The following is a 144179-nucleotide window of genomic DNA, read 5'->3' as shown; positions in this document are numbered from 1 at the left end:
ATCGTCTCCAGTCAGCCAGGCAGCGGTGCACCAATCCTCCTCCTTTCCCTACCTCAATAAGCCCGTCAGCAAGGTGCACAACATAAGGACACTCATGGCTTGTCAGTACCTCCAGCTGAACTTTGTCTTTTTGTGTATTTTCCCCCTAGCCGTCAGTCTGTGGTTTTGTATTGCCATGTGCTCTTATTTGTTTTCATGCCCCACGTGCTCCTGTCCCCACTCCTGCTCGACTCCAGCCCCTGTATTACTGAGTACTCCGTCTCTCACCTGTTTCTCATTATTACCTGTTTTGCTGCCACTTCTGTCTCATTGTGCTCCACCTATCATCGGCCTCTCTGTTTATCGCTCAGTGTATTTAAGTCCTGTGTTTGCACCTGCTTGTTGCCAGATTGTGCTAGTATTGTGCTGAGCCTTTCCAGCATTTGTACCTGTACTTTGTCCATCTGAATATCAAACTCTGCCTGTTTCCCGTTTCTGATTTATGGAATTCTCTATATGTTTTGATCTCTGCCTGAACTTTGATGCGGACTTGGTTTGCACCTTGGGATTTGTTACTCAATTAGTATCACTGTGTGCATAGTACTGCGATTGGATCCCTACTCCAGCATCCTGACATGGCTGCAAAAAAGACACCAGGACTGTGTTTTTACCACACTCACCTTGGTATGGACGCAAGGAAGTACAGCACGTTTGACCGTAAGCTTCTCATCTGGCTGTCTGCCATTTTTGTTTTCTTCTAGTGGATTGCCATTTCACAGCATTCATTGACCACAACCCCTCATGCATGTAATGGCCAAAATATCAGACCCTCAGTCTGCATGGCAGCAATGCCACCCGGCCTACATATTAAGCTCACAATGGATATACGACATATCAAGGGGAAAAATAATGCTGTGGCTGATGGCCTCTCATAGCCAGCCATCAAAGGCCATACACATAGGACTGCAGGTGATACGTCATTGACACGGTCAAACCATCGTTCAAGGATCTCAACCGATCGGCCTCGCCCCATCATGCCCGCAAACTGGAGACTGACTGCTTTCAACTCTATACATGGCCTCTCGTATCTGGGCCAGAAGGCCTCACAGAAACTGATTGCACTAAAGTTTTGTTTGGCACGGCCTCAGAAAGGACATGCGTGGTTTGACTGCCGCCTGTGTGGAGCGTTTAAGAGGTTGGTCTGATGTGATAGCATTGTTGCATAAAGACTCTTAGCACACTTTTGTGTTTAGGTTTTTGAGTTCAATAAAATAAGTTACAGGGTTCATTAAACATATAACACCTCACTTCATTTTATTTGCAAAAATCTACATGTGCTTGTGGAGAATGACTTGCCTTGTGGTGTTGCTCAGAGCTCCGATACTCAGTTGGCGCTCCTACGTCTAACCTTTTGTTTCCATCTCTACATAGGGATTCTGCTTTTCGTCCGCTCCTGGGTCGAGTTGTTGTTGGGGCTCACTGACAGTCTGCCATCCTTTGCACTTGGGTTGAGTCGGTGCCAGTGGCCACTGTGACCGGAAGAGTCTGCCCTTCCTCCAGTCCTGTGAGCGCACAATGTGACACTGCAGTTCTATTCAATTGGCTCTGTTGACCAGGCTATACCTGACCCCTGAAGCATGCTTCCTATTCCAATCTCTGTCATGGGCATACAGGAACCTACCATCGGCAGCATCTGCATGCAGCATTGCCTCAGGAAGGTGGCATCTGTTATTAAGGATCCCTGCCATCTGGGTTGCACCATCTTCCTGCCACCATCAGGTGGAAAGTAGAGGAACCTAAAGTCCCACACAACCATCAGACTATTGACACAGCCTGCACAAACCTAAACCTACCTCAGCCATGGAACATTTTGCGCTACACTGGATTTGTCTCTAATTGAATTTCTTTTTGCATTATTGTCTTGTTTTGAAGTTTTTTCTTCACTATAAATTACGTTTTGTGGATGTTACCTCCACCTATGTGCCCGAGATGCTGCTACAAACAATTGAATCTTTACTTTGCCACAATTGTACGTACGACAATAAACTTGTCAGAGAAAGTGATTCAAAGACATGATTGACATTTCCTTGGGAAAAAAAAAATTGCAACATCCTCACTATTACTTGGGAATCCCTGACAGATGACTGTTCAAAGTAGAAAATGAGCATTTGGAATGGTTTTGGGAAGTTGGAGTCCATGCATGGGGAGCACACAGAAGCTTCACATAAATGGCAGAAGGGACCCATTGTTTCACAAAAAATTCAGAACATAGAATATACAGCATACTACAAGCTCTTTGGCCAACCTTATAACCTACTCTAAGGTCAATCTAACGCATCCCTCCTACATAGTCCTCCTTTTTTTCTATGTTCCATGTGCCTAAGAGGGGTGGTGGTAGAGGCAGGTCTTAAAAGATTCCCGAATGCGAATTCTTCCTTCCATTATATGAAATGCTTTTGTGTTTTGGTATGTGCATCTATTTGACTCATTATCTTTAATTCACTTTAATAACAGGAGATGAACAATGTGCTGAGATAATTAAAGTTCATCATTAATCTTGGAACACATATGAAAGTTCAGAAATAATAGCATGTGCTTCCACAGAATGCTGTGTTACGATGTTTATAATTGTACACCGCTTGAGAGGGGAAAAACGTTATTTTAAAAGCTGAAGGACAACAATTTCAAGAATTACCCATTTGAGATATTTTGTTTATTGAATCAGAGTCGGGTTTAACATCACTGGTACAGTGGCATGCAAAAGTTGGGGCACCCCGGTCAAAATTTCTGTTACTGTGAATAGCGAAGCAAGTAAAAGATGAACTGATTTCAAAAAGGCATAAAGTTAAAGATGACACATCTTTTTAATATTTTAAGAAAACTTTTTTTATTTCCATCTTTTACAGTTTCAAAATAACAAAAAAGGAAAAGGGCCCAAAGCAAAAGTTTGGGCACCCTGCATGGTCAGTACTTAGTAACACCCCCTTTGGCAAGTATCACAGCTTGTAAACGCTTTCTGTAGCCAGCTAAGAGTCTTTCAATTCTTGTTTGGGGGATTTTCACCCATTCTTCCTCGCAAAAGGCTTCTAGTTCTGTGAGATTCTTGGGCCAGCTTGCATGCACTGCTCTTGTGAGGTCTATCCACAGATTCTCGATGATGTAGATTTTGAGGTGTGTTTAGGATCATTATCCTGTTGTAGAAGCCATCCTCTTTTCATCTTCAGCTTTTTTACAGATGAAAAACGCTAGGAAGATGTCTGGCCATGGTAAAACTGGAGGAAAAGGACGCGCAAAAACTAAGAGCCGTTCCTCACAGGCTGGCTTGCAGTTTCCAGTTGGTCGAATCCGTCAGCATTTATGGAGGGGTCACTATGCAGAGCGTATTGATGCGGCTGCTCCTGTCTATTTAGCGGCAGTATTGGAGTATTTAACGGCTGAGATCTTGGAACTGGCTGGCAATGCAGATGTTAGATGTATTAATATGTTAGACATATTAGATGTTTGCTTCCAGAATTTGCTGGTATTTAATTGAATTCATTTTTCCCTCTACCAGTAAATTTTCCCCATGCCACTGGCTGCAACACAAGCCCAAAGCATGATCGATCGACACTGTGCTTAACAGTTGGAGAGGGGTTCTTTTCACCCTTTTTTTCTCCAAACATACCTTTGCTCATTGCGGCCAGAAAGTTCTATTTTAACTTCATCAGTCCACAGGACTTGTTTCCAAAATGCATCAGGCTTGTTTAGATGTTCCTTTGAACCTTTTGAATGGAACTTGATAATGATAATGATAATGAATGGCACTTGATAATGATCCTAAACACACCTCAAAATCCACAATGGACTACCTCAAGAGGCACAAGCTGAAGGTTTTGCCATGGCCTTCACAGTTCCCGACCTAAACATCATCGAGAATCTGTGGATAGACCTCAAAAGAGCAGTACATGCAAGACGGCCCAAGAATCTCACAGAACTAGAAGCCTTTTGCGAGGAAGAATGGGTGAAATCCCCCAAACAAGAATTGAAAGACTCTTAGCTGGCTACAGAAAGTATTTACAAGCTGTGATACTTGCCAAAGGGGTTGTTACTAAGTACTGCCGTGCAGGGTGCCCAAACTTTTGCTTCCGGCCCTTTTCCTTTTTTGTTATTTTGAAACTGTAAAAGATGGAAATAAAAAAAGATTTCTTAAAATATGAAAAATGTGTCATCTTTAACTTTATGCCTTTTGGAAATCATTTCATCTTTTAATCGCTTAGCTATTCACAGTAACAGAAATTTTGACAAGGGGTGGCCAAAATTTTGCATGCCACTGTATATGTCATGAAATTTGTTGTTTTGTGGCAGCAGTACATTGCATAACAATACTATAAACTACAGTAAAAGTATATATAATTAAATTAGTGCAAAAAGAGAAGAAAAATGGGGAGGTAGTGTTCATGGGTTCGTTGTCTACTTAGAAATCTAATGGAGGGGAAGAAGCTGTCCCTGAAACATTGAGTGTGCATCTTATGGCTCCTGTGCCTCCTCTTTGATAGTAGCAATGAAAAGAATTTAGAAATTAGAATTTATTTAAATCTTACATCCATCCCACAACGTGAGGGAGTAAAAATCTTTGCGTTATGACTCCGTCGCAATGTACAGACATGTGAACTTATAAGTCCAATGGCTTGTAGAAAGACGCTGTCCCATAGCCTGTTGGTCCTGGCTTTAATATTGTGGTATTATTTGCCAGACGGAAGCGGCTGAAACAGTTATGGCTGGGGTGACTGGTGTCCCTGATGATCTTCCAGGCCTTCTTTCTGCACCTGAGGCTATAAGTGTCCTCAATGGAGGAAGTTCACGTCCACAGATGTGCTGGGCTGTCCGTACCACTCTCTGAAGTGTCCAGCCATTAAGGGAGGTACAGTTCCCGTACCAGACAGTGATACAGCCAGTCGGTATGCTCTCAATGGTGCCCCTGTAGAAGGTCTTCTTCAATCGCCTGAGGTGGAAGAGACGCCGATGTGCTTTATTTTTGCCACAAAGCCAGTGTGAGCCACTGAGCCTGTCTCCATTCCTCCTGTAATCCACAATCAGCTCTTTTGTTTTTTGGACATTGAGGGAGAAGTTGTTATCTTGGCTCCACTGTGTCAGGGTGTCAACCTCTCCTCTGTAGCCTGTCTCATTACCGCTAGAAATAAGGCCGAACAAAGTGTGTCATCTGCGATTCAAAGTTATGTCATCAGCATGTCCTGGGTGAGGGGGTCCTTAATGATGGATGCCACCTTTTGAAGATGCCCTCAATGCCGGGGAGGCTAGTACCCATGATGGAGCTGGCTGAGTTTGCAACCGTCTGCAGCCTTTTCCCATCCTGTGCAGTGGCCCCTCCATATCAGATGGTGATACAACCAGTTAGAATGCTCTCCACAGTACTTCTGTAGAAATCTCCCTGAAAGCCTCTGAAACCATAAATAGGCCAAAGATTGTAATATAACTCTCTGCAGGACACAATCTCATTAATTCCATGCTTTATGCAAGGCAAGGTTTATTTTAAACTCGTATCTTACAGAGTAAATTCATAGGAACAGGATGTTGGGGCACAGAGTGATCTCAGGTGCAGACTTGAAACGAATGTTAATAAACTTCCACTCACATTATACATCACTGGCGTTTCCAAAAATAGATAAATTAGGCCACTGAGCCCTCAGTTGTCCCTTTGTAAACAAGCAAATTCTTTATCTGAGTGCCCGCTACAAGACAGCACATCTGTTCCAGCAAATTTAACACAAACAATGTACACGTGGAGTATTTGGTTACATGGTATATTCTTCAAGGGATAGACAATAAATATGAAGTACTAAAGAAAACAGAGGGCATCCAGAATAAGTGCTCAGTCTCTGTGTACTTTCTTTGTCACAAACCCTGCTCGATACCAGGAACAACGTGTTATCCTTCCGGGTCAGTCCTCTCAGATTCCTGAGCTCCGATGTCTTTCCCCTCTCACCTTTACTCTATGCCCCTTATTTTTAGACTCCATTACTCTGGGAAAATAACAGTGACTATTCACCTTATCTTTGCCCCTCATGACTCTGTTTAACTCTATACAGTCATCTCTCACACTCCAGGGAAAAAAAAGTCCCCAGCCTATCCAGTCTCTCCTGATAACACAAACCCTCCAGTTCCTGTAACGCATATACGAGGAAATCTGCAGATGCTGGAATTTCAAGCAACACACATCAAAGTTGCTGGTGAACGCAGCAGGCCAGGCAGCATCTCTAGGAAGAGGTACAGTCGACGTTTCGGGCCGAGAACCTTCGTCAGGACTAACTGAAGGAAGAGTTAGTAAGAGATTTGAAAGTGGGAGGGGGAGGGGGAGATCTGAAATGATAGGAGAAGACAGGAGGGGGAGGGATGGAGCCAAGAGCTGGACAGGTGATTGGCAAAAGGGATATGAGAGGATCATGGGACAGGAGGCCCAGGGAGAAGGAAAAGGGGGAGGGGGGGAAAACCCAGAGGATGGGCAAGGGGTATAGTGAGGGGGACAGAGGGAGAAAAAGGAGAGTGAGAAAAAGAATGTGTGTATATAAATAAATAATGAATGGAGTACGAGGGGGAGGTGGGGCATTAGCGGAAATTTGAGAAGTCAATGTTCCAGTAGCACCCTTGTGAAGTCTGTGCCTGACTTCTTTTAACTGACTTCAGTTACCATCCCACAGATTTTTCTCACTTCTGCTCTCAGCAGAAGGGTCCTAATATATCCACTCATTAGTCTCTCTTCATTCCTTGAGCTAGGTATCTGGGACGTTTGAGTAGGGGGCTGACTGTGAAGATATAGTCTTCAGTTGATCCTTAGTCACGTTGACAGAGATCTCTTTTTCCAGTCCTCTGTGGGAAATGAGATGCTGACGTTCATACAGACAGTCCTTAAAGTGGCACAGTAGTGTAGAAGTGAGCGTAACACGATTACAGCGTGAGCAACCCAGATTCAATTCTTGCCACCGATTGTAAAGGATTTGGTATGTTCACTCCATGACCACATGAGTTTCCTCTGGCTGCTCTGGTTTCCCCCCACATTCGAAAGACATTCAAGTTAGTATGTTAATAGGTAACATGGGTGGCACAGGCATATTGGGCTGGAAGGGTCTGTCATCATGCTATATCTCTAAATAAAACAAAAAATAAAACTAAAGAACCTCAGAGTTACCTGCTGTGCACTGTGGCCCCTTTTTCCCATGATCAACCCCTCAGAGGTGCCATATTTGACAAAATACTAGTGAACGAGTGATGAGTCAAAGCTTTTCTTTTTTTTAAGAAGTCTGTGATACAAAAAGCATCAATCCACTACCTTCAGATACTCCTTCCCCTTGGAGTGAAACATATCTAACCCAGTTTTGGGCTGGGACTAGAGAGTTAACACTCTCTTTTTTCTAGTTTTCTTTGGTCCCTCCAGAACTCTGGTGGGTACACCGTCTGGTCCAGGTGACTTATTTACCTTCAGACCCTTCAGTTTCCCAAGAACCTTCTCTCTAGTTATGGTAACTTCACACACTTCATGACCCCTGACACCTGGAACCTCCACCACACTGCTAGTGTCTTCCACAGTAAAGACTGATGCAAAATACTTATTCAGTTCGTCTGCTGTTTCATTGTCCCTCATTACTACCTCTCCAGCATCATTTTCCTGCGGTCTGATATATTCTCGCCTCTCTTTTACACTTTATGTATCTGAAGAAGCTTTTGGTGTCCGCTTCAATATTATTGTCTAGCTTACTTTCGTATTCCATCTTCACCTTTTTCAGTTGCCTTCTGTTGGTTTTTAAAAGTTTCCCAATCCTCTAACTTTCCATTAATTTTTGCTCTATTATATGCCCTCGCTTTGGCTTTTATGTTGGCTTTGTCTAATTTTGTTAGCTACGGTTGTGTCATCCCACCTTTAGAATACTTCTTGTTAGGATGTATATATCCTGTGCCTTCCGAAGTGCTTCCAGAAACTCCAACCATTGCTGCTCTGCCATTATCCCTGCCAGTGTTCTTTTCCAATCATTTCTGGCCACCTCCCCCTCCTGTAATTAGATTAGATTATTAGATTAGATTTGATTAGATTAGATAATTAGATTATGAGGACACTCAGTCCTCGTTTATTGTCATTTAGAAATGCACGCATTAAGCAATGATACAATGTTCCTCCAGAGTGATATCACAAAATAAAACAGGACAAACCAAAGACTAACACTGACAGAACCGCATAATTATAACATATAGTTACAGCAGTGCAAAGCAATACCATAATTTGATAAAGAACAGACCATGGGCACGGTAAAAAAAAAGTTTCAGAGTTCCGATCGACTCCCGATAGTCCCGATAGCAGGCGGTAAAATGGAGAAACTCTCCCTGCCATAAACCTCCAGGCACCGACAACTGCTGATACATTGGAAGCACCCGACCACAGCCGACTCTGAGTCCGTCCGAAAACTTCAAGCCTCCGACCAGCCCTCCGACACTGAGCACCGAGCACCATCTCTGCCAAGCGCTTCAACCCCACCCCGGCCGCCAAGCAACAAGCAAAGCCGAGGACTCGGAGCCTTCTCCTCCGGAGATTCTGGATCACACAGTAGCAGCGGCAGCGAAGAAGGCATTTCAGAAGTTTCTCCAGATCTTCCTCCATTCTCTCACGTCTGTCTCCATCAAATCTGGATTGTGCACGGCACCTTACTTGACAGAAAACAGATATCATTCACCAGAGTGGCCGCTGCGCGCTGCGTCGTGCCGCCATCTTCTCCTCCTCCTTTGCATTCCAGCACCAACCTGATTTTCACAATCTACCTGCATATTGAAATCCCCATGACTATTGTAACATTGCCTTTTTGGCATGCATTATCTATCTCCCATTGTAATTTGTAGGCCACATCCTTACTACTGTTTGGGGGTCTGTATACAACTCCCATCAGGGTCTTTTTACTCTTGCATTTCCTTAGCTCTACCTACAATGATTAAACGCCATTCGACCATATGTCATCTCTCTAATGATTTAACTTCATTTTTTACCAGCTGAGCAATGTTGCCCCCTCTGCCTTCCTGTCTGTCCTTTTGATACAATGTGCATCCTTGGACATGAAGCTCCCAGCTATAATCTTCTTTCAGCCATGATTCAGTGATGCCTACAACATCATTCCTGCCAATCTGCTCCACTTATACAGGTCCTTCCTATTGGCTGTTTCTCTTGTTTAAAAAAAAGTAATTCCATGTATTTTGTGTTAGTCATTTAATCCATTAGATTATGCATTAGTCTGGGAAACTACTGGTACCAATGGAAACTACTGTAATATAGAAGCGCTATCTGTCATCTTGTTTCCAAGATATGGATGTTGTTGGCAGGACCAGTATTCGTTGCCCATCTCTAAATGTTTCTTGGACTGAAAAAGCTGCTGGGCCACTTTCAGAGTGATTAAGAGCTAGTTAGTGGGTCAACTCTGCCATAGCCAAATACAAGCCCAGCTGCAAAAGGAGGAGGGTTAGACATGGGGCTAGCAAACCCATGCTGCAGAAACGACAACAGAAGTTCTAAAGACCTCATCCCTGGGAGAGGAAGGATACACCAAGAAGATGGGCTACACCTGGAGACAACATGAAAGACAGAGGACACTGGAGAGCAGTCTATGCCCCAGCAGGGGTGATGGGGATTAAGTAAGTAAGTTACTTCAACCAGATTTGCAGAATTCCTCCTCATAAATTTTGGAGAAATTGAATATAATGGAATATAATGGAATTGATATATTTTTTAAATGTTTGGAGATTATAGTGTAATGTATTCACTTTAAGGATTGATCCTTGAGACGAACTACTCTCTGTGGACATGTTGCATTGTTAGTGTTGATTGGACTAGAACTGTCTGGTAGTAAGTACATAGGAAAATAAATTCTTTCACTCTTATGTTTGTTGTGTCAGTACGTTCTCTAATAAAGCACATTGTTAGTTTAATGTCTATTTTTCAGCATTAATTAACTGGATGGATTTTTAATAATTCACTGTTTCATGGACACCATTGCCAACACTGTGATGAGATTTAGAGTTGTGTTTGCATTTTGAAATCCAAGCTTCTGAATACTACTCTGGTAATTCAGCCGCAATGTTACTGTATCCCATTTGCCATTTCTAGATTCGATTCAAGTCAAATCACTTTTTATTGTCATTTCAACCATAACTGCTGGTACAGTACACAGTAAAAACGAGACAACGTTTTTCAGGACCATGGTGCTACATGAAACAATACAAAAACTACACTGAACTACGTAAAACAACACAAAAACTACACTAGACTACAGACCTATCCAGGACTGCATAAAGTGCACAAAACAGTGCAGGTATTACAATAAACAATAAACAAGACAATATGCACAGTAGAGGGCAGTAGGCTGGTGTCAGTTCAGGCTCTGGGTATTCAATACTTGTACGTTCTAGTTCTGACACCACACTGGGGTATTTTTAAATAGGTCTTCTGTCCCCTTCCACTCTTCAATCACCATGCTCCAGATCCACCACTATCTCTGGGTTAAAATATTCAACGCTCAAGATGCAAGCTTATTTGTCCCATGTGCAGTGAAATACATTGTTTGTGTTCACGACCAACATACCTAAGGATGTGCTGTGGGCGGCTCAAAAAGGTCACCAAACATTCTGGTGCCATGATACTCAGCTGAACAACACAAAACTCAACAACTCAGAACACAACAAGCAACAAAACAACAACAGTAGAACAAGCCCCTTTCCCCCCTTCCACCACACACGATATTCCCTGTGCTTCCACTGTTTTTGCATGGAACCAGCCTAGCGAATTATTGTAATTTTCAGCAAATAGGGAGAGTAATCCCTAATTTCAGGCAGCACTTAAAATGGGAAGAATGAAAACAATCCTAATTCTTGCCTTTAAACACATTTCTTTGGAATTTTGGTCTGCCTTATGAAGGGGGTGTGAGTGGGTTTGAGCGAAGAAAAGAAGGCAATGGTAAAAAAAAAATTAAAACTTAAATAAATGTTTATTTAATGTGGAAACTCAATAAGTTTTGGGTTACTAGAGATGACACAAAAATCTACATTTGCATTAGAATTTAATTAAAAGATACCTTTTTGGAAAAAAATTATGATTGCTCTTGGTTTATGTAATTCATATTAATAAATGTCTAAACTCCAGAGAATCATTTTCACAACTCCAGATAACATACACTCGGAACCCAAGTACAACAGGGAAATTAAACAAAAATATCACCTCCCCTGTGCTTGCTGTTTTCTAAAATGTGCAGATATTTAATATCTTGTAAATCATAATCTGGTGACTAGGGGTGTGCTGTGGGGGTCGGTGCTATGTCTGTCATTGTTTATTATCTATGCTAATAATCTAGATGATAATGTGGTAAACCACACCAGCAAATTTGCAGATGACATCAGGAGAGGGGGCATAATGAACAGTGAGGATGACTATCAAAACCTGCAGCAGGATCAGGATCTACTGGGAAAATGGGCTGAAAAATGGCAAATGGAACTTAATGCATGCAAGTGTGAGCTGTTGCATTTTGAGAGGACAAATTAGGGTAAGACCTACACAGTGAATGGTAGGGCTCTGAGGAGTGCAGTAGAACAAAGGGACTTGAGGGTTAGGGTCCATAATTACTTCAAAGCTGCATCCCAGGTAGGTAGTGTCGTAAAAAGACCATAAGACAAAGGAGCAGAAGTCGGCCATTCGGCCCATCGAGTCTGCTTTGCCATTTTTTAAAGAGTTTTTAACTCCTTGACCTTCATAAATCAAGGCTTTGTGTACAAAGAAATGAGGTGTAACGTTGAAATTGTACAAGACGTTGATAAGGACAAATCTAGAGTATTGTTTTGCAGTTCTGGTCACCTACCTACAGGAAATATATTAATAAGCTTGAAAGAGTGCAGAAAAGGATGTTGCCAGGACTTGAGGACCTGAGTTATGTGGAAAGGCTGGGTAGATTCGGACTTTACTCCCTGGAGCGCAGGAGAATGAGGGGAGATCTTATAGAGGTATACAAAATTGTGAGGCGTATAGATAGGGTGAATGCATACAGCCTTCTCCCCCCTCCCCCCTGCAGGCTGGGTGAGAGGACATAGGTTTAAGGTGAAAATTATAATATTTAAGAGGAGTCTGAGGGGAAACCTCACTCAGTGGGTGGGTCGAAATTCGGTAGATGTGATTCAATTGTAATATCTAAGAGAAGTTTGGATAGGTACATGGATGAGAGAGGTCTGAAGGGCTATGATCCAGGTGAAGATAAATGAGCTAGGTGGAAAATCAGGCCGACATGGACTAGATGGTCTAAAGCGGATGTTACCATGCTGTTGTACTCCATGATTCTGTGACTCTATGCACAAATCTTTATTGTCCACCACACACCAGTTGTGACTTTTCTATTTTAATTTTTTTTCCTTTAATTGGCAGATATCATAAATTGGAAGATATCTTTTCATTGAGGTTCTAACAACTCAGGAGCTGATGGATAATGGGGACACGTTCTCCTGGTGGCAGGGTCTGGGACAATGGGAATTAACATTAAGAAACAAAGAATGCAGAGGCAGGATTGGAAACACTCCTTTATATGAAGGCTATTAGAAGGGTTCAGTAAGCTCAGTGAAAAAGCAATAGGTATCAGTTATTAATGGACCATGTCAGTTAATGTTGTATGATATGAATGTCAATAATAGACCAGAATTCATTAATCGAGTTGTGAGTGGGCAGACTAATCTCCTCCACTGAAATCATCACCTACACTCCAACCATATCCATAAGCTCAAGCTCCGGGGACAGAAGGCCACTATTAGTGGCCTTCAGAGAATAGGCCTCCAGTGATGTGACTGGCTGGACAGCAGAGCTATCTCCAACCTCCAACGACACAGCTTCCATCTCTGGTGCTATCTACGTGGAGGTTATACATTCTCCCTGTGATCCCCTGGGGCTCTGGATTTCACCCATATCCTAAAGATGTGTTGCTGGCAGTTTGACTAGCTCTTTTAAATTACTCCCTGGTAAGTAGATGGTGGGAGAATCAGCGGGGTGATAATGGGCATGTGAGAGAGAATAGGTCCTGGGAAGTAAGTGGAGAGATGGGACTGATGGGCTTTCTCTGAGATCCAGCATAGAACGCCCTCCTATCTCATTGTCTACAGAGGCCCAAACCCATAATGCCTTTGACATCAGTGAAAGTGAGACTGAGATTTTACCCAGTTGTAAAACGATAAGTGATTTTAGCATCTTTGATATCCAGGGATATTTGAACATTTAAATGGATGACATAAAATCATTAAAGTAAAGCAATGTACAGTATCTTACCATTAACTTTTCTCCCTAAACGTTTGAGTTATAATACCCTTTCTTCAATTACCAGGATCTCAGACCATGTACCATGTCTTAACTGTGATGGTATTTAAGAGGGGATGCACCATCTCCACGGAGACATTAGCAGCAGAACAAGCCAAATCTGTTAGTGGGTTCTGCAACTTGCTTATTTGACAACATGTGAAAAGAAATCCAGGATTTATTGTCATTTGATTTTAAACCGAGACAAAGGACTTCTACAAAAGATGAGCAAGGCAAGAATGGCAGATAGAGGTAAGAATCAGAATCAGAATCAGAATCAGGTTTATTATCACTGGCATGTGTCATGAAATGTTAACTTAGCAGCAGCAGTTCAATGCAATACATAATATAGAAGAAAAATTTTTTTTTTAATAATAAATAAATAAATATATATGTATATTGAATAGATTACAATCATGCAAAAAACAGAAATAATTGTATAATAAGAAAGTGAGGTAATGTTCATAGGTTCAATGTCCATTTAGGAATCGGATGGCAGAGGGGAAGAAGCTGTTCCTGAATCACTGAGTGTGTGCCTTCAGGCTTCTGTACCTCCTTCCTGATGGTAACAGTGAGAAAAGGGCATGCCCTGGGTGCTGGAGGTCCTTAATAATGGATGCTGCCTTTCTGAAACACCGCTCCCTGAAGATGTCGTGGGTACTTTGAAGGCTAGTACCCAAGATGGAGCTAACTAGATTTATAACCCTCTTTCAGTCCTGTGCAGTAGCACCCCCCCACCCCCCCGCATACCAGAGAATAATGCAGCCTGTCAGAATGCTCTCCACGGTACATCTATCAAAGTTTTTGAGTGTATTTGTTGACATACCAAATCTCTTCAAACTCCTAATGAAGTATAGTCGCTGTCTTGCCCTCTTTATAACTGCATCGATATGTTGGAACCAGGTTAGAACCTCAGAGACCTTGACACCCAGGAACTTGAAACTGCTCACTCTCTCCATTTCTGATCCCTCTATGAGGATTGGTATGTGTTCCTTCATCTTACCCTTCCTGAAGTCCACAATCAGCTCTTTTGTCTTACTGACGTTGAGCGCCAGGTTGTTGCTGCGACACCACTCCACTAGTTGGCATATCTCACTCCTGTACACCCTCTTGTCACCACCTGAGATTCTACCAACAATGGTTGTATCATCAGCAAATTTATAGATGGTATTTGAGCTATGCCTGGCTACACAGTCATGGGTATATATAGAGAGTAGAGCAGTGGGCTAAGCACACACCCGTGAGGTTGTTGATTGTCAACAAGGGGGAGATTTTATCACCAATCTGCACAGATTATGGTCTTCCAGTTCAGAAGTCAAGGATTCAATTGCAGAGGGAGGTACAGAGGCCCAGGTTCTGTAACTTCTCAATCAGGATTGTGGGAATGATGGTGTTAAATACTGAGCTATAGTTGATTAACAGCATCCTGACATAAGTGTTTGTGTTGTCCAGGTGATCAAAGGCCGTGTGGAAAGCCATTGAGATTGCATCTGCCGTTGACCTATTGTGGTGACAGGCAAATTGCAATGGGTCCAGGTCTTTGCTGAGGCAGGAGTTCAGTCTAGTCATGACCAGCCTCTCAAAGCATTTCATCACTGTCGATGGGAGTGCTACCAGGTGATAGTCATTCAGGCATTATGTACGTATCAAGCAACACACATCAAAGTTGCTGGTGAACGCAGCAGACCTTTCGTCAGGGTCTCGGCCTGAAACGTCGACTACACCTCTTCCTACAGATGCTGCTTGGCCTGCTGCGTTCACCAGCAACTTTGATGTGTGTTGCTTGAATTTCCAGCATCTGCAGAATTCCTGTTGTTTGCATTTAAATTATGTACATATCAGCCATAATATCTTTGAATGAAATAAGCCCAAGCAATTGGAGCATCTCCGATCCTAACACAGGCTGGAAAAGATGAAAACTTTGAATTATCCAGTGAATCATTGGTTTCTTGGAAGAACCTTATTGTACATTAGCAACAACACTTCATTAAGCAAGGTTTCAAGCCTTTGCCACCCATAATGTAAAATATCAATAACATCCACATTTGACCTCAGTATTGCCAAAGTCACGATGTTAAAAGTCCATTGGAGACTCTGTCCCTGTGTTGCTATCTCCAACAGCTAAAGGCTGGACTGCCTAAGGTTGAGCAATCTGCTGTGACCAGTCTAAATAACTTCAAGAGTGTGAGTTCCAATCCAATTACTTTTGAACTTGAATACTTTTAAAAATATATTAAATAGAATGTTGGTATCAGGAAAGGTTCCATGAAAAAAGAAGTCAAAACCAATAGGTTTGCCAATGACCTGTAGGGAAAGAACCCATCATCCTGCCCATGTGACTCTAAGTCCACACCAATATAGTTGATATTTAATCTCCAAATCATGGTAACAAGCTGTTGCATCACCCCCTATCATGGGCATTAGCTTCCCCACCATCGAGGACATCTTCAATAAGCAATACACTACCTCAAAAGGCAGAATCTATCATTAAGGACCCCCACCACCCAGGACACACACACACTCTCTTCTTATTGCTTCCTATGGGGGGGGGGGGGAAGAGGAAGGGACAGGAGCCTGAAGACACACACTCAATGCTTTAGGAATGGCTTCTTCCCCTCCACCATCTGATTTCTGTACACTACCTCGGTATTTTTGCTCTCTTTTTGCACTACTTATTTAACAATATTAATATTGCAATTCTATATTTGTGTGTGTATATATGAAATTATAGTATATATACATACTGTATACAGTGGACTCTGGTTAATTGGGGCACATTGGGACCAGTATATTTTGGCCCAATTAAGCGGCTGGCCCAATTAAGCGGCTGTCCCAATTATCCAAAATCTCATGAAAATAGTTAAAAACTATAAAAAAGACAAACTATCATTTAACTAAATAAAAAATTATATATTTCAATGAAATACAGAACAAATTAGGGCAGTATCATTACTACTATGGTACAATAAAACTGTGTATTAGTTCCTAATAGTTACTGACAGAGGAATTAATCTACTGTACACTGTCATGTTCTTTTGATTGACTGTAAATGAACAAAATCATTCCAGACACCTAGTGTAGATAATGGACTGCCTTCAAGCAGTTTTTGATAATTGCATCCTTCAAATCTTCATTTTCATTGTAGCACTCAAGATGATTGTCAATACCTTCAAATTCTTTGTAGCCCCTTGTTGAAATAGTTTCATTTTTACTCATGACCGTTATGGCATCTCCAAGTGTGAAAGCTTGAAACTGCAGTGAGCAAAACGGTTCTAAATTGTCTTGCTGCTTATTTCGCACCAACTCCCAGTGGCAAAAATCACTGCTTTTTGAACACAAACACACGCAAATGACTCTATTTAAATCTTAGCTCTAGGCATGGTATAGTGTCTAACAGCCACACAAGTGCACGTGACTGACACTAGTTAGAAACTGTCTGCAACAGTCTCCGGCCCCAATTAAGTGGCACATAGAGACAATAAATGAAGGGAATCCTCGCTATTTACTCAATTAGTATTTGTTCTTTAAGAGTTGGCCCAAATAAGCGACTTCCTTGATTAATGGATAGCTCAATTAACCGAAATCCACTGTGTGTACATATGTGTTTTTAATTTGTAGTATTTTTTGTATATTGTACACATTTCACGACATATGTCAGTGATAATAAGCCTGATTCTGATTCTGAACCCCTTCAGAACACATAGCACTTTTGGACTGTGAGCAGGGAGTGTTTATTTCAGTCCAGGCTGTAGGATCTCACCGCAATATTTCTCCACAAAAAGATGCTACAAATTCCCATCTGTGTTCTGGTACATTACACATTAGCACATTTAGAAGGAGAAGAGAAAACAACCAAACTGTTGAACCTTTTTTCTCAATTGCTGATAAGTGCTTCAATGGGCTTCATGTCACATTTATAGAGTTGCCTGACATGACTCTTGGTGTGTAAATATCACACTGCAAACATTGGAGAGGCTTCCAGAATTTAGTTATCCAGTTAACCATTCAACAATCATGAAATGTATTCTATTGGAATGGTAGAACCAGTGAACAGTGTAGAGGTGACAGATCTGCATAAAGTATGCAGAAAGTATAAAAAAATAATGACCGGTCCTCATTGAAGAGTCAGCAGAGGAAAGGCTGGGCCTTTCTGGATCAAGTTCCTGGATGCCAACATGTTTGAAGTCCAACAAATTGATGCATTTACAAAAAAGCACGCCTGTGGCCATATTTCATTTGGAGTTCGAGGAGACTTGGTATGTCATGAAAGATTCTGGCCAATTTCTACAATGCACTGGAGAGCATTCTAACAGGTTCCACTAGTATCTATTATGGAGGGGCCACTGCACAAGATCAAAAACAGCTGCGGAAGTTTGCAAACTCAGCCACCTCCATCATGGGCACTAGCTAGCAAACATTGAGGACATCTTCTATAGGCAATGCCTCAAAAAGGTGGCTTTTATCATTAAGGACCCCCATCACCTAGAACAAGCCCTGTTCTTATTGATACCTTCAGAGAGGAGGTACAGGAACCTGAAGACACACACTCAATGTTTCAGGAACAGCTTCTTCCCCTCCACCATCAGATTTCTGAATGGACATTGAACCCATGAACACTATCTCACTATTTTTGCTCTCTTTTGCACAACTAATTTAATTTAATTTCATTGCACACTGGCAGACTCAGGGCTTCAGCCATTGTTCCTTGACTTCCAGACTTGCCTTTGACTTCAGTCTTCAACCCAGGACGCACCAATGACATGATCCCAAACTCTAGGCCTTGAACACCAGGCTCACTGATGACAGGACCCTGAGTTCCAGGCCTCGAACATCAGACTTACTGACATGCTGACCTAGGGGTCACTGGCCCTCTTGCCTCCTGCTTGCACAGACCTCCCATCTCCCCAGCCAATTACTCCTCCATTCAGGCAGTTCTCCTTAGACAGGACGTTCTCATCAAGCCAGTCCCGGAGAAGTGTAACACAGTAATGCAGTAAATTAGCAGAATGATAGGGGCAGAGCATGTGAGTTTTCTGTTGGTGCAATGAGGAGTGAATTTTAGATTGCAGAGTGAGGTACACTGTAGCATGCAGGACACAGAATTTTTGAGTCACATATATTAATGGAAAATTCAACTGACTTTGTTTCATGGCACAGAAGAATAGATTCAGTCAATGATGTCCATGCTGGCTAAAAATACATCTCTCTCCATCCCCCGCCCCCTCCCCACAAAAGAGAATAAAAGGAATTTCGCAGCATAGTATGGAGTGGACACATTAGACAAATCACCTTCCAGTACACAGTGCACAATCTGTGCCATGGAGTAAGAAATAAACTGAGGAGTGGAGAACAGGCGAGAAAATAAATTCATAACATTTGGCAAAATGTGGAAAATCTCTCACTTGCCAGAGCATGCAGAAAATATTTCAAGAGTTATCTCCATGTGCAAGTAATGGTATAACTGAAAATAAATCAAAACTCAAATTGCTGCCCGTTCAGCGATGTAGGTGTGTAAACATCATTAAAACCTCAAGACAGTGAAACATGCTCATTTGGTTTATGTCCTCTCATCCTGTAATTGTTTGAGGCATTGATAATGAAACGTTGTTAATTATAAACCATCAATCTCTCTGAATTATTCCACAACAGACCCAGAGATGGCATATAGAAAGCCAAGTTGTCAACACTCATGTAAAACAAGGTTTTAACATGCAGGGGTTAATTTCACTCATTATTAATATCATTTATATTTATTACAATCAAAGAAAATTCATGTGCAAGAAGGACGAGAGCATTTTATAATTCGTTTAAGAGTTCTTTGAAGTAATTAAAAAGGCAGATGATGGTAGGGTAATGGATGGTGTCTATGTGGACTTTGGCAAGGCCTTCGACAAAGTCCTGCATGGAAGACTGATCTTGAGGGCAATCTTGGATGCAGGAAGAGTTCCATCTGCATTCAATCTTGAAGAGTTTTTAGGTGGATTCAAAACTGGCTCAGATGTAGGAAGCAAAGGGTGGTGATTGATGGCTTTTGTCCCTCTAGAACGGAGGCCAGTGACTGGTGATGTGCCACAGGAGTCAGTATTAGGATCCTTGTTATTCAATATTCATATAAACAATTTGGATGTGAACGCACATTGCTCAATAAAAAGTTTGTGGATGACGGGAAATTGTGAGGCATTGTTGATAATAAAGAAGGCTATTGTAGATTTAAGATAAGTGTGAGGTGGAGCATTTTGGGAAATCAAACTAGCAGAGGATTTATTCTATGAGTGGTAAGGCACTAGGGAGTGTTATAGAATAAAGGGACTTGGGAGTCCAAGTGCACACATTGTTGACAGCGATATCACAGGTAGACAGGGTGGTGAAAAAGGCATTTAGTGTGGCACTGAGTATAATAACTGAGATATTGCAGCTGCATGAGGCTGCACCTGGAGTACTGTGTGCACTTTTGTTTACCCTGTAGAAAAGATGTGGGAGATGGCGAGGGAGAGAGGGAAACGGAGAAGGGGATTGGGAGAAGGAAAGGGAGGGGGAGGGGAGGAGTGAGAGGGAGGGGGAGAAGGAGGTTGTGAGGGTGAGGGAGAGATTGTATAGACCACATGTACATCGAAATATACAGTGAGATGCATCACTCTGTGTTGATGACCAACACAATTTCGCAAGTTTTGCCATTGCTCCAGTGCCAACATAACATGCCCACAACTTACTAACCCTAACCTGTATAGTTTTGGAACCAGTTGTAGCATATGACCCGGTGGGAGACCCATTTGTTCGAGATGGATTGCGAGCGACGTTCGGAAGGTGGCGCTTTCTTTCACGTTGACCGAGGGCCCAGCGCGTGAGTGACAGAAAAGTTCAAGATGAGCTCCAGCTTGTGCACATTGGACAGTTTAATTAGAATGGGCCCTTCTCTTTTGTTATTCTTTACTAACCCTTTAGTTAAGATTCATAAATATAATTCCTTTAATCGTATGCAGTGTAGTGTCCGTTACTTTGTGGCATTAATTTGTAACAGGCTGACAGTGACACAGCATTCACACAAACCGAGGTTTGGGGTGGGATCGAGCGCGTCTCAATCTCACGAGGTTGGTGGGGCCGGAGGTCGTCTTCCCCAGACTTACGCAGCTGAGGAAACCAGGGTGGTTCACATGTATATGGAATAAGCTGCCAGAGGAAGTGAACCAAAATAACTTTTGAAAGGCGGTTGGATAGGTACATGGATAGGAAAGGTCTGGGCACAACATGGGCAAATGGGACTTTCTTGGATGGGTATCTTGGTTAGTATGGGCCAATTGGGTCACAGACCTATTTCTGTGTTATGACTCTATATTCTTACACTACAAGCATGATTACACATCAGAAGTACTTCCTTAATTGTAAAGTACTTTGCAACTTACAGGATTGCCAATGTATGTACAATATAAGTGCATGTCTGCTTGCATTCATTTTTCTGCCTGATGTATCCTGCATGTTGCCTCAACATGACAGACTGCAAGTGTGACGATTCGGATGCAATGAGTGTGGCACTTGCATGGTGTAGGCTGTAGGGCCTTGCCTTGTCAGGAGGCAAAGCTAGTTTTAACCACCAAACAATGAATTAGTCATACAGCTGCTAGAAGACGACAAATTATATGTCAGGTAGAGATCATTACACGCACTGTTTCACCTGCAGGGCTTGTGAAAAACTGCCTGGAAATCTAACTGCAGGAGCAAGCAGATACATAATATACGTTCTGTGAGTATGGGGCAAGTCAATTGATTTATTAGGACACCATGTTTCAGTGAAGTGTTCAGAGGTCGCACTGAAATAATTGATGATTGCAGCCTCACAGAGCTGCTAAAACGAAGCAATGATTAGCTCAAACACGAGGAAATCTGCAGATGCTGGAAATTCTGACGAAGGGTCTCGGCCCGAAACGTCGACTGTACTTCTTCCTATAGATGCTACCTGGCCTGCTCCGTTCCATCAGCATTTTGTGTGGGAATCATTAGCTCAAGTTATTCAATACATTGTTAAGGAAGGCTCACAAGCAGCAAACTTTTTGCTGTGTTTTCTTCGCTGCTGCGCTCTAGGAACTGAATCACAGAAGTACACACACACACACACACACACACAAAGGAGACCATTTGAACTTTGGTGCCTGTACTGGCTTATTAAAGGAGCCAATTAGATCTTGCTCTTTCCCAAGCAGCCCTGCAATTTGTAACATTTCCTCCTTCAAATACTCACTCATTTCTCACTTGGAAGATGCGATTACACCTGCTTCCACAACTATTTCAGACTCTATATTCTGGACTGTAACACACCATTAGGTAAATAAAAACCTTTGTTAAATGGTTGGAAAAAAAGAAATGTTGACCTGCAGGAATTGTAATTATGCCATCGAACATCATCAAGGGCTTTACTGGTTCCTTGTAATCCTTGTTCCTCTCCTTTATTGTCGTTCCATCAGTGGACACCAGCTGCCCTAACAATGAACCATACTGAATGTAAAACAGTCAGCCCACTTCCAACATTAATAACACTGCTGTGTTGCCAGTGGTGATACATAAATACTCAATTAACTCTGTTTAATATAACTCGAGCAAAGGTTACAGAGTCAGCGCAGCAAAGGAACTTCATTATAGTTTTCCTTCAATATGGCTAAAAAATAGGAAATGGCCTGAGGGCATTTAGTCAACAGATGAGATGAGGCCTCTGTCGGTCAGGGTCGACCGTGGACGTTGCATCCTAGCTGTTGACATACACAAGCCTGGGCAGTACATTATGGAGAGCAAACGTGGCCCATGTAGCAAGGTCCCCCTCTCCACACATCTGATGAACCCAAAGGAACTGCAGAGACTGATGTAGTTTGGTACCAGCAGCATCTCAGGGGTTACCAGTCAGCTTTGAACTCAATGTAGGACTGCCTTAAGGACTCCGGCTCTGGATTTTTCCCTCGGGGTTTACTCCCGAAGCCTTCACTGTGAGTGGGTATAGCTGCAAGACAGTGGAAATTTGAGATCAGAGTTTTCCTTCTCCTGGATGAGCTGACAGCCACGGCTGACAAGCCCCATCTGCCTGAAGCGACTGGTTTAAAGGCGCCAGTGACCCGCCTTCTCCTGTCAGTAGAAACAGTTACGCCAGGCACGCACGTGAAGGCCAGGAGCTGGACATGGTTGTCAGAGGCTATTTGAGGTGCATGCCATTGGGAGCATTTACTCCCCATGACTACCCTGGCTATAACAGTCTTAAGGAACAAATAGTCAACAACTTGTGTTCATAAAGCAGCTTAAATTTAGTAAAACCTCACCATATTTCACAGGTGCACAATCAGACAAAAGCATTAGCAAAACCAACAACAGACATGTTATTGACAGAATACTGCAGTCTTGGATCTGCTGTCTTCCTCTTAGACACTACATCACGAGGTCAAAATTCTGGAACTCATTACTGAGCAGTGTTATTGAATTGCAATTACCAGGTAGATGGAATCAAAATAGTGGTGGTTCTCCCAGAGTACCACTAGGTAATCAATTCAAGAAATAAGCTCATTGCTGTCTTCTCAGGGGAAGCTGAAGGTGGGCAATCAACATTCACCTTTCCAGGAAGAAACGTATTAGCTATACAACCTTCCACTAAGCTGGCAACACATGCTCACAATTGTTCCGAGCGGTCAACTCATTTTCAAATGGAGAGACGAGAGAACTCAGATGCTGGAATCTGTAGCAACACACGAGATGTGGAGGAATTCATCAAGTAGCAACTGTGGAGGGAAATGGGACAAGCCTCTTTGTGTGGGCTGAAATATAGAGGGGAGATAGTTATTTGTCCCCTCCAATTATTACTTCCTAACCTCTGTCACTACTTTCTCTCTCCCCTCCTCCATCTGCCTACCATCCTTCCTTACCTGAATATAACTATCACTTGCTAGCTCTTGCAAGTTCACCTTTTTATACTGGCTGTCTCCCCTATGTCTTTCAATCCAGATGAAGGGTCTGAACTTAAGATGTTGACTGTCTATTTCCCTCCACAGATTCTGCCTGACCCATTGATTTCCTCCTGCATCTTGCTTTCAAAATCCAACAATAATTCAGAGTCTGGGTTCAAAGTTCAAAGTAAAATTTATTATCAGAGTACATACATGTCACCACATACAAACCAAATCTACAGAATAGTAACGGTAAACAGGATTTGTAAACTGTAAACATCATGAATTGTGAACTGTAAACAAACTGCATATGCAGATAATAAATAAATAGCAATAAATACTGAGCATGAAATAACAAGATAACAGTCCTCACAGTAAATGAGTGTAGTTATTCCCTTTTTTACAAGAGCCTGATGGTTGAGGGGTAATAATTGTTCTAAAACCTGGTGGTGTGAGTCCTGAGACACCTGTATCTTCAATCTGATGGCAGCAGTGAGAAGGGAGCATGGCCTGGGTGGTGAGGATCTTTGATGATGGATGATGTTTTTCTATGGCAACGTTTCATGTAGATGCACTCATTGGTTGGGAGGGTTTTACCTGTGATGTACTGAGCCGAATCCACTCACAAGCAAGAGAAAATCTGCAGATGCTGGATATCTGAGCAACACACACAGAATGCTGGAGGAACTCAGCAGGCCAGGCAGCATCTAGGAAAAGAGTGCAGCTGACGTTTCGGGTCAAAACCCTTCGGCAGGACTGGAGAAAAAACGCTGAGGAGTCGATTTAAAAGGTGGAGGGGAGAGGGAAACACAAGGTGAGAGGTGAAACCTGAAAGGGGAGGATGAAGTAAAGAGCTGGGAAGTAAATTGGTGAATGGGACAGAAGGCAATGCAAAAAGGAAAAGGTCAGAGGAGCACCAGAAGGAGGCAATGGGCAGGCAAGGAGATGAGGTGAGAGAGGGAGAAGGGGATGGGAAATGGTGAAGGAGAGGAGGGTGGAGGGGCATTATTGGATGTTTGAGAAATCGATGTTCATGCCATCAGAGGCCACCCAAATGGAATACAAGGTGTTGTTCCTCCAATCTAAGTGTGGCCTTGGTGGAGGAGGCCACGGATAGACATATCAGAATGGGAATGGGAAGTGGAATCAAAATGGCTGGCCACTGGAAGATCCCACTTTTTCTAGTGGATGAAGTGTAGGTGCTTGGCAAGGTGATCTCCCAATCTACATCGTGTCTCACCGATATACAGGAGGCCACACCGGGAGCACCGGACACAGTATATGACCCAACAGACTCACAGGTGAAGAGTCGCCTCACCTGGAAGGACTGTTTAGGGCCCTGAATGGCAGTGCGGGAGGAGGTGTAGGGGCAGGTGTAGCACTTGTTCGACTTGCAAGGATGAGCTCCAGGAGGGAGATCAGTGGGGAGGGACGAATGGACAAGGGACTTGCGTAGGGAGTGATCCCTGCGGAAAGCAGGAAGGGGAAGATGTGTTTGGTGGTGGGATCCAATTGGAGATGGTGGAAGTTTCAGAGAATTAGGTGCTGGACATGGAGGCTGGTGTTGGAGCTGTACGTAGCCACACAATCACAGGTGTAAAGTGAGTAGAGCGGGGGCTCAGTACACATCCCTGTGGTGCTCCTGTGCTGATGGAGATTGTGGGGGAGATGTTTTTGCCAATCAGACTGATTGGGGTCTACAAGTGAAAAAATCCAGGATCCATTTGGTATTGAAGCCCAGGTCATGAGGGGATGATGGTGTTAAATACCGAGCTGTAGTCTATAAAGAGCATCCTGATGTATGCTTCTTTGCTGTCCAGATGTTCCAGGGTTGTGTGAAGAGCCAACAAGGTAGCATCTGCTGTAGACCTTTCGCTTCGGTAGGTGAACTGGAGTGGATCCTAGTCTCCACTCAGACAGGAGCTGATATGCTTCAACACCAGCCACTCAAAATACTTCATCACTGTGGGTGTAAGTGCCACTGGGCGATAGTCATTGAGACTGGTTACCATGCTCTTCTTGGGCACCGGTACGATTGAAGCCTGCGTGAAGCAGGTGGGTGCCACACACTGCCAGAGCAAGAGTTTGAAGATATCCGTGAATACACCAGGCAGTTGGTTGGCACAGGTTTTCAGCACTTGGCCAGGTACTCGTCTGGACCAGATGCTTTCCTTGGATTCACTGTTGAAGGCAGCCTGCACGTCATCTTCAGATACTGAGATCATCGGGAGACATGGGGTGCACAATGGTTCCTCCCTGTTCTTGTGTCAAAACAAGCATAGAAGGCATTCAGCTCATCTGGAAGCAAAGCTCTGCTGTCCCCCATATCGCAAGTTTTAGCTTTATAGGAGGTTATGGCGATCAAACCCCGCCACAGCTGTCGAGCATCCTTCGTTGATTCCAGTCTAGTCCGGAATCTCCACTTTGCCCAAGAGATGGCTTTCCGGAGATCATACCTGCACCTCTTGTAACATTCTTGATCTCCAAACTTGAAAGCTTCTGATCTGGCTCTCAACAAATTCCAGATTTCACTATTCATCCAGGGCTTCTGATTGGGGAAAACCCTGAACGATTTTGTCTCTACTCATCCGCAGCCGTTTTAATAAAGTCTGTAACAACCCTGGTGGAATCATACAGGACCTAAGATGAGGTCTTGAACACGGCCCAGTCCACTGACTCACTGTTACTGTTCCTTGGCCTCCCGCGACCACCTTTTAGTTGTCTGATCTCTGGAGCTTTGCTCATTAGGCTCTGTCTGGATGCAGGTAGTAGGAGTACAGCCAAATGATCCAACTTGCCAAAATGTGGTCTCGGGAAGGAACGATAGGCATTCCTCATCATAGTGTAGCGGTGGTCTAGTGTGTTGGGACCTCTGATGCAATAGGTTATGTGCTGGTGATAAAGGGTTTTTTCCAAACTGACCTGGTTAAAGTCACTGACTATAATTTGAAATGCATTGGGATGGGCTGTTTCTTATTTACAGACAGCATCACGTAGTTTTGCGAGTGCTTGCTTGTAGTCGGCTGCTGATTCAAGTTCTATCTAAACACATTGGAAGGGACAAATTAAAATGCATTGAAAACAGATAATCGCCAAACCAAGGGTCCTCTTGACAACTGGAGACTTGCCAGTATAAAACTGTGACATGGTATAAGCTGCTGAGTAGCTGAATGTATGGAACGTGTTGTTACCAAGGGATCTGAGGCAAACAGTACAGTGTAAACAAAGGCGTTGCTAAATTGCAGCATTTTACAGATAAATTTCTGATTAATTAGAAGTAATACTGGAGTTTAGCCACAAGGAGACTAGCAAAAATAAATATCTCCAAGGTTAAATATTAAACCTGCATGAGGTCAGGTAATATCACTAGCAAAGAACTTGTGGATTTTATAAATGCCCTTCACAATCTTTAGCAGTCCAATTACATGTAGGTCAATCTAAATCAAAAGTATACATGCCTGCAGATGGTGACTCCACTGCCAAATGATGGTGTGAGTCGCAAATGTAAGGCTTCAATCACAATCTACTTCGTCTTTGTGGACATATCAGCCGTCTGCATGCCGGAGTGGATGAGATCTTTGGGGAGACAGACCAGATCAGGTCAACATTGTAAGTCATCCTATCTTTCTTTGTGCTAGAGTAACTCATTGTCTTCTTTAACACTGCTTTGACTAGAAACAGCTATTGTTTCTAAATAACAGCGGTATCAAAAAATTAGACAGTGAATGAAGCATTATAAATGTTGTTGTTGCTGGCGTGTTCTGTGGACATGCTAGGTTGGTGCCAGAATATGCACGCCACTTGCAGATCTGTGCTGGCCTCAGCTCTTCTGTGCCAGTTCCCCATACCTCTCAATGACTTGATCTTCAAAATATTTATCTACATCTCCCTTAAAGTTGAAAAAGTTCAAAGTAAATTTTATTATCAAAGTACATTTATGTCACCATATACAACCTTGAGATTCAGTTTCCTGTGGGCATTCTCAGCAAATCTGTAGAATTGTAACTATAACAGGATCAATGAAAGATCAATCAAAGTGCAGAAGACAACAAACTGTGCAATTGCAAATATAGATAAATAGCAATAAGTAACGAGAACATGAAATAGGAAGATAAAGAGTCCTTAAAGTGAGGCGACTGGTTGCGGAAACATCTCAATTGAAGGATAAGTGAGTGTAGTTCAAGATACCACCACGTTGGAGCTGCAGCAGGATCTACCTATGAAGCACACACTTTGCCTTAGTCGAGTCAGCAGTTCGAATTATCTGATTTCAATGTTATGTTATGAATTGCTAGCATGTAGTAATAGACCAGCTTTCTCAAAACTATTTTGAGCTTTTGCACGTGTCAAGGAAAACATCTGCATCCTTACTAAATGCGAAAGCAAATTGCAAACGCTGGAAATCTAAAATTAAAATTGAAACACTCAGCAGGTCAGGCAGAATGTGCGGAAAGAGAAACAGAGCTAATATTTCAGTAGGAAGACCCTTCATAGTAGAATGTCTGACAAAGGGTTCAGACAAGATATTAATTCCATTTCTCTTTCCACAGATACTGTCTAACCTGCTGAGTGTTTCCATTATTTTCCATTTTTCCATGCATCGTTATGAGTCTGCTAATTTATTGAAAATAAGGAAAGATACACAAATTATTATTAGGTCTTTAAAACAATGCAGTAATTGGTTTTAGGGTCTCTGATGTTGGAAAAAATAGCCAACTTCACCACTGTGACCTCTCTACTTGCATTTTCCCTTTTACCAGTTCCAGTATTCACAACAGAAAAAGAAAATATATACAAGTGAATGTTGTTAACAGGAATGGGAGGTTGTAACTGCCTGAGAAAACCAAGGCTTTCTTCTCCAGAAAATATAAAAAAGCATAAAAATAGATATAAAACGATTTTAACAGCATGCAACTGTAAGCAAGGATGAAGAGAAATTCCTTTGAGAAAGTTTTCACTCAAAAAGTTAGAAGTTCAAAGTAAATTTATTGTCAAAGTATGTCTATGTCACCATTTTCAACCCCGAGATTCATTTTCTTGCAGGCATTCACAGTAGAGCAGAGAATTATAACAGAATCAAAGAAAAACTACACACAAGCAAGACTGACAAGCAATCAATGCGCAAAAGCAGACAAAATGCAAATACAAAAAAGATACTAATAATAAATAATACTGAAAACATGAGTTGTAGAGTCCTTTAAAGTGAGTCCATAGGTTGTGGAATCAGTTCAGGTTGAGGTGAGTGAAGTTATTCACACTAGTTCAGGAGCCCAATGGTTGAAGGGTCATAACTGTTCCTAAACCTGATGGTGTGGGACCTACTACTGTACCTCCTACCTGATAGCAGTGAGAAGAGAGCATAGCCTGGATGGTGGTGGTCCTTGATGATGGATGCCACTTGCCTGAGGCAGTACTGTGACGAGCTGGGCTGTATCCACTTTCTGCAGGCTTTTCAATTCTTAGGCAATAGTGTTTTCACACCAGGCTGCGATGCAGTCAGTCAGGATACTCTGCACTACACATCTAGAGAATATCAGGATGTAAATTCAGGACACTCTATAATAGGAAGCTTCATTTCCCAGAAAGCAGGTAGAATGTGGAATTTGCATTGTGTGAAATAATAGCAGAAGTAGATGGATGTCTTTAAATCAAAGTAGAGATATGAATAGGATTACTGATGGACTTTGATGGTAAGAAGACGTTTACGTGGCATGTAAACACCAGGTGGACTGAATTGGTCAGAAGGCATCTCCGTGCTGCAGAGAAGTTGATGTTTTCTCTGACTATAGAATTTTAAGCTTATTAGCCAGAGCCTTCATGAAAAATGATGTAGACATGTTAATATTTTGAGTTAGCTTTGTAAAAAGCACAAAGTTAATTAATTCATAGTTCAAAGAGGGGAAGCTGCAGCCTGCCTAGGGGACATTGGCCATTCGTTGAGCTAATGCAATTAACTCTGTATTGTGCCTGATGATTGGATGAGCATAACCACAATCAACTGTTCTTTTCTGATGTTTTCATGCCAATGAATTATCTGTCATGACTTATGACACTAGACGTGTTGACCAAAGAAACAGATTATAGTCAAGGGAGTCCGCACAGGGTAGAATTCTGTTTAACTGAGAATCACTTCAACATTTAAAATTTAATCAATTTTTCAAACATATATTTGGGTGTCTGGAGAGTAATACTAATTTCTACAAACAATGCCCTACAAGATCTGAAACCTCCAACATGAATAGGTAACAACTTGAAGTACAGTAAATGGAATTTAGATATGCAAACATTGTGTCTCTTGTTACCTACATAACAAATTAAGCATTGTCTGGATGTTGCTGAGGCTTTCAATGTAAATAGTTTGGTTTATTGTGTCTATATGAGATTATGAGATATGAGATGTATGAGACATATGAGATATGAGATTCTGTCTAGATGAGATTTCTAAAGATCTAAGTTTCATATCCAGGTCTAAAGTTTAAGTATGTCAGTATCACAGTTATTTTCAATTAATGATAAGATTTGGGCAATTAACAAAGGTTTTTAGGCTCCAGTCTCTGTACCAATTGTACAGTGTATCTGTGAAAAGTAACTGAAAATTTTCTTTCTGATCTCTTCCGAACACTACCACATTCAGTTATTAAACTGCAAAATAAATAACAGACTAAAATTGGTGGAAATACTCAATATCTGAGTTGGCATCCATGGAGAGAGAAAATAAGGTAATGCTTCAAGTCAACAAACTACCATCTTCTAGTTAGAAGTAAAGTTTTAAGGAGAGAAGGTAGTAAATGGCAATACTGGCAGTTTTGTGAAGGGAAAATAAGTAATGGTTCTAGAAAAGAATTAACTGCCAATGTTGAATTTAATTTTTACATCAGAAGACAAATGGGCTTGTCAAATGATGCTTTACCATGAGTGAGATTGTGTGGAAGGCTTAGGATAGAAAAATCACAGTATAACTGTAATACAGAATTAAAATTAAAATGGTAGAAATCAGATACACTAGGAATCTCTATTTGCCGTGATTTTTAGAATATTAAAGGTAGCCTAGAATCACAGGATCACAATAATGAAGGCTCTCCTATAGTTTGCTATGTCATTCCAGTGTTTTGACGCAGTATTGATGGAATGGTTGCCAAGCATTGAAGGTGGGATAGAGAATATTTTAGAACAGTACAGCACAGGAACAAGCCGTTTGGCCCACAATGTTGTGCTGAACCAAATAATTTAATAATCAAATGGACATCTAAACTAATCCCTTCTGCCTACACTTGAAGCAAACTCCTGACAAAGGGATCTCTGGCTTCCTTCCATATAAACAATTTCTGCATTTGTAGAGTCAGCAGAACACCACATTTATCACCATTATAATCCATCAAAACTAAGTATTTGCACCAAAGACAAAAATAGATGCTTCAATCATTCCTGAGGGGAAATATTAACTTATCCCACTAGGATTTAGATAGCTTTGCTCTCATTTCATTCCCTTTGTAAATTGTATAGCCAGTTGTCAATCTTGCTTAAGAACTGCATTTTTCCAAAATCCAAAGCAAGCATTCTTCATAGGAAGATTAGAAAGGTCTCTCTTCAGTCATTGCTCAGTACTCCCATACTTGCAAACAGTACTGTCACAATGTAATAGTAACACGCAGAAATGCTGGAGGAATTCAGCAGGTAAAACCTGCCCATAGCGAGGATATCTGTAGATAACTATATCAGATAGAGCTTAAAATCTCCAAAGGTGGCATTGAGTTCACTGTCCGCAAATCCCTAACTCAAAAGGAGATTTTAAGCCTTATGTGATATAGGTATCTATAGGTATTTTCACTATAGGGAGATTATACTGTATCAACTCACCCTTCAAAGACTAGCTTATTTCCCTGTCTAGAGTCAGTGGCAAGGTCTAATGCTACACCCTGTATTTGACTAATGTGTTCCCCCTCCTCACTAAGGAGGAGATACTTCCAGCTAATGAAATAGGTTAAACACAATTTTATTTTAATGATAAATGTTTAAATTTAGACAAATAGTGTTTTATACATATTTAAATCTCACAGAGGACTTCTGATCTATAAAAGATTTCCAAATTACAGAAGATTTATAAACTACAAAGGATTTCCTAACACAGACACAATTCTTGTGAATTAAAAGAACATACCAACGAATTGCAGACGGACAAGTTATCCATCACAGAAACCGAAGGTTGAGGAATGGATTCCAGTTCTTCTTTCTGTCGCCCTGTTCTTTCTGTCATTCTCCTTGTCATTCCTAACAATCCCCAATGCTTTCTAACATTTATACTGCCCTACTAATTGTTGACACCATCTGTATGTGATGTTTTCCGGATACTATTGCTGGGACAAAGTAATTCACACAGATGGTCTAAAAGCTTCAGGGGACAGAAATCCCAAACACCCAAAGTTAATGTTGATTATCTGAGTACATAGATATCACAATTATTAATTGATCTAGTATACCTCTGAACATTTTTGATATGCTAAGTGACAGAATAAGCCTGGACTGCAAGCTTCCTTGAATTCAATCACAATGGCACAAATAGTTTAGCTAATGTTGTCTGGTTTGATGCAGGCCAATTAACTCAACCCCATTGTCTTTCATTGATTAAACATGGGCCTACAAGAGCTCACTGTTTACTTGTTTACAACAAGAAGGGTAGCAAAGGAATTTTGGAAAGATCATACTGTGGTGCCAATAATCCTCTTGTGCCCTGGGAAGTGAATATCCAGCACACGATAAATGGAAAAATAAGTTTGACACTGATAGAAAGAAATATTCACACATAAATCAAACGTTGATGGCAATGATGTGGCAGTATCTTCCACATCTGTGACAATGCCTGCCGCAAATGACAAGAGTAGCAAGAGTTTCAAATTATGTGCCATCCCGATTCAGGCATACATCAACCACTTCAAACCTCGATCAGAATCCTGGAACTGCCTTTCCAATGAGACTTGGACAAATAAATGCAGGTCTACAGGGATCAGATCATTTGATGGGTAATAAATAGCGGCCTTCTTAGTGAAACCAAAAAAAAAAAACAGCAAATTATGTATAGAAAATATCACAAGGCTATTTTCCCAATGGTTTTCAATGCTTATCTCAATCTATTACAATTTTAGCAACCCATCTGGAGAATTATTCTTTTAAGAGGAAATTAGGCAGAAATAATTAAAGCACTATTGATTGCAAATAATAGTATATGGCATTGCAGAATCCATCATACTACGTTCAGCAAATACAACATCTTTTCAATCAAGAGGGGTCACCTCAAAACAGGCAAGGCTGTAAGGAAATAGGCCTATTGTGTCTGTGTTGGTGCAAGAAAGCTTTCCCAACTCAATCCCACCTCCTTGCACTTGGTTCTAGTCTGAAGATCACAGTTGGTTTAAACTTGACAAGTTCTGTCAGTATCACTCTTTCCGGCAGTGACTTCAAGACCCCGACGACCCTCTGGGTGAAAAGACATTTACTCTTCCTTTGACTCATCTGCCTATCAATTACATTACTTCTGCCATTTAGTTTTTGATCCATTGTTGAAAGAAACAGGCTTAACTTTTTTTTCTGTATCTCTTCTTCTCCCAATCTTATACACCTCAAGTTAGTCACCACTCAGTTGCCACTATCCCAGAGACACTCTAACTTATCCAATCTTTCCTCGTATCAATTCACCTGGAAAGATCCCAAGGGTCCTCTCTGACCAAAGTAAGATGACAATTTTAAAAGGGTCTGTAGGGTAAGCTTACTCAAAGGGTTCATCAAATGGCCTTCTCACAATGCTTTACTTCTTCCAACAATTACAAAATAGATTCAATTTTACGTGATTGGATAATTCATAAATTGAGTCCAGGGACCTTTTCTCCCTAGCTATCTGCAATATAGTTCTAAATAAAGAAGCAAAAAAGAAAAAGGCACTTATTAAATAATTTTCTTTTCAAGACTAGGTAACAAGAATATCCAGGAAACCATAGAAACCATAGAAACTACAGCACAGAAACAGGCCTTTTGGCCCTTCTTGGCTGTGCTGAACCATTTTCTGCCTAGTCCCACTGACCTGCACACGGACCATATCCCTCCATACACCTCCCATCCATGTATCTGTCCAATTTATTCTTAAATGTTAAAAAAGAACCCACATTTACCACCTCGTCTGGCAGCTCATTCCATACTCCCACCACTCTCTGTGTGAAGAAGCCCCCCCTAATGTTCCCTTTAAATTTTTCCCCCCTCACCCTAAACCCATGTCCTCTGGTTTTTTTCTCCCCTTGCCTCAGTGGAAAAAGCCTGCTTGCATTCACTCTGTCTATACCCATCATAATTTTATATACCTCTATCAAATCTCCCCTCATTCTTCTACGCTCCAGGGAATAAAGTCCTAACCTATTCAACCTTTCTCTGTAACTGAGTTTCTCAAGTCCCGGCAACATCCTTGTAAACCTTCTCTGCACTCTTTCAACCTTATTTATATCCTTCCTGTAAATTTGGTGACCAAAACTGAACACAATACTCCAGATTCGGCCTCACCAATGCCTTATACAACCTCATCATAACATTCCAGCTCTTATACTCAATACTTTGATTAATAAAGGCCAATGTACCAAAAGCTCTCTTTATGACCCATCTACCTGTGACGCCACTTTTAGGGAATTTTGTATCTGTATTCCCAGATCCCTCTGTTCTACTGCATTGCTCAGTGCCTTACCATTAACCCTGTATGTTCTACGTTGGTTTGTCCTTCCAACGTGCAATACCTCACACTTGTCAGTATTAAACTCCATCTGCCATTTCTCAGCCCATTTTTCCAGCTGGCCCAAGTCCCTCTGCAGGCTCTGAAAACCTTCCTCACTGTCTACTACACCTCCAATCTTTGTATCATCAGCAAACTTGCTGATCCAATTTACCACATTATCATCCAGATCATTGATATAGATGACAAATAACAATGGACCCAGCACTGATCCCTGTGGCACACCACTAGTCACAGGCCTCCACTCAGAGAAGCAATTCTCTACCACCACTCTCTGGCTTCTTCCATCGAGCCAATGTCTAATCCAATTTACCACCTCTCCATGTATACCTAGCGACCGAATTTTCCTAACTAACCTCCCATGCGGGACCTTGTCAAAGGCCTTACTGAAGTCCATGTAAACAATATCCACTGCCTTCCCTTCATCCACTTTCCTGGTAACCTCCTCGAAAAACTCCAATAGATTGGTCAAACATGACCTACCACACACAAAGCCATGTTGACTCTCCCTAATAAGTCCCAGTCTATCCAAATGCTTGTAGATTCTGTCTCTTAGAACTCCCTCCAATAACTTACCTACTACCGACATTAAACTTACTGGCCTATAATTTCCCGGATTACTTTTCGATCCTTTTTTAAACAACGGAACAACATGAGCCACTCTCCAATCCTCCGTCACCTCAACCGGAAGACAGCGACATTTTAAATATCTCAGCCAGGGCCCCTGCAATTTCAACACTAGTCTCCTTCAAGGTCCGAGGGAACATCCTGTCAGGTCCCGGGGATTTATCCACTTTAACTTTCCTCAGGACAGCAAGGACCTCCTCCTTTTCGATCTGTACAGTTTCCATGATCTCACTACTTGTTTCCCTTAATTCCATAGACTTCATGCCAGTTTCCTTAGTAAACACAGACGCAAAAAACCTGCTTAAGATCTCCCCCATTTCCTTTGGTTCCGCACATAGCCGACCACTCTGATCTTCAAGAGGACCAATTTTATCCCTTACAATCCTTTTGCTCTTAATATACCTGTAAAAGCTCTTTGGATTATCCTTCACTTTGACTGCCAAGGCAACCTCATGTCTTTTTTTAGCCCTCCTGATTTCTTTCTTAAGTATTTTCTTGCACTTCTTATACTCCTCAAGCACCTTATTTACTCCCTGCTTCCTATACACGTCATACAACTCCCTCTTCTTCTTTATCAGAGTTGCAATATCCCTTGAGAACCAAGGTTCCTTATTCCTATTCACCTTGCCTTTAATCCTGACAGGAACATACAAATTCTGCACTCTCAAAATTTCTGCTTTGAAGGCTTCCCACCTACCGATCACATCCATGCCAGAGAACAATCTGTCCCAATCCACGCTTTTTAGATCCTTTCTCTTTTCTTCAAAGTTGGCCGCCTTCCAGTTAAGAACCTCAACCCTAGGACCAGATCTATCCTTGTCCATGATCAAGTTGAAACTAATGGTGTTATGATCACTGGAACCAAAGTGCTCCCCTACACAGACTTCTGTCACTTGTCCTAACTCGTTTCCTAACAGGAGATCCAATATTTCATCCCCTCTAGTTGGTCCCTCTATATATTGATTTAGAAAACTTTCCTGAACACATTTTACAAACTCTAAACCATCTAGACCCCTAACAGTATGGGAAACTTTATGTTTCGTAAATCTGGGACAATCCTGGAAAGTTGGCATTTGCCTAGTGCCTCCAATAAAGACAAAGGCTTCAAGCTTACCCCATGCACACAGGATTAGTTGAAGATGGAAGGTTTCAAAATCAACCCCTACTAGAGGAAAACTGATTAATTCTAAGCAGGGATAAAGGATGTGGAATGTCAGACTGCAGAGAGGTGCAGTGGAGGGGGTGGATCTCAAACCGCAAAAATACCCAGTGGAGAGAGACTGAAGAAATATCCAGAGGAAAGAGAAAGAGTTAATCCAATTAGAATTTTAAATGTGTTTCCCCATTTACATTAACTCTTCAATCGATATCTAGTCAATATCCTGCAGGTTTAAATAATAGATTAGAAAGTAACATATCCATTGAGAATTACATTTTGTTAAATGTTTCCAAAAATGATTTAATTTTGAATATAATACTTATTATATCAATGTGCCATATATCCTTATGGTCACAATTAAATATTATTAGCAAGGGCTTCAAGCTATGGATCCAGCTTTCACTGAATACATGAAGACAATTTTTTTTGTTCCTTGCAACTTAATTCAGACAAACAGATGAGAACAGAACTAGAATACAAACAGGACTTTCAGATATTATTTTGTAGGTGTAATGGACAAGCACACGATTGGGCCAAACTCAGATTGGAGGAACAACACCTCATATTCTGTCTGGGTAACCTTCAACCTAAAGCACGAACATTGATTTCTCTAACTTCTGGTAACTATCCCCTCCAGCCTTCTTTTTCCATTCCCCATTCTGGTTGCCCTCTCACCCTTTCTCTTCCCACCTGTCCATCACCTCTCTCTGGTTTCCCACCTTCTTCCCTTTATTCCATAGTTTACTGTCCTCTTCTATTAGATTCCTGCTTCTTCAGCCTTTTACCTCTTCCAACTATCATTTCCCAGCTTCTTACTTCATTCCCAACCACCCACCTTCCCCCTTACTTGGTCTCACCTATCACCTCCCAGCTCCTCTCCCTATCCCTCCCTTCTTATTCTGGCTTCTTTCCCCTTTCTTTTCAGTCCTGATCAAGAATCTGAGCCCAAAATGTTGACTGTTTATTCCTCTTCATAGATGCTGCCTGACTTGCTGCGTCTCTCTCACATTTTGTGTGTGTTGTTGAAGATTTCCACTATCTGCAGGATTTCTCATGTTTTTGAAGTAATTATCTGTATTTGGAGCGCATTATCAATTACTCATTGATAATTGATAATGAACTTACCCCTGATAAGGTAACTTCAGCGCAATAAATTGGCTGAGAGTTCCATTGATTGCAAGGGTTAAATACGAGCGTTAGCTCTTTGAGCTAGCGAAATAGCTTCACTTTCATTTTTGTTCAAAGTCCATATTTATTTCTCTTTTGTAACTGGCAATTTCCAAGTTGCCAATTTCAGTTAGAGAGCTCTGTGTGAGAAAGAAAAGATAACTAGACAATAATCTCTAACGCTAAAGCAGATTACTGGGGCAGAGTGAAATAATTTTTTTGGAATTTACCTCATTCTGTTCCACTTGATTTGGGATTGGCTGCTAGTAACACTGAGTGAAGGAGGGTAGTCAAATTCTTCCTAAATGCTTTTTTCCTCCAGAGATTTATTGTATAAGGTCCACTTTAAAGCTGCTTTTTACTGCAAAGTGTTTACACAAATGGAAATAGAACTCACAAAGTAGTTGGCCTACTGCTAGGCTGCAGTTCAGGAATGCAAAGTTGGAGTAAACACACCACACAGACTACGTGTTCAATGTGGTAGTTCATCAGTGCCATTTCACAAGTAATGAAGGATTGCTCATAATGAGTACTCCCCTTTCCATTAATAGTACTATCCCATTAATAGGTTTTTTTTTTAAAAGCTGATGCCACACAATGTACTATATCTACAGTACAATATATACAATCACCACTGAACTATTGTCAAATGCCCTACGGTTAATTCCTAACATGTAACTCCTTGAAATAAAGTCTCTTGTCTAGCACATTTACTAAAAGGGGGGTGGATAGCCCTCCCACCATTGAGTATATTTACATGGAGCACTGCCACAAGAAAGCAGCATCTATCATCAAAGGCCCCCACCATCCAGGCTATGCTCTCTTCTTGCTACTACCGCCGGGCAGGAGCTACAGGAGCCTCAGGTCCCACACCACCAGGTACGGGAACAGTGATTACCCTTCAATCATGAGGCTCCTGAACCAACGTGGATAACCTCACTCACCTCAACACATAACTGATTCCACACCCAATAGACTCACTTTCAAGGTCTCTACAATTCATGTTCCCAGTATTTTTATTTATTCATTTATTTTTTATTTGCACAATATTTTCTTCTTTTGCACATTGTTAGTCTTTGTTTATATATAGTTTTTCATAAATTGCATTGTATTTTTACTTCCCTTGTGAATCCAAGAAAATGAATCTCAAAGTAGAATAGCGAAACATATACATACTTTGATAATACGTAAATTTATTTTGTCTTTGATTTTGAAACACTGCCAAAGTCATTGACACCACCACTCCATGTTCTTGCCTTCAGCAGCTGGGCTACACAGGGCACCACTCAAACATCAAGTTACTTCACCCTCGCAGCATTCACCCTCGTTAGCATTTCTCATAACCAGGCTGCAGTTGTAACTTCTTCAACCATTTTCTTGGCAATTACTTCCTCCCCTGCTGTGATATTAGAGTAGCTGGGCTCCTACGGTGGTCTGTTAATGATACACCATGGAAGTAGGCCATTGACCCAGTCAGGCCGGTTCTCTGAAATGGCTAACACCCTCTCCTCCACCTCATCATCTATTGCTATTCCCTTACATCTCTACAATTTTGTTCAGTGTCAGAAAAAGCTGCAGAAAGTTGCAAACACCACCAGCTCCATCATGGGCACTAATCTCCTCAGCATCGAGGACATATTCAAGAGGTGATGCCTCAAAAAGGCCGCATATGTTAGTAAGGATCCCCAGCATGCAGGACATGCTCTCTTCTTATTACTACCATCAGAGCAGAGGTGCAGGAACCTGAATACACACACTCAATGTTTTAGGAACAGTTTCTTCCCCACAACCATCAGATTTCTGAATGGACAATGAACCAACCCATGAACACTACCTCATTATTTTTGCTCTGATTTAACACATATAGATTTCTGATTCTGATTCTGAGCATTGGTCTGTTCCCTCCAAAAAAGAATACGCAATTTATTTCCAAAACACAACATTGTGTCGCAAATTCTAGTTGGCAACTTAATGGATATGTTTTTCCTACATATTGCAACAGATCCTCTCTTAACGATGTTGAATCTGGTCCTGTTGTATAGACTATTCACTGTGACTTCAAGCAGATTACATGATTATATCTGTGAACTGCTGTGAACTACTGCTGCTACATTACAAAATTTCACGACACATGCTGGTGAGAATAAACCTGATTCTGATTCTGAACTGTAGATTGCAACCAGCACCCAATCATTTCACCTTACATTTCAAATGTGCCGTATATCTTTAGGAGTCACGTGCTTCAGAGTGTTCTGTCATCCTGCAAATGTCTGTGGGAAAGGTCAGTGACTAAGATATAAAAACTGGAATATTAGTCATAGTCATAGTAATACCAGTCTCTTTGGCCTTTATAACTAAGCCAATCCTTTTTTTAATATTTTGAATCATTTAGAAAACTTGAAGTTAAATGATGTGGTTGCCAAGCAGTAGCTGAGCTATGTTTGCATGGAATGTGTCTACAGCTTGATATTTCAAAACAAGTTTTACCAGCTGAGTAACTCTGAGGTTTCTCTATGAAAACAAAACCCATCCTGTATTATAATGCTAATATTATTATCTCTCAGAATGACACAGGAATAGACATTTGCTTCGTAATCGCAAACCAAAATACGTTCAGTAGCTTCCACACAAGAACAGCTGACAGCCATGAACTGTGTGTACTGAAGCCTATAATGGTAAGCATTTAAAATAAGAATACTAACTGGCATGTTACTCCACTGTTAATTACAATACTTTACAAAAGTACTTTCCTTTGTAGTGGCTTAAATATGAAATGCTGGATTTGCAGAATAATTCTTGAAAAAGTCTGGACAAGCCATCTTTTCAATCAGATGCTATCTCCTGTTTTGAATGGTGTTGAGCTGCCCTGTTGAGTGCCTGTCAATCTATTTTGTACTTCCAATATTGTAGAGTGATCTTGCTTCAAGTCAAAACATTTTGGTTACAGTGAACAGATCTTTCCCTCATCTGTTAGAAGCTGTGGGCTCAAGCCTTTTACCCCTCCCCAAAGTCAGGGACAAAATCTAAACTGACAGCTTTCATGCAATATTGTGTGAATCATACTGACAAAATTTTAAACCAAGCTTCCTTTTGTTCTGTAAATGTAAGTTAAATCATCTCATTTTTCATTTCATTTTAAAATCTTTTTTATTATTAAAGATCAACAAAAAATACATTAAGGTAATCAAGTCAATATGTACAATGAAGAATTAAATTAGCAAATGACTGATTAACAAAGGTAAGCAATATATCAATAATAATAAAAGATAAAGTGTTACAAATATTTTTGAAAGAAAAAAGAAAAAAAAAAGAACCCTACTAACTAAAAAAAAAATGAAAGAAAAATCCCCATTGGGAGCACAACCCTGGAGCTATACGTCATACAAGCTTCCATAAAAGAAAAACATCAATCCGCCAACTCAAATCCATTTAAACAAAAATCTGAAGGAAACCATGTTAATTAACTCAAATCAGATGCTAGTAGCGGGTAAATGAACCCCACCTTTTCTCAAAATCAAATCGATGATGAAAAGTTCAACTTCTGATTTTCTCCAAACAAAGACATAGCATCACCTGAGAGAACCATTGTATCAAAGTAGGAGCAGAAGCATCTTTCCATTTCAACAAAATAGCCCTTCTGGCCAATAATGTAACAAATGCAATTACATGTTGGTCTGATAGAGAAATACCATGAATATATTGAGGTATTATACCAAACAAAACTGTCAATTTATACAGAACACAACCAAAACATATGTGTCAATGTAGCTGTCTCGGTTTTACATCTATCACACTGACTATCAACATCAGGAAATATTTTAGACAGTCTCTCCTTTGTCAAATAGTAACAATGTACAATTTTAAATTGAATTAAAGTGTGACTGGCACAGATCGAAGAAGAGTTAACCAACTTCAAAATCCGCAACCAATCCTCTGATATCGGGGTCATGTGAAGCTCTCTTTCCCAATCTTGCTTAATCTTAAGTGAAGGGTTATTGTGCTGTTGTAACAGTAAATTATAAATTTTCCCAATAAAACCTTTCACTAAAGGGTTCATTTTTAAAATACTATCTAACAGGTCAGAATCCTGTATATATGGAAAATTATTTAAATATTCTTGTAAAAAGTGTCTGACCGAAGATATTGCAGGAAATGTGAATATGAGAGAGAGTATTTAGTTACTAATTTCTCAAAAGACATCAATCGGCCATCTTGGAACAGGTCCATGAAGGAATAAACTCCTTTATTCCTCCAAAGAAGAAAGGTAGGGTCACTTAATGGTTTAAATAAATAATTTCAATAAATTAAACTAAAAAGTTAAAATTTTTTAAGATGAAAATAATTACAAAACTGGAACCAAATTTTTAATGATTGCTTAATCGCAGGATATAAATTTAAATTAGCAATTTTGGCCAGTTGTACAGGTAGAGAAGCTCCTAATAACGAGGTTAAGTGAAACTGTTTCACAGCTTACAATTCCAAATCAGCCCAAGGTGGTCTTTCATTTTTATCAGCCCAATATAACCAAAAACACATATAATGTATATTAACAGCCCAATAATACATTCTCAAATTAGGCAGAGCAAGACCTCCATCCTTTTTTAATTTTTGTAAATGATATTACCAATTCTTGGTCTTTTATTATTCCAAACAAAAGATGAAATAATAGTCAACCTGATCAAAAAACTTCTTAGTTAAAAAAAATAGGAATATTTTGAAATACATATAAAAATTTTGGTAAAATAATTTTTAACTGCATGAATTCGGCCAGCTAACAGAAGTGTAAGTGGATTCCATCTACAAAATAATTGTTTCATAAAATCCACTAAAGGCACCAAATTAGCTTTATAAAGGTCTTTATAATTTTAGTAATAATAATAACTAAATATTTTAAAGAGTCCATAAATTTAAAAGGAATATCATCATATATAGAAGCAGAATCATTTAGAGGAAATAATTCACTTTTATGAAGGTTTAGTTTATATCCCAAAAACTTTCCAAATTCGTTTAATAGTTTCAATAAACTAGGAATAGATTCTTCCAGAGTTGAAATATAAACTAAGAGATCGTCAGCATAAAGGGAGATCTTATGAATAGTCCCATTTATGGAAATTTCATGGATATCTTTAGCTTCACGAAGTGCAATAGCCAAGGGTTCCAGCACCAAATTAAATAACAAGGGACTTAACGGACATCCTTGTTTCCTACCCTGCAAAAGCCAAGAAAAGGAAATCTGCAATTATTGGTAATAACAGTAGCAATAGGGCTTTTATATATCATTCTGATCCACTTATAAAATTAATACCAAAGCCGAATTTCTCTAAAACGTTAAATAACTATTTCCATTCAACTCTGTCAAATGCCTTTTCAGCATTGAGAGAGACAACACATTGGGGAGTCTTAGAAAAGGATGAGTATATAACATTTAACAGTCTCTGAACATTAGAGAAGGAATAACGGCCTTTTATAAAACCTGTTTGGTCCTGAGAGATAATTTTAGCTGGAGTATTCTCCAGCCGATTAGCCATTATTTTTGAAAGAATTTTAGCATCCACATTTAATAATGAAATTGATCTATATGAAGCACAGTCGGTAGGGTCTGAGTCTTTCTTAATAATTAAAGAAATGGAAGCTTCATAAAATGTGGGAGGTAACTCTCCTATCAATAAAGAATCTTTAGGCATTTCCAACATATATGGAGAAAGCAATTTTTCAAATTTTTTATAAAATCCTACAGAATAACCATCCAGTCCAGGAGCTTTACCAGGTTGCATTGAAAAAATAGCTTTCTGGATTTCGTTTTCAGTAATAGGATCATCAAGAGTTTGTTGATCTTCAACAGAAATTCGAGGAAAATCGATCTTTTGTAAAAAGGCATTCATTTTAGAAGGATCAACTGGAAACTGAGATTTATAAAGTTCAATGTAAAAGTCTTGAAAAATTTTATTAATGTTTTCATAATTACATGCTAAACTACTGTCTCCCTTATGAATTTTTAAAATTTGTCTTTTGGCTCTAGCTGCTTTTAATTGAGATGCTAATAGCTTAATATTTTTATCTCCAAACACATGAAATTGACTTTTCAACTTAAGCAAATTTCTTTCAATAGGATAAGTTAATAATAAATTATATTGTGATTGGAGTTCAACCCTTTGTTTGAATAAATTAATGTTAGGAGAGATTGCATAAATATCATCCAAGTCTTTAATTTGTTTTGAAATCTTACATAACTCTGTTTTTATCTGTTTCTTAAACATAGTTTAGGAGATTATCTGACTGCGCAAATATGCTTTAAATGTCTCCCATATAATCAATTTCGACACATCCCCCTTATCATTAAAAAGAAAAAAATCTTTTATCTGTGTCTCAATAAATTTGACAAAGTCTGAACTTCGTAATAAATTTTCTGGAAAACGCCAAGGCAAATTTGCAATAACAACATCATACAATTCAAAAGCTAAGCTTAAAGGTGCATGATCCAAGAGAACAATAGCATCATATTCACATTTCTGGACTTTGGACAGAAATCAGAGATCAGCTATAAAATATTCAATTCTCGAATATTTTTTGTGAACATGTGAAAAAAAGAGTAATCTCCATCATTAGGATGCAGATGTCTCCAAACTTCAACTAGGCCATAATCAATTAAAAACGAGTTAATAAGTGATACAGAACAACTCGGAAGCTGCAGATTGGCTGAACTCTTGTCAATCAATCAATTTATACAACAGTTGAAATCACTGCCCATTAACGACATATATTCATTTAAATCCGGCAATAAAGCAAATACATTTTTAAAAAAAGAATGATCATCTACATTAGGTCCATATAGATTAAACAAGACAATTTTTTTCTATTACAAATTGTCCCTTTAACAATTAAAAATCTACCATTAATATCTGACACAATGTCTTCTTAGATAAATAAAATATTAGATTTAAAAATAGATATGCCCTTTATTTTATTTTGACAAGTAGTGTGAAATTGAAGGCCCTTCCACATTTTAAAAAAATCTATTTTGATCGCCCGTTTTGATATGTTTTTATTGAGCAAAATTTATATCCGGTTGGAATCGATTAATGATTTTAAAAGTCTTCTTTCGCTTAATAGGATGATTCCAACCACGTACGTTCCAACTTACAACGTTTATCTGTTTAGCTACCATAAAAAAAAATTTTATTTAACACATAAATACACGCATATCAGCGCGGGCTAATCTAAACTGGTGGTGATAAGTATAACCATATACAAATTAGATTATCTGGATTTCTCTGTGTCCTACATTGCAACAATAACTATAGAAGTACTTCATTGTCATTAAATCAATTTGATGCATACAGTACTGAGATCATGAAGTGCTCTATAAATGGAATTTGCTTCTATAGGACACATCAATTTGGGGCAGCATGGTAGCGTAGTGGTTAGCACAACGCTTTACAGTATCGGTGACCTGGGTTGAGCTCCTATCACTGCGCCTAAGGAGTTTGTATGTTCTCCCTGTGACCACATGGGTTTTACTATACATGATATTATAGAATTCTGACACTTTTTGAGCAGAAGAATCAGCCCTGAATTTCATTGGCAATTTCCATGTACTCCCAAAGCAGCAACATCTAATGGATTTATTTGGATACAGTCCAAATATGGTTAAAGAATTTGTAATTTAAAATCTGGAGATATTCAGTCTAATACAGTATTTTCTGATATGACTTTTGCTTCTCTTATGAGCTACTGCAACTGTCAGCTAATGGTAACCCTGTAGGACTTGTGGGTAAATGCACAGGGTGAACTTAGGGAACAGTATCAATGCATTTAATGGAAAGCTAGACAAGACATATGAGAGGGTGAGCTGGTAGAGTGTAATGAGGGAAGGTATGGCAGAAGGATTATGTGAAGCTTTAACTCCAACATAGTTCAACAAGTTAGAATGTCCTAGTACAAGCAATCATACAAAAGCCTGTGTGAATTGAACATTGTAGAAAGTGCAAAAAATAACTTGGGATGTCTCACTACATTAAAGATGTTAAATAAATTAAGGTCCTTGTTGAGCATGAGTTAAAGGTGTTTAGAATTTTTTGATTTCTAATGTTCAGGATTTCTAATCTCGTACTGTATATTGTAGAGCAACAGGGAGAAATTTAACTTGACTAACAGGCACTCCCTATTTGCAAATTATTGAGGTTACATCACTTGCCTGAAGTGAATGATCCAATCCATCTCAGTTCAACGTGCCATTTAGTGCTGCAGCAACCGGAGAATGAATGAAACTGGAGAAGGCGTGCAGTAAGTGGGAGTATGAATGAATGAGTGAGGTTGAAAATGATTGGGATGTGTGGCCCTCCAGGATGAGGGGGATAATGAATGAGCAGAGATCTGTGAACAAAGCAGAAATTATCAAAATGACTTGTGAATATTCAGCACGCACTATGATAAATAGCTTCATTCAGAACTGGAACACGTATGTAGTTCCGCTCACCCAGCTATATGAAGGCCTTCATTAATCAGAATCAGGTTTAATATCACAAGCATATGTTGTGAAATTTTATGACTAAATGTCATTACGTTGGAAAGGCTGCTTTAAGGAGTAATAACAATGTTGCTGGGACTGGAGTAGTTGAGTTATGAAGAGAGGTTGCATAGACTGGGCCTGTTTTCTGTCAAACACAGATGGGGGGTGATGTCATGGAGGTATATAAAATCATGAGGGTGTAGACAAAGTGATTGGTCACAGTCTTTGTTCCAGGTTAGGGGAGTATAAAAACAGCAGTCATACACTTCAAGTGAAAGGGGCCAGTGTGGAATGAACTGCCAGATGGAGAGATAGAATTAGAAACAAATACAACATTTAAAAGACATTTCTACAGGCACATGTATAAGAATTGGTTAGAGGGATAGGGGCCAAACACAGGCATATCAAATGGTTCACCTTGGTCAGCATGGGTAGGTGGGACAGAGGATTTAATCCCATCCTATATGGCTCTATGACTTTACAGTAGGAATGTCCAGAGTGCTCTCCATACTTCTCGTTTCTCCATGGGTCGTAAAGTTTTAGAGAAGTAATTTTGAGAGCTAAAATAATTCAATGCATTGATGTGTATCAAGCTTGTTTAACGGAAACAGACCTGTACCTAATAAAATGGCCACTGGGTGTACCTCTGTATGTTCATGGTGTTCTGCTGCTGTAGACAATTCACTTCAAGGTTCGATGTGTTGTGCATTCAGAGATGTTCTTCTGCACACCACTGTTGTAATGTGTGGTTATTTGAGTTACTGACACCTCTCTGTCAGCTTGAACCAGTTTGACCTCTCCCATTAACAAGGCGTTTTCACCCACAGAGCTGCCACTCACTGGATGTTTTGCTTTGTGCATGATTCTCTATTAACACTAAAGACTGTTTTGTGTGAAAATCCCAGGAGATCAGCAGTCTTGGAGATACTCAAACTACCCCCTTCTGGTACCAACAATCATTCCATGGTCAAGGTCACGTAGATCACATCTCTCCCCCATTGTGATGTTTGGTCTGAACAACTGAACCTCTTGACCATGTCTGCATGCTTTGATGCATTGAGTTGCATCCACATAATTGGCTGATTTGAAATTTGCATTAACGAGCAGGTGGATTTCATGAAGTAGCATTATGCTGTCCGGATCCTAAATCCCAAGTCCTAAGCTAGCTCCTAAACTATGGAGTTCAATACCTAAAGCTATAAGGGAAGCAGACACAGTTGACCCGGCCTGAAACGTCGACTGCGCCTCTTCCTATAGATGCTGCTTGGCCTGCTGCGTTCACCAGCAACTTTGATGTATGTTGCTTGAATTTCCAGCATCTGCAGAATTCCTGTTGTTTGCTATTTATTTAACGTTGCTTTTAACTAACGTCATTTTGTCTTTTATTTTTATGTTTGCACTTTATCCCATTCTAATTCACTTTGAACTATATTGCCTGCAAGAAAAGTGCTCGCAATAAGTTATTATTATTAAGTCCAATGGCAGGTATATTTTCATAAATAATAAATTATTCATATATATTTGCATTAAGATGTATTCAGGCAATAGTTAACAGCGTTAATAGTTGACCTCAATAGTATGGAATAGAGGTAAACAAATAAGATTATCACTGAAAACGGAGATCAGGATGGGGACGGCTAAGTGTAACTCAGACATCAGGCACTATCTATGGGAAGAGAAACAGTATATCATTTTAAATTTATGATTTATCAGCTTAATAGGCATCCGTTAGTCTCATGAGACCATGGATCTGCACCTTGGAAGGTTTCCAGGGCACAGGCCTGGGCAAGGTTGTATGGAAGACCGGTAGTTGCCCATGCTGTAAGTCTCCCCTCTCCACACCACCAATGTTGTCCAAGGGAAGGGCATTAGGACCCATACAGCTTGGCACCGGTGTTGTCGCAGAGCAATGTGTGGTTAAGTGCCTTGCTCAAGGACACAACATGCTGCCTCAGCCAAGGCTCGAACTAGCAACCTTCAAATCACTAGACGAACACCTTAACTACATGGCCACGTGCCAACTATCATCTTAGTTCTAATGAAATGTTATTTCAATTCAACACACACAAAATGCTGGATGAATTCAGCAGGTCAGGCAGTATTTACAGAAATTAATAAACAGTCGACATTTCAGGCCGAGACCCTTCATCGGGATTAGAATGGAAGGGGAAGATGCCAGGATAAAAAGGTTGGGGGAAGGGAAGGAGGGTTGCAAGAAGGTGATAGGTGAAGTCAGATGGGTGGGAAAGGTAAAGGGCTGGAGAGGAAGGAATCTGATAGGAGAGGAGAGTGAACCATAGGAGAGAGGGAAGAGGAGGGGATCCAGGGAAGGTGATAGGCAGGTGAGAAGAGGGGACACATTCTTGAAACAGCAAGGCACAGAAGGCTATGGAGCAAGTGCTGATAAATAGGCCGACTTGATCACCAGCATGGACTTGGGCCCAAAAGTGTTGTCTAACTCTGTGACTGTTTGCCTGTTTTTAAATATCTTGGAACACTTTACCATTCTACAAATTGTTGATTGCAAATTGGTGTTGAAATACAATATATATCGCTGGACAACAAATTTTTCGAAAGTACTGCTTCATCAAAAATTCTCTTTGTTTGTGATAGACCACTTGAAGCTGCACACAAATATAATTTCAGGATATTTGTATTATGTAGGAATTTGGAGAAACAAGAAATTAACTGCTATTGAATATAATGCATTTAATTGCATAATTGTGCTGATGCTTTGCAACAGTTCAACTAAGCTAAAAAATGATTTGTTTATTTTTATTTCTACTCAGTGTCTGAAGGGTCTTGCTTAATTTTCCAACAATAATCAGCCAGCATTGATAGATTCCAGTTTCCCTGATACTGTTTCTCCATGACTGCAATGTCCTGGTGAAACCTTTCCCCATGCTCGTCACTGACAGTGCCAAGATTTGCAGGGAAGAAATCTAAATGGGAATACAGAAAATGAATCTTTAGTGACATGTTGTACCTCATGGTTTTATATGCAGAAAAGCATATTGTCAACCTGCTGTATGTAGTCTGGTGCTCCGTAGTTCCCACAGAAAATTTCAACAGCATCTTTGAATGGCTTCCATGTGATTTTTTCCAGTCCCACTAGAAGTTCTTCGAATTACCTGTCATTGATGACCTGCTTGATTTGTGGACTAACAAAAATGTCTTCCTCAATCTTGGCATCTGTCATTCTGACTTGAACGATGAATTGATATAAGTGGTGCATGACAGGGAAATCTCATGGTGATTTTCATGATCAGCAGCCCAAAGTCCATAAGAAACACCCAAAAGTATTCAGGAAACCAAATCTTTGTTGTCTAAAGATTTAGCAAAGTTGGAAATACTTACTAATTTAGACATCTGGACAGTGAAGATGCATGCATACATCAGGATTCACTTCATCAGCTACAGCTCAGCATTCAACACTATCATCCCCTCAAAACTAATCAATAAGCTTCAAGTTGGCCAGGCAGCATCTGTGGAAAAGGGTACACAGTCAATGTTTTCAGCTGAGTCCCTTCAAACGGACTGGAAAAAATATAAGTCAAAGAAAGAAGATCTCCCAAGGCTGAATTGGAAGTACAGTAATGACGTATCAGCATTTTGGAGGGAGATTGAAAATCTGGCTGAATGGTGCCACAACAACTTCTTACTCAATGTTAACAAGACCAAGGAGCTGATTATTGATGGCAGAAGGAAACTGGTGGTCCATGAGCCAATCCTCATCAGAGGGTCAAAGGACGAAAGGGTCAGCAACTTTAAATTCCTTGATGTTATCATTTCAGATGACCTGTCCTGGGGCCTAGCACGCAAGTGCAATTATGAAGAAAGCACGGCAGCACCTCTACTTCCAGAGGCGTTTGCAAAGATTTGACATGACATCTAAAACTTTGACAAACTTGTATAGATGTGTGGTGGAGAGCATATTGACTGGCTGCATCACAGCCTGGCATGGAAACACTAATATCTTCGAATGGAAAATCTAACAAAAAGTAATGATTATGGCCCAGTCCATCATGGGTAAGCCATCCCCACCACTGAGCACATCTATATGGAGCACTGTTGCAGGAAAGCAGCATCCATCATAAGGACCCCCATCACCCAGGATACACTCCCTTCTCACTGCTGTCATTGGGAAGAAGGTACAGGAGCCTCAGGACCCACACCACCGGGTTCAGGGACAGTTATTACCCCTCAGCCATCAGGCTCTTGAACCAGAGGGGACAACTTCACTCACTCCATTTTTAAAATGTTTCCACAACCTATGGACTCTTTTTCAAGGACTTCTCATCTCACAGTCTCAATAATTATTGCTTATTTGTTTATTTCAAATCAAGTTTATTGTCATTTTAACTATATACTGTCAAAAATGTTTCTCCGAACCAGGGTTTAAAGCACTATAGTACATATAACACGCAATAACTTGTGGATGAAATCTACAGATGTATTACACATAAATAAACACACTAAAGTGCATAAATTAAGTACTGTCAGGTACAGGACAGTTTAACCAGTGACACTTTAAATGCGATGCAGCAGGGAGTTCAGAGGCCAAATGACCTGAGGGAAGAAACTGCTTCCCAACTTTTGCACATTGGTTGTTTGTCCGTCCTGTTGGGTGCGGTCTGTCATCGATTCTATTTCGTTTCTTGGACTTATGGAGTATGCCCGCAAGAAAACTGGGGTGGCACAGTAGTGTAATGGTTAGCACAATGCTTTAAAGCGCCAATGACTTGGAGTCGATTCCCATTGCTGCCTGTAAGGAGGTTGTACGTTCTCCCCGTGACCACGTTGGTTTTCTCTGGGTGCTGCAGTCTCCTCCCACAGTCCAAAGAGATAGGTTAATTGGTCATTATAAATTTCCCACATCAGGGCATTGCTGGGTTGTACGGCTCAAAAGGTCAGAAAGACCTAATCTGCCCTGTATCTCAATAAATAAAATAAATCTCAGCGTTGTATATGGCGACATGTATGTACTTTGATAATTAATTTACTTTGAACTTTGAATTTCTAAAACTTTGAATTACCACTGCAGGATTTGAACCTAGAGTCCTCTGGAACATCAAGACCTATGGAAAAACAGCAAGAGGATGTAGCTTTAATAGAGCTGATGAAAACTGATGCATCATCTGCACAGACTTCGGCAGATCCCAGCTGCAGTTCTGATTCAATACTGGTGCATTCAAAAGATGAATCTCCCCGAATTGCCAACCCCACTGAGATACAAGAGCTGGGACTGCCCATGTTAGAAGAGACAAGCTTAGAAGCACCACCCAAAATTTGCTCTGAAAACAGCACCCAGGATTCTGAACCAAAATTATCAGATTCAAAGAATGATATTGCTTGTACCATCAAACCCAACGAGCCCAAGGAGGTGGAAGTGCCATTGTTAGAGACAACAGCTTCTGAAGTATCACCAGTATTAACATCCATGGGTCCTTCAGAATCAGTCCGCCGTAGACGCTGGCGCCATCGATACAGTAAGTATAGAAAAACCAATCTTGTGTTTGTATTGCACACACCAGCTGATGGGCCACAGGGCTCCTAGCGTCCTTTATTCTAATGGGTTGATAATTCTGACACAGGTTACAAACTTAAAGAGCATTCTTTCCCCATTATACAGTACTTATGTCTACTTTCTTCATTAAGATTAACAACCAAGAGAGCATGGTGGTGTAGAGGTTAGTGTAATGCTTTAAACCACCAGCCACTGGGGTTCAATTCCCACTGCTGCCTGTAAGGAGTTTGTACATTCTCCCCGTGGCCCTGTGGGTTTCCTCTGGGTGCTCCGGTTTCCTCCCACAGTCCAAAGACAGGCAGGTTAGTAGATTAATTGGTCACCTGGGTATAATTGGGCGGTGCAGGCTCGTTGGGCCTGAAGACCTATTACTGTGCTGTATCTCTAAACTAAATTAAATTAAAACAAAACAGAATGTCTCCATTTCTATGGAATGGATGCAAAGTATTGGACAACCCCATTGAATATATCACCCTTCCTAGCCACTTTTTGGCTTAATGATAGTGGAATCTGACAAAGGATCGAGTGCTTTCCCGGCATATGTGAAAAATATACTCTTCTGAGCGTTCCAGCCAAATACAGGTATTGATTTTAACCAATGGTTCAATGATAAACTCTGCCATCTTCATCAAGGATGATGCCCAGGCAAGTCCAGTCCAGCAGTGTATACACTCCTGTCGTCTTTCCGTCCCGATTGGTTAGACCTTATCCAATCACGTTTCTGCTGTCCCATCTTGTTTACTTTCAAATTCCAGTTCTTACTTAGAGCAAGACCTTCGTCTTTGTAAAAATTCTTTTCTTTAGATTTATTTCAATGGTTTCCTTTACCGGGCAGTCCCAAAAGCCATTGGCGCAGCACAGTAGTTTTGTGCCATCGAAATCAATCCTATGGCCATTGTGAATGCAATGTTAAGCTACCATCAGTTTCTCCAAGTAACCCAAATGGATACACCTCCTGTGCTCTTTGATGCAGGTTTCCTGGCCGATATATGCTGCTCTGCATTCACAAGAAATCCTGTACGTGCCAGCTGTCCTGAGACACAGGTCATCTGTGACCTGCATAAGCTGTGATTTGAGCTTCCTTACAGGTTTGCGGATGGTATTACTCCGGTATTTCTTCAGGACCCTGGTGATCCTTACAAAACAGTGGAAATATAAGGAAAACAGGCAGTAGCGGCGTAGAAACACAAAACATAGAAACATAGAAAACCTACAGCACAATACAGGCCCTTTGGCCCACAATGCTGTGCTGAACATGTCCTTACTTTAGAAATTACCTAAGGTTACCCATAGCTCTCTATTTTACTCAGCTCCATGTACTTATCCAGGAGTCTCCTAAAAGACCCTATCGTATCCGCCTCCTCCACCGCCGCCGGCAGCCCATTCCATGCACTCACCACTCTCTGTAAAAAAAACTTACCCCTGACATCTCCTCTGTACCTACTTCCAAGCACCTTAAAACTGTGCCCTCTCCATATAAACGTATAACAATTACAGCAGGGAAACAGGCCATCTCAGCCCTTCTAGACTGTGCCGAACTCTTACTCTCACTTAGTCCCACCGACCTGCACTCAGCCCATAACCCTCCATTCCTTTCCTGTCCATATAGCTATCCAATTTAACTTTAAATGGCAACATCCCTCAGGCATACCATTGGTCACCGACCTCCATGCCGAATATGACCCATCTACAACCACTCTTCGCCTTCTGTGGGTAAGCCAGTTCCGGCTCCACAAAGAAAGGTCCCCTTGGATCCCATGCCTCCTTACTTTCTCAATAAGCCTTGCATGGTGTACCTTATCAAATGCCTTGCTGAAATCCATATACATTACATCTACTGCTCTACCTTCATCAATGTGTTTAGTCACATCCTCAAAAAATTCAATCAGGCTCGTAAGGCATGACCAGCCTTCGACAAAGCCATGTTGCCTATTCCTAATCATATTATACCTCTCTAAACGTTCATAAATCCTGCCTCTCAAGATTTTTTCCATCAACTTCTCAACCACTGAATTAAGATTCACTGGTCTATAATTTCCTGGGCTATCTCTACTCCCTTTCTTGAATAAGGGAACAACATCTGCAACCCTCCAATCCTCCAGAACCTCTCCCGTCCTCATTGATGATGCAAAGATCATTGCCAGAGGCTCAGCAATCTCCTCCCTCGCCTCCCACAGTAGCTTGGCGTACATCTCATCTGGTCCCGGTGACTTATCCAACTTGATGCTTTCCAAAAGCTCCAGCACATCCTCTTCCTTAATATCTACATGCTCAAGCTTTTCAATCCACTGCAAGTCATCCCTACAATCGCCAAGATCCTTTTCTGTAGTGAATACTGAAGCAAAGTATTCATTAAGTACCTCCGCTATCTCCGGTTCCATACTCACTTTTCTACTGTCACACTTGATTGGTCCTATTCTCTGATGTCTTATCCTTTCTTGCTCTTCACATACTTGTAGAATGTCGAGGTTTTCTTTAATCCTGCTCGCCAAGGGCTTCTCATGGCCCCTTCTGGCTCTCCTAATTTCATTCTTAAGCTCCTTCCTTCTAGCCTTATAATCTTCTAGATTTCTATCATTACCTAGTTTTTGAACCTTTCGTAAGCTTTTCTTTTCTTCTTGTCTAGATTTTCAACAGCCTTTGTACACTACAGTTCCTGTACCCTACCATCCTTTCCCTGTCTCATTGGAATGTACCTGTGCAGAACGCCACTCAAATATCCCCTGAACATTTGCTACATTTCTGCCATACATTTCCCTGAGAACATCTGTTCCCAATTTATGCTTCCAAGTTCCTGCCTGATAGTCCCATATTTCTCCTTACTCCAATTAAGTATTTTCCCAACTTGTCTGTTCCTATCCCTCTCCAATGCTATGGTAAAGGAGATAGAATTGTGATCACCATCTCCAAAATGCTCTCCCACTGAGAGATCTGACACCTGACCAGGTTCATTTACAGCCTCTTCTCTTGTAGGCTTATCTACATATTGTGTCAGGAAACCTTCCTGAACACACCTAACAAACTCCACCCCATCTAAACCCCTTGCTTTAGGGAGGTGCCAATCAATATTAGGGAAATTAAAATCTCCCACCACCACAACCCTGTTATTATTACACCTTTCCAGAATCTGTCTCCCTATCTGCTCCTCGATGTCCCTGTTACTATTGAGTGTTCTATAAAAAACACCCATTAAAGTTATTGACCCCTTCCTGTTCCTAACTTCCACCCACAGGGACTCCATGACGTCCATCTTTTCCGCAGCCATGATACTATCTCTGATCAACAGTGCCACACCCCCACTTCTTTTGCCTCCGTCCCTGTCCTTTCTGAAACATCTAAAACCCGGCACTTGAAGTAAACATTCCTGTCCCTGAGCCATCCAAGTCTCTGTAATGGCCACAGCATCATAGCTCCAAGTACTGATCCACGCTCTAAGCTCATCCGCTTTGTTCACAATACTCCTCGTGATAAAACAGACAATCTCAAACCGTCCGTCTGAACGCGCCCCTTCTCTATCACCTGCCTATCCTCCCTCACACACTGTCTCCAAGCTTTCTCTATTTGTGAGCCAACCGCCTCTTCCCCAGTCTCTTCAGTTTGGTTCCCACCCCCCAGCAATTCTAGTTTCATGTGTCAAATAAAGCTAATTTTAATCATTAATCAACCCAAAATTTAGGAAAATTATTTCCTTCTGCCTGTCCCATCGACAACATGAAGGCTGAAATCAAAGCTCAAAGTAAATTTATTATCAAGGTATGTAGACTACCTTGAGATACATTTTCTTGCAGGCATTTACAAGAAAAATACAAAAGAATTTCAAAAAAAAACCTAAACATAAAGCAAGTCTGACAAGCAATGTGCAAAAGACAAACTATGTAAGTAAAAGACATGGGAGCAGAATAAGGCCATTCAGCCCATCAAGTCTGCTCTGCCATTTCATCATGGCTGATCCATTTTCCCTCTCAACCCCATTCCCTTGCTTTGTCCCCGTAACCTTTCATGCCCTGACTAATCAAGAACTTCTCAACCTCTGCCTTAAATACATCCAATGAATTGGCCTTCACAGCCTCCTGTGGGAACGAACTCCACAGATTCCCCATCCTCTGGCTAAAGAAATTCCTCCTCATCCCCAGTCTAAATGGTCGTCTCTCTATTCTGACACCGATTAACAGTGCCATGCCCCCACCTCTTTTACCTCCCTCCCTGTCCTTTCTGAAACATCTAAAGCCTGGCACTTGAAGTATCCATTCCTGCCCCTGAGCCATCCAAGCCTCTGTAATGGCCACAACATCGTAGCTCCAAGTACTGATCCATGCTCTAAACTCATCCACTTTGTTCATGACGCTTCTTGCCTTAAAAAAGACACCTCAAACCATCGGTCTGAGCGCATCCCTTCTCTATTACCTGCCTATCCTCCTTCTCTCACTGTCTCCAAGCTTTCTCTATTTGTGAGCCAACTGCCCCTTCCTCCATCTCTTCAGTTCGGTTCCCACCCCCCAGCAATTCTAGTTTAAACTTTTCCCCAATAGCCTTAGCAAACCTCCCTGCCAGGATATTGGTCCCCCTGGGATTCAAGTGCAACCTGTCCTTTTTGTACAGGTCACGCCTGCCCCAAAAGGGGTCCCAATGATCCAGAAATCTGAATCCCTGCCCCCTGCTCCAATCCCTCAGCCACGCATTTATCCTCCACCTCATTCTATTCCTATACTCACTGTCACGTGGCACAGGGAGTAATCCCAAGATTACTACCTTTGAGGTCCAGTTTCTCAACTTCCTTCCTAACTCCCTGCAGTCCGTTTTCAGGACCTCCTCCCTCTTCCTACCCATGTCATTGGTACCAATATGTACCACGACCTCTGGCTGTTCTCCTTCCCACTTCAGGATATTGTGGACACGATCAAAAACACCCCAGGCCTTGGCACCTGGGAGGCAAACTACCATCTGCGTTTCTTTCCTGTGTCCACAGAATCGCCTGTCTGGCCCCCTAACTATAATCCCCTCTTACCGCTGCCTTCTTCTTTTCCATACGCTTCTGAGCCACAGGGCCAGACTCTGTGTCAGAGGCACGGCCACCATTGTTTCCCTTAGGTAAGCCGTCCCCCCCAACAGTATGCAAACAGGAGTACTGATTGTTAAGAGGGACAGCCACAGGGGTACTCCCTGGCATCTGAATCATGCTCTTCCCTCTCCTGACCCTTACCCATTTATCTGTCTCCTGAGGCCTCGGTGTGACTACCTGCCTATAGCTCCTCTCCATCACCCCCTCACTCTCCCTGACCAGACGAAGGTCATCGAGTTGCATCTCCAGTTCCCTAATACAGTCCCTAAGGAGCTGCAGCTCGACGCACCTGGCACAGATGTGGGAGGCTGGGAGGCTGGGAGTCTCCTGGACTTCCCACATCTGACACCCAGTACAGAACACCGGCTTCACAGACATACTTCCTGTTCCTATTCCTCACAGGTAACTTACCTGGCCTCGACCTGTTATTGCTGAAGCCCGGAGCCCTACCACTCTGTCTCAGATCACTCCGTCGATGACCGCTCTGCTAGGCAGTGTCTCCCTTTTATGCCTGAACCTTCCCTGCTATCTAACTCAGGACTGGTGCTCTGGTTATAGCTGCTGATAGGCCAAGTACAATGGACTCAAAGCTCCCTTTTTAAATAACTGCCGCTGACATGTTCCTCCTTGGTGTTAGGTTTCCTGGCTTTTCCCTTGTCCCTTCCCCCTTTCAAGGGCCCGATTGACTTCCTTCACCTTGTAGCCATTCTGTAGGAACATTGTGCATAATCGTCTTATTTCTTCTGGGAGACTCTCCAGGTCCAAAATAGTTTTTACATGGTTAATCATTAATCATAAAGTGGTATTTGGGCATAAAGGCGATGAACTCAGCACCCGCTCCTCAAAGTCCTTCATGTAGAAATTAACAATAGCTGACGACAAGGGCAATCCCAGGGCCACTCGGTCCGCTGTCCATAGTAGTTCCCTTCACAGAGGAAGTACGTCGATGTAAGGGTGTGTTCAAAAAGGTCAATGGTACCGTCATCAAATCTTGACCACAGGAGGACCAAGCTGTCCTTAATGGGAACACTCACGACGAAGGACACCGCGTCGAAACCGACCATTATGTCATCCGTGTTCAGCTGGATGTTGGTTATCATTTTTACAAAGTCAGTCAAATTCGTGACATGATGCTCACAGCCCCCAACAAAGGGAGACAGCATAGGCGCCAAATGCTTAGCGAGGTAGTAACTCAGAGAATGAATCGCACTGGTGATAGGCCTCAGGGAGAACCCTGGAGCCCATAAAGTCTTGGTGATATCAGCGCCTGAGGTAGAAGTGTCTTGCATATATCTGCTGGCAGTTCAGATTTCTTCAGTAAGCGAAGGTCATCCTCACAATCGAATCCATGGTATCCCACTATACAGTTCTATACACGGGATCGTATAGAATCTGTTGGACTTTCCTGTGCTATTCCTTCAAGGACATCAGCACAGTCACATTTCCTTTGTCCGTTGCTAAGATCATGATGTCTGGGTTTCACCGTAGTGCCTGGAAGGCCAGTCACTCTCCTTTTGTAATGTCTGGGTTCAGCAAAATAGCCCTTTTGAGGGCTATGCAAACCTTTATCTTATCTCCTCTGCGGTATCCAGCTCAAATCACAACTTATGCGGGTCAAAGATGACCTGGGACTCAGGATGGCTGGCGTTTACAGGATTCCCTGTGAATGCGGAGCGTGTATATCGGCCAGACAGGATGCACAGTGGAAACCATCATCAAGGAGCACAGGAGCTGTATCCGTTTGGGTTACTTGGAGAAATCAGTGGTAGCAGAACATTGCATTCATAGGATTCACTTCGACGGCACAAAACTACTGTGCAATGCCAATGGGTTTTGGGACTGCCTGGTGAACAAAGCCATTGAAATGAAACCAGAGGAAAAGAACTTTAACAAAGACAGAGGTCTCAATCTAAGTAAGAACTGAAATTTGATTGTAAATAAGGTGGGATAACCAAAACCTGATTGGGTGAGGATAACCAATCAGGTGGGATGGACATCAGGGGTATAAATACCACCAGACTAGATACATCTGGGTATTATCCCTGACGAAGGTGGCAGAGTTTGTCATCAAAATGTCAGTTAAAATCAATACCTGTACCCAGCTGGAGGCCCGAGAAGAGTTTATTTATAATGGAATCTATACAGTTTCAGACAGGAGATAAAGAAATATCAAAGAATAGAATGTCTCTGGAACCAAGTCCAAAGTAACAGTGCTTTCTCAAACCACTACACCTACTACCCATCATATCTTCTTAACTGCTCAAGTGTTGGTGGCTATGCCTTTATCCAAAGACTGTGAGCTCCTCAATTTCACTCAAAACCTCTTGGCCTCTCTACTTCACCCTCTTGTTTTAACACCCTCCCTAAAGCCTGCCTCTTTGACCAAGTGTTTGGTCACAACCTAATATCTCCTTAGTGGATTGATGCCTAAATTAGTCTGATAATGCTCACAGAGTACACTTTGTGCTGCTTTATGACAAGAAGGTGCTATATAAAGGCAGCTTTTTGCAGTACATACCAAGAATTATTGTTTGGCAGAAGATAACAGTAAATCCCTTTGTTCTCCTGCCCTACAGGACCCCGCAGAAGGCCACCACGTGCAACCAAGAAGATCCTAGTATTCCTGTGTCTAGTGACCATCCTTGCTATGATTGTAGTTGGAATTTACTTTATTGGTAAGTCTCCTAAGATATTGCTCTGAAGAACGTAAAACAACTGTGGAAAGTTTTGAAGGGTTCATCTCTGATTTTGATTCAACAACTAATCAGTTGTGAATTCTTACATTTATTCCACAATAGGCGTTCCTTCCTCCAAGCACTGACCATCTCGTGCATCACTCACACCACAACAGCATTATATATTTTCACACAGCCGAGGCTGCAGTTCTGTGAAATGTTGCAGAACAAGCTCAGTAATAAATGCACTCATCTCTTATGTCAACCAGCAATATGGTTCCCAAAACATTTGTCAAAAACATACTCCCAAGAGATTCACCAGATGCTGGAAATCTATAAGCAACACACACAAAATATTGGAGGAACTCGGCAGGTCAGGCAGCATCTATTTTGGGCCTGCAAAGGAATGGGCCAGAAACTAGAATATTCATGCCAAAAGCAACACTTCATAATCCGTCTGAGTAGCCGTCAACCTGTTGGCATGAACATGAATTTCTCTAACTTCTGGTAACTTCTTTCCTCTCCTCCTTCTCTCTTTTTCCCTTCTCCATTCTACTTCCCCTCTCACCCTTCTCTTTTTCTCACCTCCCTCATGTGCCCCTCCTCCTTCCCTCATGGTCCACTCTCCTCTCCTATCACATTTCTTCTCCTTCAACCCTTTACTTCTTCGGCCTATCACCACCCACCTTCTTACTTCACCCCCCCTCCCATTTTCTAACTCTGGCTTCTGCCCATTTCCTTTCCAGTCCTGATGAACGGTCTCAGCCCAAACCATTGACTGTTTGATTTGCTGAGTTCCTCCAGCACCTTATGTGTGTTGGTCAAAAACATATTAAAGGGCTAGTCATTGCTCTTCAGTATAAAGCAAAAAATGAACAATTGAAAAGCATTTTCCTGCTCTCTTGAACTGATGGATTACAGCTCCCATAAGTGGCCTGTGTTCTTGAATGTCGTTCCTCCAAATACGAGTAGGTATAGCTAAACAGTACTGTAGACTGTTGCTGAATTTATTTGCCCTCCCTAAGCCAGACCAGGATGAAAGTTGGTTGCAGTGTGCCTTCAACCTGTCCTTCCCACCACTGTTGCCTATATAGTTGGGGTCACTTAACTCTGTGGAGACTGGGAACCAATTTGGGAATTTACTATTCAGTAGAAAACATTTTCAGCACTGGTTCAGTTTGACAAAATCAGAGACCTTCACAGATTTGCACATATCTATGCTCACGGCATCCTCCTACCACACCAAGGATAGGGTTCCTCGTGTCCTCACATACCTCCCTAATATCGAGGACACCTTCCAAAGGAATGGCCTCAAGATGGCATCCATCATTAAGGACCCTTACCATCAATGCCTCCTCTCATTACTACTATCAGTGAGGAGGTTCAGGAGCCTGAAGATGCACACTCAGCTTCTTCCCCTCCAACATTAGATTTCTGAATGGTGCATGAACCCATGAACACTACCTCACTACTTTCTCTCTTTTTGCACTATTTTTTAAAATATATTTCTTATTGTAACTCACTGCTACCACAAAACAACAAATTTCATGACATATGACAGTGGTGACAAACCCGAGTCTGATTTCAATGAGTTCAATACCAAATACTATATGTTGATTCCATTTGGAGACACAGGAGACCACAGATGCTGGAATCTTGATCTTATTAGGGTTGGGTTCTAATTTTGTCTTCCTTCCCACCTAAGTGATGAAACTATTCCCTACTTAAATCTTTTCATTGCATTCGGTCCTGCCAGAACCCACCCAAGGGCGAGGATTGACACATCAGGTGATGTTTACACACCTTAAATGCTGTTTCAAATACCTGCCTTACTAGCTAAGTGCATCCACACATGGACGTGTGTTAGCTCTATAATTGATGCTGAGCACAAGAACAATTCTTCCATCCCAACAGATCTACTCATCAAACAGGTTCCATTCCATCTGGCACCAACAATCATTCTGCATTCAAAGTCACTTACATCACATTTCTTCCCCCATTCTGATGTCTGGTGTGAACAACAACTGAGCCTCTTGACCATCTCTGCACGTGGTTTTCCATTGAGTTGCTGCCACGTGATTGGCTGATTAGATATTTGCATTAACAAGCAGGAGTACAGGTGTACCTAATAAAGTGGCTACTGGTGTATGGGCAGGTAGGAAAGGAATTTACTCAACTTACACATATGGGTTGCAACTGTAAATGAAATTTTTTGTACATAGTTATAATAAACTGGTTAAACCAGTTTTCAGATATTAAGTTGTACAGTATCTTTACAGTCTTTTTTATAGGAGAGAAAACATGTTCAAGATCTCAAATAAGGCACAAATGATAATCATTGATTGATTGCTTTGGGGATTTAAAGCACTGACAAGAAATTTGGAATGAAAAGACAACTGAAAAAAAATTCTTAATCTACTTAATATAACCCTCAACTATCTCAAAGTACTCCATTTACAATTAATTAGCCCAAAGTTCAATGACCATTATTGTCCAGATAAGCACAGAAGGATAATTGTACAAATCATGAGGTGAATGATATTCCCTTAATACTAGAAATCATTCTTGTATTAAAAGAAAACGTTCTGTGGCTCATTTGCAAAACACTGTCTGCTTCCTGTGCCCATTTTTATGGTGCCACTTTAGGGCAAAATCTGTGTAATTTAGAGACGTTTGAACTTGAGAACTTACTTGGCCTCTTGAATTAGAGACAGGGGAACAGGTCAGCTAAGGCATCAGTTTAACATCTCACCCAGCACACTGAAACTCTAAAAGACAGGACTCAGTCAGTCACTCTGAATAATGGACGAGGACAGGAATCCACAACTTTTGACTTGAAAGTAGTAGCACACCACAAAATGAAGTCTGGGTTTGAGGTGAAAAGTAAATAGATGGAAACCCATTGTAAGTGCTACTGGCAAAAGAATGTCTTTACTTCCAAAAGGAGTATCTTTCCCAGAATGTCAGTTTTAGAATTACTCACATCAGAATTAAATTGTTTCAAGTGTAGTCTTAGATCACACTGAGTTTAAGTAATATCCATTCAATTAAAAAATATCATTCAGCAAAAGCCTTCAATTATCTAATTCAAGACTGCCCAAGTTCAATATTTCACAAGTGACTGATAAAGCAATCACATATTCCACCCTTTAGTAAAATAACCAAAAAGCCAACTCAGTGAAATTCTATTTAATCATGTCTCTTTTCATTAGGTGAGTAATGTCAGGGAGGAGAATAGGTAAAAATAGTCATTGTGTAACAGTCTATCTTAAACTCAAGTATGTGGTCATGTTGGTTTACTTAATATTTAGCATGCGCTTTAGTTTTTAGTGTCATTGAAAAGGACAGCAATTATTGTCTGTCTTCAACTGACCCTAGCAAATTAGAGAGAAGCCATTTTTTATTATTGTGGGCAATGCTGTTGAGTAGAGTTCAAGACCTGAGTAGAGATCAAGGAGATAGAGAGCCTAGAGATATGGTACCATGGTAGCAACCTTTCCCTCAATGTCAGCACAACAAAAAAGCTGGTCATTGATTTCAGGAAGGGGGTGCAGACGCTCCTGCTTACATCGAGAGTGCTAATTTTTAGAGGGTTGAGAGCAACTAACATAATCAAAGATCCTACTCACTTCAGACATTCGCTCTTCTCTCTCACGTTTGGCAGAAGAAACAAAAGCCTGAAAGAACATACCATCGGCTCAAAGGGAGCTTCTATTCTGGCGTTATAAGACTATTGATCGGTCCTTTTGCACAATAAGTTCATAAGACCTTAAGACCATAAGACATAGGAGCAGAATTGAGCCATTCAACCAATCAAGTCTGCTCCGCCATTCCATCATGACTGATTTATTATTTACTTATTTCATATTTCATAATTTACTGGCATAATTTACATATTACTATTTAACTATTTATGGTTTTATTACCATTTATTATTTATGGTGCAACTGTAACGAAAACCAATTTCCCCCGGGATCAATAAAGTATGACTATGACTATGACTATGACTATCCCTCTCAACCCCATTCTCCTGCCTCCTTCTCATAACCTTTGACATCCTGATTAAACAAGAACCAGTCAACTTCTGCTTTAAACATAACCAATGATATGGTCTCCACAGTCATCCGTGGCAATGAATTCCACAGATTGACCACCCTCTGGAAAAAAAAATTCTTCCTCATCTCTGTTCTAAAGGGATGTCCTTCTTTTCAGTGGCCTCTGGTCGTAGACTCCCTCATTATAGAAAATCCTCTCCAGCTCTACTCTATCTAGGCATTTCAATATTCGAAAGGTTTCAATGAGATCCCCTCCCCACAAATGCTCCAGAGCCATCAAAGATAAGAAGAACTCTTGACCTTACAATCTACCTCATGTGGCCTTCATCTTATTGTTTGTCTGCACTGCACTTTCTCTGTAACTGTAACACTTTATTCAGCACTCTATTATTGTTTTCCCTTGTACTACCTCAATGAACTGTTGTCAACATATATGGACAACATGCAAGACAAGTTTTTCACTGTACCTCGGTACATGTGACAATAAACCAATTTACCAACTCACCAAGACTTGCAACTAATGACTATACAGTAATGGCTTTATATTCATAACTTTAGGATGTTGTGTGACTTCAAAGGGAATTTGGAGATAGTGGTCTTCCCAAGTGCTGCTGCTCCTGATATGGATGATATATTAGTTGGGGAGCTATTATTGAGCAAGGGTTGTCAAGTTCCTACAGCGAATTTTTCGGATAGAATACCGAGCCACTATGTAGTGATTGTGGCACTGAATATGGAAGGGATTCCAATCAAAAAAGTTTCTTTATCCAGAATTTTGCAGTGGGTACAATTCAAGAATCAACACTTTTGGATCAATAATTCTTACCCAACAGTTAAACGTTTACTTTCCAGCAGGAGTTTATCAAAGGCATATACTGCCCTGATATTTTATCCTTATATATTCACCCTGAGCATTAAGGGCAATCATCCTGAATTATGAACTGCCAGGGTAGAGCTGTCAAGTGGCCTTAATCCCTGACCAAGGCCCCAGCTGCTCCCTCAGGTGGATATCCAGAATCCTCTAGCACTACTTAAAAAGTAACAAAGTCCTTAGTATCTTGCCATTATAAATGGACATTCAACCCATGAACACTACCTCACCACTTAGTTATTTCTATGTTTGCACCACTTACTTAACTACTTTGTATATTATATACTTACTGCTGTTCAGAGGTTTTTCTATATTTATCATGTATTGTATTGCACTGCTGCTGCTAAATTAACAAATCTCACAACATATGCCAGTGATATTAAACCTGATTCTGATTATTTACATCTCAGCAAAGATCATCAATGTAGATTTAGCTGGAAGCGTGTCCCCCATAATTTGTGCTGTCAATAGTGTATTGCACTTTGCACCTGAAATCCTTTTCATTATGTGAACGTGTCGATGCTATTTAATATTACATTTCGTACAACTGATGGGGCTGAATTTTCTAGCCAGTTAACTGGTTTGACATTCTTATTTGTGGCAATCCATTCAATGCAAATGGTTAATGGATTTTGTATTTGTTACAGCCATTGCTGAGGACAAGTTCTTTATTTAACTCTTTAAAACTTCCTGATGTTTTGAATAATGCTGCAGAAATGTGTACTTGTTCATTAATCTAATTGATTCTGTATTTATAGGATTTTTATCAACAGATAGTAGTACACTTCTAGTGTCAAGCAACAAAGTTTGTATTAAACACACAGGATACATGGGTTTAATTCTTGGACATGTAGATGTAAGTGCAATGGTCATATTCCTTTACACTGATAGATTTTCCTATATCTGGAGCCAACCACAGCTGGATTACACACCTCTCATTGGATCTTGTCCTGCTACTCTGTAAACATTTGGATATAGTATCATGGGATTGGTCCAGATCCACAATGTTATATCATTCTGAGTTATGGTTATACAGTGGTCATCAGTTGATGACCACCCTCTCACCACAGTTGAGCAGTTCACCTACCTGGGCAGCCTCATCTCCAACGACGCTACAATAGTAAAAGATGTTGACAATCAACTTGCCAGAGCCAGCAGTGCCTTTGGGCACCGCCAGAAACATGTATGGAAGAACCACCAGCTGCATCTGTCCACAAAAATCCAGGTGTACAGGGCTGCTGCCGTCACAACACTGCCATACGGCTCCAAAGCCTGAGTCCTGTACCGTAACGTCCTGGAGATGCCTCAGCTTCCAAGCATTGAAGCCACTTTGCTGCTCAGGCCACATGTCTTGCATGGGCAACTCCAGGTTACCAAAAGCAGTACTCTATGGAGAACCCTCTCAGGGCAAGAAAGATCGTGATGCCCTGTGCAAGAGGTACAAAGACCAACTTAAGTAGTAGCTCTCACAGGCAAATATCAAGGTCAATGAATGGCAGCAGCTGGCTTGTGACAGGGACCACTGGAGCATGCTGATCCATCGAGTAGCCAAGAATCTTGGGAATCTAGAAGAGCGACTGCTCAAGGGAAGAGGAGACACAAAGGAAGATCCTACTATCCAAGCACCTGCTTCCCAGCTGTTCCAGTGTCCTTAGTGCTACAGAGTGGGCAGATCCAGAATTGGCCTCTACAGTCACCAACAACCGCACCATCGCCCCTGAGGACTCTTCTTCCCTCCTGATCTTCACAAGTGAAGAACCAGCCATCATCATGATCATACTGTATTTTGCCCTGTTTAATTAACTTGGCTTTAGAATTAGGAACTGGATTAGGAGTTGGGATCTGGGAAAGAAAGTATTGTCAGTGTTAAGATTGGGTCTGAGATAATTAAGCTTGGGAATGTTTGGCTAGGGATAATTTTGTGTTCTGTTTATGCTTTGGGGTTCGGGTTGAATCCAATTCAGAGCCTGGGCTAGTTTAAATTACTGTACAGGCTGGGTTGTGGGCAACCCAACATACCTCAATGCAATTCTCAATGCATGAAATATTAATAGAAATACATAATATGTATGTATTACACACAAAATATTATATGTATATCACCCCTGAACTTCTATGAAGGTTGTGATTTCTTCGTTTTAATTCCAGTGGTAGATCAGAAGGCTCCAGTTTCCAGCTAATGGTAACTTTTCTATGAGAGTGACTGCAGATAGGAATACTAACTGTCGTATTGATGATTTTGGAATGTCATCATGTACACGTTATACTCTCCATTTTCCAACAATGTCCATGTGCATGAAGAGAGAGGTGGAGATCCTCACCTGATGAGCCGTTAGTAAAAGCCTTTTTCACTTCAATTTTATGTTTTGCATTAGTGAGGCACTTGGAGAGGCCCATTGAAAACAAAAACTTGATTCCAACTGGAGGCAATGCACCCACAACCAACTGCAATGCAACTGACCAAGAGTTCAGCAGCACAGCTCCAATCACAGGTTGGTGATATATTGTACAGTTCTTTGGAAGTACAAGGTCAATTTGCAAACCACCATTACTTGAACAAAGCTTGAGCTTGATATTTCTATCTTTGGTCAATTCCTGTTGTCACACCGTTCTACTGTCAGACTGCAACCATAATTTACACCTAGAATTAGTTTGCATATAGAGCTGATCTTCACACCATGATAGAGTGGTCCTAGAAATAAAACTCCAGATATTTGTCTGTTCCTGCAGTTACATTACTTGTGTTGATCTTCTGCTGGAACTGGTTTGCAATTCTAGCTTGCCCCAGAGTTAATTTTCCCTGTAGTAAGTTTGCCCAAGAGATAATATATCTGGTATTGATCTGTGGTAGTCTGCGCCTGGAGATGATGTGTTCTGAGAATGTTCTTCAATACCCCATTTGAGGGAGGGGATGAAATGGAGAAACTCGCATCCTAGCTGAGAATGTGGTGTCTGATTGATTTGTAATGACCTGTATTTTGTATTTAGTTTCTTTCAGAGTTAATTCTGAGAACTTGCTATTGGAGATACGTAAACTTTCATGGCAAGGCTGGCTCCCTGCATGTGGCACAAAGTGGAATTCCTCTCTGGGCGAACTGATGTGCAGATACATGGGACATATCAGGTATGCTCTGTTTCCACAGTCAATGATCACTGAGAATTTTTTTTACTGAATCACCTGGGAGTTAAACCTTTTTTCACAATGTCTTGGTGTCAACTCATTTGAAAAATACAGGAAAAATGCAGCACAGAAGCTAGCTCTTTTGTCCAACCGTTCTCTGTTAGTGTTTATATCCGCTATATTATGCTCTTTTCAGACCTGCTTCACTGCATCCTTTCTTGTTTACTCAAGGATATAATGCCAAATCAACATTAAGCTAACTGGTTTGCTAGGCCACGTCAGAGGCCAGTTAGGATCATTTATTAAAACCTTGCGTAATTTTAAAGACCCCCAAATGTCCAAGGCCTCTCAGTCTTTATATTGATTATATATTCTCTGTTCTATCATCTGTGTAATTCACAATTATTCTATGTGGTCTAACCAATCGTTAACATAACTGTTTTGCTTTTCAGTCCTGTCTGTTTAGAAATGAACCCCAGGGTTTGTTTTGGGCATGTTGGTGTTGCTTTCCTAACTTGAGTTGCTGTTATATTAGTTAAGGTGGGGTGGATATTTTAGTATGAACTGTGATCTTATTATTTAAAGCTCTGATATTATTTAAATCCCTATTCATTTATCTTGTCAAATTTGATCATCTTTGCATGGTTTCTGAAACTTCTTCCCTAGATCCCTTTCATCCTCTATATTTAGATCGTTATTATTAAAATACTGTAGAAAGGCTCTCAAAATCCAAACAGCTAAGCATTGTTATACTGCTGTGATCTTTTTTTTTGTGCCATACTCCGCCAGAGCCTCGGTCACCACTTTCTTTTTTCAAGTGGTTGTCTTGGAGGAAAGATTCTGTGAGTGGTCCCCCACATCCTTCTCACAGAACAGTTTTTTTTTATGAGGTCGAGTTGCAAGCTCGACACTCAACCCGGCACGGATGGAAAGCGTGCCCGGGAGCAGCCCGACTGATTTCGAACTCGGGAACCTTTGCTCCGGAGTCCGGCGCTGATGTCACTGCGCCGCCAGCCGGCTCAACTGGTCTACCCACCTGCAATTCCACTCCCGCTTTCCCCATTCATGGGATTTGGGGAAGGCTCCTCAGTTAACATAAAACATCTCAGTACAGGTCCTTAGCCTCTGTAACGAAACGAAAACCAATTCATTTTCACAGCCTTTTATGTTCAGTATACTAATCTACACATTATATATAGGCATGGTGCAACTGTGACGAAAATCAATTTCCCTCGGGATCAATAAAGTATGACTATGACAATGACTCACAGTGTTGTTCTGACTTTTTAACCTACTCTAGGATCAATGTAACCCTTTCCTCCCACATAGCCCCTATTTTTCTATCATCCATGTGCCTATCAAAGCACTTCTTAAATGTCCTCATTGTTTCTTCCTCTACCACCCCCTGGCAGTGCTTTCTATGCACCTACCACTCTCTGTGTAAAACACCTACCTCTGACATCACCCCGATACTTCTCTCTAATCACTTTAAAACTGTCCCTTTCCACCCTGAGAAAGTCTCTGGTTGTCCACTTGATCTTTGCCCCTTATCATCCTGTGCATCAAGCCGCCTCTGATCCTCCTTCGCAGAATGAACTGTAGACGCGGCTCCAAAGACATCATCGGATCTATGAGTATTAATGCTCAAAAAGTCTATGGAAAAGTGGCATCCGAGGGCTAAAAGAGAGGGAGTATATGGCTCAGACTTATGTTCTTGCCCACATAGAAGTCACCACCATCACTAAAATAACTAAACTAGTATCTCCTCAGCCTGCTTGTAAGAACAGTTTGCAATCTTTTTTTATATAAATATCGTTGCATTTTTCCTTGGAGCTTTTCACGTTCCCAGTCCTGCAGTCTGTCCACTTACAGCTGGCCCCTATAACACAGTAACACACATAAAAGTTGCTGGTGAACGCAGCAGGCCAGGCAGCATCTCTAGGAAGAGGTACAGTCGACGTTTCGGTCCGAGACCCTTCGTCAGGACTAACTGAAGGAAGAGCTAGTAAGAAATTTGGAAGTGGGAGGGGGAGGGGGAGATCCAAAATGATAGGAGAAGACAGGAGGGGGAGGGATGGAGCCAAGAGCTGGACAGGTGATTGGCAAAAGGGATATGAGAGGATCATGGGACGGGAAGCCTAGGGAAGCCTAGGGATGCTGCCTGGCCTGCTGCGTTCACCAGCAACTTTTATGTGTGTTGCTTGAAATTCCAGCATCTGCAGATTTCCTCATGTTTGCCCCTATAACACAGAGGTGTGTTTGGACCCCGAACTGACCTCACCAGGCAAACCCCCCAAGGGATACAAGAGCAGTGATCCCTCACCTTGTACTGGGACATGGCAATGATCTTATAAAGCTCAAGGAGAGGCTAAACAAAGCTGTCTCCAGACAGAATTCAATCCATCTACACAGTAGTCATGAGATAACTAATATACTAATCAACACATTATATATAGGCATCCGTTAGTCTCATGAGACCAAGGATTTGCACCTTGCAAGGTTTCCAGGGCACCGGCCTGGGCAAGGTTGTATGGAAGACTGGCAGTTGCCCATGCTGCAAGTCTCCCCTCTCCACACCATCGATGCTGTCCAAGGGAAGGGCATTAGGACCCATACAGCTTAGCACTGGTATCGTCGCAGAGCAATGTGTGGTTAAGTGCCTTGCTCAAGGACACACACGCTACCTCAGCCAAGGCTCGAAGTAGCAACCTTCAAATCACTAGGCGAACGCCTTAACCACTTGGCCACACGCCAACACAATCAACACATTGCCTCATGCATAATATATCACTTCTCGGATATTGTTAATGTCTTGATTTAGAACAGAGAAAAATGTTCAGAGGCAATCTGAAATACTTTCACTTTTACAGAGAACGCAGTCCTATCAACACTTAAGAAGCTAGGCACCATCGATGAGATAACACAGGAGTTTACTGACATCCCATCCACCAGTTTGATCTGTTCTCTCTCCCCCACCGGATCATTGTGATTGTGCCATGCACTATCTGTACCACCTCACCATTCTTCAGTAGTACTTCCCAAATCAACAACCACTGTCACCTAAAAGATAAAAACAAAAGTTGCATGAAAATGTCATTCTCAACAGTTTCCTTTCCAAATAAAATCCCAATCAGTCCTGGAAATATATCAACATCCATAATGCCGGCCGGTGGAGTAGTGGTATCCACACTGGACTTTGAAGTGAGTGGTGCTGGGTTCGAATCCAGCCGGCTCCTTGCACACTTTCCATCCGTGCTGGGTTAAACATTGATCTTGTAACTCTGTCTTGTTCAAAAAATGATAAATATGCTAAAGAAATGGCCATTGCTGCCTAATGCACTACATGGCATGGAGAGAAACAATGTTTTTTTAAAAATTCATCATCCCGAAACATCCTACCCAGCAACACTATGAAACGCCCTTCACTCTAATAATTGTAGCAGTTGCCACCATTACCTTCTTGAGGACAGTTAAATGTTATCCTTGCCTGTGATGAATAAATAATGAACAATTGAAAGTTACTCAGATTAACACACACAAAATGCTGGAGGAACTCAGCAGGCCAGCAAGCATCTATGGAGAGGAATAAACAGTTGACATTTTGGACTGAGACCTTTCACCACGATGGGAAAAGAGGGGGAAAAGGAGCCAGGATAAGGTGGTGGAGGAGGGGAGGGATTACAAGCTGGCAGGTGATAGGCGAAGTCAGGTGAGGGACGGGGAAAATGAACTTAGATGCTGAAGAAGAAGAAAACTCAGGTTGGAGGAGCAACACCTCATATACCATCTGGGATGTCTCCAGCCCCTTGGTATGAACATTGAATTCTCCAACTTCCAGTAATTCCCTCCCCTTCCCTTCCCCCATCCCAGTTTCACTCTGCCCCCTCCCCCAGCTGCCTATCACCTCCCCCATTGTTCCGCCTCCTTCTACTACCCATTGTGCTTTCCCCTATTCCTTCTTCGCCTTTCCTGCCTATCACCTCCCTGCTTCCCCTCCCCCTCCCCTTTATCTTTCTCCTTACTGGTTTTTCACCTGGAATCTACCAGCCTTCTCCTTCCCACCCTCCCCGCACCTTCTTTATAGGGCCTCTGCCTCCCCCCTCTACAGTCCTGACGAAGGGTTCCGGCCCGAAACGTCGACTGATCGTTTCCACGGATGCTGCCCGACCTGCTGAGTTCCTCCAGCGTGTTGTGAGTGTTGCTTCTTCCCTCTTCCCTTCCAGTCCTGAAGAAAGGTCTCAGCTTGGCCTGAAATGTCAACTGCTTAATCTTCTCCATAGATGCCTGACCTGCTGAGTTCCTCCAGCATTTTGTGAGTGTTGCTCTGGATTTCCAGCATCTGCAGAATCTCTTGTGTTTGTGACATTATTCAACCAGCTACATCAATCTCCCAATCTCAAATGTTCACTGGAAGATCTTCTAACAACGTCACTTTCCAAGAATCAAACGCATTGAATGCAAAAGGAAGGCTTATTTTGTGGCAGTGATGCACATTAAACAAACAGGAGAAGTAGTAGTTATGTCTGCAGGTGATTATAGACTGTCGAAGTGCAGACAGTGAAATGTGAATCTTATCATGTGTTTTATCCCACAGATACCTGAGTTCCGATGTAGTTAGTGTGAGTGAGATTGAACGCAATTACACACAGGGATTCGCTGAGATTACTAATGGGCAGGACAGTAATTTGGAAAACATCTGGGGCTACAGGTTTGCCACATTTCATTTGACTTATGCAATGTATAATCACGTGACAGGGTTAGAATGCCAAAATATTGGAGTCAGCCTTTTAAAACAGGCTGTCTTGTTGTTCCTAAAAATTCTAGTTCCTCCTTTTGACTGACAGCACAAAGGTTCAACACAATCACATGTGCTTTAAACACAGTGATAGATGTCAGGTTGCAATGAAGTCCTTTAGTAAATACATGTCTACTTACCAGAATTCTCAAGTGAAATCAGAATAAAGTTTGCTAATGACTGACACTCATAGTAGTTATTTGCATATTAGGGAAATACTATATATTTAAAGTTTAAAAAGTTCAAAGTTCATAGCAAATTTATTATCAAACTATGTATATGTCACCATATACTATCTGGTAATTTGTTGCTAGCATTTATAGGAAAATAAAGAAATAAAATAGAATTTATGAAGAACTATAAATAACAAAGACTGACAAATGACCAATGTGTAAAAGAAGACAAATAGTGCAAATAATTAAAAATCAGCAAATAAATAATACTGAATTGTGGAGTCCTTGAAAGTGAGTCTGTTGGTTGTGGAATCAGTTCAGCATTAATGTGAATGAAGTTATCCACACTGGTTCAAGAGCCTGATGGTTGAAGGGTGATAACTGACCCTGAACCTGGTGGTGAGGGAACTAAGGATCCTGTACCTCCTGCCCGATGGTAGTAGCGAGAAGAGAGATGGCCTGGATGGTGAGGGGCCTTGATGATGGATACTGCTTTCTTGAGGCAGCTATCCTTGTAGATGTGCTCAATGGTGGGGAGGGCTTTGCCTGTGATGGGCTGGGCTGTACACACCAACTTTTTTGACTCCTTCAACCAACAGCATAAATAAGAGTTTTCAACATGGAGTCTGTAACAGTTGCCTACAAAAGTTCTCCTTCCATGCCTCAAACAAACCTGTCCCTGTAGAAATGCCTGTCAGTTGTACTCATCAGCCAATTTATCACTTCCCGTGGAGTTAATCAGTGCTCTAGTGAGGGGTGCGGTGTTGTTATTTGAATAAGATGCTAGATGGAGGCTCATCTGCTTCCTCAGACAGAAATAAAAAAATCCTATGCAATTGAATGTGAGAGGAGCAATAGAGTTCTCTCCTATATCCTTATTCCTTAAACATCTTCACTAAAACAGATTTATCAGGTTATTAACACAGCACTGTGTCTGTGCTGCTTCATTACAGTGGAGACTATCCATCAAAATTGTCTAATTGTCAAGCAGCTTGGTAAGGCACAGATCTGTGGAAGTACTTTAGAACTGATTGTCCTTCTTAAGAAACTGTCTTTCTTGCAAATCACCAGAACAATTCGAAAATCCACCCACCATCAACTTCGTCAATAGTTTTGTTTTGGTGCGAGGTGTGTCTGATCCTCATGGCATCTCAATGAATATAGTTTCTTCTTCTCTTTCTCGTCAGGACTAACTGTATGTCTGGAAAAGTAGTAAAACTGCAATGCTCTGGTGAGTACATCTGCTTAAAATAGAACATTTTAAAATCATTGCTTTCCAATCGGTAAACTTAATCTAAGGAACATACAGCAGCTGTAAGACAGGTACTGTTTCTCTTGTTCAACTATCATCGACAAAGCTACCTATACTGTACCATTGTATTCTCCCAATACACTGAAGTGACCCTGCATTCTAATCCCCCTCACAACTCTGCATCTATTAATTGCACTGCCTAGTCTAGTGAAACTTTTTGCTTGGGGCAAAAGTGAGGCACCATCATGTCCTCCCTGCCCTGGCAGAGGGACTCTGGAACAAATCCTCAGCAGCTGCCCAAAAGCCCTGCGAGAAGAGCACTACCACTGGCATTATGACTAGGTGCTGAAGGTAGCGGCAGAAAGTATCTCCTTGGCCATTAAGCACCTCGTCAGCCCAAAAAACCCATAGCCTTTGTCAAAGCTGGAGCCTTAGCCCAGATCACTAGCAGGCTTACTCACTACAGCATCTGACTGGCAACTGAAAGTTGATCTTAGCAAGCAATTAAAGTTCCCTGACTTCATCCCACCATCATCACTGAGGCCTAACATGGTCATGCTCTCAGAAACCTCAAAGCAGGTGGTCATGGTCTAACTGACAGAACCTTAGGAAAAGAGGATTGAAGAGGCATTTGAGTGTAAGAAAGACAAGTACCAGGAGCAGGTAGAGCAGTGCCACGGGCAGGGGTGGAGGGCACGATGTGAGCCTGTAGAGGTGGGGTATAGAGTTTTTGCTCGCTCTGCAGAACCTACTCACTCCTTGGCATTATGGAGGCTGCAAAGAAAAGAGCCCTCAGGACCATCACAGAGGCTGCTGAGGGAGTCTCCAGATAGCTATGGATCAAGAGGTGTGACCCACGGACCAATGCTGCTGGGACAGAAACCAGGGTCTGATCAACCCTGTCTGGGTTGCCTCGGCAAGAGTGTCCGACATTTAAAGACCCAAAACACCCAATGAGCCCTGATTACATCACTGATGATGTGTCCCAGTGTAAGCTAGGATGTACCTCAGCATCATTCACAAGAGGAGGAGGTCAGCTTTAGAGTCTCATTAGGAATTCCATATCAGCATGAACTGGTACAAGTACTTTCAGATCCAGAAGAGTAATGCTGATCATTAAGGAATTAGATTTTGAAGAAAAGTGCTTCCAAGTTACATTACACCACTGGTTGATTTCTGCAGATCCTAGATCTATTGTCAAATGTTCCTCACATAGGAAATGGGCTTTTAGAAAATAGGTACATGGATGGAATATGGCAGAATTTACAGCACAGATAACTGTTCAGTGTCATTGTTAATACCCCACACAATCAACATTCCTCCTTTCTTCACTCTACCCTGCATATTTAACAATTTGAACATTCCAGAAAGTTGTTGAAGATCCACTACTGGTTCTAATTGTGAAGCCTTAAATGTTATACTGACTCTCCCCACTTGGTGGCAGAGTGAATCTGCAAATGAACCCATAGTGATAGCGAAGAAGAGAAAATCTGCAGATGCTGGAAATCCGAGCAACACGCACAAAGTGCTGGAGGAACTCAGCAGGCCAGGCAGCATCTATTGAAAAGAGTACAGTCGACGTTTTGGGCCAAGACCCTTCAGCAGGACTGGAGAAAAGAATATGAGGAGTAGAGTTAAAAGGTGGAGGAAGGGAGGGAGAAACACAAGGTGATAGGAGAAACCAGGAGGGGGAGGGATGAGGTAAAGAGCTGGGAAGTTGATTGGTGAAAGAGATACAGGGCTGGAGAAGGGGGAGTCTGATAGGAGTGAAAGGCCATGGAAGAAAGAAAAGAGGAGAGGAGAACCAGAGAGGAGAGGAAGGTGATGGGCAGGCAAAGATATAAGGTGCGAGAGGGCAAAGAGGATGGGGAATAGTGAAGGAGTGGGGGCATTACTGGAAGTTTGAGATATCAATATTCATGCCATCAGGTTGGAGGCTACCCAGACGGAATATAAGGTGTTGTTCCTCCAACCTGAGTGTGGCCTCATCACAAAAGCTTCACCAAGCACCTATGCTCCATCCACCAGAGAAAGCGGGATCTCCCAGTGGCCACCCATTTTAATTCCATTTCCCATTCCCATTCCGACATGTCTACCCATGGCCTCCTCTACTGTAAAGATGAGGCCACACTCAGGTTGGAGGAACAACACATTCCCTCGGCTGGGGCTCGAACTCACGACCTTCAGGTAGCTAGTGCAATGCCTTAACCACTTGGCCACGTGCTCACACATTCAGAACTAAAATCATATTTATTACTGTCCCAATCTTTCAAACCATTTGCCCCTATCTATGTGAAGCTGGAACTTCTGGGATTGTTTTTAACACTGAAAAGATGATTAGGAGATCTAATACAGGCAGTCAAACTTCTTAATACTTTGATAGGATCAACGAACAAATTTAAAAATGATCAGAGACAAAGCTAAAATAATTATGGATCTTCCTAAAAACTGGCTGCTGCAAAATCTTGTAGTGTCTCCATTTTAAACTCTACACGATGTCACGCAGACCAGTATCTGAACCAACAGACCCACAACATACCTAATCTCAGTGCAGACTGGCTCTACTGAGAAGAGCTGCATTCATTGCCCCAATAATTTTCTAAATTTTTCATCACATAATGTTCCGTCTTAACTGCAACAAGTTTGCTTGGTCAGGACAAATGAGAAACTTGCAACTTGTGTCACCTCCATTTTAGAACCAGTGAAAGAAATTATCGTTGTTTTATCAACGCAGACTGGCAGACCGTTTCACTGAACACCTATGCCTTGTCCGCCAGAGAAAGCAGGATCTCCCAGTGGCCACACATTTTAATTCCACGTCCCATTCCCATTCTGATATGTCAATCCATGGCCTCCTCTACTGTCAAGATGAAGCCACACTCAGGTTGGAGGAACAACACCTTATATTCCGTCTGGGTATCCTCCAACCTGATGGCATGAACATTGCCTTCTCTAACTTCCGCTAATGCCCCTCCTCCCCTTCTTACCCCATCCCTTATTTATTTATTTTTATTCCTCCCCCCCCTTTTTTTCTCTCTCTGTCCCTCTCACAATCACTCCTTGCCTGCTCTCCATCTTCCTCTGGGCTCCCCTCCCCTTTTCCTTCTCCCTGGGCCTCCTGTCCCATGATCCTCTCTTATCCCTTTTGCCAATCACCTGTCCAGCTCTTGGCTCCATCCCTCCCCCTCCTGTCTTCTCCTATCATTTTGGATCTCCCCCTCCCCCTCCCACTTTCAAATCTCTTACTAGCTCTTCCTTCAGTTAGTCCTGACGAAGAGTTTCGGCCCGAAATGTCGACTGTACTTCTTCCTATGGATGCTGCCTGGCCTGCTGCGTTCACCGGCATTTTGTGTGTGCTGCAAAGAAATTATCAGGGATGGTTTAGAGCTTGGTGCCTATACTTGTTCAAGCTTGTCCCCCGGTTACACATTGCAGATATGCCGGCATAAACACATTCATTGTTCAAGCTCCACATTTCACATTTTCACTGAAGGCTCACAAATACAAACCTGCCTCTACCATCCCACAGCAATAAGCACACTGCAATCAGTAAGAATAGGCAGCAACACCTCCACCAAGACTATCCTCAACACTGTGTCCTCGGCTCCATACTCCAGTTCCTGTACACCCACAATTGTGTGGCCCAATTCTGCTCTATATCCATCTACAAGTTTGCAGGAGATCATGGTGGACTGTGTCTCAAATAATGATGAGTCAGAGTACAAGAGAGCCTAGTGACATGGTGTCATGACAACAAACTTTCCTTCAATACCAGCAAAACAAAAGAGCTGGTTATTGACTTCACGAAGGAGGTGGGGGCCAGTGCAATGGTGCTAAGGTCGAGAGGGCTGAGAGCTCCAAGTTCTTAGGAGTGAGCATCACCAATGGCCTGTCCTGATGCAATCATATGAATACCACGGCCAAGAAAGCTCACCAGTGCCTCTGCTTCCTCAGGAAGCTAAAGAAATCTGACATGTCCCCTTTGAACCTCACAATTTTTTATGGATGCACCATAGAAAGCATCATATTCAGATGCATCATGACTTGGTATGGCAACTGCTGTTCCTGTGACGACAAGAAACTGCAGAGGATCTCGTTCTCCCTGTTAAGAAAGGACGTAGAAGCAGTAATGTTGTGTTCATTAAGGTACTGGGGCGATATTGGCTTCTTTGTGAACCAAGAGTAATAAGCATTGTTCCCATATATCTCCACCATAGAAACCAGCACCCAGAGCACTTGTCTCTCTTCACGGCCACCTGCAGTTTAAGTTAAACATACAGTATGTTGACTCAGGCTCTAACTTTTACCTTTACTGTCTTCTTCATTATGAAGCATGTGGGGAGAGGCACGACTTTTCCATGATTGTTGGAGGACAGGACGCCACACTGGGGAGTTGGCCCTGGCAGGTCACACTGTACTATAACTACCAGCACACATGTGGCGGGTCCATCCTCGATGAGTACTGGCTCATCACTGCAGCTCACTGTGTGCACAGGTAAGTCAACCCTTGATCCATGAGACTGATGCTCTCTGCATGAGCATCACTCTTCTTACAATTTCTAGAGCAAGCCTGTTAGCTTAATGTTTTGACACATTGGATCCAACTATTTACTTCTTAGATTAGACTGTTTAATTGTTATTTGCTTTGCAGTTTAACAATTAATTATCTGCTTGTATTTTAAATAGTTCTTATATGTATAGTGTATAACAGTTTAATGTGCCTCTAGTAGCTATGCTAAATAGAATTCAGGAAGTCTTTCTTCTGCATTATTTGAATAAGTGCTTTCTCATTGGTTAGCTTGGTACTACAGTATTGAATAGTAGTTTTCTAATTGGTTAATTCCAATCTCTAAACTTGAACTGAATTTTCTTTACTCTGATAGAAAAATAACTGTTCTAGGCTGGGCACAATTTTAGTCTCTTTGTCTCTCACTTTACTTTGTAGACATCTATCGTTGTCTGTTCAATTTTCCTTTGTTCTATCAACATTTAGTAAACCCATCATGAAGCAACAAGTTTTGTGCCTCTTTCCTGTTTTCTGAAAGAACGTTGGATTAAAACATTAAAATCCAACACAGCTCAGAAAAACCTGACCATTTGGGTAAGGTGCCAAAATCAGGCAAAAATTAGAGCTATTCTAATATGCATGGAATAAAGGAGCACATAACACATCATTAGAAATGCATAATAAGATGGAAAATCATTAGGTAATGGCATTGGATACACAAGATGAATAACGTCTTTCTCATTGGTTAATTCTAACCTATAAATTTGAATGGAAATTTCCTTATCTATGGGTATAAAATAACTAAACACAAAGCAGTGCCATCTTCATCTCAATATCTTCTTAGTCCCTTTGTCTCTCTCTTTGCTTACTAGATTTCCATCACCGTCTGTTCAACCTTCCTTTGTTCTATCAACACTTGAAACCATCATGAAGCAACAAGTTTTGCACCTCTTTCCTGCCTTCTAAAAGAAACTTTGATTAAAACATCAAAATCCAACAGACAAGTAGCTCCATGAAATTCCAACAGGTTTTCACATCAGATTCAGATTTATTTATCACGGGTACATGAAAACGTAGTGAAATATGTTACTTGTGTTAACAACCAACAAACCTAAGGATGTGCTGGGGGGCAGCCTGCAAGTGTCACACATTCTGGCGCCAACATAGTATGCCCACAATGTTCAGCAGAACAAGGACAGGCCACTAAGCCTCCAGTCTCCTGTATTCAGGCTTCAGCCATTGGACTTTGACTTCCAGACTTCTGATCAACCTTCAGTATTGACCCCCAGATGAGCCGATGACGGAAAGAACTCCAGGCTTCATCATTCACGTCTGGAGATCACGTCACTGTTGGTGACTGGGGATTGACTTTATGCACAAATTGCAACCTGTAGCTATCCTATAATCTGCATTTTTCTGATAAAATCATTTTACTTTTACTTGATGTATGTCAGGACTCCAATATGTTATGGTTTCACATCTTAGTGAGGCTCTGTAGACCAGCGGTCCCCAACCAGTGGGCCGCAAAGCATGTGCTACCGGGCTGCGAGGAAACGATATGAGTCAGCTGCACCTTTCCTCATTCCCTGTCACGCACTGTTGAACTTGAACATAGGGTTGCCAACTGTCCCGTATTTGCCTGGACATCCCGTATATTGGGCTAAATTGGTTTGTCCCTTATGGGACTGTCCTTGTCCTGTATTTCCCCCACGAAGGTAGAGTGTTCCTATGAAACCTTTCGTGTGGAAATGGCGTAAAGCGAGGAAGCAATTACCATTAATTTATAAGGGAAAAATTTTGAGCGTTCCCAGACCCAAAAAATAACCTACCAAATCATACCAAATAACACATACAACCTAAAATAACACTAACATATAGTAAAAGTGGGAATGATATGATAAATACACAGCCCGTATAAAGTAGAAATAATGTATGTACAGTGTAGTCGGGAAGAGTAAGCCAAAACCGATTTGTGTAAAAAAATTGGCACGTACGCGCACCCGCATGTCACTCATGCATGCGCACACAGGTGCCCGCGCAAGGCTTCATGGTCATTGTAGTCTTTCCTGGGGTAAACACAAGTGTCCCGGGATTTGACTGCTACTTTTGTCCCTTATTTGGGAGTGAGAAAGTTGTAAAAGACATGTTGAGGTGAGTTTAACCCTACTTGAACAACCCCTCCTCCCCGGATTGGCCGGTCCGCAAGAATATTGTCAATATTAAACCAGTCTGCGGTGCAAAAAAGGTTGGGGACCCCTGCTGTAGACTGTTAGCTGTATTGCCCTGTTTAGTGAGTTAGCAGACATTATTTGCCCATCTTAGGACCAACTACTTCTCCTCTGCCATCAGAAGACTACCTCACTATCTTGTGCTCTTTTTGCACTGGTTATTTTATAATTCTTTTTGTAACCTATAGTATTTTATGCGTTGCACTGTACAGCTGCTGCAAAACAAATTTCATGACATTCAGTGATTATAAAGCTGATTCTAAATCTGATCCTGTTGTACAGATTGCTTGCTGTAAATTCATTTCTCACTGTGAACGCATCAGTTGATATTGTAGTATCAATAGACTACAATGTCAGTATTTCTATTAGGCATCCGTTAGTCTCATGAGACCATGGATTTGTGCCTTGGAAGGTTTCCAGGGTGCAGGCCTGGGCAAGGTTGTATGGAAGACCGGCAGTTGCCCATGCTGCAAGTCTCCCCTCTCCACGCCACCGATGTTGTCCAAGGGAAGGGCACTAGGACCCATACAGCTTGGCACCATTGTTGTCGCAGAGCAATGTGTGGTTAAGTGCCTTGCTCAAGGACACAACACGCTGCCTCAGCTGAGGCTCGAACTCACGACCTTCAGATCACTAGATCGATGCCTTAACCACTTGGCCACGTGCCAACACAACGTCAGTATTTGGGATAAATATTTGCCTAGACACAAGATATTCTGCAGATGCTGGAAATCTAGAGCAATACATACAAAATGCTAGAGAAGCTCAGCAAATCAGGCCGTAGCTATGAACGGGAATAAACTGTCGAAGTTTCGGGCCAAAACTCTTCATCAGGACCCGATGAATTCTGGTGAAAGGTTTTGGTCTGAAATGTCAACTGTTTATTCCAATCCATAGATGCTGTCTGACATGCTGAGTTCCTCCAGCACTTTGTAAGTATTTGTCTTTGGTCGCTGGTGGTAAACAGGTTGGCCACTTCATTGGTTTTCCATTATTCAGTTCGAATGACTTTAGTGGAACCAGCTACTGATGTTGGCAGATATTATTTATTTACTTTAACATTATTTTCCTCTTCAATGAAAGATACCTGAGTACTGAGAAAAAAAGTATCTCAGTCACTCAGTTTCAGTGCCATATCTTCCGCTTTAGCAGCCGAATACTTGGTTGAAATCCACAGTTACTTCAACAATATACCTTAGCCTTAGTGCACAAATTCACATTTCCATATTATACACTCGGGCATCCTAATTGTCCTAATTGAGAGTCACAAAGCCAGAAAGAAATGTATTCCAAAGACACTTCCTGATCCAAGAGAATTATCATTAATTTTATTTAACCTTATTCAACCATATTAAGAGATATGGTTTAGAAACGTTATGGCTCCCACCCATTAGAGGATAAATGAGTGAGGAGATGTGACAAATAGATGCAGAATAGAAGGAGAGTGGAAGAAGGAAAATATACATGTTTTAGCAGTTCACGATGACCGATTAACTTCCTAGAATTACATACCGTTAGAATAGGAACCTGTTCACAGGTAACACGACTGACTTTTAGATTCACAAAATTCTCAACTCTTCCACTTCGAAGCTTAGAAAATTTAGAGTTTCATAAGATTTTGAAAGTGATTAACAAAGTAGGTGGTCCTCCAACTGCAGAGTTGAAAACTAGGGATAGGGTCTCAAGAAAAGAGATCAATTATATAGTACAAATACTTTTATGAAGAGAGTTACAAATTTTCAGAGTTCTCTACCAATGGCGGTACAAATACTGTATATATGTTAATTTAGAGATACAGCATAGTAACAAGCCATCCTGGGCCAATGAGCCTGCAACACCTAAATACACCCATATGACCAATTAACCTACTAACCAGGACATGTTAGGAATGTGGGAGGAAACCAGAGAACCCACAGGAAACTCACACAGTCACCTGAGAGAACATAGAAACTCCCCACAAACAGCAGCAGAATTGAGCCCTGGTTACTGATTCTGGAATAGCGTTAAGCTCCCCTGCCACTTTAAGGGCTGTGTTTTTGAAGATCAGCACTTCACTTTCCATAGAGTAATGGAAAGTGACATCTCAGTCAGGGTGACTAAGGAAAAAATGAAGAAGACTAAATCTTCACAGTTAGACCCTTGCAGGCAGTGGCAGAATACAAACATGGTCACTGGTCTGTAAAAGCATTATACTACCATGCCAACTAAGATTCAAGGCTGATACTGAAAGATTTAAGAATCGGTGGATACTTGGGAGTGGGGAATTGTGGGGTCGAGAGGTACAGGATACATTGTTCACCGGAAATCAGAAGATTGAGGGGTGACCTCACTGAAACCTACTGAATAGTGGAAGATTTTGATAGAGTGGATGTGGAGAGGATGTTTCTTATGGTGGGAGAGTTTAAGACCAGAGGACACAGCCTCAGAATAGAGGGGCGTCCTTTTAAAACAGAGATGAGGAGGAATTTCTTTAGCCAGAGATTGGTGAATCCGTGGAATTTTTTGCCACAGGCAGCTGTGGAGGCCAGGTTTTTATGTATATTTAAGACAGAGGTTGATAGATTCTTGATTGGTCAGGGCATGAAGGGATACGGGGAGAAGGCAGGAGACTGGGGCTGAGAGGAAAATTGGATCAGGCATGATGAAATGATGGCGCAGACTCAATGGGCCAAATGCCCTAATTCGGCTCCTATATCTTATGGCCTTATTATTGAACAGTTGATAAGCTATACTTCTGAGCTCAGTGATCCTATTTCTGATTCTGTTTGTTACGTTGTTAATGGACTCTCTCCATTGTAGGTTATCAATTGCTCACAAATGGCACGTATATGCTGGGATTGTGGACAGACAGATCATTTTATTCACCAGCCTTCCCACCTACGTGGTCGACAAAATTATCCACCACAATGACTATAATGATGACACTCACGACTATGACATTGCGCTCATGAAGCTGAGGAAACCAATTATATTTACTGGTATGAACTTTAGTTTGAACGTGTGCCTGAAGTGTAAATGTCTTCCCCGGGTTACCACAAGATTCCATTCCTGAGAGCAGTTCATAACCCGAACAGTTTGCAAGCCGGAAATGAGCTCCTTCGGCAATATATTTAAATGAAAGCATTGGCTAAGCAATGGCAATGTAGAGTTAAACCAGGGCATTTAACTCAACCGTTCAGATTTCTCTTTGAGATGCCACGACATTGCCACAAACTGGGTTCCCGCACAACAGTAGATGCCTGCAGCCCCACAGTGGCCGGCAAATCCATCTGGGAATCTCCCAAACACTCGTTCATATGTGCGGGCTGTGCACATGCATCAAATATTCAACTGCATCGTTATCATCGACAAGTTGTTTAACAATAGAACACACCACAGAAATGTTTGAGCCAGTTCATTCTTGGGAAACATAGATGCCTGGCTTCTAGAAATGAATTTTCTGATGCTTGATTACTACTTTTCCATCAGATGCGTGAACCAATTCTGTTGTCTTCTGTTGTCCATCTCAGCACAGAAGGTCAAACAATGGCCTTTCCAATGCTGACTTCCTCAATCACACCAGAAGTAAAGGACCCATACTTGTACCTCCAAGATTATTTTAATGAGTGCCTGTTCGACAAATTTCTCTCTCTCTCCCTGCACCCCCCCACCCCCACAAGGGAGGGAATGACAATGGGAACTTATTAAAATTTTACTAACTGAGGTTGTTGTATGAAGAGTTTGGGTGGGGTGGTGGAGGAAGGGTTGAAACAACAGAGTTGGGATGCATAGAGCAAAACATTGCAGATGCTAGAACCCTGCAACAAAAATAGGAAATGCTGGGAGGACTCATCGAGGTCAGGATCAATAGAGCTAATGCTTTATGTCAAGGATCCTTAAATCTGAGGCGCTAAATGGCCATGATCAAAGTAAATGGCCTCAGACGCTCTTTGCTGTTTTCCTTTGAACCATATCCATCCTGTCTTTCACAGGAGCAACATATCAACGATTCAAAGTACATTTATTATCAAAGTATTAATGCAGTATACAACCCTGAGATTTGTCTTCATGTAAGCAGTCATGAAACAAAGAAAGAAAGACCATGGAATCTGTTCAAAGAGAAACATCAAACCCCCAAGGCGCAAAAAAAGAACAGATTGTGCAAATGGCAAAGGAATGAGCGAAAAACACAGAAAATAAAACACCAAATCAGAAATCATCAAAAGAGCCCAGGCATATTCAGCTTAGCTCAGTTCTAGTTCGATCTAGCGTTGCGTCGTTCATTATCTGCAGGCTGCCCCAATCAAAATCGCACAAAGTAGCAACAATAAAAAGGAGCAACCGGGAGCACATCATCACGTGAACTACAGAGTCTAATCCACAAACCGCATCAATTAAACCTTGCCCAAGACCCAGGACTCCGGCACCATTCTCCAACAACATCGAGGGAGAGAGGGCAAGAGACGGAGACCATTCGAATGTAGGGACTTCCTCTGGGAGCAGCGGACGAGAGGGAGAGAGAGAGAGAGAGACCGTGTCACATGTAGACACCTTCCACCTTTTCCATTCTTGCCTCAATGATTTCAGTCTTCCCCAACGCTTTAATCAGCGAGATTGGTGAGAAATAGAGTCGATCGTGGACTTATGCCCCATCTCCAAGCTTCTTGGCCTCTAGGCCGCATACTTCACTCAAAACCTCAACAAACTCTTTCAGAGACAGCCAAGCACTAGATCGCCCAATCAGCCTAAAAACACACCACCAAATTGTAGATCACAGGCTCCAACAGTAGTAGAACCTGGACAACATGCCTTTCTCAAACACTGCAGACGTTGGAATTCTTGAGTCACAGGCACAAAATGCTGGAGGAACTCAGCAGGTCAGGCAGTATCTATAGAGGGGAATACAGAGTTGAAATTTCAGGCCAAGACTCATTATCAGAACGGAGCCTCCATCAGGACCGATGAAGGCTCTCACCATGAACACTGACTCCTTATTCCTCTCCATAGATGCTGCCTAACCTCCTGAGTTCCTCCAGCATTTTCTGTGTGATGCCTTTTTCAACCAATTTCGTAAACATGGATCAAATGTGAAGTCACTGAAACAACTAATCTGGGCACAAAATGGCCACTCCATTCTCAACACAACAACTGAGTGTACTTGAATATAATTTTGGGAACAGGTTGTGTGGAAGGATAAAGCTTTACTTCAGTACAAACTTATTTCATACAAAAGAACAGAAAATGATACGAGTACATACACTCAGTAGCCACTATACTTGTCAACTTACTTGTTAATACAGATATCGAATCAATGCATAAAAGCACACAGACATGGTGAAGAGATTCAGTTGATGTTCAGACCAAACATCAGAATGCTGAAGAAATGTGATCTAAGTGATTTTGACCGTGACATGATTGTTGGTGTCAGATGGGGTGGTTTGAGTATCTCAGAAATCGCTGATTGCCTGGTATTTTTACACACAACAGTCTCTAGAGTTTACAGAGAATGGTGCAAAAATAAAAAAATAACACCCAGTGAGTAGCAGTTCTGTGGGTGAAAACATCTTGTTAATGACAGGTGTCAGAGGAGAATGGCCAGACTGGTTCAAGCTGACAGGAATGGGACAGTAACTCAATTAACCATGCGTTTCAACAGTGATGTGCAGGAGAGCATCTCTGAATGTACAACACATTGCGCCTTGAATTGGATGGGCTACAGCAGCAGAAGACATCAAACATACAGTTAGTGCATTGAGTATAGAAGAGCTGTCTGCATCTATTAAAACAAGACAGGTCACTGTCCAGGTTGCAGGTCCACAGACACTGAGCTGCCTTTTAATCCACTGATGCTATCACATTGCAGTCTGCTTCTTTCTTCTCTTTATTTCACATCTTCATCACTTGTGAGGATCTTCATGTCATTGCTTCTGTTACAGCTACAGTGAAGGCAATCTGTCTGCCAAAGTACAATCAGCAGATCATACCGGGTAAGGAGTGCTGGATATCAGGCTGGGGACAAGCAAGTGCAGACGCTGGTGAGTATTAGGCACAGTGGGATAAAGGGAGTTTATGCAACGGGGGATGCATGGATGTGTTTTATTCAGACTTTTCATCTTTCAGACAATACAGAAAATGTTTTAAAGGAGGCTTCTGTCCCTCTCATCAGCACCGAGAGCTGTAACAGCAGCTGCATGTACAATGGTGCCATTACTCCCAGAATGCTGTGCGCTGGATACAGGGAGGGCAAAGTTGACACATGCCAGGTGAGGTCAGCGATGTTGGGTCTAATACTTAAGCTGTGGACAGTTTGATGCCATTATCCCGATGCACAAGATACTGTATGACAAACGTGGATATGCATTGCAGGGTGACAGCGGTGGCCCTTTGGTATGTGAGGGAATTAATGCCTGGCATTTGACCGGCGTGGTGAGCTGGGGTATTGGATGCGCCAAAGCTAATCACCCAGGAGTTTATACAAAGATTTCAGAGTTCCGAGAATGGATATACAGCGTTATTGAGGTAAGGAACACAGTCCTACAGAATAAATGGACAGTATATTAAATTGTATCCTCCATTAAACCAAAAGGTAAATTCAGTTGTATCTAATCTTATTCTCTGTCTAGCCACATGAGCAACATCAGTTTTCTCATGCGGTCCTCATTAGTTAACACATCCACACTTACAAGGTAGTGATACCCCTTGGTTTCCTTGGCTGCGTCAGTCTAGGGAAGATAACCTCTGACCCCACCAAACTCGTAAGATAGAGGCGCTCTCCCACCCCAAACCCCGGTTTGTGTGATTGCTGTGTAATTTGCTACCCTGTTACAAATTAGTGCCTTGAAATAACAGACAGTAACACCGCATTATGAATCTTAATTTGACTAAAGGGTTAGTAAAGAAAAGAACAAAAAAATGAAAAGGGCCCATTTGATTGAAACAGTCAAATATGCACAAGTTGGAGCTCACAGTTTCTCCATAGTCACCGATCCTCAATCAATCTCACCCCTGGCCTCGTCGAATCACTGTCCCACTCTGGGTCAAATCCTATGACCTCTTCTCTCCTGCGTCTTCCCTTTTCATCTCCTCTTCAACAAAAGCCCCAAGCCCAACCTTAGTGTCCCTCACGAGAGAAAGCTCCCCTTAATTCGACCATCCCAATGGCTGGCACACTTTTCTCCTCATCTCTTATCTTCAACAATAACCTGAAAGCTGAAAGCAGAACAGACTGCTCTTACAGAACTTCTAAATGAAAGACGTACAGCATAACAGTAAAAATGTGAACCAGGGCATTACAGTAGTATTCATTGGACATGACAAAAACTGGTATAACTGTAACTTCTCAGCTTAAAACAGGGTGGCAAACCTATGGCATGGGTGCCAAAGATGGCACATGCAAATTTTGTTGGCACACGTCATGCAGTGCTAATTTTCGATTCCTTAAATACTTCCCACCTGTCCTTCACCATTTCCCGTCCCCTTTTCCCTCCCTCACTTTATCTCCTTGCCTGCCCATTGCCTCCCTCTGGTGCTCCTCCCCCCTTTTTTTTCTTCCATGCCTTCTGTCTCTTCCATCAATCAACTTCCCAGCTCTTTACTTCATCCCTCCCCCTTCCAGGTTTCACCTATCAGCTGGTGATTCTCTCCCCCCTTCCCCCCACCTTTTAAAATCTCCTCCTCAGCTTTTTTTCTCCAATCCTGCCGAAGGGTTTTGGCCCAAAACGTCGATTGTACTCTTTTCCATAGATGCTGCCTGGCCTGCTGAGTTCCTCCAGCATTTTGTGTGTGTTAAACAGACCTTGGACTATTAAAGCAGATAGCCAAAAGCACCAATGAAAAAGGAGAGTCTAATGATGAAAGAGACACAAGCACATCAGGGAATAAATCCCAGAGTTTAGAGTTTGTTCTTTTTTTTGTATAACTAAACCCATCTTAACCTCTCTAGTTTGCTTTAAATAAAAGCAGGTTGCATTGCAGTCGAGCCTTGTTTGATTTATATTTAATTGGAATCCACAACAACTTTGTTGATTATTATATTAACACTACCATGTTATACTAAACACTGCTTATTGAGGGAACATCAAATTTGCATAAATGATAACAGTGTTATTATATTACATAATTAGTATGTTCATGCAGTGTATACCTCAAACTGAGCAATTATGCCACTACTAATTAAACCATAACTTAACCATCAATGTATCAGATATTGTACACAGAATTCTGACTGATTGTTTTTTTGATTGATTGCATCTCCCCCATTTCACGCAAACTCTGCTCTCAAACGCATCTCCCCCATTTCACGCACATCTGCTCTCACTCCATCCTCCTGCCACCCCACTAGGAATAGGGTTCCCCTGGTCCTCACCTACCACCCCACCAGCCTCCGGGTCCAACATATTATTCTCCGTAACTTCCGCCAACTCCAACTGGATCCCACCACTGAGCACATCTTTCCCTCCCCCTCCCCCTGCTTTCCGCAAGGATCGCTCCCTGCGCGACTCCCTTGTCCATTCGTCCCCCTGATCCCTCCCCACTGATCTCCCTCCTGGCACTTATCCTTGTAAATGAAACAAGTGCTACACATGCCCTTATACTTCCTCCCTCACCACCATTCAGGGCCCCAGACAGTCCTTCCAGGTGAGGCGATACTTCACCTGTGAGTCGGCTGGGGTGATATACTGCGTCAGGTGTTCCCAATGTGGCCTTCTATATATTGGCGAGACCCAACACAGACTGGGAGATTGTTTCGCTGAACACCTACGCTCTGTCCGCCAGAGAAAGCAAGGTCTCCCAGTGGCCACACATTTTAATTCCACATCCCATTCCCATTCTGACATGTCTATCCACGGCCTCCTTTACTGTCAAGATGAAGCCACACTCAGGTTGGAGGAACAACACCTTATATTCCGTCTGGGTAGCCTCCAACCTGATGGCATGAATATTGACTTCTCTAACTTCTGCTAATGCCCCACCTCCCCCTCGTACCCCATCTGTTATTTATTTTTATACACACATTCTTTCTCTCTCTTTCTCCTTTTTCTCCCTCTGTCCCTCTGACTATTCCCCTTGCCCACCCTCTGGTTCCCCCCCTCTCCCTTTTCCTTCTCCCTGGGCCTCCCATCCCATGATCCTCTCATATCCCTTTTGCCAATCAATTGTCCAGCTCTTGGCTCCATCCCTCCCCCTCCTGTCTTCTTCTATCATTTTGGATCTCCCCCTCCCCCTCCAGCTTTCAAATCTCTTACTAGCTCTTCCTTCAGTTAGTCCTGACGAAGGGTCTCAGCCCGAAACGTCAACTGTACCTCTTCCTAGAGATGCTGCCTGGCCTGCTGCGTTCACCAACAACTTTGATGTGTGTTGCTTGAATTTCCAGCATCTGCAGAATTCCTGTTGTTTGATTGTTTTTCAAACCTATTCCCCTACCTTCTTCCTTTCACCACTAATCCACTTGCCAATCAAGCACCTATCAATTTCTGCCTTAAATACACATATTGAATTGGCCGCCACCAAATTCTGTGATAATGAATTCCACAGGTTCTCCACCCTCAGAAGTTGCCCTGAAATATCCTCAAGGCATAGATTTTTAGATTTAGGATTATCAATGGCTATGGAAACATGCAGGAAAGTGGAATAGACAGTTTAAAAACACCATAATATTGTTTAATATCTGAATAGGAATAAATCTCATTCCTGATCCTATTTCCTATAAGATGTAGCTAAGAGTTATACTTGTTCCTTTGTGCCTAAATGATTATCAGTTTGATTCTGTAACTTTTTCTCTTTCTTATGGATAGGACAACTCCATCTCTTAGAAAATGTTCTGCAATCTTCTGAAACAACAAGAAGAATGCTTTGCACAGAAGCAGGAAGCAGCAGACCAGATGGTTTCACACCCTCACTATCTCTGGATATCAGACTTCGCGAACCTATGTGAAATTATACCCTGTGCAAGGAAGGTTAACGATAATTGTTGCATCAGACTCACCGAGTGTGGACCATCAATTGTTTTTTTTCCAGAAAATGTTTTTCCCAGATGGGACATCAGTGGACTTTTTACAGCCTGTGTGAACGTTGTGTCAATAACTGTTGTAAAAAGAGGTTTCTCCTCATTAAATCAGATACTTGCAGCTACTTGGGTCTAAGTGTACCAATGTGGGTAGCATCGTTTTACAAATTTCTTTAATCCTGATGAATTTCTGGTTGGCATGGATAAGCTGGCTGAAAGGCCTGTTTCCATGCTATATAACAGTCTAACTTTGTGACTCAATCCATTGTTTGACAACCTGCCCCTGTTTTGAGTCAAATTTGTAAAATAAGATGAATGATTCTCAAACTCGAACTTCCAGTAATTGTCCCCCCTCTCCTTCACCATTCCCCATTCCTGTTTCCCTCTCTCACCTCATCTCCTCACCTGCGCATCACCTCCCTCTGGGGCTCCTCCCCTTTTCTTTCTTCCATGATATTCTGCCCTCTCCTATCAGGTTCCCCCCTCTCCAGCCCTATATCTCTTTCACCAATGAATTTCCCAGCTCTTTACTTCACCCTTCCCCCTCTCCCAGTTTCACCTGTCACCTGATACCTTGCACTTCTTCCTCCCCTCCCCCCACCTTCTTACTCTGACCTCCCTTCTGTTTTTCCTGTCCAGATGAAGGGTTTCAGCTCAAAATATTGACTGTTTACTCTTTTCCAAGATGCTGCCTGGCCTGCTGAATTCCTCCAGCATTTTGCGTGTGTTCCTTTGATTTCCAGCACCTGCAGATCTTCTCTTGTTTGTGAACGGTTCTCCAACCGCTTTGCCTAGAATTAAAGCAGTGCTGAAGATAAAATAAAAATGATCTTTTTTAGTTTACATTTCACTTCAATTTGGATTGCTGCAGTGATAGATCTTGCTGCAAAGATACAATAGCTCGCAAACTAAATGCTGTCTTTCAAATTGCCCTGTTCTTGAAAGAAAGCTGCAGCCTGGGCCATTAACTGCAGTTGAGCACGTCTGGAAGGTGTTGCATAAAAAGACAAACATGTTAAAATGAGAAACAAACATACTGTTTCTGATAGCCATATAACTTTTCTTCCTTGGTTTACAGGTGATGGACTCCTGTAAATTAATCTGCCGTTATCGGGAATAACTATATGATTGACACCAATGTCCAACAGAAGTTTGTCAGCAATTCTTTAAAACACATTTCAGTAAAAATAAAAAGTAAAATTACTGAATGATTTCAGGTTAATCCCTGCACCAAATAATCATGAGGCATTTCATAAAGCATGCTTGAATAATAAAATGGGAAATGTTTTGTTCTATAATTAGTCCAATTTTTTTTATTTGAATGTGGAAGGATATGCATAAATTTCATGGTAAGTAATTGGCTTAATAGCATTTTGGCTAATTTCTTAACCATCTCAAATCAAAAGACAAATAACAAAATAAAAGGAGCCAATTTTATGAAGTTTTATGCCTTGCAGAATATCTTAATATTTAAAAGGAAGCACTTGGTTCAAGAAAGAGATTAGCTTTATTTGTCACATGTACATCAAAACACACAGTGAAATGTGTCATTGCGTTAAATCAAATCAGTGAGGATTACGTTCGGGTAGCCCACAGGTGTTGCCATGCTTCCGGCTCCAACATAATCTAATATGCACACGCCCACAATTTGCTACCCTTAACCTGCACGTCTTTGGAATGTGGAAGGAAACTGGAACACCTGGAGAAAATCCATGCAATCACAGGGAGAATGTACAAACTCTGTACAGACAGTGGCAGGAATCGACCTCCATTATGTGATGCCTAGCGCTATAAAGCAACTGCCCTAACCACTACGGCCCTGTTTAGGCTGGGCAAGGCGAGTTCCCAAGAAATGGCTGCCAATTCTGGTCATACAGTACTGTGGAAAAGTTGTAGGCACATATATACATAGCTAGGGAACCTCAGACTTCTGCACAATATTGTAGTAGTTTTATGTACTTCTGCCACACAAAAAAAAAAGAAATTTGATGATATATGTGAGTGACAATAAACCTGATTCTGATACGGGAGGGGGGCAGGGAGAGGGGAGTCATGGTTGGGAAAAGGGGAAGAGAGAGGGGAGAGAGCAGGAGGCACCAGAAAGGCATTCTGCAATGATCAATAAACTGATTGTCTGGAATCAAATGACCTTGCCTGGTGTCTCAGGGCTGGGTGTGCCTGCACCTGCGCCAGCCCCTACCCCCTGCCCTGGCACTTCTTCTTTGCCACCTAACCCACACCCCTCCCGTGGCACTCCACCCTCACCATTCCCAACATCCTTCCTTCCCACCAGATTTACAAACTTGCTCTCCGCTCCACATTGACAAATACAATACTGTACAAATGTTTAGGCACCCTCGCTATATGCATGTGCCTAGACTTTTGCACCATACTGTACAAGGAAATCCTTGGCTGAATCATACATTCTAAGAATACGTAGGTGAAAAATTGATCTTGTGTTATTACTTTGGGTCCAGTCCAGTGGCAATCACTAACTTGTATTGTTCTGTGAGTGATGGCTGTAAATTTAGCTGCTGAGGCTCTCAACCCTGGAATTCATTCTCTAACTCTCTTCGTTTCACTACCTCTTCCCTCAGTAATAATCCTCAAAAGCTACAACATGAGACTTAGTGTCAAGCCTTGTTTGATAACACCTCTGTGAATGCCTACACTACCCAAAAAGGCACTAAATGTTATTCTAGGTAAAATAAGAAGAAGAGGGACATTATCAGAAAGGCAAAATAAATTACTAAATACTAGTAAAATTAGTTGAGTTCTTTGTGAATGTAAGAATATGTGAGTTAAGTTTGTCAATGCTGATTCTGCCAGAAAAGAGTAGATGTGTTACAATAGGCATGATGACATAATCAATGCAGGTACAATTTTAGGAGGAGATTTGACTTTATTAAATTATATCATCCCCAGCCCCAAAAGGTGTCTAGATAATTGAAGTTCTTGGAAGTAATTCAGAAAATGTGTAGCTCGAGTGGTCAATGGTTGGGCTGAGTTGTTCTCCAACCTAGCCAATTTACATGGATCTTGGATGTCTCCTTGTATGAGTACGAAACATTTGCGAGTAAATTGCCAAGATCGGAGAACAACTCAACCCAATAACTGAAACTGTTTTAATGATAAATCCCTTCTTTACACTGTGTGATGGTCATCAGGTGAGAGAGAGGTACAATACAGAAACAGGCCCTTCAGTCCATGAGACCTCACAGATCATCAATCCCATACTTCCATGGCCTCATATTACCATCAACTCACTCTAAATCCCACCCCTCACCCACACACCCAGGGGCAATTTACCGACCTACCTGCCTGCCTTTGGAATATTGGAAGAAACTGGAGCACTCAGAGGAAACATAGGGAAAACATGCAAACTCCACTCAGACAGCAGACAAGGTCAGGACTAAACCCAGTTCTCTGGTGCTGAGGTATAACTTTGCCACTGTGCTGCCCAGAGAGGACGTTCAGAGAGAGAATAGAGTGCAGCAGCACAGAGATTCTGAAGATTAAGAAAGGGTGAATTTTCAAAGCCCCATGAACAAAGTTGCTCCAACCGTTACTGTAACAGAAAGTGGGACAGCTCCAGTGACACAGGTTTGATTCTGACCTCAGATGCTCTCTATATGAAATTTGCCTCAATTCTGCACCCACCCTAGTGCTCCAGTTTTCTTCTACATCCCAAAGGAGTAATGTTTTATAGGTTAACTGGCGACTGTAAACTATCCTCAGTATGGATGACTAGCAGAAGATTCAGGGGGTGGATTTAATGATTGTGTGAGAAGGAGGAAATTGGATAATAAGCCAATGTTCAATCCCATTTCACCGATTAAAGCTCCCATTGTTCATCGATTAAAGCATCGAGGGTGATTGAAGCATCGAACTGAGTGTGAGCTTACAACGGTGAGCACACTGACCACCCTGTGTTTCTGACATTTCACAGCCAACTGAAGGGGAGTGTTCTGATTCTCATCCCTAGCCTTCAGGTCAGTGCCGTGAATAATCAGCATCCAGACAATGTTTACACAGCCACTCAGAGCTGCCATTTGCAGCCATGTCTACCCAATTCAATTGACAGCATTAATATTAGCTTTGTGGTCAGGCAAATGCACAAGACAGCGGAGTTTGCCGTTCTGGACAGTGTCCATCCAGATTCTTTAGTGGCATTAGGATCAGCGCGTCTTTCCAGGAGCTCAGTGACACCTTCCTCTTGGTTGTAGCAGGATGCCAGATGCAAAGGTGTCCACTCAGTGCCCCCACTGAAATTCAGGTCAGATAAGCTATCAATCAGAAGTCATACAGTCGTTATTTGACCTTTCAAAGCAGCAAAGTAGTGGTGTCCAGTTGTGTAAGGACTTCAAAGGTTCAAAGGATCATTTTATTATCAAAGTATACAACTCTGAAATGCTTCAATTCTTCAGGTAGCCATGAAACCAAGAAAGAAAAGAAAGGCAGGGCAATCATTGACCCCCAAGTCCTTCCTCCTGCACAAAAATCGAGCAAAACGGATCAGGGATATCGACACCCAAATCTCTCCTCCCACACAAAAACCGAGCAAAATGGATCAGGCACAACGACCCCCAAGTCCCTTCCCCGCATAAAAAAAATGAACAGAATGGATCAGGCACAACGACCCCCGAATTCCCCTCCCTGCACAAAAAGAAACTGAGAAGATTGGGCGAAAAAACACAGAATATAAAAACCATAAGACTGAAAAAAACAATGTTGTAGTTCAAATCCACATCCAAAATGCAGAAAAAGCCCGAGCAACACTCTCCGCAGCAGCAGGCCCTCTCCTCTCAGGTAACGTAGCAGAGCGATCGAAAGACAGGCAGCTGGTGCTCACCCTCCGCACTCACTTCGATGCTTCAATCACCCTCATTGCTTTAATCAATGAACAATGGGAGCTTTAATCGGTGAAATGGGATTGAACATTGGCTCGTGCCCCATCCTGTGGCCTTCTCACCACGAGGTTCGCTCACACTTCCTCTGCCTCACAGGATCCACTCAGAGAAGACGGAGCACTGAAGCACCCAAATGATCTACAAACGGCAAAACACGGTCTCCAGGAGTTCCAGAATCACATCCAAGATGAGAAACAAATGTAAAGGACGTAAAAGAAGTGAAAAAGATGGTCTCTTGATCTATCCAGAAGATGTCGACCAAAGGAGTGTTGTACGCAGGTGCCATCTTGACCGGAAAGATTTACTGGACTTGCTGTCAGGAGAAGGCAGGAGAATGGAGTTGAGAGAGATAATAAATCAGCCATGATGGGATGGTGGAGCAGGACACTTGATTGACAGCCGCCCCATGCATCAGGAGATGCCTGCAGATACCTGTATGGCCATTCAGTGCTGACAAATGCAAAGGAGTTTAGTGAGAGTGGTCTAGACAATTGATATCAGATCCACTGCTCACCAGCAACCTTGCCACTCTGAAGAAACCCCCCCCCTCACATACTAGATGCAGTGGTGGTTTGAAGCTAATCTGTGCTTCACTTAGATCAGCTCCCTGACCAATCAGCAGCTTCGTGATGTCGCAGTGACCGTAATACGCGGCGTGGTGGAGGGGCATGAGGCAGTCCATGTCCTGTAAATTGACGTTGGCGTACCAAATGAAGAGCATGCACATTACATTCTCATGGCTTTTCTGAGATGCCACATGGAGAGGCATTCACCCGTCACCCTCTTTTACATTGATGTGGGCATCCTTGTCCAAAAACAATCAGGCAATGTGGCCGTCCCCATTTTGAGAGGCAAAGTGCAAAGTTGTCCATTTATAGGTTCAATAGGCACATTTAATGTCAAAGAAATGTAAACAATATACATCTGAAATTCCTTTTCTTCGCAAGCATCCACAATAACAGAGGAGTGCCCCAAAGAATGAATGGCAGTTAAATGTTAGAACCCCAAAGTCTCCTCCCCTCAGTTTCCCCCTCCCACGCACAAGCTGCAGCAAGGCAACGATCCCCCTTCCACACCAGCAAAAAAGCATCGGCACTCCTCACCGAGCACTCAAGCGTGCAGCAAAGCATCAGTAAAGACACAGACTTGCAGTACCCCAAAGACTACTCGTTCACCCGGTAATTTGACATACCACAGGCGCTCTCTCTCCCTAATAAGGGGAAAAGAGATGTCCCAGTTTCACAGCGAGAGGGGAGAAATAACAAACAACTCACTGATTTATGATGTTAAAAATCTGTTGAGTTGTTTTTTTCGAGCTCTGCGCCCAGAGAATCGGCCCCGGAAAGGCTCAGGTCTCTGGACACACAGCTCCCAATGTTTTGTGTTCTCCTACGATGCCTCAGTCAGGGGCACCAGCCTTGAACCAGCCCGTCTCCAGAGCCCCGAAAATCCAGCAAACTGAAGGCACACTAGTCTTCCAGGCCACGTCCTTGGCATATCGAAAAGCGGCCAGTCATGAAGCCCTGACAGCGGGTCCCATTCCCACTCTTCATCCATTAGATTGACATCCACTCCCTCCTGGATTAAGAGTATGCACAGATCCACAAATCTATTTTGTGTGGTTAGCGGCCCCTCTGGATGCTTGAGCATTTACAAAGCCTTCTGTACTTCATTACAAGCTAAACAAACTCCAGATCTCCAGTGAGAATAGCTAAGTGCATCAAAGTGTAGTCTTCCACATAGTTCAGTGCAACATGCATTTTTCTGAATATTTTCTTCAAATTACTGATGTCTCTTTCCACTAGAGACTGCAACAGCTCCATTCTAGAATCAATAGGGTTTCACCTACATCCTCCAATAAAAAAGATAAGAATGTAAGGAACAGATGCAGGGATAGATCAATGCAATACCCTGAGGCCACTTTGACATTTAATATGACCCATACAGAAATCAGAAAAAGCTGGGGATAGTCAGCTAGTTAAGCAGCATCTGTGGAGGGGGAAATGGGATCAACGTTTCATGAGTGAAGGTTGATAGGTTCTTGATTAGTAAGTGTGGTAAAGGTAATGGGGAGAAGAAGGCAGGAGAATGGGGTTGAGAGAGATAATACGTCAGCCATGGTGGAATGGTGGAGCAGGCACAATGGACTAATTCTGTTCTTATGGTTCATGAGAGAACAGCCATTTACCTGATCATTAGTTATTAATCCAAAGCACGTTCTAGGTTTGCCAGATTATCAGAAATTACAAGTGAAACTCAGAGAAGAAGGAATGAGTTTCATTGGATGGGTCCTGGAAGCTGTTAAAAACAAAGAACTGTAGGAAGATCGTGGCCTAAGACTTTAGCCATGCAAGTTTGGAGTGAGCATTTTGACATCTGCATTTTGAGAATGGAATTTGACTCCTTGTCACCATACTGACTATACTCTAAAGTTCAAAATTCAAAGTAAATTTATTATGATAGCACATACATGTCACCATCTACTAACTTGCAATTCATTTTCTTGCTGGCATTCCCAGTAGAACAGAGAAATACAAGGACCGAATTTATTTAAGATTGCAGCTTTATACTTAAGCCTCACTCCTTCCCATACAGCAGAAGGAATAGTTTTCCCATATCCATCAATAAACTCATTTAAATTGAGGTTAAATTATGCTATGTGTCATGTAATTGGAAATAGGAAATGCTCAATATAATCATCAGGCCAAGCAGCATCTATAGAGAGAAAACAGTTAACATTTCCAGTCAGTATCTTCCATCGGAGCACAGATGCCGCCTGACCTGCTGTGCATTGACAATGCTTTCTGTTGTATTTCATCTTCCACCATTCACTATTTCTGTCAGCCAATGGATAGCATAAATATCATTAAGCCATTGACTTGCAGACTGCATTGTGATGGTTCATTTTTTTAGGCCTATTTTCTAAACCCTACCTTATAAAACCATAGGAACTTAATAATTTATCATAAATTCTTAAATATAGAAGACAATGTTAGTCCAATTGACAGTTAGAAACCAGCAAAAGGGTTGCTAAAGTGTGCTTGTAACTTAAACACTACGTCCCCCTTAATTTCTCACCAGCTTCACATCAATCCTGATTATAACCTAGTCTGTATATCAGGGGTTATGAAGTAATTGAATCTGACTGCAATCTTAAACCTATCTAAGCCATGGGGAAACCAGTTTTATACTCATGCTGGACAAAGACAAAATGGGACTATTTCATAAAGGTTTGATTTTCATCAATTTGCTTCACAGAGAAAGAACGGGAGCTTTGTTTGATAAATTGCACTGTTTGTGATTTTGAATGTGAGCAGGGATGCCGCAGACTGTGACAACTTATAATCTATCCAGCTCTTGAAGAACAGAATTAAAAATTGGCCTGGGATTTGGTCAACTTCCAGTTCAGCATCTGCTCCTTCTCAAGTAGCATAATTTAACACTTAAATTGAGGCTGAGTCTAGGTAATTGGCAGTCTTTGCAAGCAGATACAGCTTAAAGGTTTCAATTCAGGCACTGTGAAGATAAAAATTAGTTTAGAGTGATAAAAAAACACCCAGGAGAGTAAAGTCTAGAATATTAAGCATTATCATTGGGGTCTCTTCTGCAAACACCACCCCCCCCCCCCACCACCACCCAGGACATATACCACATGTTCATAGAGCTCTCAGTATTGTCAAGGACCCATCGCATCCATCCAATAATTTCTTTGACCTCCTACCGTCAGGCAAAGGTACCACAGTATAAGAACAACGACTGTCAGGCTGGGTAACAGCTTCACACCCCAGGCTGTGAGACTTCAGAACACCCTGCTACCACCCGGTACACATTATTGATGACAGCACCAGTAGCATTATACTGTTGTATATTGAACTATATCTCATAAATGCACTTTATGTCAACTTGTACATCGACAAAATATTTTTTTTATTATTTGTTAATATTATTGTGTTTTTTGTGTCTGTGCACAACTGCATATCAATTAAATAAAACCATGCACATGGGAGAAGGCTTGAACTGGTGTATTCACATTGTAGCAAGAGAGAGAAATGAGCACATGCGGACAACGGCGCATGCGCAGGCAACAGATCGATACGTAGTGCTAAGGGGAGGGGGGGGTCATTGCTCTAAAAGAAATAGACATTACACTTCCTTCCCCTTTGGATTAATGCAAAGGCTCAGTTGACTCAGGTGTGTTCTTCATTTGAGCATCCAGTATCTGGTCCACATTACATCTCCATGTCTGATCTCCAACATCCACTGTGTACATCAGTGTCGCCATCCTACTGGGTGTCCACTTGTCTTCTCGGTAATCATGTACTAGGACTTCCTGTCCAATCTCGAAGCTCCTTGCTGCTTCACTTGACAACAGGCTGAACAGTTTAATCTGCACTTCCCTCCGTAGATCTGGATTCGGGAGGTCTGTGTGAGACCTCAGATTCCTGTTCATGAACACCATTGCTGGTGTTTGATTTGTTGTTGCATGAACAGAGTTCCAATACATAAAAAGGAAGTCGTCCATCTTCTACTGTAGAAAAATGTCCTCCTTGTCCACATCTTTAACGGACATCTTGAAGGTTTGGATAAACCTTTCAGCTAACCTATTCATTGCTGAGTGGCAAGGAGCTGACTTGAAATGTCTGATTCCATTTTTCTTCATGAACAGTTGGAATTCTTCTGATGCGTAATGTGGTCCGTTGTCGCTCACAATTTGTTCTGGAAAGCCATTTCTGGTGAAGATAGTCCTCAGAGCAGAGACAGTCTTTGCTGAGGTGGTTGACTTCTTTTGTATAACCTCTGACCACTTTGAATGAGCATTCACAGCAATCAGAAACATGGAGTCCATGAATGGCCCAGCAAAGTCATCATGTACTCTTTGCCATGGTAAAGACTGCCAGCCCCACGGATGTAATGGTGCCTGTGGGGTGCATTTTGAACTTTTTGGCATCCCGGACAGCTTTTGGTCAAGTCTTCAATCTGTCTATATATTCCTGACCACCACACATAGCTCCGTGTGAGACTCTTTATCTTGACTGTACCCACATTTCCTTCATGCAGATTCTTGAACACTCTGGTGCCCAGTTTAGAGGGAACCGCACGCAACACATCAAATTCTTTGACATACCGACGGTTGGTCTCATCTCACTGAGAACTCTGGAAACATAGGATTACCATGAGCTGGCCATCCTTGTGATGTCATGGTGATGTCAGAGACTTTTGACAATGTCGGGTCATTCCTTGTTTCCCGTTGCATTTTGCAATTTGTTACCGGCAACTGGCCCACCAATGCAGCATGGAAAACTTCTGCTGGGTCACAGTACGAAGTCTTTCCTTATTCAGTTGCCAACAGTGGAAGACATGACAAGCCATTAGCGTTGCTATGTTGTTTGGTACCTTTGAACTCTAAATCATAAGAGTTGGCTCCTAGGAATAGTGCCCAACATTGTAATCGGGTCCCCTCCTGGGACTGACAATGGACACAAAAGGTTGGTAATCTGTCACTAGTGTAATCCTTTGTCTGTAGAGGTAGTGATGGAATTTCTTTATTCCCTGTACTAGACGAAGGGCCTCTCGGTCGATCTGTGCGTAGTTTCATTCTGCATTCGTCAGTGATCTTGAAGCAAATGCAATTGGATGTTCAGATCCATCTTTCATAGTGTGTGACAAAACAGCTCCAATGAAATAAGGGGACACATCACATGCCAGACTGATGGGCAGGGATGTGTCATAATGGGCGGGTAGTTCATCAGATATTATTAGTCTCTTTGTTTCCTTGAATGGTCTTTCACATCTTTCTGACCATTTCCACTTTGCTCCTGTCTGAAACGGTGCATTCAATGGATGCAGCACTGTAGCAATGCTTGGGAGAAATCAATGTAGTAGTAGCTTACAAGGCCCAAGTATGGCCTGAGTTGTGACACATTTTCCAGTTTGGTTGCCTGTAGCACTGCTTCAACCTTCTCTTGTGACTTATGTAGGCCATGCTTTTCAATGACAGGCCCACAGTATGAGATTTCATTCTTGAAAAACTCACATTTCTCTCTCTTTGCACACAGACCATCCTCACTCAGCCTGGTAAGCACTTTACCAAGGTTCTGGAGGTGCTCTTCATCATTCTTGCCAGTCATAATGATGTCTTCAAGGTAACATTTTGTTCCTGGGATAACTTGCAGCACATGGTCTATTGCTATTTGGTAAATTGATGGAGCTGATGTGATGCCAAAGACGAGACAATTATACGGGAACAGTCCTTTGTGAGTGTTGATTGTGAGGAACTTCCTGCTTGACTCCTCAATCTCCATTTACAGATAGCCTTCTGATAAATTAATCTTTGAAAACCTCTCCCCACCTGCCAAAGATGCAGTAATGTCTTCTATTCATGGCAGGGGGTACTGCACAGTACACAGCACCGGGTTGATGCTCAGCTTGAAATCCCCACATATGCGAATGGCTTCCACCTTCGCTTTTTTGAGATCTAATTTTGCTCCTATATTTTATGGTCTTATGGTCTTAGTAATAATGATCAGTAGGCACAGAGAGAATCTGTATTTACTGGCAAGTCCCTTTATTGGCTTAGTTCACAACTGAATATCTGTGTGCACACCCACTAAATTTTCCTGACCCTCCATGAACAGTCAAAGAATAGAAAAGGTAATACCTAGAGAAAGAGTCTCTGCTGGCCTGGTGTTTCTTGTCGTCTGGATGTGATCTCCATGTGTCCTCCACATCCAGACAGTTGTCGCTGCCTGTGCTTCCAAAATTCTACATTCTTATTTCTTCCCTTATCAGATCAATTGCTGATGTTTCAGTTTTGTTTGCTAGAGGTCATCTGACTGATCTGTGTCAGTTCTCATTGGATGTAGCCCAGGACTACAAGCAGTATTGGTTTATGCTCTTCGCCTTCACCTTCGCCTTCAACTTCATGCCTTGGGTGACTTATTTTGTACTATTCAACTCTGACTGGGCCCAGATGATGAGATTACTTCCTGTAAACCTGCCATTTTATACAATAAACTGCTTCTTATTTCAGGTTTAGCAGATCATTAGCAGAAACCCCCTGTGCCCACATTCAATTGCTCTTATTAAATTATCCCAGAGCAAGAATCAGTTCATCAATTCACAAAATGGCTGCTGCAAGGACAGCCTCACAAAATAGCTGCCTCCATTCCTGTTCATTGATTGTAGTTCTTTCTGGTTAATACAACCCAAAGGCAATACAGTGGATTCGAGTTAATTGGAACACATTGGGACCAGTACATTTTAGCCCAAATAAGTGGCTATCCCAATTAGTCAAAGTTTCATGGAAATAGTTAAAAAGGTATGTATAAAAAGACAAACTGAGTAAAAAATTATATATTTAAATGAATACCGAACAAATTAGAACACTACCAATATTACAGCAGTATTATAAAGCTGTGTATTAGTTCCTAATAGTTATCAACGGAGGAATTTATCTGCGTTGAGTTCCTTTTGAATATAAATGAACAAAATCAGCACAGACATCTGGTGCAAATAATGGACTGCCTTCATACAACGCTGTCGATGATTGCATCCTCCAAATCTTCATTTTCACTGTAATATTGAAGCTGATTGTCAATACCTTCAAGTTCTTTGTAGTTTCTAACTTGAAATTGTGAAATCATTTCATTTTCACTCATGGCTATTTCTGGCATCTCCAAACCTGAATTCTTGAAACTGCAGCGAGCAAAACAGTTCGGAATTGTTTTGCTGCTTATTTCTCACCAACTATCAGTGACAAAAATCATTGCGTTTTGAACACAAACACATGCAACTGACGCTAATTAAAAACTGTTTGCTCTAAGCACAATGTAGTGTCTAAGAGCCACACAAGTGCATTCGTCTAACGTTATTTAGAATCTGTTCAGCAACAGTCTCCTGCCCCAATTAATCAGCATGGTGTCCCAAATAAATGAGGGGAATCCCAGCTATTTTCTCAATTATTTTTTGTTCTGTAGGAGTTGTTCCAGATAAGTGTCTGTCCCAATTAACTGATGGCCCAATTAACCAGAATCCATTGTATAATCACAAATAAATTAACAAATAATAGGTGCATTTATGACATGAGTGAAAAAGTAAACAGTACACGCCACTGGCACTCAGAATCTTCTATATGTTATTAAGAATGCCAGAAGCACTTCTAAACACGACCATATAGTTGCCAACCTTGCCCAATCTCTCCTCATAGGGCAAAACCTGCTATCCAGAAATACAGCTTCTGCTCAAATATTTAACTGGCTTTAGAGTGTGTTTCTTCTCAAAAGAAAGCATCTCAGCCTGTTACTGGGTTCATATTGCCAATATGTACAAATGCAACCACTCACAACCAGATAAATACACATTTGTAAATATTACAAAATTATGAGGAGTACAGATAGGGTAAACACAAGAAAGCTTTTGCCCCTGAGGTTGGGTGAGACTAGAAGGTCGTAAGTTAAAGGTGAAAGGAGGTAGGCAGAAGGTGGACTGGAAACTAACATTAGTTCATAGAGTCATTGAGCACTCCAGCACAGAAGCAGGTCCCTTGGCCAATCTAGCCCGTACCTAATTGTTATTTTGCCTAGTTTCATCGAAGCACACCTGGAACATAGCCGTCCATACCCCTCCCATTCATGTGCCTATCCAAACTTCACTTAAATGTTGAAATTGAACCAGCATTCATCATTAACACTGACAGCTCATTCCACACCCTCACCACCCTCTGAGCAAAGAGGTTTCATTCTTAGGTTCCCTTTAAAGAGGTATGTCCATTCAGTAGTTACAATAATGGACTAACATCTCAAACAATGCCAACTCAAACCCTATCATTAAACCATCAGATACATGTTACTAAATAAAGCCATCTCTAATATCATTCAGACTAAAGAACCTGCTGCCCCATACTTGAGTACAGCCCACATAATATGGTCGGCTCTTCTTGTCCTTCAAATTCCTCAACGCACTGCATTTACTTGTAGAAGCTTGAGCAATACCGCTAACGGATAACTGACCTACCTGCACTACCCTCATTCAGAGCAGAAATATTCTGCACTATTATTCTACCTGTTAGATTCTAAACCTGAATGATTACAGACATCAGGTTTGTTCGTGTTTAACCACGTTTTTCAGCATCATCGCCAAGGAATGATCAAAACCAACTATCAATTGTAAATTATCACTCAAGACAGCTATTTTATGGTGATCCCATTTCTTCCAAACTTCTTTCCTTAATTTCCCTAATATGTGATTTTAATTTCTTTTTTTAATGTTTTTACTATTCTTCAACTTTTTTTGGGTTAATATTATTCTCTCTCGTGTTTAGCATTTCTACTCGACCAGAAGCATGGCCACACTTAATTCAATACTGCCACACGGTAGAGTTACTTACAATATTCCTTTGTGATCCAAAACCTTGGACATGAAGAGATAGGTTGGTGCAAACCAAATGTTTCTGTGCACCTGGCCATGGACTTTTGCATCATGTGACAACTGCTCTGTTTCGAGAGAACAAATGCATACTCATCATTGTTAACCATCTCTGACAACAAACTCAGCTTCTGCAATTCATAATTTGCAGTCTCTGCAAATATTGTTTGGTTCTGAGGAAGGGAGAAAAGGAATGTTGATTGACTGCTAGGAAGTTCTACATATTAATTCATTTTATTTTCTCAAGATCATGTATCATCTTGAAGGGCTGAGTGTTTGCCAACTGAATTGCCTTTCCAGTGGCACACATATTTTAATAAATAATAAATAAATGAGCTATGCTTTCTCACTTTGTTTTATCTCACTGTCAGCATATCCTAACCTGTCGATGCAAAAATATTCAATCCATATTCCAGCTGTGACATAGTGGCCGGCACTCTGGCTTGTGAGTCTTATACTCAGAATCAGAATCAGGTTTATTATCACCGGCATGTGACATGAAATCTAACTTAGCAGCAGCAGTTCAATGCAATACATAATCCAGCAGAGAGAAAAAAATAATAACAAATAAAATAAAACATAATAATAAAAAAACAAGTAAATCAATTACATATATTGAATAGATTTAAAAGAATGTGCAAAAACAGAAATACTGTATATTAAAAAAGGTGAGGTAGTGTCCAAAGCTTCAATGTCCATTTAGGAATCTGATGGCAGAGGGGAAGAAGCTGTTCCTGAATCGCTGAGTGTGTGCTTTCAGGCTTCTGTACCTCCTACCTGATGGTAACAGTGAGAAAAAGGCATGCCCTGGGTGCGAGAAGTCCTGAATAATGGACGCGGTCTTTCTCAGACAGCGCTCCCTAAAGATGTCCTGGGTACTTTGTAGGCTAGTACCCAAGACTAGGCTGATTAGTTTTACAATCATCTGCAGCTTCTTTCGGTCCTGTGCAGTAGCCTCTCCATACCAGACAGCAATGCAGCCTGTCAGAATGCTCTCCATAGTACATCTATAGAAGTTTTTGAGTGTATTTGTTGACATATCAAATCTCTTCAAACTCCTAATGAAGTATAGTCGCTGTCTTGCCTTCTTTATAACTGCATTGATATGTTGGGACCTGCTTAGATCCTCAGAGATCTTGACACCCAGGAACATGAAGCTGCTCACTCTCTCCACTTCTGATCCCTCTATGAGGATTGGTATGTGTTCCTTCATCTTACCCTTCCTGAAGTCCACAATCAGCTCTTTTGTCTTACTGACATTGAATGCCAGGTTGTTGCTGTGGCACTAGTTGGCATATCTTTCTCCTGTACGCCCTCTCATCTCCACCTGAGATTCTACCAATAATGGTTGTATCATCAGCAAATTTATAGATGGTATTTGAGCTATGCCTAGCCACACAGTCATGTTTATATAGAGAGTAGAGCAGTGGGCTAAGCACACACCCCTGAGGTGCACCAGTGTTGATCGTCAGTGAGGAGGATATGTTATCACCAATCTGCACAGATTGTGGTCTTCCAGTTAGGAAGTCGATGATCCAATTGCAGAAGGAGGTACAGAGGCTCAGGTTCTGCAACTTCTCAATCAGGATTGTGGGAATGATGGTATTAAATGCTGAGCTATAGTCGATGAACAGCATCCTGACAAAGGTGTTTGTGTTCTCCAGGTGGTCTAAAGCCGTGTGGAGAGCCATCGAGATTGTGTCTGCCATTGACCTCTTGTGGTGACAGGCAAATTGCAATGGGTCCAGGTCCTTGCTGAGGCAGGAGTTCAGTCTAGACATAACCAACCTTTCAAAGCATTTCATCACTGTTGATGTGAGTGCTACCAGGCGATAGTCATTAAGGCAGCCCACGTTATTCTTCTTAGGCACTGGTATAATTGTTGCCTTTTTGAAGCAAGTGGGAACTTCCGACTGTAGCAGCGTGAGATTGAAAATGTCCTTGAATACTCCTGATAATTGGTTGGCACAGATTTTCAGAGCCTTACCAGATATTACATTGGGACCTTCTGCCTTCCAAGGATTCACTCTCTTTAAAGACAGTCTGACATCGGCCTCTGAGACAGAGATCACAGGGTCACCTGGTGCAGCAGGGATCTTCACAACTGTAGTTGTATTCTCCCTTTCAAAGCGGATATAGAAGGCGTTGAGTTCATCTGGTAGTGAAGCATCGCTGCCATTCATGCTATTGGGTTTTACTTTGTAGGAAGTAATGTCTTGCAGACCCTGCCAGAGTTGCCATGCAACTGATATCGCCTCCAACCTCGTTGGAAATTGTCTCTTGGCCCTTGAAATAGCCCTCCGCAAATCATACCTGGTTTTCTGGTACAGGCCTGGGTTGCCAGACTTGAATGCTACGGAAGTAGCCTTCAGCAGATGACGTACCTCCTGGTTCATCCACGGCTTTTGGTTTGGGAATGTACAGTAAATCTTTGTAGGCACACACTCATCCACGCAGGTTTTAATGAAGTCAGTAACAACTGCAGCATACTCATCCAGATTCAAAGACGAATGCCTGAATACAGTCCAGTCCACCAATTCAAAGCAGTCCTGTAGGAATTGTGAATCCCATCGTAGTCCACAGACTTGAGCCTCAATATATCCCAAGTACAACATTTCAATAAAAAAACAAATATCCCAATTATATTTGCAGGACCATATAATGTACAAATTAACTGCCCAATTTTATTCATTCTTACAGAAACTATACTTCAAAATTATTTCATTTACTATGAAGCTCTGTTATTTAATCTGAGCTGTGAAAAGAGTTCTATTAATATTAATCTTTCTTCGTTCAACACAAATTTTTTAAAAGAAGCTCTTATGAAGATAAGTAACACGACTGAAGACCTGCACATGTGAAAGGTGATACACAGTGACTGACTAGCCATCCTTGACATCTCAGTTGTCTCATTAGCTTGAATATCTGGAAATTGTAAAGGCCCCACGATGTTTTGGTGACCACAATGATTTCTGGAAAATAAAATGTTTAAAATTAATGATTGATCTATTGTCTTAACTTAAAATCAAGAACATTGGGAATACTTAACGCTTAACTGCGACGAAGGTACACTCAAGACCATAGAGAATGATACCATTATGAAACAAGTACCTCGGGTCAAGAATGATGAGTTCGGAGAAGGACATAAAGATACGGAAAGCGCTGGCGTGGAGAGCTATGAACGACATGAAGGAAATCTGGAAGTCGAACCTGACCAGAGAGCTTAAAAAGAGGATTTTCATAGCAGTCATAGAGTCCATTCTCACGTACGGATGTGAGATGTGGACACTCACCAAGACGATGCGAAAGTCTCTAGATGGTTGCTATACACCAGGGGTCCCCAACCTTTTTTGCAACACAGACCGGTTTATTATTGACAATATTCTTGCGGACTGGCCAACTCGGGGGGGGCGGGGGGTGGGTAGGGTTGCCGACGGACAAGAGTAGCAATCAAATACGTTGTGTTTACCCAGAGAAAGACTACAATGACCATGAAGCCTTGCGCGGGCACCAGTGCGCATGCGTGTATGTGCCGATTTTTTTCCTACAAATTGTTTTTGGCGATTCTGTTCGGGGGAGGTGGGCGGTTGTTAATCACGACCGGAATATAGGTGATAAGTGGTTAATACACTCAATTTCATTTCTAAAAGGATTTATCTAACAAATTTAATATTAAACACACAGCACATATTTTCCTCGCATGAATATAGTGATAAGTCAATTATCAGGGGAGGACGGGGAGCTTGAAGTAAGTGTTGAACGAACTTCCAGTAGAAGTGGTAGAGGCAGGTTCGATATTATCATTCAAAGAAAAATTGGATGGGTATATGGACAGGAAAGGAATGGAGGGTTATGGGCTGAGTGCAGGTCGGTGGGACTCGGTGAGAGTAGCGTTCGGCACGGACTAGAAGGGCAGAGATAGTCTGTTTCCGTGCTGTAATTGTTATATGGTTATATAAGTCACTTATAAGTCATTAGCATCATAATATTTTAAGTAACATTTGGATATTAAACACACAGCACATATTTTCCTCGTATGAACATATAAAATCATTGCAACACACCAATATCGCTGAATCAGTGGGAGCCCTGGGCTTGTTTTCCTGCAACAAGACGGTCCTATCGAGGGGTGATGGGAGACAGCGATACTCGAAGGGGGTTCCTTATGTCCAGTCTATTCCGCAATTTAGTTTTCGTAATCTAGCAGAGATATGTTGGAAATGGAAGCAACGTTTTCAGTGCTTTCATGGCTATCTCAGGATATTTAGCCTTGACTTTGATCCAGAATGCCGACAGAGATGTTATGTCAAACATACTTTTCAGCCCGCCGTCATTTGCAAGCTCGAGGAGTTGATCTCCTTCCTGCGCTGACACGGATGGCGCGTGGGTAATGACCTCACGGGCATTCAAGCTCAACAGTGGGCGTGACAGGGAATGAGGAAAGGTGCAGCTGACTCATATCGCCAAATCATATCGTTTCCTCACGGCCTGGTAGCACATGCTTTGCGGCCCAGTGGTTGGGGACCGCTGCTCTACACGAATGCTCCGGATGGCTCTTGACGTGAGTTAGCAACAGCACATGACGGACGTCGAGCTCTATGACAACCTACCAATGCTCTCCACTAAAATTGAGGCGAGAAGACTGCAACGAGCGGGGCACTGTCTACGCCACCCCGAGCTACCTGCCACCCTAGTCATCATGTGGGAGCCCAAGCATGGGAGGATGAACCCTGGGCACCCTCCCAAGACTATGGTCAACACGCTCCTAGAAGACAGCGGCAAGGCTAATGTAGGTGAACTGAACACACTGATGAGGGAGAGGGAGAAGTTGGGAGTCCGTCATCGTGCCTGACGCCGGCCCCCTAGGCCTGAGTCGACGTAGTAGTAGTAGCAGCAAGCCAGGCAGCGTCTTCGGAAAAAGGTGTAGAGCACAGATTTTAGGTTGGTAATCTTTCATCAGGGCGCTCCGATGATCGGCAATGAACCTGAAACATTAACACTGTTTCTCACTCCACATCCTGCCTGAATTGTTGATCATTTCCAGCATTATCCAATCCGAATTAAGGTTTCCTGCATCTGCAGGCTTTTAGTTTTCAATATCAGTTTGAACTTCTTGGAAGTGATCGGTGCATATATGAACACAAGAAATTCTGCAGATGCCAGAAATCCAGAGCAATACACAGAAAATGCTGGAGGAACTGAGCAAGTCAAACAGCATCTATGGAGAGGAATAAACAGTTGACATTTCAGGCTGAGACCCTTCTTTGGTACTCCTGAAGAAGAGTCTCAATGCAAATAGGCCTGGGTGTAAACATAAGACATATTTTTCCCCAAACAATTTTCAGGATATCTGATTCACGCTAGTTTTACACTGAAACATGCTGCACATGAATGTCTTCAGCAGTTTCACCTTCCTCAAATCATGCCCCATGTCTCATTAATACACTTCTGCTACCATGCAAAGGCTCTTGCATTTGCCTCAGTTTAGGCCTGATGCTTTAATCCCAAAAGGTCCCCAAATCTCTGCTGTGAAATGGCAAATTATTTTGCAGCACTCTTTGATTTATTTCTCATCACTAAAACCTAGATTGAATTTTGCTTTGAACAATTTAAGTAAGCGTCTTTAAAGTCTATAACATAATACTAGTAAAAAAAAATCCATCCTTATCGTAACCTACTGCATTTGGTGGACATAAATCAAGGGCTGAAAGAAATTGGGGACCTGTGCCGATATCAGGCCCACAGTGCTTGGAACATTCTGTAATGTTCAACGTGGCTCTTTTGGATGGTTGGTATATCAAAACATTAACTAAATAAGCAGTTACCATTTTAGGCCGAGACTCTTCGTCAGGGCTGGAAAGGAAGGGGGCAGAAGCCAGAATAAGAAGGGGAGGGGAGGGGAAGGAGTACAAGCTGGCAGGTGATAGGTAACACCAGGGAGAAGGTATGTGGGTGAGGGGTGGGGGGTGTTAGGTACAAGAACTAAAGGGCTGAAGAAGAAGGAATCTAACAGGAGGGGAGAGTGCACCATGGGAGAAAGAGAAGGAGCAGGGGCACCAGAGGGAGGTGATAGGCATGTGAGGAGAAGAGAAGAGGTAAGTGGGTTGCCAAAATGAGGAATGGAAAAAAAGAAAACAGAGAAATTACCAGAAGTTACAGAAATCGATGTTCCTGCTGACAGGTGGAGACTATCCAGTAGTGTTTGTTAGAGTGAGTTTTTGGGATAGATGATTTGTTAACACTAAAATGACTTTGGCTACAGACTTCTATTTTAACTGTTTGACAAAGGACTGTGGATTGAGTCCACCACAATGGGCTTCCTAAAAGATGCTTCTGGTGCCTGATGCTGTAGTTTCGAAGACAGTATTATCTATACGTTATAAATATTAATTGTCTTCTATGTTAGCACGTAAAATGCCAAATAAATGTATTGCGGATTGAACTGAAGGCTGTGGATACCAACACATGACATGTTGGCGTTGGAAGGAAAGGATGGTGTGATATTTTGTATGTAACTTCAAAGGGAAGCATTGTCTATGCATTGTCTGTAACTTTTTAAGTAGCGATTGCCTTTGGGTTTAGCATATAAATATCGAGCCCACATTGAGCTAACAGACCTTTCTGCGGAAAGTGTCTCCATCCGTAAGATGCCTGCTGTACCTTGTTGTGTCGAGTAAAGAAGCTGCTTTGTATCTACCAGTGACTCTGTCTCTCCGGTAACTTCATCCACGATACAACAGTGTTGCTTCTCCAACCTTATGATAGTTCCTTGTAATATTGTTTTTTTAATTATTAATTTCCTATTGAATTTATGCCTTAACATTTTAGTCCATCCCATGAGCTTTCTGCATATTCTGTGTATTTCCCCAATGAAAGTCTGACAGGCACTGGGATAACCACATTCCCTCTACCCCCACCCCCCAGAAGGGAGGATAAACTTGGAAATAAGTAGAGTGAAATGTCTGCTGAGGAACTATATAAGAGGTTTACACTGAGGCAAACAATTACTCTCAGATTCGGTATGAAATCCCTCCTGTGGTTAGTTGTGAGGAAGGTGCTATGGTGGAAGGATTGCTGGGCAAATTGCAGATTTCTTAGATACTCGAGAGACTGCAGACTGAATTTCTCCTGCATTTTTATGTTGATTCAGCTTTTGTACTTTTGTTCAAATGTAAACAATGACAATAAGGTCAAATAATCAATCATCTCCATCACAAATCATTTTCAATGTAATAATAATATTTCAATATAAAGTAATATAATGCATCTCAAAGGCATGGGTTGAATGAATAAATATGTCTGGAGAAATCAAATGAAAAATTACTAGGCTACAGGAAATAGGTTGTTTTCTGTGAGGAATGATGAGGAGGGCTGCCAATATTAGAACTTAGAGACATTTGGGCAAGTTTTGACAACAGGTTATGAGTCTGGATAGGTATCAGGAAAAATAGTTGCACTTTCAAGATATATAGAGTGCTGAAGTATTCCTAAGATTGTGTTTTCTTTTTAGAGACATCACTCTGTGTTCATAGAGGGGTGGCCTAACAAAAGCAAGGCCCAACAAAGCAGCATACAGCAAATGTCTACAAACTAGACAATTGGTAGAAAGCCAAATATACATTCATTGAGGAAATAAAAAATATTAAAAATGCAGATGCTACAAATCTGAAACAAAAACAGGAAGTTTTGGACACCCTCAGGCCAGGTACCATTAACAGTATCAGATAGGTGCTTTAACAGAAAATGTATATAGCACCTATCATAACATCAGAAGCAATCTGAAGTCAGTGAGACTCTTTTGAATCAGAAATCCCAGCAAATAATTTACACACAGCAGCCTCTAACAAAACAACAACCTGATACTGAGCAGGTAATCTGATCTGGTGATGTTTATGAGGATGTCAGCCAACTTACCATGCCTCCTTCAAATTGTCAGAATCCTATACTCATTGTACTATAGATGAAGTTTGCTCAGCCCACCACAATGTACTTTTGGGAAGCTAGAGCAGGAGAATGGGTGGAAACTCATTTAATATCTTGTGCAATCCTAACTATTGCATCAATACTATACTGGAATTTCAGACTGTCTCTAGAATGAAAGTTCAAGACATTACTGAGTTTTGTAACCTAATGAAATCTAACCTGCAAACATCATGCTCAACTCCAAAAGGTATGTTTGACAATTTTAGTGGCGTATCGATGATGGTTCCTCTTTTAGCAGATCTTTCCATTAGTTCCATATTACTCCAGATATCTCCCATTTTTATAATTGAAGATCTGCAATTTATATAATATAAAAATAAGATGCCTTTTACTAAAACTAATCAATGAGCTCCAAGACCTTGGTCTCAATACCCCCTCGTGCAGATGGATTCTCGATTTCCTCATTTGCAGACCGCAGTCCGCTCAGATTGGCAACGACATCTCCTCCACAATCTCTATCAGCACAGGTGCCCCACAAGGCCGTGTGTTTCGCCTCCTGCTCTACTCACTTTATACTTATGACTGTTCTGGCTTGGAATAGCTCTGATGCCATATTCAAGTTTGCAAACGACACTACTGTCATTGGCCAAATCAAGGGTGGTGATGAATCAGCATACAGAGAGAAATTGAAAATCTGGCTGAGTGGTGTCATAACAACAACCTCTTGCTCAATGTCAGCCAGACAAAGGATCTGATTATAGACTTCAGGTGAGGGAAATCAGAGGTCCATGAGCCAGTCCTCATCAGAGGATCAGAGGTGGTGAGGGTCAGCAACTTTAAATTCTTGGCTGTTTCTATTTCAGAAGATCTGTCCTGGACACAGTACCTAAGTTCAATTGCAAAGAAAGCACAGCAGCACCTCTACATCCTTAGGACTTTGCAGAGGTTCAGCATGACATCAAAAGCTTTGTCAATTTTTTATAGATGTGCAGTGGAGAGTGTATTGACTGGTTGCATCATACCCTGGTATGGAAACACCAATGCCTTTGAACAGAAAATCCTACAAAAATTAGTGGATTCAACTCAGTACATCACAGGTAAAGCCCTCCCTATCATTGAGCACATCTACATGAAACACTGCCATAGGAAAGCAGCATCCATCATCAGTGATCCCCACCACCCAGGTCATGCTCTCTTTTTGCTGATACCATCACGTAGAAGGTACAAGAGCCTCAGTACTTACATCACCAGGGTCAAGAACAGTTACCACCCCTCAACCATCAGGCTCTTGAACAAAAGAGGATAACTACACTCACTTGCCTCATCATCAACAAACTCATTTGTAAGGCCAGTGATGTTGTGGGGATGGAACTGGATTCTCTGACGGTGGTGTCTGAAAAGAGGATGCTGTCCAAGTTGCATGCTATCTTGGACAATGTCTCCCATCCACTACATAATGTACTGGGTGGGCACAGGAGTACATTCAGCCAGAGACTCATTCCACCGAGATGCAACACTGAGTGTCATAGGAAGTCATTCCTGCCTGTGCCCATCAAACTTTACAACTCCTCCCTTGGAGGGTCAAACACCCTGAGCCGATAGGCTGGTCCTGGACTTATTTCATAATTTACATATTACTATTTAATTATTTATGGTTTTATATTGCTATATTTATACTCTATTCTTAGTTGGTGCAACTGTAATGAAACCCAATTTCCCTCGGGATCAATAAAGTATGACTATGACTATTGAAAAGTTCCTACAACCAATGCCCTCAATTCCAAGGACTCATCATCTCATGTTCGCAATGTTTATTGTTTATTTATTTATCATTATGATCTCACTTTAAGGACTTTATTTATTGCTATTTATTTATCTTTTCATTTGCACCGTTAGTTGTCTTCTGCTCTCTGGATGATCTTTCATTGATCCTGTTAAAGTTACTATTCAATAGATTTGCTGAGTATGCCCACAGGACAATAAACCTCATGATTTTATATAGTGACATAAATGTACTTTGATAACAAAATTCACTTCAAACTTTGAATATAAACGTTTCCTTCATATACATGTCACTTTGTTGATTAACGTTCACTATTGTTTTGCTGTTCGCATTGGCAAGTGAGAGTAGCACAGAGGGAGATATGCAGTGCAAGCAATTTTTATCAACAGTATTTAACAACTGGTTGTAGTTTTTCATTGATTCTATTGTATTTCTTTGTTCTGCTGTGAATGTCTGCAAAAAATGAATCTGGGGTAGTATATGGTGACATATACGTATAATAAATTTGATAATAAACTTACTTGGAACTTTGAATTTGATTATCCTATCTTCAGCCCTTTATATCTGTCCAATGAAATTCAACATGAACTTAGAGACTCCCCCTGCATTTAGTAATTCTATTGTAGCTAGAAATGAATGTTAAAATGATATAATGTAATGGACTTGAGCTATCTTTTTTCTAGGGCAGTGGGGAAAGAATATTCTTACATGTCTGACATGCAAAGGACTATGCATTTAAGCAGATACATTGCAAGACCTACGTTGACATGCGGCAACTGCATGCAGTTTCAAATGTCATGCACGAAAGCACATAAGCAAGTGTACCCTTGCAACTTGTCAAGATCTCCTAAGGACGGAATCCTCAATAGAAATTTTTACTTCAAATCACAGGGACAAATCAGGGAACCTTCCAGTGAGCTGACAATGGATGGGAACAAGAGTTGACCTCAGTTCTCTGAAGGATGATTGGACACCACTGCATTGTAGGTCTATGTCTAGGAGAATATTGGAAAGATCAGAGCAGTGCCCAAACCTAAACAAAGGCAGCTCACCCAGACTGCCTGTCTAATCTGCATCATAGAAGATTTCTAGGTTGCCCTCAGTCATCTATACAGATCATTTCACTGCAACAATACGTGAAGGTAGGACAAGAGAAAATAAAATAGAAAAGATCTAATTTTCATGTTGTTAATGTGATTTACTTTTCTCAAAGTGTCAGAGTAAGAACATTGAGATGATTGGTGATTCTGTGGGATTCTATCATGTTGCAAATTTGACTTATCTCTGTTTTCAATTTCTTTAGTCTGAAGACAAGATTCTCCAGTCTTTCCTCTGATGTGTACCTTGGCTTCTCTGTACTGCCATCTGTTAAGAAAAAGTTGAATACTGATTCATCTTTCTCCAGGCTGAAGGGAAATGACTGGATTATTTCCCCAATTAATCTTGCCTAAGGACCACAGTGCTAATCGACTGGGATTGATACTACTCAATAACCAACTCACTCACTCAAATACATTGACAACTAATTTCTCTATATTTTAAAGCATTTGCTGCCAACTCAGATTCAAATTTTTTTTATTTATCACATGTACATTGAAACATACAGTGAAAATCCTCACAGGAATGAAAGGCTTTAAGAAGGGAACAAGGCAAAACCCTTGGGAATTATAGACCAGTGAGTCTTATGTCAATTGTAGGGAAATTGCTGGAGAAAATTTGAAGGAATAGGACATATAAGCATTTGGAAACCCTTGGCTTAATCAGGGAGAGCCAGCATGTCTTTGTGCAAGGCAGATGTGCCTTACCAATTTGATTGAGTTTTATGACAAGGTGACGAGAGAGATTGATGGGAGTAGGGCAGTGGATGTTGTCTACTTGGATTTCAGTAAGCACTGATTCTTGAGACTTTGGCAAAAACATGTGCCACTAAGAAAAGTGCTAATTCCGTTGAAAATGAATAACATTTTCTTATTTAAAATAATCAGGGTTGATCATCTGAGGGTCTTTTGCACAAATGCAACATTTTTTTCATATGTTTGTTTTTAATTTTATAGATTATATGATAGCCCAGTACCCACAAAACCAGTTGTCCTCAGACAAGAGATTATCATTTCAATTTGATAGAAGTGTGAAAAAATCATTTCAAATGTATAATACATGCCAGATGAAAGAGTAGAGTGAAAAACCTCTTTAAAACTAAAAGCAGTGAATTTTCAACAATATTTACTCTTATTTTATGGTTGCTCAAAATGTGTCCCAAGTTTTTGTCAGCACTATCAGAGTTATAAAAAAAAGCAATAAAATCAGGCAACCACATGGTCAACTATATGCCTGAAGACCCCCTTTCCACCCTCCTCATCTGTTAAATGCAACAAGGTCAAACAAGCTCCTGTAAGTTTTCTATTTTTTCAATAACTTTTACATATTTATTGATGTTGCTACTGTCACAACCATGATGTGTCAACACTGTCTCTTTTGTATAGAAAGAGTTATTTTAAATTATGTCATAAATTTATGCATTTTAAGTAGAGGCCAGAGGCAGCTAGCAACAGAGGGAAAAGAAGATGGCTCCTGTATACAACTCATGCATGTCGTGTGATAAAGTGTGTTTTTGTCACCACCGTCAGATTGCTGTTTGACAGTGGTGACACATGGTTTGACGGTGTTGACAAAAACATCCAAATCATCTTCAGTGGAGGCTTGAATATCATTTATGATCACAATAAATAGTAATATGGCTTGTAATGTTTCATTAACCTCTTTATTGATAATATATATAATTTCCCCTTTACTTCTTCCACACACAGGCCTACAATATTGCCTTAATATATGTATCCCCAATGACTAAAACCATAAATGAATTTAGTTGCACCATTTCATAATCATTTTATAAAATTTCACCCAAATTAAACATAATTAAATTCATAGTAATTTTGCACAATTTCATAGTAATTCCATTAAATTCTGACCTTCCTTTTATGTATTTTTAGGAAGTTATGGCTAGGCAGCAGCTATCAGTGGAGGAGTGAAGGAGAAGAAATGGGGAATACCAAAAAAAGCAGAGAGAGAAAATATATAGTGAGCCAGAGTTAAAGGAGGAATACCTGAGAAAGGAAAAACAAAGATGGAAGAAGAGAGTAGAAGATGGGAAGATAAAAACTATCAGTGGTTTGAATGAAAGGGGAAAGAGGAGTAAGAGAAAGGCATGGAAATGTAGACAGCAAAAGTCAAGAGAGCGTAACAGGAAGGGCCCAGAACGCCCAGAAACTGCCCCAGGTAGTCCATTGGATCAGACTATACAGGAGCCAGCTCGCAGTAGCCAGTCTGTAGCAGGGGAAAGGGAAAGGAAGAAAACAAGAGCAAGATACTTGGGAGAGATGAAAGCTTTGAAAAATAAACTTCAAGAGATAATAAAAGATAGGAACAGACTGAAAAAGCATTGGTGACAAGAGCAAACTAGAAATACGCCAGATACATCTGCTGGTGTCATTAATTGTGGAGATTGGCTTGCAGTCATTTGTGACCAAAATTGGTGGTTAGCAAAGGCTGTCACTGTGGATGCTCATTATCAAGATGTTCAAGTGGAGTTTTTCCACCCTCATGGGCCCAACACGCGCTTCCATCCAAAACCAGATGGAAAGGATATCTGCTTCGTACCAGTTGAAGATATTCTGGTTAAACTGATGGAGCCATCATCACCGGGTCATGCAAGCAGGACGAGGGAGATCTGCCACCTGTCTGCTGAAGTCATGGACTTCATAGAGGAGGAGCATATTAACCGTCTACTTCCTGATAAAGCTGACTGAACGTTTTCGAAGATTTTCAAGCCCAGAAATGGATGGGATTTTTTTTTAGTTCCTGGTGTGTTTTCTGATGTTTATGCTTAAATGTTGCAGTTGTATGTAATTTTTATTTTGCTGTTTTCCATTGTTGTTAATACTTACAGAAGGATAAGATGTACATGACAAATTGTTATTTGTTGTACCAAATTGTTAAATAAAGTTGTTAAGCAAGGAAGCACTGACTTGAGTGGTGAAAAGGTTGGGAATTGTTTGTTGTAATTAGGCCACTCCACCCCCGTCAGGTCTCAGTCACCACCGTCAGATGGAACTTTCTTTGTTGTAAATTAACATGTTTACAATCTGTTCCTCCAAAACAGCTGATTTATTAAAGTAACTGTCTCTTTAAAATTAAAAATGTTTTTTATGTCCAAAATTGTTATCTTGTATATTTAATGCTTATGATAAAAGTTGCATGATGTAAGAGTTTTTAAAGGAGTACATATGAAATAGTATAAAAATGAACAACAGTGAATATTCAACATTTAACAGCATATATGTGTATCTATGGTGTAGACACATTGATTTAAAAGTTCTAAATCTATATAAGACTAAATAAATAGGAATAATTAGCTTTTTATTTTGTCTGACTGTGTTGACAAAAACTGAGTAATGACAGAAAAAACACATTTTATGAAATAATTACAAAATCAGGAGGTTGCACTGAAATATTGCTTGATTGCTGAGACCTTGTTCTATAAACATATAAGTTTAGATTTCGTAACATTTAAGTTTTTTTCTTTTCATAATCAAAACCTGTTTTATCCAAGTTCTCAAGAATCAGTGCTTCTTTTATTTCCTTCGTTATCCAAGGCTGGTTCTCCCCACCCTTACTGTTCTTGCTTTTAACTGGAATATACTTTTGTTGAGCACCGTGAAAAATCTCTTTGAAAGTCTTCCACTGTTCCTCAACTGCCCCACCATATAGACTATGTTCCCAGTCTATCCTATCCAGCTCCTCCCTCATCCCATTGTAGTCTCCTTTGTTTAGGCATAATACACTGTTTTCAATTGAACTATTTCACCCTGCATTTGTATGAGAAATTCAATCATACTGTGATCACTCTTTCCAAGAGGATCCCTAACTACAAAAGCACTAATTTTACCTGTATCATTGCACAAGACTAGATCTAAGACAGCATGTTCCCTTGTAGGTTCAGTAACATGTTGTTCAAGAAAGCCATCATGGATGCATTCTATGAAGTCCTCCTCAAGACGGCTTCAACCAATTTCAATCACCCAATCTATGTACAAGTTAAAGTCCCCCATGATAACTGCTGTTCCATTCTTACATGCCTCAGATATTTCTGTTTATTGTCTGTGCCATTGTAATGTTATTATTCAGTGGCCGATAGACAACTCACAACAGTGATTTTTTTTTCCCCTTTACTATTCCTAGTCTCTACCCAGATGGATTCAACATTCTGCTCCTTATATCTTGTATCATCTCTCACTATCGCCCTGATCTCATCTTTAATTAAGATGATTAAGAGCGATACTCCACCTCCCTTACAGTCCTGTCAACCCTTCCATATTACCTGATATCCTTGGATATTTAATTCCCAATCCCCTCCACCCTGCAACCACATCTCTGTAATGGCCACTAAATCATTCACCTTTTGAAGGATTTGTGCCACAAGTTCACTGACCTTATTACAAATACTATGGACATTCAGATAAAGTGCCCTTACACTCATTGTGCCTTTAAGATCTACTAATCTTTGTTTCTCACACACTTGGCTTTTCTGCACTCCACACTTACTTTTCTCTTTTTTTAACTTTTGCTTTTACTTTATCCACACTTTTCTCTTTAGTTCATCCATACTTCTCCAATTGGTTTTTCTCACTGAACAATTTACCATTAGCATTTCCAATACCTCTGTTTGTTTGTTATGTGCCATGATGTGGGAGATCGAGGTCTTTCCATGACCATTATTGTTCTTAGCAAATTTTTCTACAGAAGTGGTTTGCTATTGCCTTCTGGACAGTGTCTTATAAGACAGGTGTCCCAGGCATCATCAGTGCTCTTCAGAGATTGTCTACCTGCCACTAGTGGATGCGTAACCAGGACTTGTGATATGCAGCACCTGTTCCCATGGTTTCACATGACCCTGATCGGGGTGGGGTGGGGAGGAGGGCTAAACCAGTGGTACACCTTGCCCAAGGAGGACCTATGGGTTAGCAGAGGGATGGAGTGCCTCACACCTCTGTTACCATTTCTAAAACCTCCAGCAATTCACAACTTAAGGGAATGAAATTTCATACTTCTGATGGTCCACTTAACAGGTAAGAAAGATTGATTAGTCTCAACTATCTGCAGTGCGTTTCCTGGGAAAGCAATGTACAGCTGCATCAACCTCAAGATGCAAATGAACCATGGCAGACTCCGAATGACAGGGGAAACTTGCAATATGAACCCACTGTTACCATCACCTTCAGGGATGAGTGCACAAAAGAAAAATGCAGGGAATATATTAGAGTTAATGACAGAACGGGGCAAAGTGCAGGGGTGGGGGTGGAGTTGCCTAGGTAAACAGCACACTGGGAAACAAGCACGTGATTGGATGGTCTCTAATGTTAGTGAGGAACCACTTCATAATCTCTTTGTGTTAATAATTGAGAAAAAATTGGAGACCAAATATAAGTTCTTGCACAAGGTTCCACATATTTTGTATTGCAAGTGCTATAATCTTTGTTGTGAGGATGAACAAAGGTTAACCAGACTGATTCATGAGATTTGTGGCAGACCTTTCTCTAAAACTATTAAAGAGCTTAGTTTCCAATGCCAATTTATTCCTTCTCCTGATCTTCCATCCATTATGTCAGGGCAATCACAAATGGCACTTTAAATTCTTGCAATAGTTCAGTCAAGGATTGAATGTGTAACATATACTCAGTAACCTCCTGTACCTAATATAGTGGCCACTGAGCGTATGTTCATGGTCTTCTGCTGCTGTACCCATCCACTTCAAGGTTCAGTATGTTGTGCATTCAGAGATGCTCTTATGTACTCCACTGTTGTAACGTGTGATTATTTGAGTTACTGTCACCTTCCTGTCAGCTTGAACCAGTCTGGCCATTCTCCTCTGACCTCTCTCATTAACAAGGTGATTTCACCCACAGAACTGCCACTCACTGGATGTTTTTTTTATTCACATCATTCTCTGTAAACTCTAGAGACTATTATGTGTGAAAATCCCAGGAGATCAGCAGTTTCTGAGATGCGCAAACCATCCTGTCTGGCACCAACAATCATTCCATGGTCAAAGTCATTTAGATCACATTTCTTCCCCATTCTGATGTTTAGTTTGAACAGCAATTGAACCTCTTGACCAGATCAACATGGTTTTATGCTGCCACATGATTGGCTGATTAGATGTTTGCATTAATAAGCAAGTGGACGGGTGTAACTAATAAAGTAACCACAGAATGTAGATGGAGTGTTTTCTTTTCCACTGCAAGGGGCAGTGAAGAAGGAAGACGTTCTTTATAATCATGTCCACACTATTTCTGGCGGCTTGATTAAAACCTTGCTGGCTCCAGCCAAAGAAATAAAAAGGAGTTTGTTAAACTGGTTGAACAACATTACCTCCTTTATTGCAAACAATACATAATTGAGAGGAGGAATGTTGCAGGTTTAAAGTGAGTTGTTAAACTCTGTGGTATGCCACAAGCTTAGAGGAGGTGTGATATGCTGCTCAGTGAGAAGAAACTGAATTTCAAGATGGCAATCAATATTGCCCTGACATGGAGCCAACAGTCAAGGCATCCTAGATCTGTGACATCACCCAGCCCAAAGCACTGAACTTGAACAGGTTGGTGCCTGACTTTGGGAAAAGACGTCATTTGAAATAACAGTTCTTGGCCATCCCTAATTCGTTTTGAAGTGAGGAGCCAGCTGAGAATCAACTACCTCAGTACTCCACTTCCTGAGGAGGTTGAGATGAGTGAAGCTTCCCACCCCATTCTAACCAATTTTTACAGGAGCATCGTCGAGAGTGTCCTGACCATCTACATCACGGTCTGGTACGGGAATTGCAAGGCATCTGACCGCAAGTCCCTACCAAGGATTGCGGGGACTGTTGAGAGGATCGTCGGGCAGTCTTTCTTCCACCCATTAGAGATATTTATCAGGAGTGCTGTGTAAGCAGGGCCCTTAGCATTGACAGTGATTTATCCCATCCGTCCCACAGTCTCTTTGACCCCAGGCAGGCAGGAGTTACCATAGCATTAGGATAAGAATTGTTAGGAGAAATAAATTACTATAAAATAAATAATAGTGCAAAAGAAACAAATAACAAGGTAGTGTGTGTGGGTTCCTGAGTCATTCAGAAATCTGGTTGTGGGAGGGAAAAAGTAGTTTCTGAATCGCTGAGTGTAGGTTTTCAGTCTCCTGTACCACTTCCCTGATGTTAATCATCTGGGTGTGGGTCCTTATTGATGGATGAAATTGGAAATGGCATTAGAATTAGAAATGAAATTGGTTTATTATTGTCACAAGTAATGAAATTCAGTCAAAAGCTTGTCTTGAACACCATTCATACAGGCTGCTATTTTCGTGAGGTGCCTCCTCTTGAAGATGTCCTCAGTAGTAGGGGCGGTTGTGCCAGTGATGGAGCTGGCTGAATCTACAACTCTGCAGCATCTTCTCATCCTGTGCATTGGAGCCCCCGTACCAGGCTGTGATACCACCAGTCAAATTGCTCTCCACTGTATAGACATTTGCAAGAGTCTTTGTTGACATTCCAAAACTTCTAAACTACTGGTGTGCCTTCTTCATGTTTGCAGTCAGCCATGCTTATATTGAATCTGTCATGAGGATCTGCCGTGACCATATTGAATGATAGAGGATCCAAGCAGCCAAATGGCCCGCTCTAGACCTTACTTTGCTATGCTCCGTGTTTTTTCCTGATGATTTCCTGAGGCCTTTTTTTACTCTTCACAGTTGCCAGGAGCCCACAAGGGGGAAGATATATTTTCCAGCAGGAATGAAGCAATCTGGAATGGGGAACGAATCTTTGCGCAATTGTATGGTGAGTCCATGGAAGAATTTGTCTGTATCACTGAGTTTGATCTAATCATGACAGACATGTCAGAATGGGGCTGGGAAGTAAAATTGAAATGGGTAGCCACCAGCAGATCCTGCCTTTTGTAGTAGACAGAACGAAGGAGCTCAACAAAGTGATCCCGCAACCTTCATCAGGACTCACCGATGTAGAGGAGGATGCACTGTGAGCACCAGCTATAATAGATGGCCCCAACAGACTTGCAAGTGAAGTGTCATTGCAGGTCTGCTGTGGTCATCTTTTGTCTGTCCACGGCCTCCTCTACTGCCATGATGAGGCCAAACTCAAGCTGGAGGAGCAACACCTCATATTCCATCTGAATAGCCTCCACCCTGATGGCATGAAGGTCAATTTCTCTGACTTCTGGTAATCTCTCCCCCTGCCCCCAGTCTTCAATCTTTTTCATTTCCCATTCTGGCTACCCTCTTACCCCATCTCCTGTCAATCACGTCCCTCTGGTGCCCCTTCTCCTTCTCTTTCACCCGTGATCCACTGTTCTCTTCTATTAGATTTCTTTTTCTTCAGCTCTTTACCTCTTTTACATATCCCCCACTCCCTGTTTCTTACTTCAACCCCCCCCCCCCCACCTACTTTCCCCCTATCACCTGCCAGCTTGTGCTCCTCCCACCCACCACCCCCTACCTTATTCTTTCTTATTCTGGGTTCTGCCTTCAGTTCCTGTCCTGATGAAGGGTCTCAGCCTGATTGTTGGTGCCAGGCAGGGTGGTTTGAGTATCTCTGAAACTGCTGATATCCTGAGATTTTCACGCACAACAGTCTCTAAAGTTTACAGAGAATGGTGTGAAAACCAAAAAAAGTCCAGTGAGCAGCTGTTCTGTGGGCAAAAACACCTTGTTAACGAGAGAGGTCAGAGGAGAATGGCCAGACTGGTTCAAACTGACAGGAAGGTGACAGTAACTCAAATAACCAACCACACATTACAACAGTGGTGTGCAGAAGACATCTCTGAACACACAGCGTGTCGAACCTTGAAGTGGATGGGCTACAGCAGCAGAAGACCATGAATATACAGAAATACACCCAGAGACCACTTTATCAGGAACCCCTCGTACCTAACAAAGCAGCCACTGAGTGTAAATGTGACCGTGCTTCAGAGTTCTTTGGTGTTTGCCACACCACACACAGCTCTGAGAATCAGTGAGTAAATTGAATTATTCGATTCTTATACTGCTAGCAACAGCCTGCCGCACCAAATTAACACCCAACCTGAAATTAGTCCAGAAATACAAGAGATTCTGCAGATACTCAAAATCCAGAGCAACACTTAAAAAATGCTGGAGGAACTCAGCCGGTCAACATTTCGGGCTGAGACCCTTCTTCAGAACTCCAGAATAAAATTAGGTCAAGGGGAAAAAGGATAGCTGGAGGTGATAGGCGAAGTCAGGTGGATGGGAAAGGTAAAGAGCTAGAGAGGAAGGAATCGGACAGGAGAGGAGAATGGACCACTGGATAAAAGGAAGAAGGAGGGGCACTGGGGGAGGTAATAGGCAGGTGAGGGAACGGGAAAAGAGGAAAGGAAAAAAACATGGCTTCTGTCAGTGCTGATTAAGTACTTCACACTATTGAATGTTAAGACACCCAATAATATGACACGTTGCTCTACAAATGGAAAAATATGTGCCACAGGGTAAAGTTCATTGTTCTTTGGACACCTCCGTCCATCTATTTTCTTTTCAAAATTAAAACCTGCTTTATCCAAATTCTCAAGAATTAGGGTAAGGCGTTTGACAAAGTCCCTCATGGGAGGCTAATCCAGGAGATTAAGATACATGGGTTCTGCAGTGAAATGCTTGTTTGGATTCAGAACTGGCTCGCACATAGTAGATAGAGGCTAGTGGTTGAAGGGACTTTATTGATCTGTAATTAATCTGTGCTGAAACTTCTGCTGATTGTGATGTATGCAAGTGACCGGGATGAAAATGTAGATGGGTGGGTTAGTAAATTTGCAAATGATACCTAGATTGGTGGAGTTCTGGATAGTGTAGATGACTAGCAAAGAATACAGCATGATATAGATCACTTGCAGATATGGGCAGAGAAATGGCAGATGGAGTTTAACCCAGATAAATGTGAGGTGTTGCACCTTGGTCGTGCAAAGATCTTTAACAGTGTTGCTGAGCAGAGAGATCTTGGGATCCAAGTTCATAACTCTTTGAAAGTGGCTGCACAGATCGGTAAGGTGATTAAGAAGGTATATGGAATACTTGCTTTTATTAGTCGAGGCATTGAGTTCAAAAGTCAGAGGGTTATGTTGCAACTTTCTAAAATTCTCGTTAGGCCACATCTGGAGTATTGCACACAGTTCTGGTCGCCCTACTGTCGGAAGGATAATGAGGCTTGGAGAGGGTGCAGAAGAGGTTTAGCAGGACGCTGCCTGGTTTAGAGGGCAGGTGCTGTCATGAGAGGCTGGACAGACTTGGGTCAGTTTCTCTATGGCGCAGGAAGCTTAGGGGAGGTTTATAAGATTATGAAGGGCATAGAGAGAGTAGACAGGGAATATCTGTTTCCCAGGGTAGAAATGTCTAATACCAGAGGGCATGCATTAAAGGTGAGGGGGATGAGTTCAAGGAGGATATGAGGGGTAAGTCTTTTACTCAGAAAGTGGTGTGGAATGCACTGCCTGGTATGGTGGAGGTGGCAAATACTTTAGGGGCTTTTAAGAGACATTTGGATTGGCACTCGGATGTAAGGAAGATGAAGGGAGATGGACATTGTGTAGGTAGGAAGGATTAGTGTTTGGGTGTTTTAAATTTGTTTTTTAGCTGACAGTACAACATTGTGGGGTGAATAGCCTGTTCCCGCACTGTACTCTTGTATGTTCTGTGTTAATGTATGAGGAGCATTTAATGGCCCTAGAACTGTACTCACTGGAGGTCAGAAGAATGAGGGGATATGTCATTGAACCCAATCAAATGTTGAAAGTTCTGGATAGAGTGGGTGTAGAGAGGATGTTTCCTGTAGTGGGTAAGTCTAGGACCAGAGAGCACAGCCTCTGAATAGAAGGACGTCCCTTTAGAACAGCGATGAAGAGGAAGTTGCTTAGCCAGTGGATAGTAAATCTGTGGAAGTCAATGCCACAGATGCTGTGGAGGCCAAGTCATTGGGTATATTTAAAGCAGAGGTTGATAGCTTCTTGATTAGTAAGGGGTGGTAAAGGTTACAGGGAGAAGGCAGGAGATGGGGTTGAGAGGGAAAATAAATCAGCCATGATGAAGTGGCGGAGCAGACTCAATGGGCCGAATGGCCTGATTGTGCACTTTGGTCTTGTGGCCTTTTGGTTTGTGTGTGCTGGGAGCAGTCCACAGTTATCACCACGTAACTCTACTTCAGCTACTGCGTAAATTTGCATTTCATTTTTGCCTGACCTCCTGCTCACTAAGTCAAGTCAGCAATCCTTTTTAAAAATAATGTCCTTTTTCAGGTAACTTCAAAGCAGAATAAATCTGCCTCTGCAGGATCCACATGTCAGCAAGCTGTGGCAGTTGTAATTCACTCTGTACTGCTGAGTCTCACCACCCATGTGCTGGTCCTGTAATTGATCTTACTGCCCACATAGAACACGCACTTACATCTCGATGTTGGAATACCTTATTATTTTTTCTCAGAAGCATTGTTGGATTTCTGCTTGATGATTATCACTTCTGTGAGAGCTATACTTTGCTATTTCACTCTCCCTTTATTTGTCACCCTGTCGTGATGGAGAAGCTTGTGAATTCCTGAGATCCCTAGAGTGGTGCTGTCTGGAGCTCAGCTCCTGCTCGGGTCACCCTAAGGTCAAGGGAGAGGTTCCAGACAAAGAGCGATCCAACCAAGACCGCACTGATGGAGCCGGCAGAAGATGATGATGCATCACAGTGACAGTGAAGGCTCCAGCAGTGAGAGGTCCCCAGTAGTCTTGCACTCCGTACCACTGCACCCTGACCCCGATGTGTCACAGACCGTGCATCAGCCTCCTCACGTCAAACAAAGTCACTCACAGGTGTTCTCCATTAAGGGAATCCATCCTGACATCCTGGATTAAGTCACCCAGCAATAGACAACTCTTTAAGGAGAACATCATACTTAATGATAACACTGCTACTAATCATCTCCTGCATCATAGTGTAGAGTGATTTATTTTTAATTGTGAATTATTGGGCTGGGGAGGGAATGACAAAGTACTCTGCCTTTTATGTTCAATTGCTTATGCCTTACGCAGAGGGAAAGTACACCGTCCACAGACTTTCTTCTGTTGATCTCAGTATCTGGGAACTTCATTCCTGGGCCATCACCAGATCAATGCTGCTCAGCAATAACAGTTGCAGTTTCCACACTCAGCTCTTCGGTATCCTTTCCTCCATTAAATTAGATTAGATTAGGACTGACTTTATCTAAAATTCCATTAACTTTCCTTGGTTCTAGTGGCACTAGTTTCCTTGTTTAACAAAAATTAATTTTGCCATGTAAATCTTAACTTGCCTCCTGCTTTGACCATTTTTATTTGGTGGGTGTCAGATGTCCTGATTTCTCCACTCTTTGTGTGAAGATTTGATTCCTAGTATCACACTGAAAAGTCAAATTTTAGTTTAAGTTTGATCTTCTGAGTGTTTCCAGCATACATTGTTTTAATTTCTAATTTAATCTGCCTTGGACTGGATTTTCAGAGAAAATAGTTTAGACTTGTGTATATTATCAATTTCTTTACACATCCTAACCAGTGCTTCTCAATGCTCTTTTCCCTTGACCCTTGCAATTACTCTCGCTTGCGTGCATCTTCGATCCCCTTTCAATGTCATGATTGATTCTCTTTCCACAAATCACACAGGCTACGAGTTCTGGAATATAACTACCTACAAAGTAAAAAAGTTTGTCCTCACATTCGCAAAACCTCAATTAAATCTCCTTTTATATGGTTAGGCTGGAGACCATTTGGTCCAAGCAGGGTCCCCAATTTAACCATATAGCTCCACAGATGTTGCCTGATCTGCTAAGTACCGCCACAAGTTGGTTGCTAACTATTTCCTCACTAACTGCCTCACTATTTAACAGGTTTCCAAGCTCTGTGTCATCTGAAAATTTGGAAAATTTACCCTCCTTACCTATTTCTTAAGCACTAATATGTGCTAAAAAAAAAATACTTATGGTCTTAGCACTGACTCTCAGTGGTGGGGAACGTCACTGTCCTCCACAGGCCAATCTAAAAAAAAACTACCCTCTGCTTTCTATCTTTGAGTTCCTCTCCACGTTGGCATTGACAGTTGACTTCCAGGAGTCTCAATCTTGCCAACCAGCTCTCTGTATGGTTATTTATAGAGCCATAGAACACTGCAGAAAAAAAAACAGATCCTTCGGTCCATCTAGTCTATACTGAACGATTAATCTGCCCAGTCGCATCGCCCTGCTCCCAGACCACAGCTCTCTATACCCTTCGCATCCATGTACCAGTACAAACCTCTCATGAATGTTGAAATTGAATAGAAATTTGGAAAAGCATTATAAAATGCTTTCCAAAACACTATGGAAACAATATCTATTACATTCCCCTTGTCAACTTTCTCGATTATCTCACTGAAAGACTGAATTAGTTAGTCAACAACATTTTTAAAAAATGTGTGTTGGTTTTCCCTTAACTACTTCACCAAGCACCTATGGATATTTTAATCTGATTATTGTTTCTAAAATCTGCACAGCTGAGGTTAAAATGGGTTGCTGTTGCCTACCATGCCCTTATATCCAGAGAGGACTGGTATCTCGAGGCAAGCTCCTCACCAACCTCCCTCAGCAATCTATCATCTAAATCTGGCAACCTTTTACCTTCGGCATAGTCATGCTTTCTAGAAATGGTCTTTTTCAATATTCACCTCATCCATTCTCTCTTCCATTGAGATTTAGGCAGCATTCTTTTCCAAGATAAAGGTCAATACAACATTCTCATTTACTCTTCAAGCTGTGCTTCCTCTCTCTATCCACAGATCATCTCCCTATTGACTTCAATTGTTCTTTCTATTTACTATATCCATACCAATACACCTTATCCATGTTTACTGGCATTCTTTTCTCCTCTCTCTTTGCTTGTCATTCAATATTCAAGATTTAAGATTGTTTAATGTCATTTTCTGAACAAAAGTGTAAAGGATGCCCCGATGGTGTTATTTTGAACTAATATCGGGTTTTGCAGTCCTCTATTTCTGTTCACTGTCTCATATAACTTATTTATAAATTGTATGTAAATTATATGCTGTGGGTTGTCTGAATCTATGTGCCTGTGATGCTGCTGTAAGTTTTTAAGTTTACCTGTACTTCACCGTACGTGCAAATGTTATCAAACTCAACTTGATTTGAGATGAGCAGAGGTTAGAAGGGGATTCCATTGACTGGAATTAGTGGAATTCCAGTGATTAGAATCATTGCTCTGTGGTGATCAGTGGATATCAATCCAAAGATGGGTTGATGAGCTGGATGGGTGAGGATATAGAATGATGCAAGAAGTTGCAGAGGTAGGACGGGGTAAAGAGTGCTGTATTCCTTAATATAAGCTAGTCTGCACATCAGCTAATCATTTGTAAATCTTTTCCGATTAAGCCATTCAAGCTAGAGATTGAAAATTAGCTTTATTTAACACTTGTACGTTGAAACAGAAAAATGCATTATTTGCATCAATAATCAGCTCAGTCCGAGATGTGCTGGGGGCCGCCTGCAAGTGCTGCCTTGCTTCTGATGCCAACATAGCATGCCCACAATTTACTGACCCTAACTCATACATCTTTGGAACGTGGGAGGAAAGCAGAGCACCCGGAGTAAACCCGCGTGGCCGGGGGAGAGCATACAATCGCTTTACAGACAACGGCAAGAATTGAACCCTGATCTCACAACTAGTGCAGTAAGGCATTACGCTACCAATAAGCCACCACGTCACCCATTGTCGGTCATTTGTTGGCGACAATGAATACGTATTTCATTTCTGACATAATCAGTACAGAATAATATGGAGGGAAACTCCACCTTAATTTCTCTCTGGGTAAGCCTGGATATGTTTCTAGCAGACATGCTGGCAGTGTGAAATGAGCATATGATCATTGCAATTTAAACTTTAGCAAGCATCACCAGCTTATGTCACTACTCTGCTGGTGAACATACATTCAGCTGCTTGATCCTAAACTCAGAAATTCCCCCTTTCCTTCTTTAATTTGCCATTTAAATGTACTTCTTTGACCAAACATTTGGTTACATGATTTAATATCTCCTTATAAAAGATTTGCACCATGCTTCTGTGAAACCTCTTAGGAAGTATTTCCTCATTGCAGCATTTTGTGAAAGCAAGATGCAATTAAAAGCATAATGCTATGCATGACAGCAATTGTTCACCACAGGCTTGTGAAATACAGATTGATGTTTGATAAAAGGTTAGCAGCAAGCAAGAGTTCCTTAAGCATCATGGCAATCTTCAGAGATCAAACCTTGGAAGAATGGAATGCAGATACAAGCTCTATCGGCTGCCACAGACCATCGCAGCACACCTCGGGTGTGTTGGTTGATAACACAAGTGATGCGTTTCACTGTATGTTTCAATGGACATATGAGAAATAAACCTGAATCTTGAATCTTATCATGTTAATGGCAATAGTTAGGTGCAAGGACTGGAGGACTGGAGGATCAGCATTCCAAATTTTCAGTATGTGCAGTTCACAACTAAATATCTCTCTCTTCTCTTCCTCCACCCCCACCCAGATAGATCTGTCTCTCTCACTCACACCCTCCACCCCACCTCATCCTTCCACAAACTCTGATCGGGGTGGGCTAAGCAGGTGCCACACCTTGTCCAAGGGTGACCTGTAGGCGAGCAGAGGGAAGGAGCACCTTACATCTCCTTTGGTAGAGACGTATCACCACCCCATCTCCTAAGAATAAGACCCATCAAGCTTTAAGATAGTGCAGTCCATATCACAGAAAGTCATTGTATACAAATTTCTCCTCATTTTATCTCTGCATCTTTTACCAATTACCTTTTGCCTGATTACAGTGTTGCAATTACAGAGGAAATGCAGAACAGATCATATAAGAGGTCCATTCAAGAGTTTTATAACATTGGGATATTCTGAAAAGGAAGTAAAACATTGCCGTAGGTACAACGTCACAAGGCTCTTCAATGTTTCCTTATTGTACAAAATTTGCCACTCAGCCACCTGAGAAAACATTAAAAGAGTTACTCAAGGGTTGACCAAAGAGGTTAGTTTTAAAGAGGAGCTTAAGATAGAAGAAAAGATGAAGGTCTTGTGGAAAAGAAATTCAGTTTGCTTTGCTTAAGTGATTTGGTAAGAAAATCTGGGTACTGGAGGAATGGAGACCTGTGGAGCAGACAATTAAAAAAGAGGTTGTGCATTGCCATCTGTTGGTTAAAAGGCACATTCAAACTTTCCAGTTGGTAAACAGATATTTGGAAATAGAATGATACAGCAGAGAAACTGAAGAAACATCTGAAATAGCAGATCATTCAGTGCAAAGTCCTTTGCCATTCATTATGAACTTGGTGAATCATCTATCTCAATACCACGTTGCAACTCTCTGCCTATACTCCTTTTTTTCTAAAAGTGAATCTATTTTCTTTTTAAATTTTTCAGTAATCTGTTCTCTAAACTCTCTGTGGTATTGAATTCCACAACCATGCTGCTATCTGAGAGAAGAAATGCTTCGTCACCTGAATCCTAAGTCTGTTGCCCTATATAAAAAAAAGCCATGATTTAGATATGATAAAGGTGGACTCATGATTTCTCAGTCCACCTCATCATAGCCCTTGCAGCAATATTTGTCTGCCTGCTCTATACTTCCTCCGTAAGTGTAACACTGCAATCTGCATTCTCATGGTAATCTCAGTTTGTGACCCTTCATTCTAGACACCCAGCTAAGGCAAACATTCTCTCCTCCCCCCCCCCCCCAACCCCACATGCAATCCGTCCAGTCCAGTCAGAATTTCATAATTGAATGCAGAACAGATATGGTTTACATTTTTAAGCCAGAGCCACTGAATAACCAATTATATAAATTAATAAATATTTAAAATGTTAAAGAGAAGAAAACAAGCAACATGATATCATTTATGTATCGTGCAAATGCAAACGTTGTACAGTTGCAAATGATTAATGGCCTGCAATGAAGAAAGCAAACTTAGAAATCAGAGCAAAAAAATACACACACACAGACACACACACACAAAATTCTGGAGCAACTCAGCCTGATGAAGGATCTCAGCCTAAAACACCCACTGCATATCACTCTCCACAGATGTTGCCTGACTACTGAGTTCCTCCAGCATTTTGTGTGTGTTGCTCAAGATTTCCAGCATTTGCAGAGTCTCTTGTGTTTATGGAGAGCAAAAAGGAAGCTGCTTGAGACACTCAGCGTGTCAGGCAACATCTGTGGAAGTAAATGGGATCTTCATCTTGCCTCCGTAGATGCTGCTTGATTCTCCATCTGGTCTTTTTCCCCTCTAAATTCCAATATCTGCAGCTTCTTGTGTCCCTAACTTAGAAGTTAGCTGCCCAACTGAGCAATACACTGGCAGAACTTCAGTCAACAAGCTGATTTTCACCAATGAGAGGATGGACTTAATGATTACTGTTAGTGTCCAGGAGTTAATGAGGCATCATTTTGCTAAGCCCACCAGCTCCTGCTTTTCCTTCCCCACATTTTCCTTCTGAAAGATATTTGCAAATACTAAGTAAAACCAGAGATGGACTCTGTAGCACGACTTTACAATAAAATGGCTTTCTAAATTTCTATGGTGGCATAATAACTCTGGAACTGTAAAGTAGTGTGGTCACTTACTATAGCAACAAACAGGAGAAGTACTTTTTGATAAACCAGAGTAGCAGACACAAAATGCTGGAGGGACTCAGCAGATCAGGCAGCACCTGTGGAAAGGAATAAACAGTCGGCGTTTCAGGCCGAGACCCTTCATTCAGGGCCTTGGCCCAAAACATGGACTGATGTGCTGAGTTCCTCCAGTATTTTGTGCATGTTCCTCTGGATTTCCCGCATCTGCAGAATCTCTTGTGTTTTAATAATCCAGTGCTTCATCTAACCTTACCTCACTTTCTGAAGAAGCAACAGTTTTTGATTCTTCTAGACTGCATGTAGATGATAGACAGCAAGATGACAAGGACTAAATAACAATACTGCTGCTTGGATTGAGAGCAGAGGCTAGACAGACAGTATGAACATAAATAGGACTTAGCTCCATTTCTGAGTCAAGATCTATAAAACCACATCAATTCCCATTCTCGAAGTTATTATTACGCAAAGTTCTGCAAAGAGTATATTAAGATTAAGAATAGTTTGTTATCCTCCACTTCTCCCTTTTCCCAGACACAATTTTTTCTATTAACTAATGCCAATAACCATCAAGTCCTGTACTGGAAGGTAACACAAATACTCCAGTCCTTTGGAATCAGTTTCTGAAGAATCAATTGCCATTAATTGATAGTCTCCCATATGTCTCTCCAATTGAATGATTAGTGCTATTAAGAGGTCCAAAAACTTAGACTCTTGGAAGGTCTTAAAGCTACTGTAATTACCGATGTTCACATTTTGTTGGTAATAAAGAGAAATGGCAAGTTTAACCATTTCTCATTTTCTGGATAGCTGGTGATCACTGGGAAATTGCACCATCTCTGTTACTTCTTCACAGATTAGTGGGTGTAGTTCTTAGAACTGATAACAGCCTGTAAGAAAGCCAATAGGGTTTGTGAGTTCACTTGCCTTCTCTTTGGGCCAACTGTTTTTATTGAAGTAGCTCTAGCTCTTTTGACTCTGAATAGGCCAGCATTCACTGTTTTTGAAAATGGTTCAATTGGCTTGAGTTGCTCAATCAAATACAGTTTTGGGCAGTGAATGCATACATGCATTTCTATGAATTTTAATAATAGCTATTCTCTGCTCAGGCAACAAAGAGATTGACTGTTATATCATAGTCAGAGATTGGGTTTTTATCTTCAGTCACTTTTGCTGTAACAGTTCTTCCCTTGAAAAGCAAGTGTTTGAAGACCATTCTAAGTTTTCCTGCCTCCCTCACTACTGTAAGTTCTTGACAAAATACTACACTTCAGTCTTACTCACCTTAACTGGTGCAATTTTCTGCGTAATGTTTAGTTCCAGATTCAGTTTAAGTTAATTACCAGGTTGCAGAAAACTGGTTCAGCTTTCAAAACGAAGTCGTGAATACAAAAAGTTTTCCAAGTTGGGACTTCCATGCAGGCATCCATATCAACTTGTTGGGGACAATCATGGTGCTGAAAATGGTTATTGTGCCACATTAGAAATAGATACTGCTTGATAAAGACGGATATACAAGTGATGCAAAGCATGAAGTCCGACCCAATGAGGTTAAATGAGCTGTCAAAGGCACTGTCTTTACAGAAGGGAAAATGGAATCGTTTTGAAGGCTGGAAGGCAATTCTTTTGAGAAATTATCTCTGTCCTTTGATAATAAATTTATTTTTACTTTGAGCTTTCTGATAAATTCACATTGGATCTGACAAGTGAGGAATAAACCTGAATATTTCCTCTGAATGCTACCCACGGATAGGTTGAGGACATTAAAAATAGTTCTACAATAGTTTTTTTAATTGCCATATTTGTTATTCGTCTTGTGATTTATGACTTCTGTTTTTTTCAAAACTATCATTAGAGACCATCCTGAATTTTGACAATGTGATTGCTCAGAGATCTTCTCAATAAATGGAAAATGAACATCAATAAATCTCTGGCAGTATTTTCTGTTAAATGTAACAAGCTAATGCAAATACTCTCAGCTTAATTTATTGCGTTGTTTTAGGACTTGCTGCAGTCAGTTTTCAGTATATCAATAGGAAGATGGTTAAAAGCACTTAGATATTTTTAGTTCAAAGTAGTTTGTCCCTTTAAATATACACTGACCATTGATGCTGAATTATCTGTAATAAATTGAAGCAGGCGAAGTCTAACGTCATGGTTGATTGGTGCACTGAAATATGGAATCATTTGTATTTGAACTTGGTTTCATTCAGTCATGCTTCTATAACCAGACTGATAGGAGCTGGAAGAATTGGAGAGAATCCTTGCAATTTTTTGAACACTTTCTAGCTTACTGACATCCTTCCAAGAGTCCATTTTATGTATTACACTACAATACTGCCACAAAACAATACATTCCATGACATACGTCAGTGATAACAAACCAGTGATTCAGAATCAGAATCACTGATTCTGATAGTGAGGTAATCAGAACTGCACACAATACTCCAAGTCTCATTAAAGTCCCTACAAAGGACTGTGAGAACAGCTGAGAAGATCATAGAGGTCTCCCTGCCATCCATCGGGGACATTTATCAGGAGGGCTGTATACGCAGGGCCCTTAGTATTATCGAGGATCCCACCCATCCATCCAGCAATCTCTTCGATTTTCTACCATCAGGCAGGAGACCCCGATGCATAAAAAACAAGAACGGTCAGGATGAGAAACAGTTTCTTCCCTCAGGCCATTAGGTTTCTGAACTCCCTGCCACATCGCATTCAAAGTGTCACTGGTTAAGTTACAATATTTAATCTATGCACTTTAGTTATGCGTAATTCATTTGTAGATTTTATTCTTAGTTTCCCAAGTTATTGTATGTTATACAATATCTGTGTTATGTGTACTACAGTGCTTTACACCCTGGTCTGCATAGAGCATAGAAAATTACAGCACATTACAGGCCCTTCGGCCCACAATGTTATGCTGACTGTGTAACCTACTCTAGAGACTGCCTAGAATTTCCCATAGCCCTCTATTTTTCTAAGCTCTATATACCTATCTAAGAGGCTCTTCAAAGACCCTATTGTATCCGCTTCCACCACCACCACCAGCAGTGCATTCCACGCAGTCACCACTCTCTGTGTGGAAAAACTTATCCCTGACATCCCCTCAGTACCTATTTCCAAGCACCTTAAAACTATGCCCCCTCGTGTTAGCTGTTCTGGCTATCCACATGATCAATGCCCCTCATCATCTTATACACCTCTATCAAGTCACCTCATCCTCCATCGCTCCAAGAAGAAAAGGCCAAGTTCATTCAACCTATTCTCATGAGGTACACACTCCAATCCATGCAACATCCTTGTAAATCTCCTCTGCACTCTCTCTATAGTATCCATATCCTTCCTGTAGTGAGGTGACCAGAACTGAACACAGTACTCCAAGTGGGGTCTGACAAAGGTCTTATATGGTTGTAACATTACCTCAGGGCTCTCGAACTCAGTCCCATGGTTGATGAATGCCAACACACCATACACCTTCTTAACAACACTATCAACCTGCGCAAAAGAATATGAACATTCCCAACCATTCTTTGCCTTCTGTGGGCAAGCCAGTTCTGGATCCACAAAGCAAGGTCCCCTTGGATCCCATGCCTCCTTACTTTCTCAATAAGCCTTGCATGGGGAACCTTATCAAATGCCTTGCTGAAATCCATATCCACTACATCTACTGGTCTACCTTCATCACCGTGTGTTTCGTTACTTCCTCAAGAATTCAATCAGGCTCGTAAGGCACCTGTATATAGTTAAGTGACAATAAACTTGATTTGACTTGTGCAGTTCTAACATGATATTCCAACTCTTGCATTCAATGCCCCAACCAATGAAGTTGAGAATGCCATACACTTTCTTTACCATCTTGCCTGTCCCTGTCACCACTATGTACCTGTACCCCTAGGTCTCTCTGTTCTCCAGCATTCTCCGGGGCCCTGCTTCTTCCCAGGTTTATTTTTAATCATAGCTATTAATGTTGCTGAAATTTGCACATGCACTAGATTTTATAAGCAATAGCTGCATGAATGTGACAGATCCACGTCCTTTGTAAATATTTTTGCTGAGATTCTGGAGCTTTCATTGAATGGAGATCCAATGATCAGTTCTGGTGTTTCACGTGAGGAAGTGCTGAGAAGCTTATCTGTTTTGGTAGTCATTCTGAAATATTCATTCCTGAAAGGTAAATTGGAAAGGTTTCACTTATTTTAAAATTCTTCATAGAGTCTTCTAAGTCTAATTCATATATTTGATGGATTTTAACATGAAAACCGTGCTGCTATCTGAAACCGGTGGCATGGTTCTCATGTTAAAATGCTTCAGCAGGTGGCATGGTAATGTGGTGGTTCATGGAATGCTAGTACAGTGCCAGCGGCCCAGGCTCAATTCTCGTGGCTGTCTGTAAGTCTGCATATTCTCCCTGTGACCACATGGTGCTCCAGTTCCTCCCACATTCCAAAGGTGTACGGTTTAGTAGGTGAATCAGCCACAGGGATACAATTAGGCAGCGCGGGATCATCGGGTCAGGTGGGCTCGTTGCCGTGCTGTATCTCTAAATTAAATATATTGGCATTTTGCTACAATTATTTCACTAATTTCAAACTCCGGTTGCTTTGTTTAGCTTCAGAATAACTTGATGAAGATCTAAAACATCTAAAAATAGCTCAATTTAGTTTTGCTGGAAAACACAGTGCCAGTGATTCAGTCATGTCCTTTCTAAATATCTGTTTCAAGGATGGACCACGCACTGCTTTTCTGTGATTCCCAAGAGTGCCTGTAGCTAAATGATGAAGTGGTATTGTTAACTGATCTGAAAGGCCAGTTCCATCAAGTGACCGTTGGAAGTTATGTTAATAGGAACGAGAGGTCAGCAATGCTGGAAAGCTAATACACTGACAGGATAGACGTGTGTCTTGGAGCCCAGTGAGGCATGTTAAGCCCTTCTGTTGATGTATTGTCATGCCTAAGGCCTCATAATACTGATTGATTTTTTTTAAAAACAGAAGTACTTGTCACTGAGGCAGAAGGTTTGCTGTATATCTATTAGTATTACGATATTCATTTCCTTCTACACCTGGTAATTCAACAGAGCCGATGAATTACTTCAGTTTAACGTCCTCGCTTCAAGGTAACTCTCAGTTGCCTTTACCGTTACCAACTATCTTTACCATTGCCAACAGATTAAAGGAGGGAACATGTAATGAGGGAGAAAGTCAGTAATAATGATTCCAGCTGATATCTCACAAGATAATGCAGTCATACCTCGCGCTCTCTGCAGTCTTTCTGAGCTATCAATATCAGGCTGCAAAACCAAGTGCCCTCAATCTTTCTTCAATATACCTCTCAGAACATGGGCCACTTTTAATGCAATCCTGAAATATTCCATTGGTATAATGATCTTTGCATCAAAGGAAATCCTAAAATACTTCTTCAATTGAGTATTTTAAAGAAGTAGTCACTAATGTAATCACAAATGAACAAGAATATAACGGATCAGAACAACGATGTGTCATTCTATTCCTTGGGCCTGCTCCATCATTCAAAAAGATCATGGCTAATCTGATCAACTCCCCTTTCCAAATATCTGCAAATTTCAGCCTTAATGATATTCAATAATTCAACAATAATTAATGAGGAAGAGAATTTCAAGATTCACCAGGCTTTGAGAGGAGAAATTATTCATTATCATTTTCTGAAGTGGCAACTCTTTCTTCTGAAACTAGGCCCCTAGTTCTGGGTCTCACCATGAGAAGAAACAGCTCCTTAACATCCACAATGCCAATATGCATCACAAGTCCTATGTTCCAAGAAAGATCACCTCATGTATTTAAAATCCACTGTATACAGTATGTTTCCAACTTGCTCCAATCATTCCAAAAATGAATGAATGACAAATCCTTCATTCCAGAAATCAATTTAGCAAACATTTATTGACCTACCTCCAGTGGAACTATACCTCTCCATAACTGAGGAAAAACCTGTAGCACTTCAGAGACGGTTTCACCATTGCACAACAGCTGTTAGTAAGACGTTCATACAGTTGTATTCAATCTCGCAGTATTGAAATTAACCCCTACTCTAACCTACAGTACTTGCTTTCAGAATTATTTGCTGTACCTGCATGATACTTTTCTATGGCTTCATCTAAGAGAACATCCAGATCGCTCTGCACAGTAGGAGTCTTTAATCCCTTTCCAATTAAAGAATATTCTGATGAGAAATTCTTCTTACTGAAATGGATTAATTTACTTCCCAGCCCTCACCACCACATTATAGTCCAACTGCCAAATTTTGCTTTCACGTAATCCATTAAATCCCTTGACAAACTCTTGAGTTTTCTTCACATAATGTGTCTACAATGCATTCAGCAGCTTCCCAGCATGGTGCCAAGGAATTAAATTCAATCAACTAAGTAAATCTGGAAGAGGGAAAAGCTAACCGTAACCTTTTGTGTTTTTTTTAATCTGCTGTGACCTATCTAAAAGCTACAGAATTGTGGACGATCACAGTTAAAACATTGCTGCCACTATTTAAAATGCAACAACCCAGGCCATCAGTTATGGTGTCCTTCAGCTTTTATGCCCATCACCTTGCCTGGGACTTACTGTCTTGTGCTAATGCTTGTGTAAAGAGTATCTGCCCCTCTTGTTCCTGCTTTTCTATTAATTGTGTTGTTTGTCTGTTCTATTGTTAAGATGGATGCAAAATATATTTTTCTAATTTCTATTATTTTCTTATTTCCCATTACTTCTTCACTCTCATTCTCTAATGGAACAACTTTTCCTTAGTTACTCACTCAAGTAGTAGTGTACTCACTCAAGTTGAGTCTGATGTTCTTTCTATACATTTATAGAAACTCTTACCAAGTCTTTATACACTACCTGCTAATTTACTCCCATTGTCTGTTTTCTCACTCTACATTTTTTAACATCACACTTTGCCAATTCACAAAGTTTTCCCATTCTTTGGGCTGTCTTACAGTAAATAAATTATTTTGATAAGCCATCTTATCTTTTGGTCTCTCCGATTTGATATCAGGGAATGTGATGTACTCATTCACAAAAATAAAAATTCAGGCACTTCATCATCTTTCTGGACACAATAATAACAAAAGCTTACATTTATATAGTCCTTTTCAAAACATAGTTTAGTTTGTGCAGTACAGTTTGTGTAATATTACTTTAATGTGGGAAGTATGAAAGCTAATTTATATATAACAATTTCCCACAGACACCATGAAGTGGAGAAGAAAGATTTTGCTTCCTGAATACTTTTGGATACACCTTATGGATTTTGGGCTGCTGATCAAGAAAGTCACCGTGAAATTTCCCTATCATGCACCATTTTGTAAAAATCGCCTGCATTTGTTATTTCAATTCATAATTCAAGCCATAATAACTGATGCCAAGATTAAGGAAGGCATTTTTGTTGGTCCATAAATCAAACGGGATGGTCAATCAATGACAGACAATTCGAAGAACTTCTAGTGGGACCAGAGAAAACCACATGGAAGCCATTCAAGGATGTTGTTGAAAATTTTCTTGGCAACTACAGAGCACTAAACTATGTGCAGCTGGTTGACAACATTCTTCAAGCATACAAAACCATGAAGTGCAATATGTCACTAAAGATTCATATTCTCCATTCCCATTTAGACTTTTTTCCTGCAAATCTTGGTATCAGTGATGAGCATGGTGAAAGGTTTCACCAGGGAATTGGGATCATGGAGAAGCAGTATCAGGGCAGCTGGAATCCATCAGTGCTGGCTGATTATTGTTGGAGACTTAAGTAAGAGGCCTCAGACACTGAGTACAAATGAAAATCATCAACAAAACATTTTTAGATTTGTTGAACTCCATTACAAAACATCAGCACTGTTATGCAATTAAACACATTATATTCAATAAAAGTTAACTTCTTAATTCTCCAAATTGCTACGTGATACCAATAGTCTGAAATTATATTTGTGGGGAAGTTCTGAGGAAGCAACACTTTCGGAAAAATTTGTTGTCCTGTGTAATCAATTTACCTTGGATATTGGTTGAGATTCAGGAGAGCAGAAAGAATATTATTCTTTTTCAAATAGTGCTGCAAGACCTTTCACAAGAGGGTTTCAAGATAGTGCAGAGCTGTGACCTCGAGATTGATGCTGGGTGTCAAATTGGTAGTCCAGAAGTTGAGGCGCATTGACCGGAGCTGAGTCTACGAATCTCTGCAAGTCCGCTGAAGAAGTCATTGCCTACTGGAGGCTGGAGGTGAGAGGACTGTTCTGGGGTTAAAGGACTGCATGAGCATGGGTGGGAGGGAGGAATGGGGCTTGTTTTGCTCTTGTTTTGTTGCTTGTTATCTGTGTCATTCTGCTGAGCATTGTGGGCATACTGTGTTGGTGCTGGAATGTGTGGTGACACTTGCGTTCTGCCTCCAGTAGTTGGTGGTTGGTGGTGTGTCTCAGGCCGATTGAGAAATCTGGTGCTTTTCTGGCTCCTAGGGTGTTTGGTGAGGCTTCGAGCGAAGTGTGCGGCCTCAAGGCCAAGAGTCCTGGAGACGGCGCGAGCCTGTGATTGACACCATTTCTCACCAATTAAAGTGTGGAGGAAGATTGAAAACATCAAGGTGAGCAGTTGTTCAGTGCTGTTTACCAGCCTCTCACTCATTGCTGCCAGAGGAAGGTGTCTGTATATGATGGTCTCTCTCTCCCTCCTACTTGCTGCTCCCGAAGGGAGGTCCCTGCATTTGAATTATCCCCTTCCCCCTCCCCCTGTCTTGGGAGAAATTTAATCAATGCAATTTGTGGATTGGCCTCTACTTCACATTATGATGTGTTTCTGGTTACTCTTTTTTTTGTTGCTACTTTGAGAGATTTTGATCAGCACGGCCTGCAGATAACGAACTGAGCTGAACTGAATATGCCTAGACTCTTTTGGTTTCTGTTTTATTTTCTGTGTTTTTCATTCTTTTTTTGTTGTCATTTGCACGATTTGTTTTTTTTTCAAAACTGGTGTTGGTTTGATGTCTTTCTTTAGACAGGTTCCATGGTTTTCTTTGTTTTGTGGCTGTCTGTGGAGAACACAAATGTCAGGGATGTATACTACATACATTGATAATAAATATAGCTTGAATCTTTGAATGTTGAATGCTATCACCAAGCCACAGCTGAACAGGAAACAAGAACTGGGAGAAAAATGAGCACAGCACCTATCTTAGCATCAACAGCAATGCCTGCAACTTTTTAACCAATTACATTCTTGTTCATAATACATTTTGAAGTTTTAAAACAAATACAGTATTTGAATATGTTCCTTCCAGGGGAAAACTGATTATTGGAGTAATTCTGACTGCATATATTGTGGATTGCCTTTTCAATGGCCTGTGGTTCTGTTGCAAAGTACCATATTAAATTAGACATCTTTCAGCTCTGTAGTAATTATATTTGATATCAATTCCCTCAAAAACTGAAAAGCATTTAACACTATGACTCCCATTTTCATTTGGTCAAAATGTAGCCTGTTTCCAGAGATGGATATTAAACACATTTCAATTGTTTGAGGTTTGCAAGTTTTAAGTGACAGACTCGACAATAGGGGACTGAGTAAAAATGCAAAAACTTTGCACAACGCACACATCAAAATGTCATTTTCATTCCTGACTGATATAATATTTATAATCCAGCTTTAAAGGCTTTAACTAGGTTATAGTACCACAATGCTGCTGAAATTGGTTCAATCTAACCTATCAACATATCTTTCTTACTTTTGTCATTATGTACTTATCTAGCATCCCTTAAAAGCACCATTATTGTATAGCATTAAGATTCTGTAGGCAACTTTAAATATCTTAATAAAACACGATTTATGTTTTAAGTAAATTTAGTGATTGCAGCTTTTGCCGTTTCAGTTTTGTTTCATTGGTAACATCTTTGAAGGAAAATCTTATTCATATGTTCCTTCTTCCACTTCTTCCACTATACTCTTTCTCCATCTTTCTCAGAATGTTTTCCCACCATGCTGACAAAAAACAACTTTTATCCAATCAGAGCTCTAATTGAATTGCCAGCTCTCAAAAACCTTAACCAATGATGTGCATTGGCTGTAATCTACCAATAGCTGACGTCTTTATCCTATCCAATGTGTACATAACTCGTGTTTCATCTCTGTGCAATGCATAAGAATCAGAATCAGGTTTAATATCACCTACATAGGTCCTGAAATATATTGTCTTTGTGGCAGCTGTACAATCCAAAACATAATACAGAAATAGAAAAAAACATGAATTACAGTAAGTATATATCTATTAAATAGTTTAAATAAGTAATGTAAAAATAAAAATGTTTTAAAAAGTAGTGAGGTAGTGTTCATGGGTTCAATGTCCATTCAGAAATCAAAACTTTTTTAAGCCTTCTTTGAGTGATCCAATTTTTTTACTTTGGAAAAATAAAGGTGTTAATTCTTTTTTGGATTTATTTAAAGAAGATAGACTGATGTTTTTTGAACAATTAGTTGATAAATATTCTCTTTCATACTCACCCCGTTTACACTACCTTCAAGTTAGACTTTTTACGAAAATACTTAAGTAATTTTCCTTACATATTTGGAGGCTGTCCTATTAGATACTATTATGAGTATGAACCCTTCGATGAAGGGATTATACAATGGGATAAGCGTCCTTTACTTAAGATTAAACAAGATTGGGAAAAGGAACTCAATTTGACTTTTATGATGGAGGATTGGACGCAGATTCTGAAGCTGGTTAACTCTTCTTCAATCTGTGCTAGTCATTCACTGATTCAATTTAAAATTGTACACCGTTACCATTTGACGAAGGAGAGACTGTCTAAAATATTCCCTAATGTTGATAGTTGTGATAGATGTAAAACTGAGACAGCTACACTGACACACATAGTTTGGTCTTGTTCTATACTGGAACCGTTCTGGAAGTCAGTTTTTTTGACAATTTCTAAAGCACTTAAAATTAATCTACAACCTAATAAATTAACTGTGCTTTTTGGAATTATTCCTCAAAATATCCATGGTATTTCTGTGTCTGACCAACATGTTATTGCATTTGTTACATTGATACCTAGGAGGGCCATTTTGTTGAAGTGGAAAGATACATCAGCTCCCACTTTGTCACAATGGTTCTCTCAAGTGATACTATGTCTAGTTTGGAGAAAATTAGAAGTCGAAACTTTGAACCTATGTTTGATTTTGAGAAAAGATTGGGGTTCATTTGCTCGTTATTGAGTTAATTGATAGATTTCCTCCACGATCTAATTGTAAATTTTTGGTACATTTTTTTTTGGTAGCAGTTTGATGTTTATCTTTAGAAGCTTTTTGTATGACACATGGCTCCGGGGTTGAACACCTAATGGTTTTTTTCCCACTTTTTCTTGCTTAGTAGGAGGTTTCTCTATCACCAAAATTTTTTCAATCTTTACAATAATATTTTTTTTCTTGAGACATTGTAAGTGTTGCTTACTTTGATGCGCTGGTGTTATTTTGGATAATAATAATAAAAAGATTTGGAAAGAAATCAGATGGCAAAGGGGAAGAAACTGTTCCTGAATTGTTGAGCGTGTGCCTTCAGGCTCCTGTACCTTCTCTCTGATGGTAGCAACAAGAACAGGGCACGTCCTGGGTGATGGGGTCCTTATTCATGGATGCTGCCTTTTTGATCAAAGGTTCAAAGGTTCCTTGTTATCAA

General features: G+C 41.3%; 1 protein-coding gene across 1 annotated transcript; it reads left to right on the top strand.

Annotated features, from left to right (window-relative positions):
* Nucleotides 1-26614: 26614 nt before the first annotated feature.
* On the top strand, nt 26615-91129 carry LOC134340684 (transmembrane protease serine 5-like). The gene is made up of 14 exons (XM_063038131.1): nt 26615-26850; nt 39524-39634; nt 50513-50957; nt 58631-58729; nt 66031-66147; nt 66644-66779; nt 71371-71484; nt 72932-72975; nt 77329-77491; nt 82531-82709; nt 85647-85745; nt 85831-85973; nt 86077-86229; nt 89505-91129. The coding sequence occupies exons 2-14, from the start codon at nt 39632-39634 to the stop codon at nt 89520-89522; spliced, it is 1713 nt and encodes a 570-aa protein (XP_062894201.1). The 5' UTR covers nt 26615-26850; nt 39524-39631; the 3' UTR covers nt 89523-91129.
* Nucleotides 91130-144179: the final 53050 nt, after the last annotated feature.

The sequence above is a fragment of the Mobula hypostoma genome, chromosome X2 (genome assembly GCF_963921235.1).
Source record: "Mobula hypostoma chromosome X2, sMobHyp1.1, whole genome shotgun sequence".
Lineage (NCBI taxonomy): Eukaryota > Metazoa > Chordata > Chondrichthyes > Myliobatiformes > Myliobatidae > Mobula > Mobula hypostoma.
Note: the sequence above shows the minus strand (reverse complement) of the source record. Positions and strands in the feature narration are given on the sequence as shown.

What these genes read in the sequence shown, in the direction of transcription:
- LOC134340684 (XM_063038131.1), top strand. An exon ending in CAGCACAGCTCCAATCACAG is followed by an intron (nt 66,148 to 66,643) that starts GTTGGTGATATA and finishes TTTTGTATTTAG; the next exon opens with TTTCTTTCAGAGTTAATTCT. An exon ending in AGTAAAACTGCAATGCTCTG is followed by an intron (nt 72,976 to 77,328) that starts GTGAGTACATCT and finishes TTCATTATGAAG; the next exon opens with CATGTGGGGAGAGGCACGAC.